We start from the raw sequence: 130,866 nt of genomic DNA on the forward strand, positions 1-130,866 counted from the left end.
GAGTTTGAGAACAGAATGTGTTTTGAAGGATTAAAGTGAAGCAATAATAACATCACACATAAAGTTATTTTCAGGGAGTCTAAATATTTCATCACTGTTAATTCCCACATAATATCTCCCATTTCTTTTAAATAAATGCTCTGTTTTTCATTATGTGAGAAATGGAAAATAGGGAAATAACACGGGATTTTTTTTCAGCTCTCTTCATCTGTAATTCAGATAAAGGTTTTTTTTCTTTCCCTGTCTCTCTCCATATAAATATATACGATAAAAAATGGTTCCTCCTCAATATTGCCTAAAGTAATTTACTTGCCCAGCAGACAATGGAGTGATATCGATGCATATTATTACCGATATATAGATACAAAGAGCTGAGACATGGTATGTACCTTGCTTTACAAGTAAACATCTCATAAAGTGAATCCAGATCCTTCTAACTCCTGTTTCTGCTGTTGTATACTTCCCAACCAGCTACCTGGTTATTAGCGCCATACCAGCTTTAGCACTTGGTTTTCAGAAAGTCTTTCTAAGTCTATTGGCTTAAAACACTTCCCAGCAAAACTCCTGATGCAACTCAGCAAAGGGAGCGGAGTATTTAATAAGTTAGCTGAACCTTTTCCAATAAGCTTAGCCATAGGTATGTTTCTTCCCCAGTTTGATATCTTTGATATACTCCTCCTTGCTTTTTCTTCAGCTCCTCATCAAATCATCACATTAAGTTTAGAGAAAGTGAATTTTAAGGAGGTTTCATACTTGGCAATGATTGAACCAAGGTCTGTGTATTTCACTTGGTGGCGTGGAAGTTATCCACTCCTCTTCTAGATCAGCTTCAATGCAGCTACTAAGCTGGTCCTACTCCCAGCTGGTCATGCTCTGTCTTTAATTCTGAGGAAAAACTCCCCATCATCTTCAATGAAATAAGATTAACATAAATGTAGGTGCATTTCAGCTGTTTACCATTTATCTGCTCTCATCAATTACTATTTACTAAGTGCCATGTCTCGTAGACTCTCGGGGAGAAGATACTTTGCACCTCTAGTTAGTAACTGAAATGCCTACAGAAAGGAAAGGAGTTGAATCTACCCCACCACATTTATCTCTGTAGTGACTCAGCTGAATTTGTAGACTCTCACCAAAGATGTCTGTACCCTCTGTTTATGCCTTCTACTTTAGTGCATTAGTCCTCTGAGGAGTGCAAATCCACTTGGAGAGCAAAGAGTGTTACCAAATACTTTGTTTGTTTTGCTATGGTGTCTGCAGCATAGTGAGAAGGACTGCAGCTCATCATCAGATTAAAAAAATTCCAAAACACAGTTATATTCAGTCATCTTAAATTAAGAAGATACACATTCTCATTTCCTCAGGGAAATGCACTTGAAAGGAGGTCTCTGCAGTGAGAAGAGAGGGTAATTTCTAAGGCACCGTAAATATGGAGAAGAGGGAACAATAACTGCCACCTAAGCTTCAAACTTAATTTTCCTGTTTGCTAAATTTCCAGTTTGCTATTAGATTTGTTGAATCCTAAGTTCTGCTTATGAGCAATAGGATCAACTGTGGGGTAAATACTTCTGTATTTATGAGACAGTTTTTAAAAAGAGACAATGCCAGGATCTCCTTCTGCCTACATTGGTATGTCTATATCAACAGTGGTGCCAACTTGAAGACTGAACAACAAAGATTAAACAGAGGAATCCATACTTGGGCAACAGTTCTGCCAACACTGATGTATTTTAGCCTCAGTAAGGAATTCAGATTTGTAATTTTATCTGTAATTGATGTGAAGTGAAAATCTGAGCTGTGTGAAGTACTGATAGCAAAATACAAAAATAGATGATGCTTATCTAGTTTTACATTTTCTCACTATCTAAAGAGGCAGACTTGCAAAAAAAAAATGTTTAGAAAAGTTGGTGAACTTCACAAATAATCTGAATTGGGTTTTGAATTCTAAAGCTGATTTGTCTTTCAGGCTTGGAAATAAGCGTGGATCTTTGTGACATATGTGGTAGCTCTTCAACACTAGGCAAAACTTGATCTGAATCGGTAGATGTAATACTGTCTTGTGCTAGAGACATTGCCTGAGGTCCCGTTGTGCCAGGTGCTGTATGCAGACACATATCTTTTGGAAGATGTCCCTGCACTACAGAATTAACTACAAGTAGGCAAGATACAGAAAGGAAGCAAAACTACTTTATTTTACAGATGGGGAATGGAAGCGCAGGGAAGGATCTGGTTAAATTCACATAGGAACTCTGTGCTGGACCTGAGAAGAGAACTCAGTCTTACTGAGTCCTGTTCCAAAGCTCCTATTAGTCTCCTAACTCCTTATTTTTTCCATTAATAATAGTTTTATTGAAACATGGTAACAATAATGCTCGAATATGATTAATGTTCTTAATAAGTGCAATCTAAGCAGACCAAGAATAGAAGAAGACAGGCATAGAGACATACCAAAGGTCATATATTACGTGAACAACAGGAACTGGGTCCTCTAAGTACTACCCTGCTCTCCCTTTTCCTGCAGCTTTTGCTGTACTTTTAGGGTTCCTTTGAGAATCAAGACATGGAAACTCCCATGGACTCGCACTTTGAGACAAGGATAAGAATCTTGAGTCGTCTGCCTACAAAAAAGGCCAGATTTCCTACAGTTTCATTCTAAATACTGATTAAATTTTAGAATTACTTCATATAAATTAATTTAATTCAGACCTAATTATACTGTAATGCAACTCCTCCATATGCACTATTTCCTACAAGCTGGGTATTTGCAAAGCACAGCACACCTTATGTTGATAGACCCTGTGAAAGCTGATAAGCAGTATTTTAATGCTCTTGGTTAAAGGCTGTACAATTTGTTGGTCAAACCTATAGCTTGTATTGACTTTAGAAATGCTCCTGGACTCTCAAGAGCAACTCCAACATATCAACTGCTGTAAATAACATACAAAAACATCTTTGGCCAGAGTGATGCAGGAGGTCCTCCCTGGTGCAGTGGAGTTCTCAACAATGAGGGTAAAACTCACCTACAAAGAGAGCAAATCTTCTTTGCATGTCACCCCAGCTCCTGATGACTCCCCAGGGAGTTGGTGACCATCCTAAATGTCACAATCTTCCATACAAAGTGCAGGGAACATGTCTAGGATGTTGATCTTTCTCTAATTTGCATCCATAGCTCCGTGTGCCTTCATGTCCATGTTGGTGAGCATGTGTGTATGTCATAAAACATACTCCACTGTACACTTTTCTCCCACTGGGAAGGAGATGAGAGAACAAGCATATGAGAGATGTGAGTCTTGTTGCTTAATCACTGCTGAAAGACATTCAGTTGTGAATGGGGTGTAAGAGCCTATGGAAAAGCTCTATTTCTATATGCTAGATCAGAGTCTGGTGTGCTGAATCCCTCTATTGCCACTGACTCACACTCCCAGGCAGAAGCTCTCCAGAAGGAAAATGAGAAAGAAGAGACCTCAGAGGGAAATGTCAGGGTAGTAATTTTCTCATAGGACTCTTTTTGGCAGCTGGAGATATGACTTTGTAATAACATGTTGAAGTTTTGAAGGGGGATTCCTCCAGAACGGAAATGTCCTTAGAAGGACCATTTCCCTAACTGTATTCAAGCCTGTGGGAAACTGTTACCCTATGACGAGTTCTTCTAAACTAGATAGGATTTATATTTATTCTTAAATTGTTTTATTTTCAGCAGCTCCCCCACTGTGACTTGACATCCCAGAAACAAGACCCTTCAGATTCTCAGAAGCCAGAAACATTGCTGACAAAACTTATTCAGAATCGTCTTTGTTAGCTCTACTCACTTGATAACATTTTCTTTCCATTCAACTATTCCCTCCTCTACTAATTCTGGAACAGATGTTGTGTATATTAAAAGTTTAAGACCATCTCGCTGGAGATATATAACCCAATCAAGAGAAGCAAAGAAAAGAGCTATCTGGTTAACCTGATTATATTTCTGTTTTACGAGGTTTGGACTTTGCGTAATGAGACTTAGAGACATGCTGAGTAAATACTATCTTGGAAAACAGCCCCAGTTTGCTGATTTAATTCTGAGTGTATGTTGTGAGTTTTGAGGTACCTTAGATTTGTGTCTTGAAGATTTTATTCACTCCACTAAATTTCAGTTGTAATTTTCCTCAGCTACATGGCTGTAACAGCTCGTGTTGCATTGGACTGATTGTTGCAGCTGTTTTTTCCTTCTTCTGCAGACCTTACAATCTCAGTCTGCGATCTAAGAATGAGACTGGATTCATTTCTAATTGCACATCCTCAAGAGAAACAGCAGATTTGCCAGTTTGGCCAATGCCTTCAGTGATATTTCTTAATCTCATTACCCTCTGGAACTCTATTAATGTGAAGCATACTCACATAATAGACCATTCTGCTGATTATGTGCAATCTGCGCACAGATTCCAGCTCAATATTTTAGTTTTACTGGTTGTTCAGATTTGGCAGTAAGAACGAATGGTAAAATCTGCTGCTAATAGATGAAGAGCGATTCCATGCACACACAGCGAGAAGCTGACACTTCTCCAGACACTCAAAGGAGAAGCACAATCTGATATTTTGTTCGGTGCTTGCCCTGTAAGTCTTCCAGTTTTCACACAAGGGTGAGAATTTGGTGACTCCTGAAGACTAAGTAGGAACAAGAGAGAGCTACTTTGCCAGCCCTCTGCCAAGCGAGGGGAAACGCTCCAGTGAGATGCTCCCTGAATGATGTGCTCTGATGCCTGCCCCAGCAAGCTATCCCCCGATTGCAAGGGCCTTGGATACTCAATTCGGATTGTATCTTACCATGAAACGCACACAAATTCTAGAGGAAAATGCTCCTACCTTCAGGTTTTGCACCTGAATTCAAATATCCCGGCTGTCTTTTGTGTTAGAGTTTAGCAAGGATGGGTTTAGCTCCAGTACTACACATCACCACATCAAATAATTACATTTAGGTGACTGTTATTTTCAGAAACAAAACTGAAAAATCTTTCTTAAATGAAACCAAACTGCTCTTTAGTGCTTGCATTTAGCTCAGAGTTTAGAGTTCAAATTTATACTACTAGACAGGTAATCTGGAGGTTTATGTTACAGACATGTTTTCTCACTTTCTTGTAAGTAGGCAAGAACAATTAAAGCAAGTTAAAATCATTGTACTCCCTTTGTCATTGTAACTGAACTTGAAAAACAATGTAGAATTTAAAATTTTCAAAATTGTAAAGAGTATTTCTATTTTACTTCTAAGAGTGTTGCTGTTTTTCATTACAATCTGTAATGACTTGCCTGATAGTACTGTAGGCACATACAGAGCCAGGTAATGTCAAGTATTAGCGATGTCTTAGCAGACTTGATCTCATACCCAAAACAGCAAAATATGTACAGGTTTCAAGGGAAGAGACAGTCTTTTGCTTGGTCAGAGTGTGCCAGAATGGCTATTTTCCATACAGTCTTTGGCGTGATCCCAGTTCATCTGGAAGGGGTAAAAAAAAGGGATTAAAGCTGAAATGCCAGTGCCTTAGTGCCGGGATCTGAAGACGGTGAACTTTTTCCTTTCACAGTGCATTTGTACAGGCAGATCCCCCCATTTTGTGCTGTAAAACTCTGGATTTTTACAGCACCTCAAACACGGTGTTTCATAGAAATCTTGGACTAGGGAAGTCTTATTGGGTAAATTCTCTGCCCTCAATCTTCCATGATCATTTCTTTTATTCCACTTTCAGATTTAGAACATTTATGACCTGTTCATATAAAGATAGTCATACTTTTTTCTAATTTAACAGCTCTAGAAACCAGACTTGCTACCCAACACATGGGCAAGCATTGGCATGCGTCTTGTGAGATCAACTTCTTCCTCTTGAATAAATGCCATGAACATGTTGGGAAGTTATGTGGTGATTCATGTCTGAACGCTGCAGACCAGGACAGAGCTTTTGAATGCTACATCTATGTTTAGGCATAGATCGCATCAGATAACTAACCTGGAAAATGGGATGCAGAACAATGTGAAAATTCTTACAGACTAGACGCCCAGTCACTGAATATTGCGTAATATAGAAAATAGAAATCTTGGTTATGAAGCTTAAAAAACCTCAGGATGGAATGCTTGTTGAACATAATACTGTCTAATTTCTACTTTGTCAGCTGTATAATTCATCTCCTCATTAAAAAAAAAAAAGTGAAATAAACCAAAGTTTATGAAATGTATGTTTGCATTTAAAACTGTTTTGCTGTTCATTTTCAGATGACTTTGGAGACACAGCCTGTGTTATAATACCACTTCCATTAAACATTGGAAGCTCAACTTTTTGCAAAAAAATTCCCACAAACATTCTGCTCTTAATCCAAACAGAGGGGTTATGAACTGAACCTTCAAACAGAAACTTTCAATATTTGGCTTCTCAGCTCAGTAGCACCAATGTGGTATGCCAGCTATCATGCACTGTAATTAATAATTGTTGTAAAAGAAGGTCTTTAAGGCAGAATACCCACTGCATATAGCTTGTCTGCTTTTTTACCCAAATAAGGGAATAGGGCATTTCACTGTTTATAATAGCAACATGAAATACGATGTTTCAAACTGTTAAAGAAAACACATTTAAACTTTTCCTGCCCATTTCCAAGTTTCTCCAACTTCTAAAAAAAAAAAAAGAAGAAGAAGAAACCTGGCTACAATTCTCTGGCAGATTTATAGAAACCTCCATTTTTCACTTTTCCAAACACTTTAAGAAAGCTTCAGAGATGAACAACATATCACCCAAGTTCTGGCAATTATGCAAGGATTGTACACACAGTTCAGAAAGAATAAACATGCAGAAATCAATTCCAGAGAATGACAGAAAGTGGAACTAATTAAAGACGCCCAAGCAAAAGAGATCATTTTCTAAAATAAACATGTCAATATTTATCACATAAATAAAGCTGGTGCAGTAGTGAATCCGGTGATATTTATAAATACACATCTGGCACAATAACATTTTGCTAATTATAAAATGAATGCTAGTAAAATGTGTGTAAATACTTAAACCCCACACTAGACGACTCTCAAAAACTCAAGCCTCTTATCAAAACTTAAACGCTATATTGCCTGACATCATCCTAAAGTATCTTTAATGACCAAACATTTGTTACTATTCCCACTTACCATTGTGACTTTATTGACTTAACCAGAGTTGCTTCTGATTACACCAGTGGAAGAAGACGGATTCACACCACGTTGTCCTCATTAAGCATTTTTCTTTCCTACATTTTTCTCACCCTGCAAGTCCAGTAGCTGCATACAGAGCTACCTTGGGCAATCCTGGTTGTGGTGCCAGTCCTATCCGATGCTGATTACCCCTTCCTCTTGCTGGAGGTTTTCTTGGCATCAGACCCAGGCCAAGGCAGATGAAACACATCCTCAAGATTTTACTCCCTGCCACTGGTTTGCATTATGTTCTGAACAGAAAAATTAAGTCTGTGGGTTTTCACTCCCCAGAAACAAGGGCAATGAAGTGCATTTAGGATGAAAGGCTGTCTTCCTCTATAGAGCACAGAAAGTGGGGAGGGGGGACAAATATACGGATGTGTATGAGTGATGTGAGCTCTGTGCCCTTCTATATTCAGGTTAGTTAGCTTTTTCTGATTCCCTGGTGTATTTTATTATCTAATATATCTGACATTTCTAACTGCTGTTGAGTTTTGCACGTATCAAATGCATTCAGGAAACACTGATTTCTTTTAAATTACAGCTCTAGAGCTCATGAATAAAATTCAGCTTTGCAGATCAAAGTTTCTTCTGTCATCAATACAAATTCAGTAAACAAAACAAAGAGGAAATCTGCAGCAAACCTGCACAGTGCAGATAAAAAAGAGCATTGTGGCTGGAAAGCTTTACTTTGGACTTTGAGGTTTTGGGTTTGGAAAGGTTAAGGTATTTCGCTCCAGCAGTATTGTCATGTCAAGAGCCTCTTTCTATTTTTTCAGTTGTCTTGGGTGGAAATTTAGACGTAACAGGAAGAAAACCAGGTTGCATTCATCATTTGACTTTATTTCTACTTAGTTGCTTAGCAAAAAATTTCCTACCTGCAGGAAATTTCCGTGGTTTGGAAAGAACTCTTTATTTCAGGTTGATTGAAACATTATATGCTATAGTTGACACAGTGAATGAAATAAATTTCCAGAAGTTTGCATTGCTGCCTGAAATGAAATTTTATCAGACTCGACATCCACGAGGTTAGAAGTTTCAGCATTCACAATGGCATTTTGTAACTTTTCTGTGACTAATTTCACTCCAAGCTCCAGTGTCACATTCAGCAGTGTAGTTATTTAGGATGTTAGAAGTAGCCCTTAGCTCTTCCCCTTTTTCAGAGCTGCCTCCTGCTCTGGAATATTACCAGCATGTGTGAAATGGTTTGAGGAACTGGTTCAACTGAAAACAAAACATTTTCTTCTTCTTCTTTTTTTTCCCCCCTCATTCAGCTAAGTTACCTGGGCAGTTTTTCATACGCTTTCAGAGCTGTAGTGCAGGATGGATTAAGCCAGTGTTGCCACCAAAATTTATTCACATGGAGCCATAATCACTGTATAATTTCATTATCATATATGGACTACCTTGCTTCCCTAAACAATGCATCCAAATCCCCAAAGAGTCGATTCATATGTCTGAGGAAGATGTGTTAAGTATCACGCATGGATGAGAAACAGACGGTTTATGCGAATGTTAAAAATTCCAGGACAGTTTTTGCAATGATCAAGATTACTCCGGTGTCCTTGGCTAGCTTCTCTGGTGGTGTCACGTGTATTGTGTGTTGTTTGGACACACTGCAGAGATGGATGCTGCAGTCATGTTTAATGTAGAGCATCTATCATGGCATCCCAGAAGTCTAGGGCACACATGTGACATATCTGTAGATAAAAGAGGGAAAGAGCATAAATTAAAGGAAGGCAAAAAGAATTAAATGTATTTATCTGAGGGGAAAAAGAGGAGGTAAACATGAAAACAACTGTAGAAATAATGACTCATGAAAAGTAAGCAAAACATGAAGATGTCGGTGAATATTGATTATCAAAGCCCTGAACAAAAGCATCAGGTGATGATGTTGAGTTGGCAGTTGTAGTGAATGAGCCGAGTGTCAAATATCCCAGCAGCAAAAGACAGGAACAGCTCTGCTTGAAGTGGTGGTGTGCAGTTCAGCACACGTAAAACTCAAGCTTTGCAAGAGCAGGAATGAACACTGCTCCTAGCACACATACACAAAAATGCCTGTAGCATAAACACAGTTGGAGACATGTGGCATAATACAAGCAAAACCAGTAGTATGTTGGGAATTAAGTAACAAGAAAGAGGCAAAAATTTGGCTTTGGCAACAGTTGGACACTCCTAAACCAACCTGCTCTTCCCCTCAACTCCATCCCACTAACTATTCAAGCCCAACTGATTGAAGAAAAAGCCCCTCTCACACACCTACAAACTTCATTAGGCCAGAGACTTCCCTGATCTCAAGAGCTGGTAAGTGCAGTTGGAAGCCGCTGTTGCTAAGGCTGGAAAAGCCAGGCTTCAGTCTCAAGTTTGCAGGAATTATGATCTTCTCTTTCCTGGTAATTGGGCCTGTTGTCAGTAAGGTACAAGGTAAACCTTTACGCACAGACAAGTTAGCTGACTCATATTCACAAGCAAGGTAGCTAATGGTGTGGAAAGGATTCACATCTTGACTCTCTCTTCTGTGTTTTATCCACAAAACCACTTTAAAGTCTCAGGATGCTTCTGAGTTTACGATGAATTTAAAGAATACATCTGTAACACATATGTATTTACAAGACAAAAAGAGTTTGCTCAATCCGGAAACCATTAATTAGCAGTTCTACCTACGTGAAATAGGTAAGAAATAAGAAAAAATATTTTCATGGCTACAAGCAATTCTATTTTCATGTCTACGAATTGGAGGATATCTGGGCAAAGAAACTTAACAGCTGGGATTACGCGGAAGTCAAGGTTATTCCTGAATGTGGTTAATGCAGAGGGACTCCTAATCCAGCAGTACCCTGCTCCTGGTCTCAACCTTCCCAGAGACCTTCTGCCTTTCATTCTGCACAGCCACCTCTATCTTTGTTCTGGGACAGATAAATTGACAGTAGAGGTTACCCCATCTGCAGGTTTCATGATCTGAAATCCACTCCAAATGTGAAATCCACTCCAAATCCCTCCAAAATGTGGCAGACAAATGAACACAACAGCAAGCAGGCAGTTCATAACCTACATGAACAGAGAGAATGGGAAAAGCAATTCTGTGCAGGTCCAAACATGGTCAATTATCAGGAAAATCTTAACAGTGAGATCTGTGTCATTGTAGAACCATTTTCCCAAGCAGAATAAGAGAGGCTTGAAACTTTCATACTTGGATCATCATCATGTTAATGGTATAATTGTCCTGTGTATGGTATGACTCCATCGCTAAGCCATTTTAACTCTATACAGGGTTGTGCTGGGCTTAGCTGTGATTTAAATGAGTGAAAATAGTTCAGCACTTGCAAAAAAACATATTTCCTCTTTGTGATTGTTATCTGCTGACTTGAGGGTCCCACCTAAATGAGCTCTCAGTTAGGGGAGCCTACCTTGAGACCTCAAGTTCACCTGGAAAGTGTTAATCCCTTTGAAAACTCATTCTACTGATGTTTGTTTAGCCTGGGAAGAGGGAAGGGCTAGACGGATAATTACCTTGGGAATTAGAAGAACATAAAAAATCCAGGAAGAACGAGAGTGCACCTAAGAAAGCAGGAAACAGCTCGGGAGGAAACCCACAGTGCCTGAAGTCAAAGAAGAGAAAAATGGAAAAGTTAGAAAGAAAAGTACTCAGCGAAAACCATTCACTGAAGTCCCCAGAGTGACTTGCTCTCATTCACTGCACAAAAATAGCATGTTCCTTTGAATTTAGCTATATTTTATGAGCAACAGTGGGAAAATGAACAGCAACAGATCCTTCACATACATAACTTTACAACCTGATGCAGGATCTGGCAATGGGATAAAAAAAAGCACAGCAGAAACTCAACAGTTACAAAGGTGAGCAGTCAGAGCTTGGATTGCCCTTCTGTCACAGCACAGCTCTGCTCTCAGGACTTACATGGTGTTGGGTCTCATGCTCACCTAGGGAAAATCCTACGTGTTTGTAGATGCCCGTCTTTCAATACACAGGATCATGCTACATTAAAAAGTTTCAGATCTTAATTTATATTTCAAGACTTCCTTTTTAGTAACTTCATCATGAAAATACAAAGAAATCGAAAAGGGATTGGAAATTTGAGTAACACAAGAATCATTGATATTTCCATGTTAAAAAAAAAAAAGTGCTAATGGTCCTTTGGCTCACTTTGCATTTTGGGGGATATTTGGTATTTTTTTACTTAGAAGCTGGATTCCATCTTTACAAAACCAAGGAAACGGGATTCCACCTTCTGAGAGAACCATCTGCAGTCGGAAATAATCCAAATTCTAGCTAGCAAAAGAAATGAGGCAGTATAATATGCACATGCCAGGGATTACTTTCCCAGTCATTTCAGGCGAAGGAATGATAAAGCATTGCATTGCTTTCCTTTCTTTTCAAAATCGGTCTCACTTGAGAAGACTATAAAGAGTTGAAACACTTTTTTTCCGATTTGCTGCATGTGAACAGTTTCTCTCTTGCTGCACTAGCTTGTTGGTGCCCTCTTGTGTTTAAAAGAACATGATAAAGATCGATTGTGCCTGTGTGTCTTTCAAGACAAAAGATTCATGGAGAAGTCAAAAAAATACACTTGATAAAGGTATGAAGATTAGGGCAGAGGAAAAAAATTGGTTTTAAAAGATTTTTAAAAACTGAAAACAGATTTTTAGCTTGTAATTTTTCAGAATTGTTTTTACATATTTCCAGGTGTTACCAAAACCACTGATAAATTAAAGGTATTTATAAGTTTATAGTAAGTGTATTTCTGAAAGTATTTCAACAAAGATTCAAGAAGAATATTGAGATTTCTTCTCTTTAATCTGTTCATATTTATTGTTCCCACGCATAGAATCAATAATTACATAATACTTTTTATTATCTGATGGTGAAAAGTAGCTGAGGACTTCTTTCAGGTGTGCAGGCTGCTGGGTGTGCAGGTCATATGTGTGAAAATGGAGCTGGAGCAGAATCAGCCACTGGAAGGTCTGTGTCACTGATCCGCTTCCAGACCTTGTGCCGAGTAAGTCACTTCATAGCTGTCGATATCCTCATCTTCAGTATACGCGTTGGCATCTTCCCATGGGAATTCAACCTGCTCTTAAGATGGAAGAACTGAGTATAAGTCTTTTTGTTTTAATTTATCATTGGAATAGCTGATAAAATAGATCAAAGGAAAAAAAAAATTACATGTGTGGTAACTAATGACCAGATCTTCTCCTTATTCTTATGCAGCAACACAGAACGGAGAAAAAAACATCATTTTCCGCCCCAGAATGAACATGTGGATTTGGGTCACCAGGCATGTTGCCAAGCACATATTTTGCTGTGGCCCTGGCCAATGGCAGCAAATTGCATCCGGCATGTCTGTTGTGACTTAGGAGCATAGGACAAAGCATGTCAGCAACCCGGCAGCTGAAAAAGAACTGCAAAACTCAAGTTATGGGAACAGCAGTGACCAGACGTGGGTTGGGTGGGTGGCAACCATCCCAGCACAATACAAGAATCCAGCAGATTTTAAGAGCTGTTGAAGGTCCTATGTTTTGAAAGGGTATGTTCAGCTGATTTTGAGAAGAATACGAATCACCAGAAATTTGTGTGAATATATCTATTTCCCACCTTGAGCTACACAAACAATACACACAGAACTTCCTAAATCCCCTCATGTTCAGTTTTCGTCTGTGGTCAGCAAGAGGCTGCTGTGATTCAAGTTCTCCTGAAAGGCAGCTCGCCTCTGAAAGAAAACTCCTTAATCTGGTACCTCTTGGATCGCAGTCCTGACAGAAGTAATAGTGAAACACTCTTTCTCCTTTTCTTGCAGATAGATGTCTGTTTGACAGTCTCAAGGGTGAGCTACAAAAAAAAATTCTCAAACCATAGACTAACTCCTAAGTGGTGCAATTAAAGAGATTTATTACCATTAGGTGGAGAAGGTGACATTACAGCTGAAGAAATGGTCTGGATATCACACCTACCCTGACATGCGGCAACAGCTAATTGGAGAAGTTCTACGGTGGCTTAGTCACGGTGAATAAGACGCTGTGATTTTACTAAGTTTTTTTATCAAACGTTTTTATCCCTTCTTGTCCAGCTGTCTCGTCTTGTCACTCAGCCTAGCCCACACTTATAGGCTTTGGCATCACCTTGGGTTTGTCATCCCTTCCTGCCCGGCCGGACTTCCCACCCTGATTTACAGAAGTGAGGAACACACTGGCCCCAGTGTCAGACGCTTGCTTTTAAAATATCAGTGTGTGCTATGTGCTGTAAGCAATGCATTTTGCTGGTGTATTTGTGTACAATAACAACTGACAGGGCTTCGTTACTCTTAATTACCCAGCCGGATATAGACAAGCTAGCTGTATCTACAGATATATTGCTGGAAAGTACGCAGTGTTCAATCTGACCAGGAAACGGTCACTGCTGCATTATTTTATTTATATAGATGTAAAAATGTCTATGTTCTTTCTTGGAGCCATTTGATATTCAAAACCGCGTACGTGAGGATACAACCATACCTGATTACCAAGCCCAGCGCTCATCTATTGCAGGTGATGCTCTGTCTTGCTAAGATCTGCAAACCCTGTCCCAGATGGATGATTGCTTATTAAAACATTCTTCAACATTTTCTGTATTTCTTTCTTTCAATACCTGTCCCGCAGAAACACAGAGGTTTGAGGCTGGAAAAGTGAACACAACTGTTTCTTTAACCAGCTCGTCACCCTCAAAGTTTCTTGTGCAGGTCCTTGGTTATTCACGTTTTGGAAAATATTGGTGAATGTCTCTGAACCTGCTGTTGACTCACAGCCCTGGGCTGGATGCTCAGTTCATTGTTCCTTTGTTTCCAGGGAGTCTTCACAGAGGTCCCCACTGAATTAATGATTCACCTGTTTAAACCACAAACACCTTGGAGATAAGCTGTCGATAATAAACTAGATAATGCAACCATTTTTTTTAAAAATAGACACACCAAAAAACTAGCAAACACCTGTTACCCAGCAGCTGTAACTGAATATACGAAAGCATAGAATTTAAATCTACAATTCAGTGACAGTCATCTGTGTAATTTCACTGCTAATGTCTCATGTCCATGGAAAGACCTTGTAATATTTGTGTGTTACCTGGGAAATAATTGCTCTAAGTAGACCTTTGAGACTTGCACTATAATAATTAAATTCTGAAAAAGCAGACATATGATCATGTGTAATATTATCCAAATATTAGTGCAACTGGTTCTCTGCTGCTATGCTACAATCTAATACTGTTACAACTTCAGTTCTTCACTCCTTACAGTGGCCTTCCAGTACCTAAAGGGGGTCTACAAGAAAGCTGGAGAAGACTTTGGACAAGGACATGTTGTGATAGGACAAGGAGTAATGGCTTTAAAATAGAAGAGGGTAGATTTAGATTAGATATAAGAAAGAAATTCTTCACTGTGAGGGTGGTAGAACACTGGCACAGGTTGCCCAGAGAAGCTGTGGATGCCCCATCCCTGGAAGTGTTCAAGGCCAGGTTGGATGGGGCTTTGAGTGACCTGGTCTGTTTGGAGATGTCCCTGCCCAGGGCAGGGGGGTTGGAACTGGATGATCTTTAAGGTCCCTTCCAACCCAAACCATTCTATGATTCTAAGTCCTAACTTGCTACTTTTTTTTTTTGTAAAATAATGGCCTTAAATTGGTAGCTACCACTGCATAAAATGCACTTGTGACAGGACCACATACACCAGAGATGGCAGCAGCCTGGACAGAGCTGACAGAGGCGTCAGCATCTTCCCAGCTGTGGCCAGGCTGCCAACTGGAAACACCTGAGTGGAGAGGGGCAGCCCCACCACCAGCCCTGCAGGGAGATGGGAGCTGTGGGGTGGGAGGGGTCCCTGGGCAATCACCAGGGGATAAAAAGGCTTTGGGATTATCTATTTGTGGTGTTTGGGCTGAGTGCAGGAAGGGGAGGTCAGTCTGGGCTCCTGGTTGCTGAGGAGGTGGTGTGGGTAGGGAGCACATGGTTTGGGATTGTAGGTGTGATCTCTGTTATCCTAGGGGTGGGTGGCCAGCCACATAGAGAGCTTAGAATCACCAGTAGATCCTTCTGGAAGTGCTACCAAAGCTCTGAGCTTTTCAGAGTCTGATCTCCAATGGATATCAAATCGAGCTGTTTTAGTGGCATTTCTTCTGATAACTGATGAGGATATGAAAGTATTTAGGTCCTGGCACATGAAAACCATCGCTGCTCATGGCAAAACTCCCATTACAGTTAATGAAGTGTTAGGAACTTGTCTCTTAGTGGGCTGCTGGCCTGTGCGGGCTGCATTTCTGCTGTCTCTCTGCCATGTAGATGTCTTGTAGGTGACTGTAGCACAGGCTCCAGCCTTCCAGTATCCAAGCCACTTAAAGGGTTTTAGTTTGAGTCATTTTTAGTGCTTCTTTATATCCCATAAAAAAAAAAAAGGCTTTGCTGCTTCCTTTAGAAATGGTGCAACAATGGCAGGTTCAAAAAAGAAGTTACAGTGAACTCCTAGATGAAATGTGTGTCGAGGGAGATGCTGGCTCCTATAAATGCAGAGGGTGGTAAGTCGAGTCACAGGTAAATACTTCACCCTTTTTTTCCTCCGTATGATTCAAGTGGCAGTAAAGCTATAAAAGTCACTTCTGGTAAGCAATTTTAAGCTTCATTGCTTAAGACCAAAGACACAGAGGCAGGTCACAGCGTGCAGCTGCAGTTTGCACGCGGAAGCACTGTGGGCTGATTTTGGCTTTGGACTGTACACTGTAAAAAAAAAAAAAACACCAAAAAAACCCCACAAAGATACATGAAAATTGTTTGCATTTTTCCTGTCCTGGTTACCTGAAGCTTCAGTCAAGAAGGTAATCAATAGCTCCTGGTAGCTCTTGGCCACAGATCGGAGAGAAGGGAACACACGCTGTGATGTCTAATGGAAAAGGCCACAGAGTGATAGACTTGCCCTGTAGCAAGAAGGGGTTGAGATGAGGAAAAGCTTTTCCAAATGCATGGATAATTTTAAGCACAGAACCAGGTTCCTACAGAAGCTTGAAACTGATGATGGCAATCTCATAAAAATCAGTCAGGAAAACTCAGATCAGCAGTAGCTGGGATCCAGTTGAATCTGCTTTGAGATAGAGAGGAGGATTGGGTCCAAAGGCAGAGGGTTAAAAAAAAAAACCAACCTGGAGTGGGCTCAGTTTTACTCCCCCACCCCTCTGGCCCGCGCAGCTGGGCTAGTCATGGCTGTCATAATTTCCTTCCATCAATAGCAAGGGGAGAATCGGAGACCAACGGTGACTCACATGGGCTGAGTCAAATCTTCTCCCTGGTCATTCCTGTGAATGCAGTTTACAGCATCTTCTAATTTAGTTTCAAAGTCCTGGCTGGGCTCTTGGGTGGTGTTACTTCCAGCTGTAAATTGTAGGGAGAAGAAGTGGGAGGTTCCTCTAACTTTTGACGCTTGGAAACTCCAGCAGCATTAATGGGAAAACCCTGCATGTATCCACAGTGGCTGATCGGAACTGTGAAAGCGTTTCACGGGGATGTGAGAACGGGAGTGGTTTCCATATACATAGAAACAGGGAGTTTTGTCTTCTAATGTTTTTCTGCTCTTAGGCAGAACTTCATTTTTCACATCTCTTACGTTGTCTAAACTTGTGAAAATCAGCCATGCTAAATATTTATTCTTCATTTAGGGAACGCGTGGTGACTCCCAATGTTCTTCTGCCATTGGCACAGGCAAAGACCTGCAAAGTAGTGGATGTTTTTCACTACAGACATTGTTTGAATCAGTCCTTAAACTGCCTTCAGCTTTGAGCGTACCTTTGGCATGCTAGACATTACTATTTACAAACAGTAACATTTTTCCCACTCAACTTTGGCAAAATGTTAAATGGCAAAAAAAAAAAAAATAAAAAAGCAGAGATGGTTCACAGAAGTAATATTTAATGTAAGCATGCACAGAAGCACTTGCAAGATTCAGGCGTTGATGAAATAATGTTTTTAGCAGTATTTCCTTAATAATTCCAACACAGAACCACACTTGACCTAAACAAGTTCATAACAAATAAAATATCCTGTGCTTTAGGTACATGAGCTCTATGTGAACGCAAAGTATTACACAGCCAAAAGACTTGCCACGCTCTGAGGTCCACATAGCCCAGGACCCAGTGTCTGTCAGTGGTGAGCGGCAAGGAGAGGAGATAAGAAACAGAGCATCCTTCCCCACAAATGCCTTTCCAACAACCAGAGACTTAAGAGCTTGCTGAGCTGAGAATTATAGCCAGACCACTTTGTGCAGTAGACACCATTGGACCTATTTTTCATAAATGTTTCTCATCCCTTTTTAAAAAAAAAAAAAAAGCTGTGCTTCTGACTTCACTTGTATCGCATGAAAATGTAACGATGCTCTACATCCACACTTTTGTTATATTTACAGTTATATAATAATTTACACAATAATCTCATGGTTTCAGTATATTACGTGGAAAAAAAAAACTCTTCCTTTTACATTAATCTTGCCACCTGCTAATTTCACTGGGTACACCCTAGCTTTTATATTGTGACGTATCACTCCCTGTTCATCTTTCCTGCATTGTCTGTGATTTTAGGGCTCTCTGGAACCCAGTTCTTTACCTTATATTCAACATATCCACTAACTTTTTTTTTTTGCATGTGCATCAACGACAGCCAGGGAGCGTGTCGCGTGTAGCACCGCAGGCGAGGAGGCAGGGCGACGCCGCTGTCATGGCCACGGCCAGGGTTTGTTTCACCATCATGTGATTGCGTTCATGCCATTTCGGGTGGCTGCCAGGGATATGGGCTCTTATCTCTGGATGCCCCAGCCGAAAGGAGAGCTGGAGTGTTTCCCTGCCTTCACTGTGTGCCCCTCAAAAGTGTAAAAGAGTTCATAAAAATAGTTCGGAGGCAACTGCAAGGCAGAGAGGTGGGTGGTGGGCCGGTTGGTTTGTTTTGCCATTTGGGATGGTGAGGCCAGCGTTACGCGCAGGCAGTTCCCCAGAGTGTGAGGACCCAGAGCCTTTGCTCAGCTCCACATCAGAGGAGCTGAGAACTGTGTTGTTATTGTTATAAAGGTACACAATGTGTTCCGCAGGAGCAGACTATAAATGTTTCCAGCAAGCGCACTTACTATAGGTGTGGATGCCAAGCAGCACTGTCTCCTTCCTCACTGTTAAGAAAGCATTTTTTTGTTTTATTGCTTAGACAGTAGATTCTCCATCCCTTCGCCATTCTTCTCACAAGTATGTGTTGAGATGGCACACTGGGTTTATCGCACGCTAAGGAAGAAAACTGTAGCTGGAGTCTCTGCTTCCTATCAGCTCAGCAGCCTATTTTAGCTCATGGGGCTCTTGAAAAGACAAATCATATTTCCTCTGCTCTCGTGCGCGGTTGGAGTCGGAGCGGTCCCACTGCTCAGTTCTGTCACTTCAGGTGCAAGAGTGGTCCAGCCTTTGGTGTCAGTCTGATTACAAAGCCTGCACTGGGCAGAGCCCAGGGAATATTCACAGGTAAAAGAAAGCAGTACAGAGCAATGGGGGTCATGCAGACTCTGTCCAGATCCATGATTTTCCCATTACTTTATCCCGCTAACAATGGGCTTCTCCAAAGCAGCTACGGGATCTGCTAGAGCTCATCTGGGGGAGCAGGAAGGAAATTTGTTGTCCTGCCTCTCCGTACTACTAGGTGGACACACCTTCCACAGCGCACCGAGATTTTTCCATTTCCACTCAAATCTGGGCCGTGTCAGCCTAGGACCTTCTGAAATAATACTAGGCAATTAATTTATTTTAATTTTCAGGATACTGTAAAAATAAATGATTGCTGATTAACACTTAAACACCTGGAATGAAGCAGTAATGTTAGCTTTAATTTTTTTTTTCCCATGTATGGGGCTGGAATATAAGCGTAATTTTTCAAATCCTGCGTGTCAGACTAAAACTTTCTGAAGCTTGTTACAAAATTATGTCATTGATCAGCTGGCCTGCCTCTGGCTAGGCTTTTGGTAGAAAGCTACAGGCAGAAAAGGTCCCTTTGATGCCGTGCCTGCCCTGTGCGTGCGTAAATCCGGGCTGAGGTCCGCAGTTGCTCACGGAGCTTGTGGCCATTACAAGATAGGATACTGGAATCTGGCGTTATTTCCAGTTTTCTTTGTGTTTCACATTCGTGAAACATATATCTCCATCCACAATGAATTTATTTTAGGCGAAGGAAAAAGAGCATGCTCCCAAGCGCCTTTGATACCTGGTGAAGGAAGCCAGCAAGTGAGGCTTCAGTTGAACACAATCTGCTTGCCCGCTCTTCTGCTAATAATAAATGAATGTGCATTTTAAAAATAGTCAAAATCCATACCGTCACAAAAAAGTGCAAAAGTTAAAAAGGAGTAAAAAGACACAAAATGCAGCCTAAAAGCATCCTGACTCAGTTTCAAAGCCTTTAGGGATTGTATTCCATGAAAGAAACGTCCATATGCATAAATTCCCTTGTTTATATCTTTATCTCAAAGTATTTTCTATCCCTTGTGTCAAATCTCCAATTAACCCAGAAAAGATGCTTTTACCATTTCAAAAATACAATCCCACAGAGACACCTGAGCTGGAACCTGCTGTCTTTTTGGTGACAAATGGGAGTTGAGAGTAGAATTAGGACTGTGCTAAGCACTGTGCTATCCCCCAACGCTGCTGGGTGCCCCATTTTCCAAGCAAGGGGACAGGAGGTTGTTTGACCCCACAAGCCAACTGTTTGTGGCTCAGCATGGCTTCACTGGAGCCCTGGGGTTGAGTAGCACCAGCAAGATGCCACTCAGTGATGTCCCTTTTGTGGGTGCCAGGGGACCTGGAAGGCCTGGGGTGCAGCAGGAGCCGCAGTGGGGTACTTGGGGGGCTGCTTGCCAGAAGCTCGGAAGCCTGCTGAGCCTGTTTCCCTCTGGCAGAGCCCTTGCGCGTTTCTGTCTTTGCATTTTTGAGGGTTAAGTGCTTGTCTGAGATTTAAAAAAGTGCAAGCAGCCAGAGAAGGGTGCAGATAAATCTGTGTCAGTTTTGCCAAAGTGAGTTTCAGCAGCACAGTTTGGAGAAGACCAGGGAATCCCTGTGGGGCACTGCAGAGGGGTCTCAGTCCCTGGAGTTGAACAAGCCTGGAATTCTGTTCTCCCACTCCTGTGCAAATACTGTAGCCATCCAGCTGGAGGTGTAAAACGCGAGTGGCGGCTATTCTATACCTCATACTTCTTTTTTTTTTTTTTTAAAAAAAAAGAAAATAATTAAAAAGAGGAAGAAGGTATTCTGTGAGGGCTCAGGTTTTTTGGTGTGTACCACGATATTCAGAGCATCCCTCGCGGAGCTGCCCTGGGGAGGGAAGGCAGCTGGCTCCCGTGGGCAGGCACAGCACCCCCACCCAGGGTGGAAAATGGGGCCCTGGCTGTGCCGGCGTGGGTGGGGGCAAACATTGTCACGGGTGGGGCAGTGGGAAAGTCGGGAGAGCTGAGCTGGGGAGAGGTGTGGAGTTATTCCTGGCAGCCACAAATGACGGCTTCACTTTGGTAGCAGACTAAGATGTGGGTTTTAAAAATTATTCTCCTTCTTTTATTCTTGTTAAACTGAAAGGTGCGGGAACTTTTAACAGCCATACAAAACAGTGGGGAAAACGCTGAAATCCCCCCGTGTCCCGTCCCCCTCCGCCCTCCCCCCTCCCCTCCGCCGCGGGCGCGCAGGACGCGCTGACCTTTCGCGGCCGCGCTGCTGTCCGCCCCCCCCCCCCCGCGCCGCCACCGCCGCCAGCTGCCGCCGTCGCTCCCGGCGCCCAAGGTCAGCGCAAGCCCCGCCGCTACCGGTGGGCGCGGAGCTGCGCGCAGCCTGCGCGGGGGCGGGCGTCACGGGGAGGGCCGGCTCCCCGCGGAGGGGCCGCGCTCCCGGCGCCCGTATTTAAAGTCTTAGAGTGGGGGGGGGCGCTGGGTTCGCTGGATGAACGCGCCCTCCCTGCAAAAAGACAAGGGAAGGGAGGGGGGGGAAAGGGAGGAGGAAGAGGAGGAGGAGGAGGAGGCGGGATCCTGGCAAGTTCAGTTTGGTACCAAGTGGCGGCTGGGCTGCGGGGCTCGGGCAGGAGATGGATAAGGATGAGATCCACCTGCGCAGGCTGCCGCCCGCTGCGCCCTGGGGACCACGTAAGTTTTGCGCGGTGGGTGAAGGTGCGGGGATGATGGGGGTGCGCAACCTCCCGGCCGGGAAACCGGCTCTGCCGCCGGCTGCTCGTCCCGATAAGGCATTTATTCTTAGCGTTTCATCCCCGATTTTTTAAAAATCCGGGAATAATCTGCGCGAAGGATCGGGGAAATCAAATAGCTATCTTCCTCCCCCCCGTCCCCCCCCCCGAAAACATAAAGCAGTGTGGAGTCCTCTTTACCTACATTAATATAGCAATTAAAAGCTTGTCTAACGCCGGGAAGCCAATCTAATTATGAAAAATTGCTGGCGCACAAAGTATACGGGATAAATCCTTAAGTTGATGATTGCTGTTAATTCACGCTGTGCCGCGGACGACGAGCAAAAAAAAAAAAGAGAAAAAAAAAAAGTCTTACAAAATGAAATGGGTCTGTCAGTAAGGCTTTTACAGAACTGGCTAAATCATGTATCTCTGTATCATTAACTAATGTGTGCAGCAAAATAAATTATATATATTGGAAGGGGAAAATACATTCCTTGGCTGAGAAGTTACAGAACGCTTGGAGCCAAAGAGCAGATCGTTTAAATGGTAGGGGGTGGGAATTTCCTTGGCTTCCCTCTAGAAATAAATCACAGCGCAGTGTCTGTGTGCATGCATGTGCACCCACATATGCATTTATATAAAATCTTCGCGCACGCACGCTGTGTATATAAAACCTTCACGCACACACATTGGAGCACAAATTTTACATGGACTATTTACTGAAGGCATTTTTCTACCAGTTTAGGGACAATAAAACTCGAACTGAGATGCTAACCAGGAACATACTGGAACACGCTTGATTATCCAGCAGAATTGTATACAAATGAAGTAAATTTAGCGTGGCACCATTTATAAATTCCAGGCTTTACAATCAAAATTCCAAATCTAACTGTTTGCAGCTAAGAATAGCGCGGGGAGCCCTTTTCTTTACTCCCTCTTTCTGGATTCCCATGAAAACCGTTATCCTAGAGTCTACTCATTAAATGGGCAAATATTTCACTGGAGTTCAGCCCGTTTCTAAAAGAAATGCTGCATGCTCATCAAACCGTAGGCTAGCCGGAGTGCTCAGAACAGAAAGAAAACTTTTTCTTTAACGTCTGACACAAACCAGCTGGGCTTTAGATCTAAATATCACGGGACGGAGTTCCTATATGCCACTGATTGTCCCACGTTAATTTATTTATTAAAATAAGAAAGAGCTTGAACTTTGCAAAACTGAACTGGAAAGCAAGTAAAGCATGGGAAGTAAAGCATGGGAAGCTGAAGTCTTATCGCAGTACATGAACTGAGATACCAGTAAGAGGACTAAATGATAAAATGGGACTAGAAAGCTCTACCATTACTCATGGGGCAGGTGGCAATTTGTCATGGGGTAATCACAGCGATAGGGTGGGAGTCCTGAGGAATTGTTTGCATGGCTCTTTATCGTGGAGAAACTTTACATAATATTTTACAGTGACGTTCTCTATTTAATTTACTGAATCACCCATTAGCAGCGTGAACGCTGTGTACCGGCTTAATTAATGAGTTCAAGGAGCAGTTTTGTTCCCGGAAGAGCGTGTTTGTATTTCGATTGATAATCTATCCAAAAGAGCTTGTTTGTAAAAGATGTTTATAAGATGAAACTCCTGTCTAATTACATAGCAGATCCATGTATTGCAGCACAAATCCGGTTCTGTGGTAACTTTTGCATTATTGCTGGAGAGACACGTGGAGGCTCATCCTTGATGTTTTTCCATGGTCTTTATACTCCAAAAAAAAAATCCTCCTGCAGACAGACAGCTAAGGAAACTTGCTTGTTACAAGGAGTTAGGGAAAAGTTGGGCTCAGTGGGAGGGTGACAGAAGACAGGAAAATGAAGTGGAGTCTGTACTCCTCTTAGCTCTGGGTAAGTGCTGTCAGCTACCTACATCCAAAGTACTGTTTTACTTTTTGCTAGCAAGGAAAAAAGTGACCCCAGTACATTATTTTTGGCTCTTTTGGTGGTGATCAAGGACAGGTGTCCTCAGCTAAGGACCCAGGCATCGCAGCTGATGGCTGTCAGCTTATTTTATGCCAATTCCTTGTGTTCTGGGGTAACAAGTGCATCTAATGAAGACGGGCAAGGGTCAGAATTGGGGTGGGCTCTGGGGAAAGGTACTGGTGAAAGGACAGGGATGATATCCTGTCACTTCAGAGAAAGGCTTAGAGGCACTGGGACAAGTGCTCAGGACTCAGCGCAGGATTAGGAGTCAAATCTTTACCTTTTAGATTTCAGCAATCAAAAATTCCCTGAGTGAACATCTGACCCCTTGGAAAATCATGAGAGTTTTTTGTCATCGACTTAAATATTGTCAGACTATCACCCCAGAAAGTGAAATGTCTTCCCCTTTTTCTCTGGAAGACGTTGTTCAGTCGGAGCTGGGACTTCCAGCACGGCTCCGTAGGTTTCTCATATGTATTACCCTGCTTCCCATGGTAGCGCTGCAGCTATTTCCATTAACAGCCAAAATGATGAAGCATATTAAGCTAATAATTAATCAGCGATGACAAGGGACTACTAACTGCATTGATTTTAATTAGGACTTTTTTCCAGCTCTGTAACTTGCAGTCATGCACATCATTTACTTAATATTTTAATTTGTATTAAGTAATTAATAAGTAATAACTTATTAATTTCTGGGGATGAGCACGTACGCAGTCGAAGCCGCAGCTTTGACGGTGTGCTGGGCTGCAGGCTTGTGCCTCAGCCACCGGATACCTGTGAGAAGCGGGCCCGGTCCTGGATGGGACCACCGGCAAGCAGGGCAGCGCGGTGGCCGCTGAGAGCTCTCCTAGAGCGCTGAGGTGGTGGGAAACGGGGCGTCGCGGAGTCGGACGCGGTGGATGCGCCGGTAAGGTACGTGTAGCGCTGTGGCTGCACGCTGCGGTTGTACGGGCATGACATGAAATATGGGGTGAAAGTAGCATGCCAAAACAGAAGGCAGGAGAGTAACCCTGGGAAGCAGCAGTATTTGTTGGCATCGGGAAGGGAAAAATGTCCCTTTCGGCTTTAATTACACCCTTTGGGTTCTGGTGATTTTGAGAAAAGGAAATGCTTGGGGACGTGCTGCGGTCGGAAAATAAAGCTGGCTTTAAATTAGAATCACTTTGGGGAGAAGGAGGAAAGGAAGGGGCTGTAACAGGCATGACAAACTTCAGGACTTTACTGTGTGAAAGGCTGACGAATGCTAAATTTGCTCATCTACCCCCCATTTTGGTGAGGATGCTTAGCACTCACGGCGTGCTTGGCATCTTATGGAGCCGGGCCCTCGGTGGGGCACCCTCTGACGCCCTCCTCACCAGAGACGTCTCCCGGAGGCGAAGGAGGGAGAAGCTGTTCTCACCCAGAGCATCGCGCTAAAGATACAGCTGTATCGTGCCGTACAGCGAGGTTTGTGACTCTTCTTGGGAAAGAGATCCCCTTAGTCTCTGCGCAGAGCTCCATATCCCGCTCTGTAGTACCAAGGTACTCGTAAATCTTTGCACTGCACCGTCAAATCTTCTGCTGCATCTTCCTTTGCTGCAGCGGGCGCTCAGGCCAGGCAGGAGATCTGTGCGAGCCAAAAACACCCAGCAGGCTCCAGAGGAGGGCCTGTCCGAAGTCCTTGGCACCATCCTTCGGCAAGATGATGGGGAGTTTGAAGCACTTAAACTATCAAACGGTCTTTACATACAGAGTTCTTGGGTCACTGTACAGGTAAACCGTTAGACTGATGAACCCCGAGAACAGAAACCACCGCTTCTTTTGTTTCCTGCAGGCATTTTCAGGGATTCTGAAAAAGTAATTCTGCGCGCATCCTCGTATTTTGTTGTACAAGCCAAGTGAGCGATAGCGGCGTGAAATAGTCCTGCTTACTTTCAGAGACTACAAAAGCAGTTTATCCTGGGACAATGTGCGCTGGTATGGCGCTCACCTTCCCGACCTCACCCGTGTTCGCTGCCGAACTGGAGGTGATGGCAGGATGCGCGGTTCTGTCGCAGGTGCGAACCCCAAGAGGGGGTTTTGCAAATGGCAAGTTTTCAGGAGCTGCGTGCCTTGCCAGGACCCTAGCACCCCGTTATTTTCAGTGGTGCTAAGTCATCCCGTGCCAACCGTTAGATCTGAGTAACGTAACGGAGTAACGTGAGTAACAGTGCACAACAGTTTTTCCGGTACTTTGAAGAGCAAAAGGATAGTGGTGTCTCCGTTGTCGCTGGAAGGTAATTTATGGTGTATATATAGGCTTTTTAGAAACAACCGCAGCAGCCGCCTCGCTCGGGAGGCTCTCAACGCACAGGAAGCAAAGCTCCTCGTGCTGGGCTGCATTAGTCACCACCGTTGCTTCACAGGCTAGCCCGCATGCCCCCAAGGGAAAGAGATTTTTATTTATTTGGTTTAGCCTTTGATTTCTATCCCTCATCCCTCTATTTCTGAAAGTAGTACTGCATCCTGGCGGGAGGGCCGGCCTTTCTCCCTGCCCCCTCACCTCCCCGCATCCCTCAGCCTTCATCTGCAGAGAGCTGACCCATCTCCCTGCGGACGTCCTCGCTTCTCGGTTGTTCCCTTCCTTTGTGCCGCGCCGCGTGTTCTGCCGTTTTGGCTGGCTTTGTTGCTTCCAGTGCCTTGTCCCCAGCGCGGCGTCGCCTCTCCTCTGCGGCTGGCCCACATGCCAGCGTTTTCTCTCTTCTCCAGGCTCTCACAGTTCGCATCTTTGAACCTTCCCCTGGCAGCCTGTCCTTCCAGCCGTTACCGCAACTATTTCCAGACTTGAGCTGATTAAAAAGATAGCAGTGCCGCTAGATCCAATGCCATTCCTCCTCAGTATCTCTGCTTGCTTACCTTATCTGCATATCTGATTTATCCTTGGCAGCGCTGTATCTGTGCTAGGACCTGGATGTACATTCTTACTCTTACAAATGGTGCATTAATAATATACGTCATCACTGAAATGTCCTTTCAGACTGCAGCTCTGAAAAACAGAACCTTATTTTCCTTTTTTCTAAAGTGACACAAACACCTATGACTTTTTTTGCACACGACTGTAAGCGCTCTGAGGGAGTTTTAAAATCTGAAATCTGTTATGAAAAGGCTAAGTGGTTCACAGGCATTAACTGCTCGTTTTACCTCTTAGAAATTATTTAATTTATATCATGACATCAGTGATTACAAGTTCTGTATTCCTGGCTCATGGTCCTGCTGTCTGACCTCTCCCTCCATTTGTATCCCGCGCAGGGAGAAATTTGATGAGTATGTACTAAAATGAGAAAATAACCTTTGTTTTCTAAACACATTGCAAATATTTGTTGCCTTTTGTACATCTTCATTGACGTCAGCTGATGTCCTGCTTGCAGAACAAACTTGGAATAGGCAGTAGGGATCTGTGTGCTGATAAGTAAGGTTCACCAAGAAAAATTTTGTCCAGGGAGAGAGAAACACATTTCACAGCACTCAGTAAAAAAGGGAAAAGGTTGGCAACTAAATTACGTTTCCAGGGCAGATTCAGGACACATTTTTTAAAAGTGAATAGGAAAAGAGAGAAGATACTGACTTCAGTGACATCGTAGAGGTAAAAGTGACGAACACAGAGTCCTCTGAATACATTTTAAAACTCTTCTTTTTAATATGATATCGTGGGAGTTTTAGAATTGTTCTTAAGATGAGGAACAAGAGCCAAGGTGGAAGTTTCAGGGCTAAGCATCCCTCCAAGCTTGACTTTTACTGCTTTGAAGTAAGGAAAGTGGCAGAAACGTGTCCAGCACAGCAGTAACAGTCAAAGGAAAGCCTATTCTGTGTTTCTGTCTGATCATTTGTACTATAGCATCTTGGCTCGCGATGTACCGCAAGATATGTCAATGAACGTGCTTTGCGATTCTGCCCGGATTTTGGCAGGCGAAGATTCAAAATATGGTATGACTTTATGCTTGTGGTATGATTGCCCAGAAGAAATCTACTGCAGACTGCAGAAGATGGAAGCTTTTATGCAAATACCATTAAATTCATCACAGTGTGTTGCAACGCTATTGTCCTGAAAAGGTTTTCTACTGATGGATGCGTGCTATTTTGGCAACCCAGCAAGAGGAGGAAGAGGAAGGATTGTGTGGGCGTACTGCATTTGCTGCTGTGTTTTTTTGGGGAGTTGAGCATCCAGCTCTGTATTAAATCCCCTATTTGCTTTTCGCTAGCGTTGGCATGGTCAACTTGTATGGAGAAGCTGATCTAGACCTTTAGACCTTTTCTTTTGTGTCTCAGACACTGTTGATGGAAGGTGTGCATACAACAATTTGGGATACGCCGGCTGGTGCCACCATGTATCCGAAGGGAGGTACCAGCTGTAGGACCACTGGAAGGATAGGACAAAGCAGATGAAGTCAAAGCCACCGTAGCGTGTGTGGTAAAGCACCCTTTCCCAAGGCTCGCTAGTGGAAACTACTACATTATTGTCTGTGTCCTGTGTTCCTGGCACAGAGTCTGAGACTGGTCTAAAGAAGGAAAATGGTTCTCTGTGTGTAGTCTGAATGTTGGTATGTGGTCAGCAAACCTCATCCAGATGCTTGTATCTTGCCGCATACTTTTGCATGTTCTTTTTTTCTGATGAATGGCAAGAACAGGTTTCTAAAAATAATTTAATAGTTTTCTCTTTTTACTTCCTGTGACTTAATATACTTTATTTATCTATGTAGCTACTAGTCATCGTCATTCTTCAGCTCACAAGAGTATAAACAGAAATGAGCCTGAGTCACAAAGCAAGGATGTGGAGCCAGGCTTTTTCCAGGTTTTCAGCCAGGTGTTGGAGTTGCAGCCCGGGGTTCATGGAGGGAAGGGGCTGGCTCTGGAGTTGTGCCTCAGAGGTCTCGCATGTGAAATAGGCAGCACGGAGCTGAAAGGCTGCCTGCTGTGGCTTTCTGCCTCTTCTTCCAAGGTGGCAAGACCTTGCAGCTCTGTGCAAAGAGTTAAAAAATAAATTAAAAAATAGAGTGGATTTTTAAGGCTAGTTTATCACTAAAATAAAACCCGAGTGAGATACCAGTTAATTATTCCTCTTGCACTACCCCTAAGGTTGATCAGACCAACATCCAAAGCAACAGTTACTTTCATTTAATCAACTCAAGCAACATTAACAAATTTAGTCTCCTAGGGCATATAGTCAGTTCATCATGGTGCTGATAGAGTGCCCCAAACCAATAATCAATTTGAATCAAACAGATCTGAAAAGAAATTAATGTTATTGGGAGTTTTAAGAAATGCTCTTCTTTCTATGGTGATCGCCTGCTAAAATTTAAAGGTAGGAGAACACGCTATAATTTTATTTACTCATTAGGAATATGAAGTAATTTGATCTAAAACATGCTGAGCATTATTTTCATTCCTGAACACATCTTGGGAGTATCTCTCTTTGTTGCGAAGCAGCACATCTGTATGGTATAATGTATGTTAAACAGGAAAGACACCTGGTAAGGTACAGGGGACAGCGCGAATTCGTGCTGTCTGGAGCTCTGTATGCACACACCTGTGTATGGAGGTACGGCTGACAGGACTGACTTTGTGTCCTGTGGGAGAAGCAGACTGGCTAACAAAGAGAATAATGAAGAGTGGGTGTCAACATATTCCAGGTTGTTTTTATCAGCATGACTGATTGTATACAAGGTGTGAATTGAGTAATCGTTAACTTTCATTTCAAGGTTTCTGGGGATGTGGGCGTCAGCACTGTACTAGTAGGGTTGTGTTTGCACAAGGCTCCATCAGCTTGTCTGTGAACAATCTTCTAGGGTTTAGTATTGACATCGACAGGGACACAGATTTGAAATGTTATTTCATCTTTACAATTGCTGTCAATAATCCATTTGGCAGATAGCTGAGACTGGCTAACAGGCACAAGAGAACAGCCGAAGGTACGTTGCGAGGACATACTTCAGCTAACATAAACAACTGTTTCTGCACTACAAATTTGTATTTCAAATTCAGTCACTTTGTAGAAATATTTAACTCCATGTGCCCTGCGATGTACGATGATGTTTGGGCTCTTGGAATAGGAACAGATCCTGTTTCTGAGGTACTCAAAGACGTGCAGGAGATCCTCCTGTAGCTCACGTGGGAGGAAGCCAGGTTGAGAGGCAAAGGCTGAAGACAGAAATCATGTCCTGGCCCTTTTGTACCTGCTTTAGAAGTGCTAAGTATTTCTTTACCCATGGGTCTTAAAGGACTTCATAAACTTCAACGAGCCGTTGGGAGAGCCCGTCAACTCCTGTTGCATTGCATCTCTGCTGTTGCAGAACTTTTGTTATATGGCGAGAACGAATATGTTGAATTGATGGGTTTGACAGGTAACAGGAAACATGAATTGTCATTTTAGTTCACTTGAAATGGATTCAACTGAGAGAAGATAATACTTGTCGAGGATACAAGCTGTGCCGTAATGACTTGTCTTTCTTGTGTTGCGATAAAGTATTTTTAATTACTCTTAACCATTTAAGTCCATCTGACAATTAGAATCATAGAATCATAGAATGGTTAAAGTTGGAAGCGACCTTCAAAGGTCATGTAGTCCAACCCCCCTGCAAGGAGCAGGGACATCCCCGACTAGATCAGGTTGCTCAGAGCCTCATCCAGCCTGGCCTTGAACATTTCCAGGGATGGGGCTTCCACATTTGAGTAGTTGGATAATAAAAAGCAAAGACTGCATGCTAATTACCAACGGAAGAGCAAAAACAGGTTTTGGTTTAGATTTTAAACATTGTTACATGCCAGAGGCACAGAAATAAAATCTAAGCCTTTTAATGCTAAGAGTTTCTAAATGGCAGATGAATTAATTTAATTTTTGAACCTTCTTCTTGTAGCATCTTGCTAACAAGCTTTCAGTTAAAAGAGCCAGATCCTTGTTTCCAAAACAAGATCTTTGTTGTCTTGATAATATAAATTAATGAAAACATTCCCTTTTCTTTTTCTCTTCAGTATATTCTCTCAAAATAGCTCATCGGGCTGTATCCTGCAATTTGCTGTGCCCTCTGGCCCTCGTCCAGTAAAGCAATTAAAAGTACAAATAGCCCTGGCTTTGGTGGGAAGTGGGCAACTCAGCACAAGATCCTCCCGCGTGTCCCGGCGGCTTCCATGCCTCTGTGTTTTCAAGGGAAACCTGCAGCACGCTTCCCACCCTATGCGACGTTTTCTCCACCAGACATGAGCAGTATTTCACAATGCAGTCCTGATCCTTCATCCGTGCATCTGTTTAAGAGGTTTTAAGAAGTATTTAGTTGAAATGGAGGATCTTTGCATTTCAGGTAGCTTCTCATGAACTCTGCTCTGGAATTCAGTGAAGATGTTGCCATCCATCTTAATTCTGGAAGCAAAGCAACGTGTCTAATGGTACTTGAGGAGTTCAGCATCTCACCAGTTACGGCAGTAAATCTTTAAAGTAAAATCCAGTCAAAGCAGTTCCTGAGAGCTCGCAATTGATTTCGGTCCAGCAATTACTCTGTATTGACTGACTTGAGCGCGTTGTCCATCAATAGCAGAGTTGCCTGCAGAGACTCGGTTGCGGGAAGCTTTCAGGTTTTGCAGGTGGCAAATAAAACCGGGGACCCTGGCAAACATATTTCGACCCCAATGTGAACAAATTAATGTTAACAAAAAGCATTTAAATCTCACGCGTTGCATGAAGGGTGGACATGTGCTGTCATTTAATAACGTAAGTAGGAAAATGAAGATTTCTCATAACCAGGTTATTATAGGGGAATGTCCCTCCGCTGGAGTTTGGTATTGCTGGCAGAGCAAAACAAGGAGCTCATTTCAGCTTTTACCCTTTCCCAAGTGTGATACCATTGCTCTTTCTGTTTCTTTGCACCACATCCTTTTCACAGCTGCTTTTTTCACTCTTTTTTAAAATTATTATTATTTTTAAGATTCAAAAGGAGGAGAAAAGATGATATTGCAGAAACAGAGACCGAACTGGGTAGGGAAAGTGTTTCAGCTATCCACAGGCAGGAAATCTGAGCTCCTCTGGAACCTGAATGAGTCCTGGAGCAGCCTCATTATTTTTATAAATTTATTTCCCTGTTTGGCTGTTCTGCCTGGTTTTCCCACGTTATCATCAAAGTGGCCCCAGAAGGGACAGTTGTGAAACAGAAACTATCTGTGAGTAGGGGAACAAAAACAGAGCTTTTGTGAAGCTACAGATGCCTTGGTTTTCGCAAAAACAAACAACTACAATTGCTGTAAGTATTTGCAAATGTTGCTGTGCCCCTCTAAATGTGTTTTAATATCGGAGAGGGGAAATGGGGAAAGGCAAGAAGATGTGTCAGTGGCAGCCCCAGCTCATTTAAAGTTGGGTTGAGCCAGTATGCCGATGGTGGTTTCTCGCTCTTCCTGCTCTCTGCCCTGGCCTGAACGCAGAAAGGTTTGTAGCAGTGAAGCTAAAGGAAAAAAAAATAGTTTCTTCCCCTGGTTCACATGAACTGCTTTGAACTGGAACAGATGTGGATGTACAGAACTGTCTGCTTACAGCAACTGTTCCATTTATAACCACGGGTTTTCTATTCAGGTCTCTTTATCATTTTAACTTATTTTCTGTTTCCACATCCTTTTCCATAATAAAATATTCTTAACTCAATGGATTTTCAGCTCGCATCCAAAACCCTTTGCAAGTACTGTTCCTTGCATGGACTTAGAAGCCAGCATTATTGTCCAGTCACTATTTGCTAGTAATGATGGCCAGTGAAGGCAAGGTCGAGTTTGGATTTGCAGTATTTGTAAGATGGGGTTCAGAATATCGGTTTATTACCAAATTAGGGCAGAATCTGGAGTCTGATGTAATGGTGATAAAATCTCCTGAAAGGTGTTTGCAATATCTAACTTCTAAATGGCATTTCTATTAATTTTCTGCTTTGTTGAATTCTATTCAACTTTGGGGTACAAAATAAGTTTGTGTGCAACCCAGACCAAAATTGTTCCTGTGAGTACAGATAAGAGATTCAAATTCAACCACAAAAATTTGGACGACAGTGTCATTTTTGCTCTGTGTTTCTCATGAATTCCTACTCCGCAGTAAGTTCATTCACTGTTCGATTTAATTAAGAGCTCAATAATTAATTCCCCAAATGCTCTGTTAAGTAAGAAGGTGAGCCCCGCAGTTCCCATTGACTGAGACACAGGGATGTGTCCTGAGAGGAAGAAAAAAATGCACATGGTCACAGATTAGATTAGTAGTGATGGTTGGTTAAAACCAATCAGTTGTGCCTCTGCAGTTCTGCACTCACTTGAGCAAACCATGTGGCCTTTATTACAAAATTAGGAATTAATTTTTTTAGAGTTACTTCAGTTTCTCTGTTCTCTAATTTTCTATGGAAACAGTCAGTTGTTTGTCTACTGGAGACCGTACGTGTCAAGTTCTTTGTTTTAGTTCATTGCTTTCGGCCTTGACGCGGAAAACAAAAATGTCACCAAAGCTGTGGAGACAGATAGGATTTTAATCTAAACCATATTAAAAGTTGAAACCCTCCGTGACCATGGGGTTTCTTAGGGTTCAGCTGTGAGCTACGTCCTGCACTACCCTTGGGAAGGCCGAAGTTTTTTCTACGTAATCTGAAGGCACTTTTCTCCTCTGGTTGACTCAACACCAACTGTTAAAACTGGATGATACAGTCCTGAGAAGCAAGGTTGTGTTGGTGTTGGGATGCTCTGAGGAACAGTCTAGGAAGGCAATGTCCTGGTACGCTAGGCTATGGGTTCGACACAGTGTTGGGTAAGATGCTTTCCTCTTGTCTAATTACCTTCATATTAAGTTAAGTGGAAATAAAAGTAGGTATTCACAGTAAGAGAGTTTCAGATGTTCCCCAACCACAAATAGATGAAGAAACAACAGAAATTTTTTTTATTAATCTGCCCTTATCAAGGTTAAACAGACAAGATCTCTCTCTCCATCTATCAAGCTGATATGGTGTAGGTAGGTTTCTGACACACAACTTAGACTCGCTTAAACTCTTGTGTAATTGCACCCCCGGGGTGCACCTTTCAGTGTTTCTCTTGCTCTTTTCTCCTTCCCATTATCTGTATGCTTTCTATTGCAATAGCTGTAGCCTTCTTTATTTGCTTGGTTTAATTTTAATTTAAAATTTTTATTCAACTGCAAATTTCTTTGAATGTTTTTGGTTGTACTGTGTGTTGCCACCGCACAGAAAACCCTTTCCACATTGCCCCCACGAGGTAACTTTTCTCCTGAGCTCTTCTAGTGTCCTTGCACTACCCTTCTGCAGTTTTAATAAGAATTAAAACTTCATGGGAATGTACCCAGTCCACAACCACATCAAAGCTGTGGTTGAAGTCCAGTTTTCAAACAACCCCCAAAGTTGGCCAAGTCTGGTGTTTCCGTTCTGATTTGATATGTTCTGTAGAGGCCCTACTTGCAACATTCGGCGAAGCCGACACCAAGTTCCCAAAGGCTAATTGCTGTCTGGACTGAGGCAACATCTCATTTATCCATTCTTGTAACTTGTCCACACGAGTTGTTTATCCTCTCTTTCACCAAAGCACCACGTCATTTGTCTGGTTTTAATATTGACCAGTATTAATTTCTTAATGTGAAGAATGTGCAGTGAAGAAAAATCCATTTACAGTTCTTTGGTAGATCAGTCCCATTTGTGTTTGCATTTGCCTGTTTTATTGACTTTATTTTTAAGGAAAAAATAATTACATGGAGTCTGGTCTTAGTCGAGGACTTTTCTGTTTTATGTGAGGAACGGACAAAGACCTGTCGCATCGGAAGAGCATAATCAGGTGGGGAAAAAAGTGTTATTTCCTTTCAACAAATAAATCAAGTGCTTCCTCATAGAAGAATATACAGCACTGAAACATGCGTGGGCACTAAGGATAAGCAGACACATCAAGAGAGGGAAATCTCTGACAAGTTTTAGGTACGTCACTTGGACATGGGATGTATCTTAGTAGACAGCCTGTCACTTTTATTCCCTAATAACTTTTGACAAGAGGCAGATAATACTGCAGAGTTTATTTTAAGGTAGATTGTTTAATTTTGTGTCTGTTCTCTTTCTTCTTTTTTTTTTTTTTTTTTTCTGGATGCTTTCCCTTTTTCATACAAAAAAAAAAATAGTGCCCCAGCAATTTGTTAAGTTTGGGGATTTGGGGCAAGTAGCTGGTTGTATTTGGGAAGGAAGCAGTGGACGCAGAGAGCAGCTGGATGCTGTCCGAGTGTCAGTTCCATGGCTGTGGGAGCTTCCCTGCTCCCCTCCCTCCGCCACGCGATGCATCCCCCGGAGCCAGGCAGGAGCTCGGGGGCTATGGGGTCTCCGTCTGCAGCGGAGACATGATACTCCCAAGCTGTCCCTGAGGTTCATGTGGAAGAATACAACATTTTTTCCTTTTTTTTTTTTCTTGACTTTTTCTTTCTGGATGCATGTTGTTCTTTGGTCAGGTGACCACTTGAGAGTGTTGGTGAGTACTCCTGTGTGGAGGTCAGTCACAGCCCTCGCATCCCTGAGAGCCCCAAGCCTGCCCTGGCACGACTAAGCAGACTCCCAAACCTATGGTTGCTCAGTGGGGGATCAGATGTCTGAAAACATAGATTATCTGAACAGTGCTCGTGATCAAAAGGAGACTTAAACATTGGGGTCTCCAAAAAATAAACTATTTGTTTAACCGGTGCCTGAGCATGCTTGATGCAGGCAGCTGGTGCTTTGCTGTCTCTCTGAGTCCAGATACGCTCTCACAGCATGGAATACACCCCGAGGCCAAGCACCCAAGAGGTGCTGAGTGCCCTCATCTCCCATCACTTCCCACGGTCAGAGGGCACCAGGGCGGAGCAGGGAGCCAGAGGCAGAGCTAGGCAGCTGTGCGGCCACAGTGGCTTGCTGCCTTCTGGGGCTGGCTCGTTTGGGATGGAGGATTCAGGACCAGAAGAAACATAAGAATCCTCTCGGGACCAACATGGGAGCGTAAGGGCCATCCAGAGAGGCTGCACCTGGGAGGAAGGGAATTTATTTTTAAAACTCTTCAAAGAGGGTAAATTTGGGTGATACTCTGTCTTTTCTAGCTTCCCGTAATACACAGACTGATTTGTTATACATCTGTGGTGCAATCGATAGATGATGCATTGGAATAATTACTCACTAAGTTTGAAGGGCACAGAAATTTGCCGTGGGAAATGGCATGTTCCCGTAGGCTGGACCTCCCCCAAGCCACAGCCTCCCTCCAGGCATGTCCCACAGCCTCCTCCAAGAAGGGGGCAAGAAGTCTGAGCCCAAACAGAGAGGATCATTTGACCCTGAAGAATTTTCTTTCAGGTACAAACCATCTAAGTTCCAGGTTGCCTGGTTTAAGTGTTGTTTGAAAGGTTGTTTTTGTAAAACGCATGTTAAAGCCCTTCTTGAATCCAATAAGCTCTTTGCATTGGTTGGTGTCTTGTAGCGAGAGTTTGCCAAAGTTTGTGAGAACGAACATTTCACTTTGCGTTTTCTGTATTTTAGTGATGTTTTACAGCAGCAGGAGCATGCAGCATAGGGTGCTTTACTTGGTAGCATTATTTCTTTCCACCCTAACTTATGCAATAATCCTACAGTTTAAAACAATGATCTTGTCATCCCTTACTCAACACATGTCAAACTCAATCAGAAAGTCCAGATAACGGTAAACGGATGGGTGTGTACATGGATGTCTAAAACCTCCTGCTATATGAACCCTCTCTGAGGACACTGAAGAGAAGCTTATCCTTTAAACTCTCTGTATAAGGCTTCATGAGAGAATAACTCGTAGCGTTTATTTTTCTGCTGGGGCAACCATCAAGTAAAAATCTGTCTGGAGTGAGTGAAACTGATAGTCACCAAAGTATGTGTTACAGTTTGGAAACATCTGTGAGAAGCTGTTACTGAGAACAGGCCAAAAAGGGAGCCTGAAAGAAAAATTAGAAAGGGAGGTGGAATGTTATTAAAGCTATAATTATAAACATAGGAGGCACTCTGATATTATTTCTTTTCCTTAGAACTGCCGTGTGAGCAGGAATTGCTGCCTGGGAGATTGCAGCATGGGATGCAGGAACCCTTTGTTAGGGAAAAGGGGAAGATGCACATTATCTCACCAGATTTATGGGTTCAGATAATGAAATTGGACCATAGAGGTTATGAACTGTAGGATTTCTAAGCCCTAATATTAGTGTTTTCCCCCTTGCTGTAACTCAACTCTAGTAGGCAGGTAATCGATTGAAAGAAATATGGGCTGTCCCTCCACTGGAAAATGTTTGACTCCTGACTGGTTCTGAAATGCGAAAACCCTGGTCTGCTCTGAGCATCTCCTATGTGTGGACATGATCCATCATCCAGCATGTAGATGCAAATGTTTTGGAAAGAGCTTTAGAAAAGTATTTCTACCTCTGTTTTCCTTGGTACCGGCTGCTATTGGACCCTGAAAAGAAAATGAGATTCAATTCCTTTGCCTCTTAAGGAAAGGGCATGTTAAACCGATATTCCTGGTGGTATGCGTTCACATTTCACACGCTGCTTGTTTGGGTGGCTTCAAAAACATTGCGTTGGAAGACAGGCACCAAAGCTTCACTGAGGTTCAAGGGATGGGCTCCAGCAGTAAACAAGTTGTGTAGGTGCTGGGAAGGACCCACCTTGCAGGAGATCGCTGCGGTCTGCATCCTGTCACCTGAGAGGAGAGAGTGCCCATCTTGGTGGCCATGCTGATGGCTCAGCGTGCAGGCAGGAGCAACAGCGGGCTTGCAACGCTTACTCCATGTAATTAAACACTTCGGCAGCACCAGTGAGCAGCAGCTGTTTTGAAAATAACATGATGGAAACATGTAGGGACATTTTGGTGGCAGTAAGCCCATGCATACTTGCAACCGAGAGCGCCCTATCTCCCCTTTGATGCCCCACCCCGTGCCCTCGTTTCAAATGTCCTTAAGGTTGGCTGCGGTAATGAGAGCTGCTGGTTAATTTGCTTAACTTTGCAAAGCTGTTGTTCACAGAGCACGCACGTAACTTAGGGCCCATGAGTAGTTCTACTCAAAAGACTGGATCGGCTCATGTGTTACGCTCATCCCTAGAGCTGTTACGCACTTGCTTAGTTTCAGCAATGCAATTAAAACCAGTCCTGGCGATGGGCGAGCAAGATGGGCTCTTCTCCATGCTCTGAAATGTTTAAATTGACCAGCAAATTTCATCAAGAGTCCAGTAGATGATGACACTGTTCATGAAGGGTAATCCTGACAGTGTGTGCCATTTTGTAGTTTATATATGGGGTTTTTTAAAAACCTGTCTTAATGTTAATTTTTTGTGGAGCTCATGGACGTGTTCCAGTTGTGCTCTCTGTGGCCCCAGCTGGGGCTTTCATAGGAATTTTGAACTTAAGAATATGGGAAATGTAGATGGAAAATGTAGGGGGAAGTTATTGTGGTGTTAATACCACTTTCATAATTTTTGTGGTATATTGAAGATTACTGTATGGGGTTTTTTTGTAACACCTGAGGCCATCAAAGTCACATCATGATCGTGAGAAATTCCCCTTTCCGTGGCTTGGCTGCAGAGAGTGAAAATGAAGAGTATCACATGGACATTATTTGTTGTGTAAATTGAGAGACTGATGGTTCTTCCTGTTGTAATTTTTTTTTTTTTTTCTCCCTGTGGCGGCTTTTGTGTTTACTTATTTCATTCAGTTGCGGTCTTAGAAAAACTTAAGATGTCTTTTCAGTTTTGTCCCGGGTGACTTTCTAGTGAAGCATTTTATAGAAAAATATTTTACTGCTAGATGGGAGCATAAGAAAAATGGTGTGTTTAGAGAAGCTTGAATGATTCAAAATTTCTGTCCTTTTGCTTTGTGTTGTTATTCCTCATCCTTGTCACTACTGGAACACTGATGTTTTTGGAAGTGCCTTTTCAGCTTGGTCCTACAAGTTAGTCAGTAATGAACCAGACCTGTCTAGCCTGAGAGATCTTCACTTAGCATCAGCAAGACAAATGGCCTCCTTAAATATGCACAGGTTTGTCTTTTCCTCTATCAGGACTGACGTGCTTTCCCTTAGTTGTGCTTATTTATTTATTTTCAGTTTCTTTATAAAGAAGGCTTTGTAGTCAAGTGGTCAGAGCAGGAGCTAGCAGCCTGACCCGGGTTGTATCCATGACTCAAATTGCACTGAGTCAATATGCATCTCAGCCAATCCAAGCTGCAAACTGGATTATTAAGAATGACTTCAGGAAAATTTTACATTTGGATTTAGCTTACCTGAAGGAGAAGCAGTTTAAAAGCTTTTTGACTAGAGGAGTTTTAACTGGAGAGGGTTGTTTTGGTTTTGTTTTGTTTTGTTCCGTGTTTGTGTCCTGCTCCACCATGTATTTATTTTAAAATCTGGTTGTGCATCAACACATTCTCAATCTGAAATGTAGATCTCAGACTGAGATGTTTTAAATGTTTGAACTTAATCCAGTTCTAAAGTACCATAGTTATCTAAGAAGTACATCAAAGTTTCCTTCAGTGTTCATTTCTCATTATTATCTGTTCTGGAGGGCTGATTGTTTTTCTGTATAATTAGTGTATGTGTTACCATATGTTCTCTTTCTGATCTTGCATCAGGCGTGCTCTCACGCTTACCGAGAAGAATCTCATCCAGTATCTACAAAGCTGAGTTTTACTATGTCAGAAACAAACTTTTTCCCTGATTCCACAATTTTAGATATCAGATCTATGTACTGATAGGTCGCTCAAAAGTACTGGCTTGATTTTCTTTGAGGATGGGCACGTATGGTTTGCATTTCTATCAAATTCCTCAAAGCACCCAAATGAGTTAACGGTAGCTCTGTTCCTCTGTGCCTGCTTTAGGTTGACTGTGGCAGAACAGTTGGTCATAAATCTAAAATAAAGCCTGCTGATGCCAAATTGCCCCACCAAAAATTTTTTGAAACTTGAACCAATGAGTGTATTTACCCTTCAGCACTTTGTTATGCGACTGTAGAGTTTTGGATCTGGTACTAGCAGAATTAAATCTTACAGTGTTAAACCAGACTTGTTGCTTATCTTGCTGGAAAAGGATGTGTTCCCATGGATTGGGATGAGAACCAGACAAGTGCAAAACACTCGATCTGGGTAGGAATAACTGGCTGGTTAAATAGCAGTTCCTCAGGAAAGGGTCTAGGAGTCATAAACTAAGCATAAATCTACAATATCTTATGTTGTAGGGAACACGTTGGCGTATGCAATCCATCATGTAGTAATTCTGCTTGGGCCTGGAAAAGCCTGACCTGGAGTACATTATCCAGTTGTGAGCATCTTTTTGCAAGAAAAGTGTGTATCATGCAGCCTAAAGCCGAGAGGAAAGCAACAAAAATGAAAGGAAATCCAAGAAAATATTTCTTAGAAGAAAGTGGTGGAAGAGAGGCATTTGGCCAATGGGGTTCATAAACTTCTATTTGGGTTTCTAGGTAGAATTGTTGTTTGTGAGGGAATATTAATTATCCTTGTCCTATTCTGAGATGCCGTGTGTCCGTCTTACGGGAGGGGAAAGGAAATAGTGGGAAACTCCCTGTGCGTGCATGGCCTGCGTGCCAGCTGCTTTCTGGAACTCCTGGGTCATCATGTCCAAATCTTTGCTATTTCGGGCAACCACATCAGAGTCCCATTCATAAATTTCTCAAGTACCATTATAAAAATAGTTTGATTTAATTTATTTATTTACTTCGGTTTTTGCCTCCATTGCTCTGATATGAACCTCATGCCTCTGATCCAGAGCCCTGTCTCTAACGATCATCTTTGAGTGCTTTAAGTATTAATGTAGTCACACATGCACTTTATTTGTTCTTCATTGCCCTTTGGCTTCTTGACCACCCAACTAGTTGAGGGAAAGAGGGCAATTAAGGGGTAGTGTTCTAGCTTAAAACACTGAGGTTCTTTTATTCTAGAAAGACAAACTTCTCCGTCCATTGCTGCCAGCACCCCCCTAGTCGTTTTGCATCTGTGTAAATTTGAGTTTATGTTTCTGGAATAGAGGGTGATGAGCACTGCAGGCGATATCCCAGAGAAACGCCGCTGTTACTCTTTCATCTCTACTGGAAGTACCTTGCTTGATATACTCTAAATTGTCATTTGCCTTGTTTTGAGCTTTGTCTCACAGAGCGATAGTTGTACTGTGATAACTGACATATAAGGAAGGACTCCTGAAGCATCTTGCAACACTAGACAGAGCTACCAGAAGCTTCTCTTGTGGAGAAGATTAGGAACAGCCTGTGTTTGAGCAGAAACCACGTTCCACTGTACTGCGAGCCCTGATGGGCTTGTAAAGGAATTACAGTCATAGGAAAGATATTTTTGTGGGTGTTCCTTGAAATCAAGAAGTCACGTTGCTTTTGGGCACATGGTGGACAGGCAGTGGGCGTGCAGTTTGATCATAAGGTGTTAGCTGCAAGTTGGTTTGACACTGTTTTCTGCTTTTCTGCTCTGAGAGCACCTATGCTACCAGTAGTGACTGGAAGTTCTCAACAGAAAGTGTCTCTCGAGAACAAGACACAGGTGGCTGTGGGAGTGGAGGAATGTTGTGTTAATGGTTTCTTACACCATCATGACAGGGTTTGGGCAATCCAGCAACAAGTTGTTGAAGTTGTTACCTATAGTAAAACCAATTTCTACTTGACTTACAAGGAAGAAGATGTATACAAAGTTGTGCCTTAACTGACGTGAGAGAGGATCTGATGCAGTTTTCTAGAGATCGAGCAAGAAAAACATCAGCTGTGGGTTTGTTTTTTGGTTTTTTTTTTGAGATGAGGTCATTAGGCAGTAACATAAAGACTCAGAAGATTCCCAGCTGATCAGCATCTTCTCTTTCAGTAGAGGGACTCACACATCCTCATTGTAGACAGCAAGTCCAGTTTCTGAGAGGAAGTGGTTTCGTACAGGAGTTTAGGCAAGAGATCAGATTTAGAAAACCGAATAAATATTTGGTCAGGTGTGGCTTACCACATTGTATGTGGCTATATTTCACACACTCTGAAAAGTCTGAGACATTTATTGTCATTGGGACCAGAGCAGAAACAGCCTTGTCTTTGGTACCTACAAAGTAAGGAGAAGGCAGAACTGCCACTAAATGGTAAAACCAGTAAGCATCCTTCTGCAAACCAGAAGAAAGAGACTCCAGCTCAAGGGCAAAACAGACCTCAGGCCAGCGGTGGGGATGATGCATTTTAGGATTGCAGAAGCTTGGCATCTCAGCTTAAACTGCCAGCCATTGCACCCATGAGGACTGCGACCCATGAGAATGCACCCAGTGCACCTCGTTTGGCTCCAGATGATGAGGCAACAAGGCTCCGTTCAGAAGGGCAGAGTTTTAAAAGGTCGTTGCTGGGTGGAATTTTTTTATCTGCTGAACTGAGTCAATATTTTTGCAATTTGTAAATCTTACAACTGTGTGGCATGCCCCAGTGATGTGGGTAGACCAATGAAAGATAAATGGTTGTCTACACAAGAAGATCCGCCCCCCCATCTTTTTTTCCTAAGGCATAGCACCAGCACAACCAGTCATTTTGGTTGTGCGCCTACTAAGCGTTTCCATATTTAAACAGCACTCCAGATTGTTTATCGAAGTGGGTAAGCGATACGCCATCCAAACCTCTGGGAATCGCACCATGAATTTTCCAAATAAATGGGCATAAGGAGAGGAGCCAAACAGGATACAAGTGCTGAAAAGCCTCAAGATGAGCAAGATGTGTCCCTTTCTGTCAAACGGGCCAATAATTGTTTTACTGTGAAAAATAGCATTTCAGATGCAGATTTTTCTACAAGTGGCTGATTTTGGTGCTTGGCTTCTTCAGTCTTGTTTAAAAGGTCACAGGCTGAGTCCTTTCTAAGGGCCTGAGGCCCGATTAGCAAGCGGAAAGATTAGCAGAGAAAGCACTTGATGTTTTCTTGTCCAGGGAGATCCCAATAGGGCACTGTGGGAATTGTCACGCAGGCTGGAGTAGGTGTGATGAGGCTTTTTTTTTTTTCTGCTGCAATATCATGTTCAGGGATGACAGCGTTGGTCTGTAGATATTTTCTCCTGTCAGAATTGGCACTCCAAAAGTTTTGAGCTAGGTCAGGTTCATACCTACATTTATATTTGGTTGAATTTTCAGTACAACTAGAGCATCCAGCCTCCCACAAAATACAATTCTGTGATGCACTATTGTGGGACATTAATCAAGAAGACTTTCTGTGTTCTCTGAAGTTTCCTTGAAGCATCTTGTTGGACTTCTTTGGCTGGATCTGTGCTGTGGTGGCATTCACTGTTCTTCCTGCCTTTGGTATTGAGGCCTTCACAGGCAAGAACCAGCCCAGAGGTAGGGAAGGAATAAGGAATATAAACTGTTGATCTGAGTTATAAATAGTTCCTGAAGGAATACAGTTAGAGATGAAAGTTATCAGGAAAGAAGTCTTAGTTTCATATTAAAAAAAAAAAAAAGAAAAAAACCCCATACTTGTGTTAAAATTAGGTAAAGAAAATAAATAGATTTAGAAACATTACATGTGATGCAATGTTGAAATATTTCTTCATGCAAGTACATGTAGTTATGAACAGAGGTGCAGTCACTGTCCACTGTTTGGGGGCATTAATATCCTTTATGTATGTATTGGTGGTGTACAAAATGCCTGTAGTCCACCCTGCTCTCTTCACTGCTGAGGGACCTGCTTGGATGGAAGCTGTTCCTCAGGGAGGAGATCTGACATAGCTTTCCCTAACCAAGTCCTGCACCAATTCGCACGCACACTCCCCTCCAGTATATGGTCTCTTACAGGCTATAAAGCCAGGGAAATAAATTGCATGGACATTTTATCCCAAGCATATCTGCTGCTGGTTTTCTGTAGCTCCTGTATTGGCAAGAGATAAATTTACATCACTTGGGCTGTCATCTTGTTTTTCTTGAGGTTTTATCACATGAAGGAGGTGAACAGGACCACGTGCATGTGTTTGCTCAGGGGCTGGCTGTGAGGGATGCCCTGGTGCCGGTCAGTCAGGTGAGGTGCTGGCTCCTCTGTACATCTTTACCAAGTAGCTAGTGGAAGGGCGCCTTGATCTTGAGTTGGACTGGAGTGTGATAGTGTGAAAATAAAAGTGTACGCCCCTAGGAATTTTTTTTTCAACCATGGAAACTGATTCAAATATTTTAAATATCGTATGTCTGTCAAATTAATGCATTGTGCAATAGCTGATCCAGCATTATGACACCTGTTCTGCTGTAGCCACTGTTGCTCTATCACATCACTTCACAGAATATCTGCAATACATAGCCAGTCATAATAAAAAATAGCAACAGCGATGGGTTCCAGACATCCAAAAGGTTAGTAAAGCAAATGATTCAAGGACCTTACTAGCAAACTACCTTCTTTAGATTTGAAATCAGTCAGAACTGTGCCACCTTCATTTATATTTACCTAGTTGCCCTCTATTCCTTTAAATACCAGTATTGACATCATTACTGTGGTCAGGGAGAAGAATTTTTCTTTCTCTTCATCAGCAATAAATTTATTGCAGGTTTAAAAGCAATCACTTCAAGGTAATTTCTGAAAAGCTTGAATATTTGGAAAAAAAAGAAAAGGGAGACTATTCGTGAGACTAGAAACCTAGCTGGCAAAAATGCACCATGTGTTTTGTAAACTGGTTGAACTAGCCAACCAACGTAGAGTACATGTTATTAAAAAGCAATAAACTTTGCAAATAGCAGTGTACAATATATTTTGAAAAAGTTTATGGAATAACAGATATACTGAAAGACAGTATCCAATGAAATTACTTTTCTTGTTTGGTAAAACAAGATTATTTTTTTTTCATGAAGAGTATTATTTTTCTAGATGTTTCAATGCTTGAAGATAAGCAATATATTAAAGTTTAATTCCATTTTATTCCATTGTTTAGGGTTTTTTTTCACTGGACTGGTAAATATGTACCAGATAAAAGAGCAAAACATTAAAAAAAAAAATGAAGACAGCAAGTGAAACACGATTCTGCTAACCAAAATAGAAAAACACAATAAAACCTTGTCTTAAGCTTATAAACTGAATCACACTTTAGAGGAAAATAAATTCCTCTTCTAAATTCTAGGATGAAACCTTGGCCCTCTATAAATAACAAGGTTACAACGTCTTCAATGTCTTTCTCAGGAAATATGAAAACAAATAATGTTTTCTCATTTTCTCTTTTTCTATCTATCTGCATTGATGTCAAACACTTGCTCTTGGCAGAACTTGCCATTTCCTTTCTTACCCAGAGTATCTTCAGGCAGACCATTACAGAACGTGTCGGTGTGATGCATTTTGGTCTGCTTCATGGTTGTATTTTACTAGAGTCTCAGAGCTGTAGAATTATTTTTTTTTTTTTTTAAACTCTAAAACATTTTTAGGTGGAACCTTACGTTGTACAGTCCAGGATTGACCAATACCCTTTGCTTTCTGGGCCATAATGGAACAGCTACGATTTGGAAATTTAGCTGCAAAAGAGGCATAATGTTTGAAACTGTATCATTTCTAGTTTTTGTTTTGGTGGGTCATACGTTTATGGTGCTCAGTTGTTTCCTCAAGGGAAGAGGATTTATGCCTGGTACTAGAGTATTGAGGGTGTGTCATGGGAAGACTAAGGTCTACCTAGTGATGCTTAGAGTTGTCAGTCTCTTTCTGGGGACGATTTCCAAAGAATAACGAACAAGACAGAAAGGGCTCTCGTTTTTGCTGTCTATCTCACAGTTTTTGAAATAAAATACTGGACTATAGTTGCCCTTTATTATTTCTGGTTTCATAAGTGCATTAGTGTCATATAGCATCATCTTAATGATTAGAAAAGTTGTCCCTTTTTTTGGAGGACATCTCTTTGATTTTGCCAAGAACAACCTTGTTTATATACACATTGAATGCAAACTATGTCTGTCTTAGGTTCTCATGATATTAACTCTTTGGGGTTTGTTTTGGTGGGGGTAGGGGCTAAGTACCTATATGCTGGCTGTGGACACCACTGCTTCCATGCAGAAATCTGCTTCTTTAAGTGTCATACCGTTGGTATGGATTCTGAGCTCCTTTTGGAAGAGTACTGCTGCAGAACAAACAAGAGCGAGTTAGGAATGAAACCTGGAAATCTGGATAGAGATTTTGGCTCAGTTGCCTTTGACCACCTGCAGCACTCACAGAGACCCGTGCTCTGTTTCCGTTTTACAGTCGACAGCAATTTCATGGCAATTTCCTCTCCTTTGGTCTTCGGTAGTAAAAGTGGATTGACCAGTGTGCTTTTGGATAATCCAGGCTTTTATAATAGGGGACAGACTTACTAAAAACCTACCGGGCGGCAGTTTACCTCTAGACTGGGTCTTGACTGCTCCTTTGATATGAAAATGTACTAGATAGTAAAGATTGTCAGAAGCTCCTTAAGGAAGAGACTTGGTGAGCCTTGGCTTCTCTGCTGAGGGCCAAACTACCAAGAATGTCTGTGTCTGGTCAAACATTTCAAGTGTGCCTTTCATCTGGGGGTCTCGAAATGCCGTACCAAGGCACTAATCCTTCCTCTTGCCGGTACTGACCGGAAGCTGGCTTTGCTAATGGATCAGTTATCTGCTCCAATAATTTTGCCACCCAAGATGGAATCAACAGGAATCCTAAGCAGGAGTATCTTATTTTCCTATAGTGTGTGTTTCTGCATCCTCTGTCACAGGGCAGCTGGCTGGCACATGGCACCTTCCCGGAGCATCAACTTTTTTTGTGGCAGTCAGAGGTCAGGTCTTTCTTAAAAACAAGGAGGAGACTGCCTGGTTGCATAGTCTTCTGCCTCTGGTATACCTCAACTTAGCTCATTAAGACTGGGGAATGCAGGGAATGGCATTCTCATGGATAGACAAGAGAGTTAATAGAGCTTCTCTCCATTGATTTGTGTTCACTTGCTGAGGGAGAGAGAGATATTGTTTCCATTGCCAGTGAAATGTAGCTGTTTATTGTCATGCAGCAATGTCGTTCCCCATCCAAGTTAAAACTGCAGGGGTGTCAAGAAAATTGCTAGAACCAAGCTTTTGCTTAGCGCAGGATTTTGGTTTTATTCCCTCAAATAGCACAGAGCTAGAGGCTGTGCTGGGACCTTCGATGGTTATCGCCTACCGCCATCTCGCTATCAAATCAGCTCCACCTGCTCTGCCATACAAAACCCAACCCCACCCAGGGTGACTGGCTCTTTCAGCGCAAACCTAGAAGAGCTGTGGTTACCAAGCATGGTGACTGTAGTCAAAAACATCTTTACCAGGTTAGCAAAACCTTCTGAGACATCCACGTGTAAGTCTATGCAGTCTGAATGCCCTCATGACTTTCATGTGTGGAAATTTAAACATGAGTGCAAATGTTTCAAGATCAGAACTTTAAATGGGAAACCTCTTGGATCAAGAGCAGCTTTGCCAGTCAGTATATGCGATGGCCTCAGCCCCAGGTGAGTCTATAACTGATATTTTAACAGTAAAACTGATCATCTGTGGATCCTCATTTTTGCCTCGTTGGTATAAGGAGCTATTTGTAATAGCCTAGTAAAGGAAAGTAATATTTTAAATGTATTTAGATGTCTTTAAAAGCTGCTGTGAAAATTTAGGTATACATTCTCCCAGTACATGCCAATTCTCTCCTCATAATTTCTTTTTTAGTACTTTTTTTTCCCTTTCATCTTACTGTTCCCATTGGTAAAAGTTGCCTTCCCTCAGAACATACAAACAGAAATAATGAGCATGATAACCCTTCAAAACATAACTAACAGGATTCGTAGAGCATGGATTCAGTGGATCTTCCACGTCCAGTCCGTCCTCTCGTTCTCACGATACGCGTAACTCAAGATATAACATTGCAGAACGCATTCAAGAAAGTAATCAGTACGCATTTTGGAAGTCAGCAGTAACTCACGTAAGAAAGAGGATTCCAGCCTTTAGTCCCAGTGCATTTCAGCAAATCACACCAGAGCTTCTGTTCTCATTAAAAGTAAAAAAAAAAAAAAGAAAAAAAAAAAAGGAAAAAAAAAAAAAAAAAAAAGGCTGCAAGAATTATGTTGCAATCTGCTAATGGACTTGAGCATGGCTTTAATGCTGCTTTTTGTGGAATAGCAAAAGAAGCAAATTTGAGATATTTTTCCAGTGTCTGGTAGAAGAAGAGTGCTTAATTTAAGTATTTTAGAAATATGTCTGAAAATAGACTTACTTAATAGACCATTAAATAGTTGTTGGTAGTCGGGGGGAAAAAAACCCATGCAATTTGTTGTGGGGGAGGCTTTGTATGTTTTTATGAACTGTGGGATTTTCCAGGGTCTAAATAAACAGGCAGTATGAGTCTTGTTATGGTAGAATTTATATTTGCAGATCCTTTATGTGCTGTTGAAAATGCCATTTCAATCAAAACGTTCATTTCACTGTCATTATGGTTTTTAGATTATTTTGCTCTTTTGTTTTTACATTTCACAAGGCTTGTGTGAGGTCAGGCGTGTTGAAGCCTAGGGCTACATGCTCCAAACAGGGTAAATTAATCTTTAAAAACAAAAATAGAAGGGCAGAAATAGAAATGATGTCATAGTTGTGTGTTCTTCCTAACCTTCTTTTAACATGTTGCTGATAATAATAGATCAATAACGTTAAAGCAGTAGACAGCCTTCCAGGAAAGCTGGAGCCCCACTCTAGAGACCCACGGTCGATAAGTCAGTACTGAGAAATACAGCTAAGCAAGCTGATCCTTCAAATAATCCTACCAGGAGCTGAATTTTCTCCACCCATCTGACAGGAGTTGGTTTTCAGACTCCCAGATACTGGACAAAAGGTCTCTGAATGGGCTCTGCCATTCAGCGTAATACAAAGTGCTAACAAAGTTGTTGGCGTCAGCTGTATTAAGACTGTCCTGCTTGAAAAGTATTTCTGTTTTGTAAGGGAAACTGTCCTTGGAATCCACATTTTATTTCACTGTTCAACCTTTTTTTAATGGATTGGATCCTAGCCTCCTGTTTGCTTCGTTAAGGTAACACCCTGTACGGACCCACGCTACAGCCAAGTTTTAAAATAAACGCAAAAGCGAAGGAGATGGGCGAGTTCCAGGGTGTCCTGCTTAGCGTGGTGCTACAGGAGATCAAGGGGGCAGGGAGTCACCTCTCTGCAGAAGGTGTTGACATCCCTCAAAGTGTTAATTTTGCTCGAGGGTAGGTCGGTTGCCTCTTACAGCAGCCCTTTGCCTGCCAGGCCAGTCGACAGTGTTCGTGCAACCTCCTGCATCTACAGTAGTGCTGCTGGAGGCAACATCTGGCTGTTGGCAGCTGGAGAGGTGAGGAGAATTGAAATCGAATGGTCACAGCTGCGGATCTAATCAGCGCTTAACTTCTGGACTTTGAACAGAACAAAAGTTCAGGAGGTGTATGAGTGCTCCTCAGAGAGCACTGCGGTTCCTGACCGGGCTGTTGGTCTCAGGCCAGTGCCTCGTAAACAGGTGTCAGCGTCCCAAAAAAGAACCTCCCCTCTTTGCCAGCGGTGGGTATCCTCGCTGGCCTTCCCGCGGCAGAGCGTCGCGGGCCAGGAGGAATGACCCATAGGTCAGGAATGAGACGCGCTGCTGGGGTGGCATACTGAGGCTTCCTTGACATTTGCCTTGCCTTATTTTTCCCCGAGGACGAAGCAGAGATTTCAGGCTCCAAATCTGACCATCTTTTAATATATTAGGAGGATAAAAAAAAACAACCCAAAACCAAAACAACAATGAAAAAAAGAGGAGGAAGCGACAGGTGAGTTGCTTATGAGAATTATTTTTTTTTTCTTCTTAGCCCAATGATTAATCTGTAGCTTTGAATTTGGAGGATAGAGGAAGTAAAGAAATGGGTAGGAATGTGCTGGAGGAGGATTCTGCTGCTAGGGGGCAATATACAGTAAGCAGAAACACTGAGGCGTTTTCTCTCAGTATCTATCAAAGTTTATTTAAAAAGAACCTGAATCCAAAAAATATCCAACATGTTGCATACGCTAGCATTTCTTCTGCAGAACAAATATAGTATAAATATACAATCTGTGTTTATATGAAGGGGTATGTGTATTTTTTTTACTTATATATATGTGTGTGTGCATGACTTCCTTAACATGCTTCCTCCCCATCGCAGTAGGATCATTACCAGTTCTGGGACCTGCACGGAGCACTTTTGCTTGTTAATTCATATGAAACAAATATCTTCAGTTTAAGGAATCTAAACCCCATATGCTAGTATTTCAGGAGCTTTTCTGAAGAACTAGTGGTACGGCTCCTTTAAAACTATTCACTCGGGGCACTTGCCCTGCGTGATTCTTAATTTTCCGTGCTGAATTTTATCACAATTTATATAAGGCAAAAAGATAAGAATGTGGACAATTAAAAGTCTGAGATCACGTGGTCTTGTAACTCTCCTGCTTCTTCCTTGCTGAGAACAACTGGGACAGCCAACGTCGATGTCTTTATGACTTTTTTGTTCTAGCCACTTTCTTAAACATACTCCCTGAAAGAGAAAACAAGTGGAGATAAGAGAAGCCAGCTTCAGTGAAGTTATTGGTTTCAGGTTGAGCCGTGAAATTTGTTTATACGTACTCGTGCTGACTGGATGATTCTCGTTTTAGAACAAGTGCAGGATGTTTCTGTAACAACTGCATTGTGCGAATGCATTTTTCCATTTATTTTAATGAAAAAAAGTATTTTTTTGCCTCAGAATATGCCTTGGTTTTATGTGATTATAACAGTACAATTAATAAGGTAGTTGATCAAGTCTGACACTACTAATGGAGAAAATACACCCATTTCTAGGGCAGATTTTCAGTTCTGGTTCACCTGGTCACCAAAGGCCAATGAAGAAGCATTGTCTAAGTGAGTAAAGGTTACAGCAAAATGTGCCAAATTTCTCTGGTGGAAAACTTATCATTAATCAATTAGTATTAGTTTTTCCAAGAAGAGTTTGAGGACTTTTACAGCTGCAAGTGAAGTTTGAACAAAGGAGCAGATTTTTACAAGTCTGAGGGGTTTTTAATTAATTTAATCTTGTTTCCTGTATTGTTCAGAGTGAGACACTCATTGGAGATGCAGGGGGAGGAGTAACTGGCACAAAGACACAAGCCACGCACAGACTGTCCTTACTCTTATAATGCATTTCTCTTTTCTGATTTTTTAATTCACCGGTTTCTGTCCTCATGCTGTCATCTCTGTGATTCACGTAAGTTTATCTACTTCAGACGAATATAATGCTTCTTTTGTACTGGAAATGGCACAGAGCTTGTACCTGATGCATCTTACAAATGAATCATTTCAGAATGGTTTCTCTCCTGCAGTTCACAAGGTCATTGTAGCATCTCTGCTCTGAATTGCAGCTGCTGGTTCAGTGTAATCCACAACATCCCAAGATCGTAGAATCCTAGAATGGTTTGGGTTGAAAGGGACCTTAAAGATCATCCAGTTCCAACCCTGTGCCATGGGCAGGGACACCTTCCACCAGACCAGGTTGCTCAAAGCCCTGTCCAACCTGGCCTGGAACCCTTCCAGGGATGGGGCATCCACAGCTTCTCCAGGCAACCTGCACCAGTGCCTCACCACCCTCACAGTGAAGAATTTCTTCTTCATGTCTAATCTAAACCTACCTTCTTCCAGTTTAAAGCCGTTACCCCTTGTCCTGTCACTACATGCCCTTGTCCGAAGCCCATCTCCAGCTTTCTTGTAGGTCCCCTTTAGGTACTGGAAGGCAACTATAAGGTCTCCCCGGAGCCTTCTCTTCTCCAGGCTGAACAACCCCAACTCTCTCAGCCTGTTCTCACAGGAGAGGTGCTCCAGCCCTCTGATCATCTTTGTGGCCTCCTCTGGACTCTCTCCAACAGGTCCACGTCCTTCTGATGTTGGGGGCTCCAGAGATGGATGCAGAGCTCCAGGTGGGGTCTCACGAGGGTAGAGTAGAGGGGCAAAATCCCCTCCCTCGATCTGCTGACCACGCTCCTCTTGATGCAGCCCAGGATGCGGTTGGCTTTCCGGGCTGCAAATGCACATTGCCGGCTCATGTTGAGCTTCTCATCAACCAGCACCTCCAAGTCCTTCTCCTCGCGGCTGCTCTCCATCCATCCTCTGCCCAGCCTGTATTTTTGCCTGGGATTGCGCTGACCCATGTGCAATGTATGAAACCATTGTGGGAAAACTCCAACAGACAGCAGAAAGGTAGCTTGAGAGCTGCTGCAAATATCTTCTTTTTTTTTTTTTTTTTTTTTTTTTGCTGTCCTAGTTAACCTCGCTCCTAACAAAAAAGGGACAGCTGTCAAGATACGTGTATGGTCACATACCCTATGGAGCGGCTCCTAAACACAAGTGCTGCTGAAAAGCCTGTTCTTTTCTACCAGCTATGAAAAATACAGGGTTATTAACAGCAAACATGGGAATTACCCAGCAATGCCTGTGCCAAGGGAGGCAGAAGTTCCATACGCGTCTGATGTTCATGAAATAGTTTCTCAAACCTGGTTCACAGATGGGATTGGAGTTGGTATCAAACGGTTTTCAGCATTCTGCACTCTTACAGAATGTGGGTGTTTGGGGACAGACAAGGAATACTTTGAAGTGTGTCATTATATATTGTATACGTGGCAGGGTGTTCTGCGATTCGTAGCAAATATTGGGAAATGACAAAGCAATATATCATAAAGTGTGAAAGAAGCACCGAGAGGGGCTGAGTCTGTGTTCCAGGAATATTAGGAACTTCCATGGTCTCAAAATCCATGCGTTTTTGAACAGCATCAGCTCTGGATAGAGAGGAGAAAGGGCTGATTGGTTATATGGCTGTGTTGAAATATGCTGAGCACTTCTTCAAGCCTTTGTTGTAGTGTTTTCTGGTTAGTAAATGGAAGAGAGTAGGTTAGTCAATGTTGGAAGGCAGCAAAGCTAGCAGTTTTCACAATAATCTCCTCTCTCAGCTCCTTATAAAGAGATTAAGATGTAACTCAAGCTGAATTAGGATGTTGCTATGCTTTATGTTCTTCATATTCCATCTGGCCATAAATAATTCTGAACATGAATTAATTTTGAGATTAAATTATTGTCTTTGTTTAATATGATTAACACAAAATAGAGATTTGATGTTTTTAAGTCTTTAAAAGGCTCTATTCCATATAAAAAGATGCTTTGTGTTCTGCAACAGAATGCTTTGACCTCTGCCAAATCAGCGTTAGTGAACTGGTTATAATCCCTATGCGTTCATAATTACCAAAGTGGTTTGGATGGCTTTACTTAGTCTTAAATCCTGACATCATCTTTAAGTACAGAAATCAGAGTTGTTGTAATTAAGATGGTATCAATAAAGTTCTCGCATTTCACATCTTTTCCAGTAGTCATAATAAACCAAAAACGGATGATTCAGTGCCTACCATAAGTATTTGTTCTTTCCGATATTGCCAGGCTACTGGTGTGTAAACAGAAAGGTAAGCGTATGCGTGCGGACGGGTGATTGTTTGGGCTTGCACAATAGGACTGAATCACTGGAGCAGGTCTCCTCGCTCTCTACCGTGGATTTAACAAACACTGCTCACAAGTGCAGCTCCAGAGTACAGGGAGCTCGTTTGGACTCAGTGAAGCTTGCAATTTTCTACTCCTAAATGTATCCCATCCTGACTGTAATGTTTAAACTATCCCTTTTCAGTTCACAGGTCCATTATGAGATCTGCAAAATATTCAGATTCATAGTCGGTAACAGGTGCTTCTCTTTATCCTCTGTCATCTGCCGAAGTATCTAGGTTTTACTTAGTACATGCGTGAAAGGAGGAAAAAGGAGCAAGAAATCTTACAGCTCTTAAGCTATTGTTTCTACAAGGTTGTTTCAGACATTCTTCCAAATAAAAATGCAGGTTGTTATGCTTATGAATTTCCAAAAGTTTGTCATATTATTGTAGGAATATTTTACTGCTGTAGAATAAAAGCTTGAGTACGTAAGATTCTGCAGCTGATGGCATTTCTATCAATTCCCACATGTTCAGGGAGTGTGTACGTTGGGAAAAAGAGAGCACACATGTACAGGGAATTGTTACAAACATTCTCGTTGCTCCCCTGAGATGACTGATTTTTTTTGGCTGCGTCTCTATATTACCCCATAAAAAGCTTCTTTAATTATTACAAATTGTTATTCAAGTGATTGACTGAGTTTGAAGGATGCTGCCGCACGATTGCAAGCGTGCCATCTTTGCTGGGATAACTATTTGGCAATTTTAAGGAAAAGCCAAAACCAGCAGCCCAGATCTGCAGAGATGTGGGCGTTCCATGCTGTGAGCATGAAATACGTAAGGATAATTGCTGGCCAGATTTTATGCAAAGGTGATGGTATTAATGAGTGCTGGAAAGCGGGCAGCTTGTAGAGAGTCACCTGAGGCAGCAAATCTCCCAGATACAGGAACTGAAATGAAGATCCATGAAATTGTGGTGTTTGCAAGTTCCAGAGAAGCATGACTTTCATACTAATAATGTTTATCTTACTCTGATAAGATCAAGAAATATGCCAAGTCTTTGGCCACACCTTCCTCCTCTGCTGCTGCAGGTTGTTGTCCATGCTAACTCCTGCGTGTCCATGAAGAACCTGGATTGCAGGTTCATGCAGTGCCCCCCCCAATATTAAAGCTGGGTCAGGTTGCCTGGGCCCATGTGCAGTTGAGCTCTGACCGCCTCCAGGGATGGATGGAGATTTGCAGCTTTGCTGGGCCCTTTCCCCATCGTGTGATTACCGTCATTGTTAAAGAATGAAGATTTTTTTTTTTTTTTTTAATGTCTGGTCATAATTTCTGTTGTTGCAACTTCTGTCTGTAGCCTCCCATCCTTTTGCTGTGCACCTATGAGAAGAATATCTGGCTCTGCCACGTCTGTACTTACTCAGTAGGTAGTTGAAGGCAGGAACAGGACCCCATCATTTGCCTTCTCTTCTTTAGGCTGCATAAGCGCAGGTCTCTCAGCCCCTCCTCATGCACTCAACCCCCCGACCATCTTGATGGTCCTCCACTAGACTTGCTCAAGTTCATCAAAGTCCTTCTTGTGCCGGGGAGTCGAAACTGGGCACAGCACTCTGGCTGTGGTCTGGCAAGTGCCAAATAAAGGAGCAAATCGCTTCCCTAGACCTGCTGTCTTTGCTTTCTTACTAATGGAATCCAGCATGCAGCCATCCTTCACCACTCAAGACGATCACCCGCTTTGAACCTGTCCACCAGGACCCTCGGGTCCTTTTCCACAGAGCTACTTTCTGTCCAGTCCATGCCCAGTTTGTGCTTGTTCTTGCGACTAGTCTGTCTCTTGGGCTTCAGATTTGACTTAGTTGAGTTTCATGATGCTGCTCTCAGCTCATTTTCCCAGCCTGTCAAGACCCCTTGAAGTGGCAGCCTTACCCTTCAGCTTATCAAGCGTGCTCCTCAGCTTCACATCACCTGCAGGTTTGTGAGGGAATGAGATTTCTCCTGTGTCTTCCTTCCACATCATCCCTGAAGTTCTACTAAATCCAGACGGGTACTTTGGTGAAGAGTAACATGCTCTTAGGCTAAGATATGGCTAATGAAAATACAATATCTACCCTCACCTCATCATAAGCTTAGTGGCAGCTCTGGTAGGAGGGAAGTTATTTTTCCTAATGGGCTAATTCTGTTCCATTTCTGCTGTTATCTGCTCCAGAGACAGAGTGTTTCTATCAATTGCAGCAACATTTGCAACAACAGACTGTCGCAATATAGCTGCTACTAGAGCATCCTCCTCTGCATGTTTTTGTTTGTTTTTCTGGGGAAAGTTAAAGTAGTATCCATTCAAGCTTTATCTTCACTCTTCAGACAAGTAAATCCTGCTCCTGTGTGGCTTAAAAAATGGTGTAATGCTGCAGTACTTGACTTCAATATCAAAATTAATCAAATCTTGGAAAACTTTGGTTTCTACTGCCTGCATAAATGCACATATGCAAGCACTAGTTTGCATTTTATCAGTTATCTGGTTGCTCAGTTTGTAGTGACATTTTTACGTGAAATCCTTTAGCCCCTCCATATACTTAAATAATAAATGGAAACCGCGAGTTGAGAGGGAGGAAACCTCAGATTTTCAGGACTGCTTAGATAAGAATGGTTCCGTATCTCGTGTGCAGTACATAGGTCCTTGAGGGGAAACCTGCTACTTAATTTTTAATTAATCAAGTGCTTGCTGAAGGAGAAAATGCCTACTGAAAAGGGGAAAACAGACCGTTTTTTCTCCCCCCCTGCCTTTTCTCCTTCTCTTAGCAAGAAACACAATAATTCTGTGAGACCATACAGTAAACATATCCTGAGACAGCAGTGCAGAGAATAAGTTAACTGAGCACTCCTCCAGAGGAGGAGGAGACCTAGGTAGGGCTGAAGAAGGCTGTGGGAAAGCTGAGAAGGGAGGCACGGAGGAGGGTGGGAGCCCTGGACAAGGGCTCATTGGCAGAAGGTGGCAGGAACAGGATTTGTTTGAGCTTGGGAGGAGCAAGTGTTGGCATTGAAGAGTCTTGATGAAATTGTTCCTTCTCTTTTCAGACGCAGACAGTGAGTTTCATGGGGTGGATTTTCTGCCAGAAGATCTCAACGAGGCTCCGGAGGAGACAGGAATGAGGGTGAACAAGAAATACTCCTGTTTACCTGCTGAGGAGAAGGGGATCCACATTATCAACATCCGAGCTATTGAGGATATAGGATATGACCAGCACGAGAGTACAGTGAGTAAAGGACTTGCCAGTTGTGTCACAACCGGCATACTGTGCTTTACCCCTTAGCTTATTTCTCATTCTTTCTGTTCCCAGGATGCTCCGAAATCCTCTCCCTCCCTTTGTCAGAGGTGCTGAGGGGGTTTGGCACCAGCCACGGTCCATGCTAATTTAGCGGGGTTTGTTCTTTGATATGAAGAAGGGGGAAGCAAGGGATCCTTGTTTAACCTGTAGCATAAAAAGAGGTTGGCTGTGCTCGCACTAATGAATCTGGCAATAAGGCTTTGGCAACCTTCAAGTCTCTTTGCCTGTATAGAGTAGAACAGATAAAAAAAGTCTAAAATTTATGCGAAAGCTATTGTTAACATAGGTAATGTTAAACTAATATCCCATAGCATGCAACAGAGGTTAGATTTCCACGGTCTTTAATTGCGCCTTCGTTAAATTATTTAACACTGATTTTAAAGAAAGTTAGTAATATGAATACCCTACAGGATTAGGAGTTGGTTGTGTCATAAACACATAGAAAGGGGTTTATTCAGGTGAAGGAACTGAGGTGGAGTGGGCTCTGTAACAGATCTTGCTGGGGAAAGATGTACCAGAAAAAGCAATACATGTGCTTAATTAGGATGGAGCGTGGAGGAATAATTCTGAGTGTAAACATCCCTCCTGCTGCGGTAAAACTGAAATGTCTTTTCTGTGTCTCATTTGCAATTGAAGGGACACGAGCCTTACATGGTCTAAGTCAACACAGCTCTGTCTCTATTTCAGCGTAGCAGCACTGTGAGAAAGGATGTGGCCTATGAGTACCTTTCAGCATTAATACCACATCCTTAAAAGAATCTAACCATTTCTTTCTTTAAAACCTTCTTTGAGTCTTTTGGCTGCATCCCTTTCACAGTGGGATACAGCTATTCTCATATATTAAGAAATTTATTGAGGCTTTAGTATCCGCAGCGCAGCACCTTCTCCTAAATTACCAGTTAGTCAGCTTTTCAACAGGAAAGTTCCAAGAAATGGGAAGAAGCTCTCACTCAGTTTTTGCAGGGTGACTTGTCCCCTTCTTGGTGGCAGTGGCTCAAAGAAACAGAGGAATTGGGGATTTTCAGTGCCACTTTTCTCCACCCAAGGCGTGCTTCAGGAGAAGAGGAGCTGTGGCCAGGATGTACTGATCTCACCTGAGCTCCTCAAGCAGTTAGAAACATCTGGCGCGCTCGCTGCCGTCATCTTCAAGAGACATCTTGCTCGTTTCTTCTATTTATGAGTCTCCAGAACAGACCGACTAATTGCTGTCCCTCATAAAGTTGGTCCAACGAGGGTAGGAAGTGGTTGGGGTCTGAGTCTTTTGCCTGTTTTATCTCCCTGCACTTACGTGAACATCTGGCAGCTCAGCCTAGTTTTTCAGAAACTGGTGTCTAATTAATTAATAAGATCAATACATCTTAAAAAATTAAATACAATTAGTTATCTTAAAAGAAATCCCAGCGTTCCTGTATCTTGTTTACAACAACTATTTATTTTGAAGAGGCATTATGTCCTGTAAATCCAGATAGTTACTATTTCTTAATATTTTGTTTCTATAGAAATTTGTGCGACTGAGTTGCCAGCCACGAGCTTTTAAAAAAATGTTCTGAATTCACAAGTGCATGCCATTGAGCATGAAGCAATCAGAAAGTAATAGTTATTCATGGTCTTTTATATCATAATTATGGTTAAGAACTAAATAGGAATATCTAGATAGGGCACAAACTTGAGCAGCCTGTGCCCTGAAGAATGTATCATTGTCAGGGCAAAATAAGACAGATGTGGGGCAGGGGAAAGAGGGGACAAAGAGTGACCTTCACGGTGGCGGCAAATGCTATATTATTTTATTATATATTTATGTATTTGGAGCAAGACGTTTAGGTTAAACGGAAAAGAGAGATGGGATCCTAAAAAAAAAAGGGGAGAGAAACAGCACAGATAGCAAAGGCAGGCACGGAGCAAAGCTGAGAGATGGGGACCTGGAGCTGTGCTGGACCTGGGCAGCCGCGGTCAGGTCGGGCTTTAGAAAGCAACGAATGTTCAGGCGTCCTAGCTGCGGCAGATGGCTGCTCCACGTACTGCCTGGCTTCCCAGGCTTCTTGCTGTCTGCCACTCCTCCTTGCTGTGTGTTATTGCTATCTGATTACACTTGTCTAATTACTTCTTCAGCGCGCTTCCTCCTCCCTCCAAACCCAGGAAGACACAGCTTCCTGCTTGAATGTGTTGTCTGAGTAAAAATCTCCCCGCGGCAAAAAAGGGAAGAACAGACTGTCCCTTAAAGGCATTGATTTATAGTTATGGTAGCTGGGACCTGCCCTCCCCAAAGCAATGTATGCAAATTTGTGTAACAGTGGGTGGGTTTCAGTGAAGTTTTGGCTATGTTGGCTGTGACACACTGTACAGTAAGCTCAGACGGGGAAAATTCTTCAGAAGCCTGTTGCGATAGGATGAAGGGTAATGGTTTTAAAGGAGAGGGAGGTAGACTCAGATTAGACACCAGGAAAAAATGTTTTACAATGAGAGTTGTAGAACACTGGCCCAGGTTGCCCAGAGAGCTGGTGGATTGCCCCATCCCTGGAAACATTCAAGGCCAGGTTGGCCGGGGCTCTGAGCAACCTGATCTGGTTGGAGATGTCCCTGCTCCTGGTAAGGGGGTTGGACTGGATTACCTTTGAAGGTTCCTTCCAACCCAAACCATTCTGTGATTCTATGATTCTCTTTTCATCTGGGGTTTAACAATTGGACTGTCTTAGAAACAGCTATTTGAAAATAACTTACAGTCACAGTTTTAGGTATGAAACAAGCAAAAGGGGTACACATCCCAAACGGGTTTTGACCGGTATGATTTGCAACTGATGGCCACTTGCTATCATTTGGAGCACAAGTCCTTTTCCCTACGTGGAGGCTTAACATCCTTCCGTAAAATTAAAAGCCAGAAAATATCCCAGGTCCCTGAAAAGCTACTTCTGTGATGAGTATTTTTTTTGTACAAACAAATGCAAGTTAGTAGTAGATTTTCTTTTTTTTTTTTTATTATCTGTGCATCTCCAAGGATAGAATCGTGAGTTATACATGAGAAGTGCTATTGAAAGTAGAAATGAGCAATTGGTTTGTACTTTTGTAGGTTTCTACAGTTGCCTCATGCAGTTTTTCAGATAAATGCTTGGAAAAGGAATTGTGTTTTAAGACTTACATTTCTTGCACCTTACAACACTTACACAGCGTTAATTCAAGAAGGGAATAAAGCCTTTGCCACCACCAGACTGTGAAGTGACACAGGTTTTATAAGCGGTGGGGGAAAAAAAAGTGATGAACTCAGTAAGCAGTGACCCCACTTCCCTGGCCAAGGTCCATCTGCATTTTTGGCCGCACTTCATGACCAGCTGGCTCCCTTCAGTCTGTATCTAAGATGATCTCTTTCTCAGATGACACAAGCTTGCAACGATAGATAAGAGAAGTGAGAAATGTTTGCGCATGATATTAATCTATTTGTCAGAATCGAAACGCAGATGTCTTGGGTGGAAAAGGACAGATGATCTTAGTGGTGATTAACCCCCGAAGGAGAAAACCAAATCCACCAAGCAGCTGACTTACGAGCTGTTGTGCTGGTAATTAGATTAAATCCCAGTCATTTTAGCTATTTATTTCTGGCCAATAAAATCCCAGCGGGCTATCAGTAAAATTGCAGGTGTTAACTTGCAAAATTGTTTTGAGTAAGTAGCATGGGGAGGTTCCTTATTGTGTGCTCCAGGCAAGAAAGAGTCCTTGACACAAGGATACAGTCTGTCTGGTGTCCCCGTTGGCATATGTACTCATTATTCTTCTCCTCTCTCCTTCTCTCCACACCCCCATTCCCTGCTTCCAGTTATTAAATTCCCTATCCAAAAATCCAGATGCTGACTGCAAATATGGACTCTACTTCAGAGATGGCAAGAGAAAAGTAGACTACATCCTAGTTTATCATTACAAGAAGTCCTCAGCAGGGAAGACACTCACCAGGAGAGTTCATCATAATGATTCAAGTGCCCGAAGCACAAAGCAGGACCAGCCGCTTCCCGGGAAGGGAGTGCAGCTGGAAATGGGGGAAAGTGAACCTCACGTGGATTACCACGAAGACGACAAGAGGTTTCGCAGGGAGGAGTATGAAGGGAACCTCGTGGAGGCTGGTCTGGAACTGGAACGCGATGAGGATGTAAGGAGCTATTTCCAGTGTTTAAAGATAAGGAGGATAACAAGTGGTCGAATCCTGGGAGATGCCGAGCTGTTCTCATGAACCTAGCTCTGATCAAGGTTATACAAGCTCAGCTCTTCCAGAATTTTATTTCAGTTCTGGCAGCGCAATCCTCACCCACCAATTTAATTCACTTCATGGGAATGGACCACAGTGTTGTTAACACCCCGATGAGGTGAAGTTTCTTATTTTTCTTGGCCAGGGCTCGTGGCACATCCAGTATTGCAACACAGCTCGTGGATGTGTTGCCGTATCGAGAAGTGAGGCTTAAACTGCTCTGAAGACTAATCCCAGTTTGGTGGGTTTACAGTACGCTGTGGTTTGGATCCACTGGTAATTCCAGTTCTGATGAAAAACAGCTGATACAGACAGTGACATTTTTATACCACAGTACAGACTTTGGTTGAATTAAATTTGTTCAGGAGGTTGTGGTACATGCCCGAGCTCGAGCACATGGGTCTGTATTACAGTTTGCTCTTTCCATTCTTAGACAGGAACAGTACAGCTTGTAATGCCTTTCACCTGCACCCTGAAAACAGTGTATTCTATTAAAAGACCATTAGCCTTTATAAAAAATGATGTGTGTGAAGTACTGCCAGTGTGTGATTAGTGAAAATAGGCACCCATATTAATTTCAAAGAAAGCTATTACAATTAACTGATCCAACCAATACGCCTGCAACTCCTCTGAGAGAGGGTAAACATTGATGCTGGTTTTATTTACAGGATCTAAAAGTTGAAATTAAACATCTAGACCTGTGATCAGAATGTTAAAAAAATAAATCTCCCACCTACTATTCACAAATTGCAGACAGGTACATAATCATACTTTTTTTTTTTTTTTTTTTTTTTTGCATGATGTAGTGCAAAAAAAAATCCTTTCACTTCTCTGTCCCCCAGGTGAAAATAAGATTTGTGTTCTGTCAAACTTGCAAGTTGTTGTAGTGAACTGGAAGCTGGCCCTTGCCAAGTCATAGATATTTAAATCCCCTGCAAGATGGGAGGTCCCTACCTATGGCATGTAATATGATTTCAGGTTATGCAGAAGGGCTCAGGGTGCAAGCCAGGACACTGTAAAAGAGAGAGAACCCTGTCCTTTCCGTAGAAGATACCAAACCAGGTCAGGAATGGATAGAGATGAAAGCAGAACATAGCTGCGTGAAAGCTCGTTTTTATAACTGCCTGAGTTGATACAGCAACAAATTTAGAAAGATTCCTTAAAGTTTTTCTCTTGTGTTTGCTGAATGCCTGCCTGTTTGATATCGCTTGTCCAATGGGAATAAATAAGGGTGTATGAGGAGTGCCAGAAGCAAACCCCCATGTCCAGCCGTCTAGAACAGAGCTCAGAGAACTAGTGGCATGCAAACATACTGCTAATATTAACATTTATCATCTATTGTTTTTCCATTTTGTTGAATTATTCCTACCAGTTTTCCTAATTAAAATGCATACTGTTATAACGTAGCTATCCACATCTGTATCTCGGGCTGCTTCCTTCTCACAGGGGTTCTGGTCCTTTGAAATACCGAGCAGCTGTTAGGAGGCAGCAGGGATTCTCTCAGCCCCATTAATTACCACACAGTCACGAAATCACACCATTTGGCTGGATGCCTCTGCTTCAGACTTACCTGGCTTAGCCTGTATTTGTGTCCATAGTCATTAGCTTTTATTTCCCAAATGATTGTTATCTGTTTAACCTTGTGGTGATTGTTCTGGAAGACAATAGCATTTTTGAGTCATATTTTAGAGCAGCTCAGCACAGAGCGATTGTCCTGTTCAGTGATTGTCCTGTTGTTAGAAATCAGCTGCCTCAAATAAATGAGATTTATCGTGTTTGCAGTAATAGACTGTTTGTTCCTTAAACACATATGAAACACAAAAGGAAAAATACTTAATTTCCTCTCATCAGTAACCTGTTCTCTTGTTTTTCTGGTTTTTTTTTTTTTTTTTTTTTTTTTTTTAAGACTAAAATCCATGGGGTTGGATTTGTCAAAATTCACGCACCATGGAATGTATTGTGTCGAGAGGCAGAATTCCTTAAGCTCAAGATGCCCACAAAAAAGGTGAGTCCTGATTTTCTTTCTTTCTCTTTTTTTTTTTTTTTTTTTTTCCTCTGGAAGGCATAGTTTAAACATATGCTTATCTCTGAGCACATTACGAACGTAGACTTTTCTTCCTACAAGCGATTTGAAAATAGTTCACTGAGCTGTACAGAAAAATGAGAATCACAAGTTTGCTTGCTTGGGAGAGCAGAAGGAAGAAAGGAAGAATGGAAATCAAGAATTCCTGGCCATGACTACTATATGTATGTGATACGAGAGATTTCACCCAATGCCTCATCCTCTCAGCTTTTTTTTTTTTTCATCATTCATTGATGATGAAATTTATGTGTGCATTTTGGAGGTTTTTTTTTTTCTCACCTGCTAAAAATGAACATAAGAGTAACAGTTTGTGTGCAGCAGTCTGGCTGGGTTTAGTGACTCTCCACATACATCGTTAGTCGTATTTGTAGGAGTTGGGACTACTCTACCACAAAATAAATTACCTTTCAGAATATTTGAAATATCATTAAAGAAATGACATCGATTTTCATCAATTCGACATCATCTGTGATAGATAGCTACCTGTTCAGTGAGAAGAGCTTAGAGATGGATTAATATTTAAACACATCCTAAGTGCATGTCCCAGACTGCAGAGGGAAGTCTATAATGGAGCAAGAGACAGTCTCAAAGCCTGGCGTCATTTATTACAACACTAAAACCACACTTCTGGTTTGGATTTCATATTAATCCCCATTATTGCCTCGTTTACCACCGATTTTAATCAGAAGCACAATTAGATAAAAAAAAAAAAGTCTGTTGTGATCCTCTGGTTAAAGCTGCCTTGCCACAGAAGAAAAGTTAGGGTAGGCATTTTGGGGGGGGTTTATGCCTGTAGGCATTGCCCAGGAGAAGCGATGTGCCTGAGAACACGCTCAGACCCCTAAAGCCTTATTTCCAGCTGAGCATCTCCCTGCGGTGGGAGCTCTGCCCTGGATCTTTGTAATTTTTCTGGCTCAGAGAGGGAAGTCTGTCATCTTTTGTGACCTGCTAACACAATTCCTGCATTTAGCGCTACAGAACTGCAGTAGATGATTCAGGATATTTTAGTTCCTTTGTATGGAAGAGGGGAAATTCCTGAAATCCACACAATATTCCCAGGAAAGCCCCCTCGGAGAGGGGGCTTGCCTTGGTTTGACTTTCCCATCCATGTCTTTCTGAATGTTTTCAAGAAGGTAAGCTATACTCCTCTATAATTTATTCTCATATATTTATTTAATTGATGGTTTATTCCTTACAGTTCACTCTCACTTATGGATAAGCAAAAAGCAACACAATTTTACTGTTTTTCTCTTTGCCCCCTCAGATGTATCAGATCAATCAGACCCACGGTCTTCTGAAAAAGATTAACTCTGTAATTCAAAAAATAACAGAGCCCATCCAGCCAAAAGTAGCCGAACACAAACCTCAGACGGTGAAGCGCCTCTCCTACCCCTTCTCCAGAGAGAAGCAGCACCTGTGAGTGAAAGCTTTCTGGAAATGTCCATGTCAACAGGTTCTTCTAAACTTTCTGGTAGCAGCTAAGGCACCAAAAGGTGAAAGGGAAAACGAACGCCAACACTTTGTTAGTGATTGCTGTAAAGAATATTTCCATTTTGCAGTAAATTTACTTTTTTTTTTTTCTTGGCACACTGTTGAGGAATAAGGCTTTGTAGAACCTCTCTGAGAAATCTCTGTGTTGCTGTTGTGGTGTGTAATTCATATCTGTACGACTATACACATCAACTGTCAGACAGCCAAATAAGATTTAGAATAAAATGCTCAGTAAAATTTGTAGCCAGAGATGCAGGCTGATAAATTTCAGAATAATTTCATTCATCTGTTGATAGATTTCAGAATAATTTCATTCATCTGGTTTGGGCAGCTCACACGTGTACTGCCAACGAAGCCTTGACTTTGGAAACGCTATGAAGCCTGTGGTGGCTTGGCCATCGATTTCAGATCAGTAAAGAAGAGCTGTAAATGTGGGTGTAGGAAAAAATCATCAGGTGGGGCCCAGCCAAAGTTTTGACTGCCCTGGATTGCTTTGCTGCTGCTCTTCCTTGGCCAGCGTCCCAGAGGAGAAGCTTTGAAGGCTGTGTTTATGTATGTGCCAGCTGGAACAAATAACAGTCCTAGGGCAGGGTTTCTTCAGTGTACGTACAGGGGGTTGGCTTTTAATAAAGGGATGCAGAAGACACGCAGTTGCGTATTAGGTTTACAAACATGTTCGTTGGACGAGTCGATATATGTGATGTTAGACATGTTCTTGGACTTGCAGGGAATGTGTTTGGATGTTTATGGCATCTAGGATGTTCCTAGAGCAAAGGAGCCTGGTGGCTCGGAGAAGCCTCAAAGATGCTCCATAGCTTAGGCGTGGATGTGCCTTACACCGTTTGCAGCGGTGGCTTTTTTCAGTGAGGCCATCTGTGTCTTTGCTGAATAAGGGAGGAAGGAGTGGCCTTACAGGGTTCAAGATACAGATAAAATGTAAAGATTATTAAGAGAAATTCAAGGCACACAGTGGTAGGGAATGAACTTAAATGAGCATCAAGAGTATCTTTTGTGCAGAAAAACCTATAAATATATAAACTCAGTGAAATGTATAAGTGACATCTTGAAAAATATGAGCGTTGAGATGGACTTTCTTGTTAACGAAGTTTCTGTAAGCTATTCTTTTTATGATAGCTATGAGAGATCCCCAGGAGAAATGAAAATATTGCAGGGGTCAACAAGAGCAGGAAATCACTGGCTTTTTTTTTTTTTTTTTTTTTTTTTTTTTTTTTTACCTAATGGGCTTCCTTCTAATCTTTTAACAGGTTTGATTTGTCTGACAGAGATTCCTTCTTTGACAGCAAAACGAGAAGCACTATAGTAAGTAATGTATATAAATAATTTATGGTGGATGGTGCCATAGCCGTGGTGTTAACAGCCCCCTTCGCCAGCTTCAGTGATGAATAGTCTTTGATACTGAGAGATTGCTGCCTTTTGGAAAATAATTTGGATAATCTTCCTTCTAGTTCACAGTTAATCTGGGACATAGTTTCTTGGTAGACCTATCACCAGAAAGGAATAGATTATTTCTATTTTGGGGGAGCAATTTTCTAGAATGGTGTTAAGGTTTATTATTTTTCTTTAACATTATTTATGATTTTTCTTTAACGTTAACATTTATGTGAAGCAAATGCAACAAGGACAGAAAATTGCATCTTGTTCTGATTGTTTATGCATCTGTTCACCCCTGTTACGCTAAGTGTGATGGACACGTACGCAGCACTGGACTGGGCTGAGCCATTCCTGCCTTCGTGTTGGAGGGTCTCTCTACCCCTTCGGTGCTAGCATGGGACTTTGGCTCTCGTAATTAAACTTCTGCAGCTCCCTTTCAGAAATGAAGCCTAATATAGGAATTCAATATCACAAGCCACGTTTGAGTGCTTCCTTGTGACTTAGAGAACATAAAATAGGGTGGGGGAGAAGGTGTAGCCTCCCTTATGGGCACTGAGAGAGGAACTGACAGGACAGCTCATGTGACATCCCGGGCCCTTGGAAGGGACCATGCCAGGCAGCACTTGCTGCCACACTTTTCAAAGTATAACGCGGACTCTTTGCCCCATTCCACTGCTGCTAGTCGGCGTGTTGGAATGTGACTGTGAGCATGCTTTTATCTTATATTTAACATTAGCCTTTTGGATGCTAAGTGGTTTCAAAAAGAGCTTATATAGCAATTATAGCTGTCTTTTATTGCTACGGTGATAAGGGGTGTAAGATATCTAACTTCCCTTTCCTGCTTTGGAATTCCAGTGCGTGGACCCCATGATGTAGTTCCTCTGTAATGCGAAGTGCACTGGTTTGATGTGAGCACAGGTTATCGGGGCTCGGTGGGTTTGACCAGGGAAGGCAGATGCAAGCAGCACAGAAATGGGAAAGCAAAATTAATTAATTGGTTTATTTGTGATAAAACACTTCATTTGAGATTGAAAAGAAGCATAGCTTTTGTTTGTAGACTTTCTTTTAGATGTCTAGATATAAAGTAAAAAAAACCACCTCGTAAGTACAAGAAACTTAAGAGAGCAAAGGAAGAGTTAAAATTCATGACAACAAGCTGTCTGAAAAAGGCAGCAAGAGAAAATGGCACCATAGGTCAAGAGGGTGAGCAAGACTAACTGAAAAATGGAGTGAAACAAAAGGAGCTTGTAGCAGAGGATGGGAGGAAGAGGAGAGATGGGGGTATGTAAACCACTCAGGGAACACAGGGAGGATAACAGTAATGTTGGTAGTATGTTGCTTTGCTTGAAATTCCTGTAATAAAAGACATATTGAATGTTTCCCAGCACAATGTTATCTGGCGTGCATTTCTCTTTATATTCTTGTTTCTTAAAGTACTCTCCTGCCCCTCTCGTATGTGTTTTTAAACCACAGCGCAAATATTGACCCTTCCGCCTAGCGCAATATGGACAGGAATCTAGTCACTCCCTGTGAGTCTGTGACAAACAGAAACTAAGCCAAAGACATCTTCCTTACTTAAAAGAAACAAAAAAACAAACCCCAACTTTATATAACTAGACATGTCTCCAGAAAGCCCTTCAGCTCACTGGAGTTAGAAGACGACAACCAGCAGATGAGCTGTGGGGCTGGCGGTGAAGTGGGCAAGCGAGGGCGAGTGAGCACACGGATTAGCGAGCATCCCCAGGGAACCGCTACGCGACTCCCCAGACCAGCCAGGCAACGGGCAGCAGCTGGTTTTGCCCGTGGTTCTCTGCTGCCCGCTCCCCTGCCAGCGTTGCGCTTGCCTTGCCCGAGAGCATCGCCGCGCAGGAGTGGCCAAAAGCTTAACCGCTCGGGCGGCGTGCTGAGATGTTCAAAGGTTATTTGACAATAAATGCAATAAATCGTAAAATAAATATATCTGGTTTGCCACTGAGGTCGTGCAAGCTCAGAAATTCTAAGGTCAGCCTGTGTTAGTCCAGTCTCTGACAAACCGCTGCTGAAGTCCTTGGGCTGAAGCCAGCTTGCGCCATGGGAGGTGAGGGAAGAGCTGGCTCAGCACACCGCCCAGTCTGAGTAGAAGAGGGATCTTCTGATCTTTGATCGATGCTTAATACGAGCAAAAATAGCGTTTCTGTTATGTGGGTGGTTAGTTGTGCCACTGTTTCCCCCGATCAATTATCTTGGTAGCTGACTATTTAGTTAAGCCTTTCTCTCTTGCACGGATAACTTGGCATGGAAATCCTTAAGCTCTGCTCTCCTGAATACCATGACTTTTATTAAAGAATGATGACTTCATCGACATCTCGGTGTTGCCAATATTTGAGCTGTACACAAAAAAGTTTGTGCTTTTCACTGGCGGTATCTGATGTAACTCTTTCCTTTCTTTTATTTCACTTCTATAGGTTTATGAAATACTGAAAAGAACGACATGTACCAAAGCAAAATACAGCATGGGTAAGGAACTTTATTTAGCTTTAAGATCGATATCATTTGCAGGTATCGAAAATAATGGCAAGTTGTAGCTGGCTGTGGAGTTTAGGTTTTCCCCCTGCTCTCTAATTTGATGTATGTGGATATAATTGTTTTATTTGGAAATTTCATTTAATTAATGTAGCTGTTTGGAATTTTTCCAAATGTGAACTTATAGATTTGACTCTAAATTAAATGGTAAGTGAGCACATAGCCCCTGCAGATGTTGGATAGGTCCTCTGCAGCAGGACGGGATGGTGATATAAACCCGTGGGTAGTACGTGCGCTGCTTTGGTGCAGTTCCACACTCACTGAAGCGGATGAGGGCATTACCACGAATTTCAATAACTGCAATGCAAGTCTATAGCCTGGCCCATTCTTTTTAAGCAGGAACCTCACATTTTTATCATGGGATGGCTTTTCAATGAGTTCAGTGAAACGGTCTTAACTGATGACTGCCCAAAACGCTGTCCTAAGTGGAACCAAGATGAACCCAGTGGAGCGGCCAGGGACTAAGGCACGCGCTGAAAGCTGGCCCATCTCCTAGCCCTCAAAACAGTTGTTGCAAGCCAGTGGGTGCGAAGTTTGTACTGCCACGGCCAGCAGTTTTAGGATTTCAGCCTAAATCTAAGAACTAAATTCATAACAGGTAAACATGAATTTCAGATCAGGTAACCTTAAAGACTTTTCCTGTTCAGCTGTTCTATAGTTTATTTTACAGATATTGTGATATATAGGTATATACTTGACTGTGGGACCAAAGATAACAAATAGCTAATGGTAAACCAAATTATATAAGGTGGAAGGCTGAATTCCCTCATATCCAAGCGTCTTAACAGACAACCAGCAGAAACAAATCTGTTTGAGAAAAGTGCATGAACATGGGAGAAAATATTTGGTAACTGTTGGAATCTGTTACAGCATTTATTTGCCTACAAGCAGTTAAATAAAACAATGGGAACTTGAATTACAGGTAGTTCTGTTCAATATTGACCCATCAACTGCTTAGAAATACATCAAATAAGAGAAGAATATTTATGCCAGAAATTATTTCCATGCTTTGACTTTTCTGTTGAAGTAACAACATACAATGTACAATTGTTGAGCGCTTACATACACGACACTTTGGTGTTCAGCCAGTATTAACAGAAGTGCTGTTCCCCTGTAGCATGGGAAATCCAAATTAATCTGTGACTTTCAGGACCCTTTTTGAGTCTGGCACTGGATCATTTTCATTGGAAATTACGTATTTGCACTCTTGAAAGGGGAAGGTCATCCAGCTCAGTTTGAATTCTTGCCTTGGAGTTGGTTACTCACTTGATTATTTTTTTTTCTTTTTTTTTTTTTCTTTTTTTGGTCCAGAAATGGGAAAAACATATTAGAGATTAGTTGAATAGGGCAAGTGAAGTGTTAGGGTTCCTGGATTGTTCTTCTACCTGAGACTGGCAAGGTCACACAGTATACCTAATAAAAATGTCATTAGCCCAGCCTGCCCACGGGTCTACTCGGCATAACTCAATCGTGTCCTTTGTGTTCCAGCGCTGGAATGCTGGGTTACAACCCAGCAAAGGTGGCAAACAGATTTGAGCAAACACAGATAACGCTGCAACACTTGTGCCCAGCAGGAAAAAGGCGGCTGGCCAGTGAACACTGCAGTCTTTGTTATTTATTTTGCAGACCTGTGAAAATGTGAATCTGTCTTCATGGTTAAATACTAATGTGTAGAAGGGTGTTATGTAGTTCTTTGGTTGGTTGCATAGCCCTAGAAAAATAATTTATCTGCTCACTAGTTATTTCTGCCTGAAGCGTGTAAACATTTGCAGACAATTCATAGTCCTGCATAATCTTAACTAGGACTTTGGAAAATTAATGATACTGCAGTACTGGGCACTCCTGGATCCATTCCTCCAGCAGGTGATTAGTATCTCAAAAATGTTAATGAACTTGAAAAGTTCTCATTTCAAGAACAAACACGTCTTGGTGAGCCTACAGTGATCTGTTTCCTGGTTCATAGTCGCTGTCCCTTCAAATCCAATCCCACGCTCTTTTTTTAGCAATGGACTGATTGGCAAGATGGAGCACACTGTAGCACATCATTTTTCTTGTCTTTTTAAATTCTCCACGATGCCAGTGGCCAGATTTTTCTTTTTTTTTTTTTTTTTTTTTTTTTTTTTTTTTAATTGGCATTAATCAGCTTAGCCTTGCACAAAGACAAGTACTTGACTTAGCTCTGATTCAGCACCCACGACTGGTTCGTTGAATCCCCAAACGTATCTTCATGGATAATGCGACACCTTCAGACGTGGGTACTACTCCCTAATTGGAAGTAGCTAGATTAATGCCAGCAGCTGCAGCAAGAACATTGGAGAAGCAATGTGCTATGGCCCTCAAAGGTCCAGGTCTGGCCGAGTGACCTTTGGCAACGCTGCGGTGAGCTGCAGTGTCGAAGAGCCCCTCACCGTTGTGCTCCCCCAAACTTAGACGTTACCTCCTCCTCACTCACCCTCGCCTCCCGTACTCTGGCCCTGAGCTAAGGAGCAACACCAGACCTGGGAAGGCAGGACTCCTCCAAGTCCCTTCTGCTGCCTGCATTATATAGATAAAGCCTTAACTGCTTTCAGCCTCATGCCTGTCACTAATAAACGGATGTGTAAACAGGGAAAGGAGAGGGAAGAAAGAAGGAAACTACCCTTTTAAATAAAAGACGAAAGTGTGGTAAATATGGTAAGTATTACGCCAAGGTCTCTGCAAAGGCTTTCCCTACAATTTCTCTAACCAATCTGAAATCTGAATTCAAAACTTTGTGTGGATGATGCGTGCGTATGCGTGTTCCCGTATGCCATCAATTCCAGCCATATTCTTCTTGTGATCGAGCCTTCTGCTGCACGCTTGCCTTAAATCTGCAGGCTTGCCTTAAATCAAACTGACTTTTCAGAAATGTAATTTATTTTAATGACTAATTTCAAGTCATTGGCTTCTAATTCTTCATTCTCAAATATATATGACTTCCTCTTTCTCTCTGCAGTTTTCCATTTCATAAAATGAGTCATGTTTAATAACCTATATGATTAAAAATGAAACTCCATGGAAAGGAATGAGATGGCAGAAAAATCATTATCTGACCAAATGACTCTTATTTTGAGGGAAATCTCCAGGAAGGATGATAAAGCGAGACTGTCTAACCTTGAAATTTTAAATAACTATTATGTCTTTATTTTTCAAGGGATCACCAGTCTGCTTGCCAATGGAGTTTACAGCGCTGCATATCCTTTGCATGATGTAAGTGATCTTGGAATATATTTTACGTGTCTACCATCTGACACCAAGAAATCCCTAATGTGTTACCTATTATCGGCGTCATCCCAAACACGAGTGTTTGGATCCAGACTTCCTGCTCACTTGTATCACGACTGCAGTAACTTCTGCAGGTTGTTCCCATCACTCTGCTCACTTTTCATGAATTCCCCACCTCTGCTCTACCTTTGGTGATCATAAGTGACGTCTGAATGTAACGTTAGAAGAGTTGTTTTGGTGGCTTAGCAAACAAAATGCTTCTGTTACTTTCTGACCTTCTGCTCCCAAGGTCCCGGGCATCAGTGCTAGGAAACATATTTATTCCTGGGGCACCAAGTGCCTAGTTTACTCATCCACATCTCCCAGACATCCCCCTTGCAAGCACGGAGATGTCAGTGGCTGCGTGTCCCTGCGATTGGTTGCCGTTGGAGGAAAAACCATAAGGAAGAATTTGAAGTTACGTATTTCATGGGACTGGATATGCCCGCAGACTTTCTTACTGAAGAAATCTGCTTTTGAGCAGTTCAGTAAGATGTCAAGAGTGTGTTCAACTCTTGAGAGTTCATTGAGAAGAATGAGAAAGAGGTGAGGAATTGTGGTGGCACTCATACCCCAGCTGGGGACCTCCATCCTGCCAGAGGTGCACAGCAGTTGGATGCTGATGACATTTTTACTTAGAGGTTCGAGGTATGACTAGAATTGACAAACACGCTCTTGGCTAGACCCATACAGAAAGGCTTGACCGATGTCAAGGGGATGTGGCAGTCGTGCTGCTCAAGATGTGAACGTACAAGGGCTGTCGAGCCTGGTGCCGGCTTTCCGGCGTGGGATGTGGAGATGAAGCATGTCTTCCTAGTTTTCTGCTCCCCTCAACTCGCGCTGGTTGTACACGGGACCACGTGTGGTTTATCTCAGTGTAACTGAGACCCGAACAGCCTCTTTAGCTGCCTGATGTTTATCAGAAATGTCAAGCACTCTTAAACTACAGCGGTATCACTCAGAAATCCAGAAACATTAAATAAACTTCTCCGCATTTGCTTGTCTCACATCTTTAGACAGCCACTGATAGTCTTGTATATCAGTTATTTATTGTCTTAGTTTACTCCTTTATCGTATTTAAAAATAGCTCCAAATTAAAACCTCAGATCTAATCAGCCCTGGGTGTTTGGGGAGCCTGGATAGGGATCAGCTCTCTTGGATGATCTCCTCTCTTTCAAGCGGCCTGAGCTGAACCCCAAATACCATGGCGGTGCCACATCCTTCCCTTGACATTTTTAGGCCACCTTTATCACTTATTCATTCCTTTTTCCCCAGTGACAGACATTATTACTGTTTCTTAATGTGCCTGACAAGAGAAGACAAAGTGTGCTGTGACAAATGAACTCTTAAAATACAGCATTATTTTACAGATTGCTTTTTCTGGTTTTGATGCATTAAGTGAGCGGGATACGTGGGTATGCAAGATGCATCGCAGCTCTGGGCACAACTCACCGAATGACACAGATTTTCTTTTTTTAAAGGGTGACTATGAAGGTGAAAACGTTGAACCTAATGACAGAAAAGTAAGTTGATATAAAGGGAGTTCGGCATGTTCACGAGAGTCCCGGCCTGAAGAGTTACCTGGTGGGATCTGGATGTTTGCCATGATTTCACAGAAAACTACCCCAAAAAGGCACTAAATGCCAAGAATGCAGCATGGATATGTATAAATTGCCAAACTCTATAATGATACATTTCTTACCACGGTGGTAAGAGCATTGAGAGCATTTCCGTGTAACTCCTCCTAAAGTTCAGATGATGTAAATTCAGGCCAGCTCTGATGAGAAGATGCTCAGTCACTTTCTGGTATCCACATGTGATGTAAACCCCGCTTCACTCCGTGGCGAGCTCTGGTCTCAGCGCTGCAACCTCTGCTGAATTCATGTGCTGCTGATCTGGAGCGTGAGGATCAGAACTGGGGGCGGGGAGGGGGGAGGCAGTTGAAGATACAAGCATAAAAATTATTGGGAAAGATGAGGAGTGCCAGAAATGAGAGATTCTCAGCAAAGTGTTAATGTGCGCGGAAACCGCCCTATGGATGCGTACTGATGCATTGCATCACTTTTTGCATAAGTCCATGGTTCAAATTGCGGTTTTATTGTCTGTACACTGAAAGAGATCTGCTCATTGTAGTAAAATGAGTAGGAATTATTCTAAGGAAATACTTTTCATGCGAAAAAGCAAATTTTTCACCCTTTGCAGAAATGTTGATGCCTTAAATTCAGAGGGCAATTACTATAGACGTCCAATCACACTTCTCTAAAGAAGATAGAGGTTTTTTCTGTCTGTCAGACAAAAACTGAAGTAGAGAGGTTGTGATCAGTTCTCCCAGGAGGAGCTGTTAAATCGGGGTGCCATATATGTTGGGAAACTTTGCTTTTCCAGTTTATTTCATGGTCATGTCTCCAAAGCAATGCTATGGACCAACGTGGGCTCAGGCATAGGAAAAGCAGATCTCAAGCCCTCCAAATTGGTCCTATAAAAATAGGCACCTAAATTTAAAGTTCTGCTGGGCCTTAAGGTGCAAATGGCTCATCAAAAGACAGCGACTGTTATTTCCTCCCCCCGTAGTGATTTGTGTTAAAAATACCCCATACCTGTCATTTCATTATTAAGCAACACATTGCTCAACCAAAAATAGGATGAAAGTCCATGTTTTCCCAAAGCGGCTGGATTATCATCTTTATTACTAACTTTTCAAACCTCACGAATTCACTCGTTTCACAAGTTCCCTGTGTGTTTGGAAATGTTTACCTTGGCTTTTGACTTCCAGTCCCCTCAAATAATCTTTTGGTGTGTTTTGGCATGTCTCTTCTGGTTTCTTGAAGCTTTCTTTAATCTAATCCAGTGCTAGGCCAGGCTTGTGCCTTTCCTAACAACAAAACTAAAGATTTGAGGCATAGAAATGAAGTAAATATTTAGGGCTAGTGCGCTGATTTCCTCTAATCGTGTCTTTGAAGCTGTGCTTTGAATATCAGGCTGATAAATGTCAGGATAAATTAAATAATTCATTTGTACTTTAACCACAAATTTGGTTTGAAGTGCTGTACACAAGTGAAACATGGCACTGATGTAAAATCTGCTTAGCTTAATGTTTTCCTGATATGCCTGACCAGCTTAGGTCACAGAGAAGGAATCTAATTTCCAGCGCAAACATAGCTTGTAAAAGTGAAGTTAAAAAAAAAAATAAAATAATAAAAGGGTCTTAGCTAGTGCACATGGATGTTGAGATGGCCCGAGTCGTTAATTGTTTCCCAGGCATAGGCAGCTGGCCTTCAACTTTTGGAAACGTGATTGAAAGAAACCTAAAGCAAAATAAATATAAAATTTGCAGGAACGTAAAGATTAATTATTTTGGGTTGCAGAGGGGAAAATCCACAGTCCACTTATATTTTTGACGTCATATTTCTGTAGAAGTAAAGGAGTTGTATTTTTTTTTTTTAGTGGCTCGATCCATTTTGCATGAGAAGCACAGCAGTTCAGCTTGGAAAGTTTGTGTTAACGATTTGGCAGGAGAATTGCAAAACTGCTCTAGAAACGCTGCGCGCTGTATGGCTTCTCTGGGATAAAACACGAGAAGCAGGAATGGGTACGGGCAGCGGCGGGACTGCCGGCCTGCCCTTCCTTGCTTTGTGGCCTTTCACGGGAGAAATGTAGGAGGCTGACATCTGTCAAGTTTCTCATGATAAAACAGCCTACAGATTTAAGGAATAACATCCTGTTTGGTCTGCTCTTCTATGAACGAGATTAATAACGTTGTCCTCCCCGTCATGATAACTGGGTTAGGTCTCCGTTCCCGTTGCAGTTTCTTCCACAGCTGAGCTGGTTGTGCAGCCCTCACCCTCCCATGGAGATTTGTGTGACCAAGCTCTGAAATTTTCAAATTTTCTTTTCTTTTTTACCCAATGTTTGATGAAAATAAGTACCTCAGCAATAATCAGTTCATGCTCTCGTATTTGAGGAAAAAGGAAAAAGACTATGTTGCTGCTGGATGAATGAATGAAAACAAAAGTCACCATCAAAGCCTCTCCTTGAAAGATCAGTAGTTGGTCCAGGAACATCCTGCGACCAAGTTCATGTCACGAGGTTGAAGCAGGGAGAGAAGCAGTAAGAGGAGACCTGACCTCACAAGCAGATGTGAAGCTTCTCTTCCCCTTGTCCCACAGAGGAGGAGGTGGCTGGGTGGCCAGTAAGCACAGTGCGTCTTCTCCAGTATTTTTTGTACACACACTGATTTCTTGTTCGCTCTGATAGCTGAACTGAATTAAGGAAAAAATCATCTCCGAGAAGCGCTATTTCTGTATTTTACAAAGTAAAGGACAAGTTGAAGGTCTCAGAGAAACCTATTTTGGTGAGGGATTCAATTCTATAAATCACTACTGAGGATCATTGTTTTCCTTGGCCGGTATCCTAACCAAAAGGATGAGTGGAAGTCATCGTGTTCTTTCAGTTTAAAACTGAAAAACTCTTACATGCAGCCTTTGAGGCACCTCTGCACTGCACCTCTTGGTGGATGCTGAATATTGGAGTCTGTACAGTGAAAACAAAGCAGTTTATTCTATATTTTTTGTCTGTCTTGTAACTCGAAGCATATTAATCTTTCACATCCATTCTGTTAGATTCCTCCTGTGGATCATGACATCAGAACTACTCTCCCTGTCCCTGCTATAGTTATCCATCATTCCAGTTGCTGAAGAGCCTTTTAATCTACCAGAGTTCATCACTGGTTTATAGCATGCCAAATAAGCAAATTTGGTTTTAACACTTAATGCGGACTGCGTGTATTGGCTGATTTTAGGTTGACACCACAAAGTGGTGAGGCCAGGTCCACAGCCTGAGCTCTGCAGTTTGCTGGGAATAAAGGAGAAAACGCTCGTGTACGCGGTGCTTCAGCTTTCACCTCGGCTTTCTGTTTTCCAGCTCCTGTGCGAGGAGTGGGCGAGCTACGGAGTCTTTTACAAATATCAGCCGATTGACCTGGTGAGGTGAGAGTTCAGCCCTTAACGTTGTGTTTCCATGGGGCAGCGCTGAGGCTGCACGCAGCGATGCTCATGCCGGTGTCCCTGAGGGGATACTGGCCTCCGTGCCACCCCATGGGACTCTGGAGAACGGGAAGTTCACTGGGAGAAAGGGGGTTTTCTGTGGGTTTAGAAACATGATTATATATCCCACCTAATGTGAAAGCTTGTGGGGACATTTTTAATGGATTTTGTTTGCTCATGGTGAGAGCCAAGACTCTCTGAAGAAAACGAGGTGCTTTTCTAAGATAATTCACTTACAAAAGATCCAAAAATGCCAGTTTACACGGGGGGGGAATTTTTAGTTGGACTGACTTGCTTTTTTAGTGCCTGTATCTCTGGATTAACTTCAAGCATCATGAGAAAGAGAGTCCTCTGCGAAGAAAAAAATTCCCACAGGTCATCAGATCTTACTTGCTCCATGCTTAATCCAGCTGTGATTCGTAATTTTAGCCATGTTATATTTTAAGAAATAGGAAACATTTCTCTCTCTCATTTCTTTTTTTAAAATGTATTTCAGAAAATACTTCGGAGAGAAGATTGGACTCTATTTTGCCTGGCTGGGAGTTTATACACAAATGCTTATTCCCGCTTCAATCGTAGGGATTATCGTTTTCCTATACGGCTGTGCAACAGTGGATGAGAATATACCAAGGTAAAATAAAGAAATAAATAGATTCTATTATTTGAGGCAACTAGAAATGTTATCTTCCTCTGGAAATGTTTTGTCACTAATATCTACGATGAGCACAGCTAAAACTGTGCCTCCCGGTTTCTAGGGTCTGCCTTGTGCTACCCACAGCCTGACGCCCCAGTCTCTTTGCCAGCCGTGGCTTCCCCAGGTCCGTTTGCCATCTGGCCTTTGCCGGGGTACGGCGTGTTCCCAGCCCTCCACCTCCTCTCGCCCCACATGCTTCATATTTTGGAAGCCACGCTTAAAATGAAGCCACCTCCATCGGGTGAGGGAGCTTTGCAGTCCCACCGATTCCTGCTTCCAGTAAGCGATGGAGCGCATCCAAGGGCTGAGAGTGGGCGGCAGAACTGCAGCACGTTTCAAAATCATTAGCATTATTGTTAATATTACTTGTGGAGGTTTGCATTGATGTACTGAAAATAATTCTTGGCTGGTTGCTCAGGTGTTTTTTTTTTTATTTATTTTTTTCCTAACTCAGAGCATTATGTTGAAACAAACCAACAAAATACTGGTAATGATGGGTTTTAGTGCTTCCCATCATAAAATGCTGAGGGAGGGCATTGTGTGACACAAAGATCAATCAAGAATATACATGCCTAAAATACACAATTGTGGTCAGATTAACGAAATCTTGAGGTCCTATTTTTAATAAGTTTTGTATTATAATGTTTTATAGCCTTATAATTTTGCATTATTTGCCCTACATGCACCATCAGCAGTAGATGAAAATCGCATCATCTGTGCAAGCATGAGCACCAAGTAACAAAGCAGATAATGGGTATCGAAAAATAGATATTGAGATTGTTGTTGTTCATTAAGATTGCTTTGTACTCCTTCCAACAGTTGAAGAAAATCAAAGGGAGGGTTACTGTTGCTGTTTCACAGATGGAGTGCAGAGAAGTTAAATTGGTTGAACTCCAGTTTCTTGATACTCAGCGCTTCCCTTGTACTTTATCTATTGCTGCAGTTAGTATTTCAAAGCAAGAATGATTTTTAATTATTTTTTTTTTCCTGTAAGATCCTATAGTAAAAAGCATAGAGCCTTACGCCTCTCATAATGCTCCCTCTCATTCCCTGGAATAGATGTAGGGCTGAAGACAGAGGAAGACAGCAGCCTTGCGAGAGGATTTCAGCTCCTACGATGGTGTAGGTTATGAACCCCTTGCTCGGGCAAGAGCTGAGAAGCACTAGGAGGACAGCATCTGATGGTCCTACAGACCAGAAACAGATGCTGTGCAGAGGGGAAAAGGTCACTGGACCGTGGAAGATGGAGCCATACTGACCATCCTTTTTCCATACCTTCTTGCTTCGTTGCAGTATGGAAATGTGTGACCAGAGAAACAACATCACCATGTGTCCCTTATGTGACAGAACGTGCAGTTACTGGAAGATGAGCTCCGCTTGTGCGACTGCTCGCGCAAGTCATCTGTTTGATAACCCTGCAACTGTCTTCTTCTCAGTCTTCATGGCTCTCTGGGGTAAGAAGATGTATGCCTTCATGTTAAGTTTTTAATTATTTAAACTACAACAGGAAGAAACAGAAGAGATAAACCAGCGTATTTATACTCAGGCAGTTAATTATATAAAGAACTTCTCTTTTTTTTTCTTTCTTTTTTTTTTTTTTTTTCCTTCCCATGAAACTGTCACTCCCGTATTTATATTCTGGACTGAAGGCTAAAATTCAAAAAGTTGCTCAAGATGAATATCAAATGAAATTATTAAGCATCTGTCATAAAACTGCTGTGTGGTATGTCAAAATTTCATTAACAGGATTGCACAGCTTGCCAAAAAAAAAAAGAAAAAATCTATTTGCAGAGCCAGCTTCCACTTCAGAACATTAGAGAAGAAATGTATTAATGTACCCTGGGGTTGAGGGGAGGGCTCTGCAGGGAAGTGTAATGGCCTTTAGCGTCTCCGGACAAACCAACATCGATTCTTGAGTGTGCTCCGAGATGCAATTAGGTTTATCAGCAGGCAGACGTCATGCATGTGGACCATGAAGTGGGAACGGTGGCATTATAGGTATTTTTTCTGATGCTGACTGCCCTGATTTTGAGCACATCACGTAACCTTTCCTGGCATGTCTGTAGAACCTGGTTAAATTAAACTTCTTATGAAATCTTTGTGGCAGTGTCATCAGGAATGGTTATCGAGGGCTTTTCTCCTCCCTGCTGGAGGAGGGATGGGGACCTCCTTGCACAGGCACCCCTACACCAGGCATGGACGCTGGAGGAGAGGAGCCTCCAGTCGTCCTCACTGCGGGCCAAGAGGGCCTGATAAGACAAATGGGAACTGATAGGGTCCAAAACTCGTGTTTGTAACTGGGAGCCCTGTACAGAGAGGCTACAGAGAATTGGGAAATGTGCGTTATTCTCCCCAGCTTTGAAGTTTGATAGCCACATACTCCCAGCGCCAGTGAGAGCAGCACAAGAAGATGTTTATCCTTCCTGTACACCTCATTGCAAGTTAGCAAATAACCTGGTTTGGATTATATTTAATCCTAAAAACATAGCTCAAGTTTTTGTTTGTTCTAGTAGGTAGGGAACCATTCTTACATTACCATTCGCCTGAACAGATTTCAGTCCAATTCAACATAACTCAATTTAAAACAGTGTCTTTTTGACCAAAGTCTTCATTTGAGATAACGATGCTTTAGATGCAATGCTAGGAGCTCATCATCAAGTATAGCAAGGAAAAGGACACTAATGGTCCTGCAGTGGGATTTTGGGAACAGCAGGGAGTCAGGAGTGCAGCAGGTCTGGAGGGAAAGCTGGGAAGCTGCGGGGGGAACGTTGAACTCAACCAGTTTTGCAGCAGAGAGGAGGGATCACTGTCTTATAGATCATCATCTTGCCATGTAGCATGTAGGGAGAAACGTGATCTACCCCAAAGCAGGGTGCGGTGTCAGAGACTTTAAATAGCCCGATCCTCTTAAGTGGAGAGTCAAGTAGCAGTTTCAGTCTCCCTCATTTACCATTATTGTGAACCTCATGTGCATCTCGGCACATAATACTCTGTTATCCAAAAAGTAATGCTGTTTGCCTTCCTTTCCTTAGCAAATGACTATGGGTCCCCCATTTTTTTTTACATTCTTGGGCAATTAAGGCAGATTGGCAGAAGCCAGTTTCTGTCCTCTGTACAAAATCAGGCTTAATATTTGAGATGGTTTTGGAGTGGAATCTGAAATTCCTCAAGTTCGTTGGGCTACTACAATGAAATTTGATTGTGGTACAATACCATATGAAATAAATAAATATAAAATAAATAAAAAGGGATTTTTGAATTGTGAAAATTAGAACTTTTTCCACATAGTTTTCAATTTGCATTATTTCAAATTTTATTTCTAAAGGATTTGTCAAAATTATTTTTTAAATTAATTGAGCATTTTACTTTTTAAGGAAATAGTCTCAACAAAAATCGGCCACCTCTAAATGTAGGCACATTTATAGTCTCCAGCACCATTTGCGAGTACCTCTGCACAGAAGTTCTATTACGTTCATGTACAGTTGAAGAGTTGAGGCAGAGGAGACCCAAGTAACCTGCTCAGGTGACTCAGCATCCTTAGCATAGCAAGAAAAATTAGCCCAAGTTGGGCCTGTTCAGCCTGGAGAAGAGAAGGCTCCAGGGAGACCTTATAGTGATCTTCCAGTACTTCAAGGGGCCCTACAGAAAAGATGGGGAGAGACTCTTCAGTAGGATGTGTTGTGACACGACAAGGGGTAATGGTTTTAAAATAGAGGAAGCAGATTCAGATTAGATATTAGGAAAAATTTTTTTACAACAAGGGTGGTGAAACACTGGCACAGGTTGCCCAGAGAGGTGGTGGATGCCCCATCCCTGGAAACGTTCAAGGCCAGGTTGGACTGGGCTCTGAGCAATCTGGTCTGGTTGGAGATCTCCCTGCTCCTTGCACGGGGGCTGGATTGGATGGCCTTTAAAGGTCCCTTCCAACCCTAACAATTCTATGATTCTATTATTATTGTGAGCAAATATTTGGCCAGGCTCTCTTTGTGTCATGGTGGCATTGTAACACCCTGGAGAACGCCACTCACACAAGTGTTAGAACAGCTATAACACCGAGCTGGGCCCCGGTCAGAAGTTCAGCATTAAACATGGACCCAGTGCTGTTTGGTATTAAATGGCATTTTAAAAGTCAGAGAATCCAGATAAGATCATCTGGACAGTAACCTTTGGGAATTTTTAAGCTCCAGTTATGGGCCCAGATGAAATATGAAAATGGGGTGGCAATTCCAGGACCGTGACACAGACCCTCTTAAGATACAGCTAGGGCCATCCTGATTTACAGGAAGCCTATGACTTGTAAAGGAGCTCAGTTGTAAGTTTTGCACATGAGAGTTTCGTTTGGAAGGCAAATGAATGTCGTGACCCTAGCCTGGTTCCAGTCATGAGGGTGTCCTTTCCTCTCTATTCAACTTTCTTACCCTCTCCCTGCCTCTGTTTTTTTTTCTGGATATGAATGTTTCTGAGCACATCTGTTAATAATCTTTGCAGGCAACTCCCCTAGGACCACCATTTCTTGGTAGACTTGCCTTTTTCATAATCACTTATTTATTATACAACACTGGTGTATTCCCAGCATCTAAATATGTCCTCTGAGAACTTGCCCGGTCTCAGGCAGATAGACTGATATAGACCGGGATAGTTCGTTGGGACTCAAAAATCGTTTTAATGAGGTTTCTTTTCTGTAAGTCTCCTCTATCAAAAAGAAAATGGCAGTGTTTCTAATGATAAAAGCCCTTAAAGGCTTCCTCTTCAACAGCCTGCCCACCTGCAGCTTTCACACTGGCATGAGTGTTTGGGTTGGGGTGTGATGGTTGGAGCTAACCATGCTGTTGCAACCACTATATGGATCTAATTCCAACAATATAAAAATGCTTTATCTTGATGTCTTTGAGGAAACAACTATCCCATCAGTGCAAGGCTAGTTAAATCATTCATATTTTGTATAGACTTACAGGGGGAATTATTTGCAGATGAAGACCAACAATATCATTAGCCACACATACAAATATTTAAATAAGTTTAGGCGTCTGACTTTCTTACACCCCTTTAAAAATTGCAGGCATCTTTCTATGTGAAGATGTGGCTGCAATAAATGCCCTTTCTTTTAGCTTGCCTAGATAAAAAGGTTGGCTCCTAGCACTGTTAATTGGTGTTTCCCAGAGAGACGTTACTGTTGAATAAAAAAGTGACATGATACGATATTGGATGTGCTGAGACCTTTTGGAGGGGAGAGCCTGCAGATGTACAGCAGGCGATGCAGAGCACGGCCAGTGTGTCTCCTAAGACACATCCCACAGGCTGACACATTTGTTTGGGTTTGGTTTTTTTTTGGTGTAAAATGACAAAATAATTGTTAAACTGTTGTTTCAGCTGCCACCTTTATGGAACACTGGAAGAGAAAACAGATGCGTCTCAACTACAGGTGGGACCTGACTGGGTTTGAAGAGGAGGAGGTTTGTCCCTTCAGTTCTGACTCTTTGGCTTCCACCATGGTGTTACCGATAGCTCCTTGCCCGAAGCCCGTAGACGTTGTCTCAAGGGGAACTGCTTTTGGGGTGGTTCCGTCATTTAGAAGAAAGGAAAATCCTATGCATGAACCATTTGAGGTTTTTATAGCGAGGGTATGACTAGTAGGTCTTGTTGCCATAGAAACGTAATTCTATATCCTCAAAATCAAATTTTTTTTTTTGGAAGTCTGTAGTCGGGTCACACCTAGCAGGGTAGGCGTGGAATATACAGCTCAGACGTTACTCCTGGGCTGATGTCAGGGTGCTAACAACCAAGGACTTAATTCCTCTCCCACTGCTGTAAATCAGAAACAAATGTATTGAAGCTGATAAAGTTACAGCGCTGTAAAAAAAGCACTGAGAAACTCCTGTTAACTTTTAATGATGCAGAGTCAAGCCCTGACTTGGAAAATATCTAAGAAAATATTGCCAGATATGTGGGCTTGGGCCATTGGGAGGGACACAAATGTGGAGGTGTATTTTTTTTTTTTTTCATTTGATTAAAAAAAAAATCCTTAGCCAGGTTTACACTAAAAATGTTAAATAGCGTGAAGGGAAAAAGGGCTGCATCTGTACGGAAAAAAAAGGTCTTAAAAATCAAAGAAGTTTTAGAAGGAAAGGAGAGAATATCCTCAGCCAGCTGAGAAGCTGTATCCCACCTTTTTATTTTTAATTTTGGCACTTTCCAAAAAAGGAATCACCTTCCTAGAGCAGCCTTGCCCCGGACTGCTCTGCAGTTCAGGGGCACTGGAGATGTGTGGGTCCCTTCCATTTTCCCACCGTAGGTGACAAGCCGTGCTGCCAAAACCCCGCGGCGGGATCTGAGCTTGGCCCTGCAGTCTGTACAGCCGTTCACCACTTTGTTTGCTGGCCAGCTGGCTTTTTTTTTTTTTTTCTCCTGTTATTATTATTCAAATCAGTACGAGTGCCCTTGCTGTATCACTAGATGTTCTAAATAGATACACAGCAAATATTGCTCACGTGAAATGAAAAACCTCACCGGCCCTGGGTTTAACACGATGCAGCTTGATGAGCCTGGCACTGTTATTGTTCCCCTCGCCCCCAAGATCCTTCTGCTTGAATTATCTCCTCTTAACGTGTTTATCTCCTCCGTAATATATTTAGGCATGCTATGCCAGCAGCCCCTATGGCGTGTGCTTTGCTAGACCATACATGCTTTACTCGGGGGGAATACAGGGATTTATTCCCTGGATACTGTACTCTTCTTTTATTTTTGGGAACTTGTTGTTAACATACATGAAAGCAGAAAGGATTAACTGTATCTTTCCGATGTCTGTCCCCTTCGTGCCTGAGTTCAGAGCCCTACATCGCTCACCCAGCAGCTGCCAATACAGTATGGTTTATTCTTTGTTTGGTATAGTCAACGCTGGATAATACAGTCATGAGTTTAGCAAAGAATTTAAGTCCCTCCTAAGTCCTAACTTAACCTAGGATCATGTTGAAGAGTCAGGGTTTCAAGGGATATACCAAAAAAAGCGTCTCATCTTCTGGTGATTTTAGGGACATCTAGTTCATGCAGTACTTACAGTAACGTTAATAAATGTTGCAGGACATGAGTAGACTGATTTTTTTTCTGGTAGTATCTAGCCATCCACTGTACCTGTGCTTGTTTTGTGTAATTTTAAAAATATAAATCCAATATGATCTGTGACAGTTCAGTAATCAAATTTTTTTGTTGTTTTGTTTTGTTTTTTCCTTGTTTTTTTTTTTTTTTGTATTTTTTTCTGGTTTCCTGAAGGAGGCAGTCAAGGTTTGGAAAACATTTTTTTTAATTGCGCCTATCTTTTTTATTACTGATGAATGTCATCTTTTGATCTCCACATCTTCTTTTTCGAGCATCAGATTTTCTTTAGATCTCCCACTGATTGCTTTGCCTATACACCCTTCCCCTCTCCACTTATTCAGACTTTTTTCAGCTCCGTTCTGTTTCCCATCCAACACATAATTGTGAATTCTGGATCTTTTGTGAATGCATAATTATCGTGAATATTGAATCCATGAATTTTTCTGATTCTTTTGGCTGTCTTTTACTTCTGAGCATTTCCTAATTCCTCTCCTTCAGTGCACATGGGTGATGGGTGGATGCTGACCAAGACAGGATTAGGGGAAGACCCCAACTGACAATTTTCTGGGATCCCAACGCCAAGTATTTTGATAATGACAGCAAATAACTATTTTTCTCGTGAGCTGAGGATCACTGAAATGACAGTTAATGACATGCAAAATCTAATTTTATTTAAAAAAAATTCCAATCCAAGCATAATGTCACACGGCATGAACCACACTGTCTGCGGGTTGTGCTGTATATTCTTATGTATTAAATTTAATCTACATAAAATGCATGTGGTTGGCTGATCATGAGCACAGATCATTCTGCAGTTGCTGCTGTAGACCTGCGAATGACATGGGATTTAACATTTTTTAAAATTACAGTCAACTATCAATTGGCATAAATGACATACCGAGTGAATTTGAATTCAGTTAGAAAACTTGGAAGTTATCAGGAAATTAACCTGTAAAGAGTTCATGTGTAGCTGATACAGGAAATAAATAATTTTGCTTTTTATTAACTATGACTTATTTCACAGGATCATCCAAGAGCAGAATACGAAGCTAAAGTTTTAGAAAAATCCCTGAGAAAAGAACACAAACACAAAGAGGTATGGTAAAAATATCCATTTGTTCACTTCTGAAACACTGTGAAAAAGAAGGTCATTATAGCAGGCGCTGCCCCAAGGCTAAGAAATAGGTAAAAAGTAGAGTCACTGCACATTGTGTCTAAATTCCAGATGTCTTCGGTCCTAGCATACATGGAATACTTGGTGCATGCCAGTGCACAAGACCTGAGTAAGTCTAGAAATCTCTTTAATAATCAGATACGGGAACTAGGGAAGCTAATTGAGCCCAATTAAAGGGGCGCTCCTGTTAGGCTCATGGACCAAGTTTGAGAAAAACTGTAGCCAAACATCTTATTCTGTGCTAGTATAAGTACCTAACGCCTCTCAGGAGAGGTCTTCTGTCTTGCTAGACTTTATTTGTAAATAAAAATATTCCTAGAGCATTAAGCAAGAGTACTAACACCAATTTCCTTGCTGAAGTCCAGCTTGATAACTTTCTGCCTTTTAAAAATGTAACTTCCATTTTATCCCACCGGATAAGGCAGCGCTCACTTCTGCTTTTTTAACATGCTCTTTCCATCGCCGTGAAAAACAGTGCCGCCCATCATCCCCGGGGCGCGTGTGTCTCGCCGATGGACGGTGCCATCCCTACGAGCAGCTTCTCTGCCCTTTTGCTGAAGGCTGTAATTCCTTCCCTATCACTGTCTGTCGGCAGCAGACCGATTGGAAAAAGCTCCTTTTCTCCTCTGGTTTCCACCCTACCAGAGGTTATTCCCCCTTCACTGCAAGAATTCAACTGTTTGTATGATGGCGTTTTTAAGAAGAGAAGTAAATGTTCCGGCATAAACAAAATCTGTCGGCAGAAATTCCTCTTTAGTATCCATTGCCAGTGGCACAGTAGCATGAAACCATGCCCTAAATTGGGATTTTATGAAAAGCCCATGAAAATACAACTGCAATAACCATGTTAACATTAAATACGCTTTAAGAGACAGCACACACAGAGTGGCATTACACTAAGTGTATCTGATTTTGTCATCTGCTTGTACTTGAGTACCGTTGGGTCTCTCTTAAAAGATGCCACCAAGCTGACGGTGGTATCTTCCCGTTAATCGACAGGATGCGGTGTGTAAGCGGTTCAGCATCATGTGCAATACCTTACTTGCAGCACCGCATTAAAATCCCTTGCAGAAGAGAAAGAATTTGGGCTCCTGCTCTCTTATATCCTGGATAAACAATGTTGGAAGACGGACTTTGCTATATTCTGCTAAAAACCTGCGGCTCGCTGTACTTTGGGGTGTGTTAGGAATTCAGATCTTAAATGGGGAAGACTTGTAGGGTAATTGGGCAATTAATGAATGGTGGTTTCCAAATATCAGACTATGAAAGATGAGCAATTAAGAGAGGATTTTTTTCTTTTTAACCAGACTATTTGTAACTTTTTGGGCTGTGTTCAATCTGGATGTTACTAATTTGGGAAATGTGAGAAAAGGAGATTTTTCTGAAAGACTTGGTAATTATCTTTCATTGGGATCTAGAGTGCTAAAGTTCAAATTCAACAGTTGTAAGACAACTTGGAAAACTTCTTAAAGAAAAAAAAAATCTAAAGATAAACCAGAAATCGCTCGTATTTTTTCAAGAGAAGTCCAATTAAAAAGATATATTTCAAAAAAAACCCCCAACTTTTTGAACATTCTTTATACATCGTAAAGGAAGAAGAAGCGCACAACCCTAAATTAAAAATCCTTTGCAGCATCACTTGGTCTACCCCAGGATTTGGGGCACGAGTTTGTTTTTTATTGTTGTTATGTTTTATTAACCTAAAGCTGAAACACAAAGCCTTAAGCAAACTAATAGAGCATTCACTCATGGCTAAACTGCTATGTCCGCTGGGTCGGTAGAGATTGTATAGATGAATTTAGCAGTGCTTTGTAATGCTGTATTGCCCGATCCTGTTTTTGTTTCCTTTGAATGCCATCAGAAGCATCGCTATTTTCCAGAAGAGACAGCAAACAAATGGAGACAAAGAGTTAAGACAGTCATGGCTGGGGTGAAATTGGTTCTTTTTATTCAAACTTATGAAGAAAGTCAAATTATGAGTAATTATGGAAGACATGAATCAATTTGTTTTTGGCTGTTGAACCTTTGTTTAATATTCACATTCAGTTCTGGGTTTCTTCCCCTTCCTCCCCTTGTTTCTTCAGCACTCTTTGGGACGCTCTTGCTGTGCATTGGGAATGGCTCTGCATGGCTAATCTTAGATTTACCGTCCCGGACTGATGTTACGTTTTGCAGTGGAGCGTGGCCCGTGTATCGAAAGAGTTGCTTGCACTTCCCTGAGACAACGTGCATGTAATAAAAATAGAATCCGAGTAATATTTTTATGTTCGTTATAACGCTTGCGTCATCTTCCGTAATGTTCCCTTCGTTGTTTATTTTCTGGTGTTTAGAAACAATTCCCGGCATCAGAGTTCATGAAGGACTCTAGATGAGCAACGCTGCTCTAAGTAAAATTTTCATACCCAAATTCAGGCAGTGGCTGGTTGATTGGATTTAGCGTATCCCATAACGAGTTATTATACATGCGCATCTTAACTCCTATTGGCGTGGCCCATTGGATACCATGCGGATGGTCAGGTCGTTAAAAAACACTCACATTGAAGGAATTTCAAGGCTTATCACACACCAAAAGAAGATCTTCCCTATCCAACGTGCATTCATCTTGGAGTTAGTAGGATACTTGATCTATATTTCAGTGGAACCAGTTGTGCAACCGCAAAGCTGCAAATATTAACTGGGGAAGGAGAGGGGAAGGAGAATTTGTCTAGGGAAAGCAAAAGAAAATATTTAGCAGTAAGCCAGATCTTATTTCATGGTTTATGACAGCCTATTTGCATGTTTCCTTCAAGAAGTATACAGAAAAATCTGGTTTATTTATACTCGCAGTGCAGGCGCTGGACCAAATTGAACCTAGAGATGGAGTAAACAATTTGCCTGTGTGGAATTGTTAACTGTAAACACTGTGTCTTTGCATCCGCTAACTGGTTGTGTATTGGCTAGCCTTTTTTCCCCCCCCTTCTCTGTTTTTGTCACACGTGTAAAATCACACGTTCCATCTTTATTAAATGTACCCTTTTCTCTTCCCAAATTTTAGACAGATAAAGAAAAGCTGACATGGAAGGATCGTTTTCCAGCCTATTTAACCAATTTTGTTGGCATTATCTTCATGGTAAGCATCACCTGGCAAAGCCTGAAATTTATGTTACCGAGTCCTTTTATAGAATAGAAGGAATGGAAACGTTAGTGAAACCACAACAGACTTGGGTCAGATTGATGTGGTTCACAATGGCTTTACCTCAGTGAAAAAAAACCAAGCATTTTATTGTTTTATAGGTTAAAATATTTTGAAGAGCTTGAATTTCTACTTTGCCATCTCTTTTCAGTAAAGAAATAAGAATATCTATATAGGGGTAGGGGAAAAATGAGGGCACTGAAGTGAAAATTACCACCACCATTGATGGGACAAAACTTTAAAAGTACAGAGAGTCTTCTCAGAAAGTGGTCAGGAAGCAGAGAACGGCCTCATTTTTATACCAAACTTTTTTGAAAGAAATGATGTGGCCAGTTGCAATCTTGACTGCAAAGATTTTTAATAAATCAGTCAACTTTAGGTTTATAGCATAAAACAAGAGAATTGCAAACAGAGCACTTAATTCAAGAAAAAGGTGAAATAATGATGACAGCAGCCTTTTCCCATTTGCTGATAAAGCATCAGCATTTGAAACAAATTTTGAAGAGGGTAATAATAATTCGAGACGTGGAACAGATTGGCAGATGGATAAAAAAGCTTTCAGCCCTTTCCAAAGTGAATACACTAGACTAAGACAGTTTATTTGGGTTTTTTTGGGATAGGGATTCTGGTTTGGGCTTTTTTTTTTTTTTTTTTTTTTTTTTTTTTTTTTAATATATTTGTGTTTTCAGAGAATGGAAGTGCAGTAAATCTAATCCTCTCAGCTGAAGAATCAGTACCTTAGAAGAATTACATTTAAAAATTATTTCTCTAATTCAGCAACGAAAAATTGAGTAAGATTTTGTGCACCTTGGCATTGCCAGGAAGTGTGTTGATTTAATCAGATTTAATTCCAGTTTAGGATAATGACAGCATAACAAGCCTGAGTAGGGTATTTGAAGGCTTGTGCTCAGACTTAAGCTGAAATACTGCTCTCTGCTTCAACTCTGCCTTTCTTTTATAATAAAGCAAACACCACGTATGCTATCGCTGTTCGGGCTGAAAGGAAGCCTACTAATATTTTTAATATAAGCAAGTAGTTTACATTTAAGTGCCTTTAAAAAAAAAAAGCCTTTTGCATATGATTGTGGCATCATTATTTTTTTTTTTTCATGTGATGATTTAATTCCTAGCAAAAGAGGATCTTTTCCCACAGTTCATCAAAGTGATTGGGAGCTTTAATGCAGAATTGGGTGGACTTGGGATGTGGCCCAGAGATCCCATTTTTAAGGTCATTGTAAGTCCCACGCAAAGTATTTATAGTTAAATCTTTCATAAGAGGCTGTGCTGTTCCTTCCTGCAGGTCGGGCTGACGTTTGCCATCGTGTTCGGAGTCATCATTTACAGGATCTCGACAGCAGCGGCGCTGGCAATCAGTTCAACTCCCTCGGGCCGGTCAAGCGTTAGGGTCACCGTCACTGCCACTGCGGTCATCATCAATTTGGTGGTCATCATCATCCTGGATGAAGTATATGGCTGCATCGCAAGGTGGCTAACTCAGATCGGTAGGTTTAAATCCTCAACCGGTTTTTGCTAGAGCAATTGTAAATGAGAGGACCCAAAATGACTGGCTTTTGTGATTGACTTCAAAGTGGTGAGCAAACCCAGGAAATTCATATGTGTGGCTAAATATCAAAATATCAAAGCGCAGATGGAATCAGCTTTATTTTTTAAGTTTTTCTTTCAGCAGTGGTCGTACTAACTAATGCTAATTAACTGACACTAATCCAGTTATGGGCAATGGGGATGTGGGACGCAGCAGAAATTCCTATACCTAATCTTGAACTTCAGTCTTCTATATTATGCAATTACTATTTTCATTTTCTGCGATTTTTTTTTATTTGGCATAAGACATGTCAAGAAATACAAAATTGTGAGTGCCAAAAAACGCTGTAGAAAAAATGTTTTTGAATCATTTCCAAAAAGCGTCAAAGTGACAAAAGGTTCAGAAATCTTTTCAGACAAGTTCTTGTCCGTCTACAAATGATTGTTATAGAGATCAGCTGGATGTGGAATGAAATTGGAATTACTGTTGGAACACATCTGAACGGTGGGATCCTCAGCAGATAGACCGCTGACCTCAGTGAGGCCATATTGCTTTAACAGATATACATATATATATATAAAAATATATATGTGTGTATATATACCTCTTTGTTTAGAAGATGGCTGATGTTTTTCAAAGTCCACATTTGTGAGATCTTGCATTTTGCAGGTAGGATAATTCCTTAACATTTCTTATCCATGTCACATTGGTTCCAGAGGTGCCAAAGACTGACAAGAATTTCGAAGAGCGGCTGATTTTTAAGGCTTTCCTGCTGAAATTTGTCAATGCCTACACACCCATTTTCTATGTCGCTTTCTTCAAAGGCCGGTGAGTAATGCAAAAGGCTGTTTAGGGTTTCAGCTTGTTGCTTGTGAGGCAGCTGTAGCTAAGCTAAGCCCATAGTTGGATAATAGAGTAAATCTAATTTAAAAACTCCTCAGTATTGACCCAAAAACTCTGTAGCCTCATGGGATGAAGCACAGACCTGGTATTCTGTTGTTTTCAATTTGTTAAAGGATTTTTTGGGGGGTAATGCTACAGAAATAAGGATTACCGTAGAGAATTTCTGCCAGACTTGTATTGTAGGACACACGACTTGCAGTTTTACTGAGTTGTTTAATCAGTAAACAGGACTTACTCTTTAAAATAAAACCAAAGATACTTATTCTCATTGACTTTTTCAGGGCTAAACATTAGGTGCTCCCACTCAAAGGCACAGTGTTTGACATAAATGACTTTAGGAATCAAATATAAAAAGTATAAAGTACATATTAAGTTTATAATTCTAACCATTGTGCCCTAGATTTGTTGGACGTCCAGGAGACTACGTCTACATTTTCCATTCTTTCCGAATGGAAGAGGTAATGGCATTTTACCCCATCTGCAGTGACACTGGGTGGGAGAACCATCCGCCCCCGGATGTTCTGACTGACGTTTCCTCTGTCCACCCCAGTGTGCTCCAGGTGGTTGCCTAATGGAGTTGTGTATCCAGCTCAGTATTATCATGTTGGGCAAGCAGCTGATTCAGAACAATTTGTTTGAGATTGGCATCCCGTAAGTAGCAACTCTTGGTTTGTTTGGGTTTTTTTTTAAATATGTTTTTTATGATGCGTACAATACGCTGTGTATCCACTGTCCCTTGACATGAATATCACGTAGGTGATGTTCAGGTGAGCTACCTGCAAGATTTTTGCAGTAAGCCTGCATCTGCTGTAGTGCAAATACCTGCATCCTTGCTGCAACTGCATCCAACAATGCCGAACACAAAAAAAAATGTTCGGCAATCTCTTGCTTTCCTACTGGTTAGCCAGACCTGTAATCCTGAACGTGTGATTCGGTTATAACTGTGTTTCTGTATTTGCATATGCTGATCCCTGATACTTTTAGCAATCTGTGGCTCTTGCACAGTTTTTAGGAAAATAAAGTATAGTGCTTACTGTGTCTGTTAATGTAAAATAACTGAAAAATGGGCACTGTGACCAGAATGGCATGCTAACTGCATCATCTTCCTTTCCTCCAGAAAAATGAAGAAATTTATACGATACATGAAATTAAAGCGTCGACGTTCTTTAGACCATGAAGAGCACCTGAAGAAGAAGCAGCGTTATGAAGTGGACTATAACCTGGAGCCTTTCGCTGGACTAACCCCGGAATATATGGAAATGAGTGAGTGAGGTGGAAAGAAGGCATTTTAAACCGTAATTATTCTGACTAATTGGGATGGAGAGCTGAGGGTTTCGAACTGTAGATTTGGTGGACAGTGGGTATGAGGCATAACTTAATAATTAAAGTGTATAGTCTCCGACTGTGGCATGGTTCAGTCAACCACTGGCTGCTTCCAGGGATGAACTGTGCTCTCTGCTGTTCATGCACTATATCTTAGATATTTTCTTTCAACCTGTGCGACATGTCACTGTCAAGATTCAAATGCAAGTGATTAAACGGCATGAACTTGAGATTGTGAGGCATGATATTTTATCATCAGTTGTACCCCACGTTGGAAAGAAGCTACTTAATTCAGGTTTGACAATTTCCACTGCGTATTCTCACACCAGATAGTTTCTGTTCTCTGAAATCTGGACTGAGACACATATGTGCATGTTGACCAGGTTGTACTTGACAGGTCACATAATTTTTCTTTCAAATAATATATTATGTGGAGTGAATGATACAGAGTTTAAGCACTGGCTATTGGCTGTACAGCTACATTTCTTTTCCCACTTTCAGTTTTGGAAAGGCTGAGAACTGTTTGACATAATGCTGTTTGCTACAGTATCAGACATTCTTGAAGGACCTGACTTCAAAGAGCAACTTTATTTAGCATTTTAAAGAATGATGAGGCAAAAATAGTGGCAAAGGATAATGAAGTATACCAACACCCAAAATTGGCATGCCCAGTAAATGCAAAGGCAGATTAGAATATCTCATGACCTTGATGTTCAGTGTCATTGAAACAGATTGAAATCTAATTGTACAAACTACAAGGTCATGCTGTTGGCTCCTAAAAATAAGAAAATATGCAGTTAGTGAGATCAGCATCTGGAAGTAACAGAGGAAAAGAAAGACAGGGCACTAACAGTACCAGGATAAGTATTAGAATCATAGAATGGTTAGTGTTGGAAGGGACCTTCAAAGGCCATCTAGTCCAAGCCCCCTGCAAGGAGCAGGGACATCTCCAACCAGATCAGGTTGCTCAGAGCCTCATCAGTATTACATCGACATGATGTCCTCATCAAACAAAAGCAAATTGCTTCCTACAACCTGGGATTGTAGTTATTCCCAGTACAGGTGGAGAATCAGTTGTGTCCTTTTTGAAGATGGCAAGTGTCTATACTCCAGAGGAGAAAGCTTCCAGTGGGGTTAGCGAGGGCTAAAACCTGCTCGGTGGAGATGGCAAGTTTATGTAGAGCTAACATGGTCACTGCCGTCATCCCAGTCCTTCAGACCACTCCTGTGCCAGCCTTGCCCACAGCAAGTGTTTTAGGAGCTTCCCCATCCTTCTCGTTACTTTACCTTGCCTTTTGCAAGAGGGGCAAATGGCTCATCAGTACCCGCACAGAGTGGCGGTCAGATAAACCGTACCTGACACAGAAAATTTGATTTTGAATTTTTAGAATTTGGGGGGATGGCACTGACTTGATGATGCATGCATTTGATAAATACCAACCACAGCCACTGAAACGGTTTCTTTTTCTTTTCAGTTATTCAGTTTGGGTTTGTAACTCTGTTCGTCGCATCCTTCCCGCTGGCGCCTTTGTTTGCTTTGTTGAACAATATCATTGAAATCCGTCTAGATGCCAAAAAATTTGTTACTGAGCTGAGGAGACCGGTAGCAGTCAGAGCAAAGGATATAGGTAAGTGCATATAAGCTGTTTGTTTGTTCCTGGATTGATGGCAGGATATTATTATGCTGAGTTAGTTTCATTAACAGGAAGATATTTATAGGAAAATTCAAAACATTAGACTGTGGCTTAACTGTGAACTGTCATAACTTATCAAGGTTTTACTTTTAAAATAGCAAGACCAGAGCTTTAAATTCAGATTAATATTTTATTAAGTAAACAATAGCACTTTTCAAATCAAAATGATCGATACAACAGTGAAATATCTCGCATGGTTCTGCACATCAACAGTCCCTCCTGCCAATGCAGTTTTCTTGCAGAAGCAAAAATTTCTGCATTTAATAACTCTGGACCGGCCTGGAGAAACGCACTTGGGAATGAGAGAAGACTCAAAAGTCTGTGGGTAAATGTACCCACATTCAACCCTACTCAGCATGAATGTTGGAAGGGTGAAGCTTGAAAGACGTTGTGAATCTAGCTGGAACTGGGCTTTGCGGTTGTACAGTGAAAACAAATCAGTCCTCCGCTTACTGCAAGGGGCTAATGGCTGTGGGTGTATATAATGAGGAAGCTACTTCTCCCAAATGTTCGTTACTTAGGACTGAAAAGGTCATTAAAATAATTATTCATATTACAGAACCAGTCAGCAAAAGCGGAGAAGTTTACGATCTGTAACCAAAGTCAGTGTTCGTTCTGGTATTTTGCAAGCAGAGTTTTTCCTTGAGCTCATCCTTGTGGCCTAAGATCATCCTAGAGTTGAAGAACACGTTGTGTTTTGTCATGCTATTGCCTTTACGACACTGCTTTTGCGGTGTTTTGTGGCTGGCTCGTTTGATGCTGCAGGCTAAGGCTGCTGGTGGAGATGTTGGTTTCTTGGTTGTGTTTTTAGTTTTGGGCGTTATTTTGGCTCTGGTTTTGAGAGGATGTTAACTGCAATTCAGTCCCACTCTTGTGGGTGAAAGAACCCCACTTCTTTCAGAGACATCCCAAAGTCAAAGACTGTGAGATGGCCACAGACAAACCAGACAAATTTTTAAGGCAGGCATCAGCAGAACTGGGAAAGGGAGAATGTCCCACCTGCTAAAGGCAGAGGGTAACAACTGCCATCAAACAGACTGAACCAGCACTTCATGTAGACGCCAGAGAAGGCTTTCCATGAGGAATGGCCTCTGGAGATGCAGAAGGGGCAGGGCCCCTTGTGGGAATTCGTGCATCATCCTCAGAGTAAATCTAGAGGGACTGAACCTGAGTCAGTACGAAGTTGGTAGGTGTACATTTTGAATGCACAAAGCCCACGCTGAGGAAACCCATATCTTTATGGTTTCCAGATGAAAATGGAAAAATCCCATCGAGTGGCTCCTCTGGAGCTTTGCTTTCTCAACACTGAGGTAGGATAAATAGTGATGAGAAGGTGTAGAAACAGATTCAGATCCTTAAAATTGGTAGACCAGCATGTTCTGCACCACGTATGAGGAGGTTCCAGCTCTGTATCTGTAGGTTTCTTTTTTCTCCTCAAACATTTGAGAAGTTTGAATGAAATTTCATTATGTTTTTCTTTTCTACCTATGCCGACATTCTTCTGTCTCACATTTGTTCTCCTTTTCCTTAAAGAAGCTTTTAGCTGAAATCCTCAAAAAAAAAAAAAAGGTGCTTAAATATAGCTTTGGAAGACAGAGCTGGGCTCCCTTTGCCTAACGGTCATTAAAATAATCTCTTACGATTTTTTCTTTTTTATTTGAAATATAACTCTAGTTCGGCACGGTCATAAGTACTCCTAACAGTGTGAACTAAAAATGTAATTTATCTAATTTTAACGACTGGAACAGCATTTACATGTTTGTCTCCTTCCTTAGGAATCTGGTATAATATCCTCAGAGGTATTGGAAAGCTTGCTGTCATAATAAATGTAAGTAATTTGGCATGAATAAAATTTTAATTCAATAAGCTGGCTTTTCCATTCTGCTCCATTAGTTTTATTTCAGCATAAATCCCTTCAAATCGAGTGAAAGTATAGAATTTAGAAATTTTCTGAAATATTAGAGAATTGGATGCAGTGTTTATTTTAAAGTTGAGAGAGTAGCAGCAATAATATAAAATAGTAAGTCACCATTGTAGCTTTTTCCCCAGAATTTTTTTTTTATAAAACAGTTTTGCCCTTCAAAAAAATTAAGATCACTGCTTACTTTTGCTCTTTTGAGCAAATACATCACTAAGATGATGTATTTTTTTTTTTAACTTCACTGCTAAAACCTACATAGGGTCAGGTCATCAACTGGCTGCGAATTAGTTCAGCTCATCAGACCGCAGTGTCCCCCTCTTGAAAATCTGGCCTCACACTGCATTGCTCTCACTCAGATAACTCTGAAAATCCACGAAAATATTTTTATTTACTTCCACAGTGGACATCCCAGCCCTTAGAAAATATTAACACACGTTAATATATGCATTTATGTACTTATCTAATATTCTATATGGCTAGATATCCTCACTGCACCCCACCTGGGAAAAGATTAAAAAAAAAAAAAGCTGAAGGACAAGCTGAAAACATGTTTGCAGTGCATCAAAATAGCAGCTGTGTAGGGCTTACATGTCCATTATCCAGACTGGAAATTCCTTCGCTTTGCCCACAGGTGTCTGTTGTGCTATGGCCAAACCATTCTTTTGGTTATCTGGTACGCTGCCTTAATTTGTCTTTACCATTTCTCCTCTTTTCCTTTGGAAATATATTTTTTTTTCTTCTCTTTCTTCAATGTAGTCTCTCTTCATCATAATCCAGTGTTGGTTTTCCTTCTTTGATCTGTGTACTACCCCGCTTTATCACAAAATAAGTAAAACATTTTGTACTGTGTTTGTTCCACATGTACATGAGATTTACGCCAGCGAGAATGTTTCATAATAATGACAAACGAGCAAGGCTAAAGTTATGGAGAACTCAGCTGAATTGGCTGTCTTGCATTTTGTGCACGACGTTTTTAGAAAACCTTTTAAAATAACCAAATAAAACACATTTTTTATGACCATAAAAATAAAACTTGGCTCGATCTACTCATCCTTTTATCTTGGTGGAGTTAAAAACCACATACAATTAAGGGCCTTTTGCAATGCAATGAGAATTTGAAGAGTCAATTCACTCTCAGTTGTTTGCAGAACAGAAAAGTACTTGGAAACCCATCAATTGGACCTCGTGCGATGCATCAGGGATGAGCTGTGACTGGGACACGGGGAAAGAGCGCCGTGGCTTGCTTTCCTCTGGCGCTGGGGGTACGGCAGCTTCGTTCTCAGGGGAGCTGCAGTTGTTATCCACGTAGAGATCTCAGTCCGCGTGGAACTACTCCATCAATATCCTGCAACTCGGAAGAGTTAGCAGTAAACACTACCTTGTTGCAGCAGGGAATACTCCATTTTTAGGGCCCTGTGCAGCCTCCCCCTTGTTTTCTGAAGCAGTCGCTGAGTTGCGTTGAGTTGTTTGGGCGAGACAGACTTGAGGGTATTATGAACTTCACCACTGCCTGAATATTGCGCTCACTCTTTACTCTTATGGCTTAGGCATTTGTGATCTCATTCACATCCGACTTCATTCCACGCCTCGTGTACCTGTATATGTACAGTGAGAATGGCACCATGCATGGCTTCGTGAACCATACACTATCCTCTTTTAATGTCAGCGATTTTCAAGCAGGAACAGCTCCAAACGACCCCATGGATCTTGGCTACGAGGTTCAGATATGCAGGTACACTCTTGAATGATAACTAATTTTAAATATTTTCACAGCTGACTAAGAATGGGACAAGTTTTTACTTTCCTGGTGCAGGTCTCTTGTATTTTCAATACCTTTCCAAACACCTTGGCAGCCTTTTGTATCAGATGGATCCATTGCCCTGAAAGTCTTGGCTTATATATTAAACAGCCACAAAATCTGAATATGAAGCACTACTTATTTTGGGAAATAAGGAGATCAGCATTGTTAAATTCAGTGTTTGCACATGCAAAGATTTTTATTATTTCATTTTCAGGAAAGGAGATAAATAATGATGAACAGCACAATGGTGCTTTAAGGGAACAAAATGATGTTACTCTGATGTCATGTTGTTGTATCATGTGCTATTGATATGACCATGACTTCACAGTACACCTCTCTTTTTTATAGAATCATAGAATGGTTTGGGTTGGAAGGGACCTTCAAAGGTAATCCAGTCCAACCCCCTTACCAGGAGCAGGGACATCTCCAACCAGATCAGGTTGCTCAGAGCCCCGTCCAACCTGGCCTTGAATGTTTCCAGGGATGGGGCATCCACCACCTCTCTGGGCAACCTGTGCCAGTGAGTTTTTGACCAGCTTCTATAGCAATTTCTGATGGGAGTAATAGCATCTTCATCTGCACTGGAACTTAAGACCTACTTAGTGTCATCATACAGGAAAACTGCATGCCTCTAACAATTTCTACATATTCTTTCCATTTTTAAAGGAAAATTATTATTGCATATTTCAGCTTATGAAGCAGTTTAGGTCAATGCCAAAATGCATGCTTTGCCTAGGCTTCCTTAGATATGCATCATCTTCAAAACAAATGTTTTCATGCTTAGAATTGGGGACCAAAGCCAAATATAACAGTGAAAGCACTGAGAGCAGCAAAACTGAGAGGAGGACAATGGGGGTAAGAGGAAGAAAAGGAGAACAAGGAGGGAAGAGACATTCCAGGGGAGAAAAAGAATAAATATTACTTTGGTACACATATACTAAAAATTTACACAAACTGACCAGGAAAAAAAAAAGAACACCTTTATAATAATATTAATTTTTAATTTATATTCTTTATAAATTTGGATAGTGCAAGTTAGCTGGAAACTGGAAACGTCCAAGACCAGGTTGGATGAGGCTCTGAGCAACCTGATCTGGTTGGGGATGTCCCTGCTCCTTGCAGGGGGGTTGGACTGGATGGCCTTTAAAGGTCCCTTCCAACCCAAACCATTCTGTGATTCTATTATTAACCTGCTGAAATGACTGCTAAACAGAAAAATCACTCCAAGATGAAAGAAAAAAAACAACCAAAATTGCATATGTATTAGCTTTCCTTGCTTTTACTTTCTTCTGGTTTCCTTCTGGTGATCTCTGGGCACAGGAGGTTGCCAACCACGTTTTTACCACAGAACTTACAGAACAGAAGTGTTAAGTGTCGTGGTCCAACATAAAACTGCCATTTTTATTTGCTTTCTAGTCCCAGCCTCTTTCTTCTTCCCATCCCATCATTTCTTCCATATTCTGGGGATTTTAAAATAATTTTAAAATATCGAACTCTAATTCTTTCGGAATGCTGACAGGATGCTGTGGTTTTAAATTTAATGTATTTTTCTTGGTCTCATTTCTGACAAGTTATTGTTGATGAGCTCATAGATTTTCCGTAAGCCATAGCTAAGGCAAAATTCTCACCTTCTCTCTGTATGGCAAAATTTTGCTGCAATCCTTCGCTAATCATGAACAAGAACACCACGTAGCATACAACACTCTAAGGATCTGACTTCAGTATTTTTGTCTTTAAAATTAGTCTGAAAAATAGATGGTGGGTTTTTTTTTTTTTGCCAATCTTAAAAGACAAGAAATTATTGGAGCTGTGTATTTTGCTCCGTCTTTATGCAGAATTGATATTATTTGTTCTAATCAGAGGGTGTTAAGATTGGAGACCTTTAATTTTGATTAAAACTTGAAGGATGTGGGAGACTTTCAGCTGTGTCTTGTTTCTGAGAGGGTAACACAGCATCACGCTGCAATAGTGAACTTGCTTTTAGATGGTTCGATTTACGGTTCGACTGTTTGGTATAAATTCCTCATGCTGCTAAATTTCTGAATGACACCACTGATTTACCGAGTCTTGTTTCGCAGGTACAAAGATTACCGAGAACCTCCCTGGTCCGAAAACAAGTATGACATTTCAAAGGATTTCTGGGCTGTCCTAGCAGCAAGATTAGCGTTTGTGATTGTTTTCCAGGTAGGTTATACGCAGGCACTTTTTATATCAGAAATAAAAAGTTATTGTATTTTTTCAGCTACATAAGGCAAGCAACCTTTGGAAATAAGTTATTAGGCCAAAGAAAATATCTTCTTTCTCAGTTGTTTCATGGAAAAGCAAAGAAATTTGCCCATCCTCATCCACTCCCTTCCTCCCACTCACTCAGGCCCAGATAGATCCCCAGTAGAAAAATCCATCCCCAGGGATTCCCTGAACTGGTTTGATGCAGAAGCAACTTAGTGACCTTAGTGAGCAGCAAAGCACAAGGCTGACACTAATTACATCCCACCAATTTCTCCAGTAGGACATCAACAAATCCACTGAATTTGTTGACAACAAATTCACCTGCATTAATTTTATCCAAAATAATTTCTAGACCTAGCCAAGAAATGAAATTTCAAAAATTTTCCCAGTTAGAGTTTCTCTCACACCTGAACAAGAAGACAAAATCTTGTAATTTTTCACTAAATGACATTATTTGATCACAACAGTGATGCTGGTTATTGTGACACAAGTGTATTAAGTCTACCTTATCTAAACAACTTGTTTCAAAACTTTTATTCCTTTTTTTTTTTTTTTTGGCAAAAATATGTATAAGTATGTATCTTTCTATGAAAAACCTATCTTTCATTGAATCAAGGTTTTTAAATTGAAACCATTTCATTGAAATGTAAATTGCAAACTTTCATCATTTTACCTCTTGCTATTTGCTTCTGCCTTTCTGATCTAAAACTCATAACGACAGTATTTCCTTTGGATTTCTAAGTGGCTGTGACAGTATTTGTATATAAATCATAGAGATCAATGCCTGCCATTTTTCTCTGCTTCTAGCATGAACGAGAAGTTGAGATGAATTTGGCTCAGTATCAGGCTTGCGACATGCCGTTGAGCCCAACTCAAATATTGTCTTTTCTTCATCCTTCCTTCCTCAGTACACCAAAAATGGCCCCTTCCCCTAGACTCATTCTTCCATTTGACCTTGCTGACATTTTCTCACGATTTCGTTTTCAGAACTTGGTCATGTTTATGAGTGACTTTGTTGACTGGATTATCCCAGACATTCCCAAGGACATTAGTCAGCAGATTCATAAAGAGAAAGTTCTCATGGTGGAGGTCTTCATGAGAGAAGAGCAAGGGAAGCTGCAAATGCTAGACACCTGGAAAGACAAGGACAAGAAAAAAGGTGAAAACTGTAACAATCACAGCCCCAGACTCTCCAGGAGCCACAGTGGGAGCTTGTCCTCCTGCCATTCGTACCCTCTTGATGTATAGAAGAGGAGGGAGTTGAGTATGTTGGGGCATTCCACTGATACACAAGCCATCGCGTAAAGGGCAGGACTCGATTAATGGACAGCCTGGTGCATGTTGAAGGATGTGCTGCCATTTTGCTCCCATCTTTGTGAGAAATGCTCTTCTTACAAATATGGAGGACCACATTTTATTTCTGATAATGTTGTTGTTTTTTCTTTTGCACAAGCAGTAATGCAGGGAATTTTTATATTTCATCGATAGATAACACTATTGACGTTGGTGTGCATTAATAAATGCAGGTACTCAGTACATCTTGATAGAGATATTCTCTGAGAATTTGACCTTAGCCTATTAATTAACTAACTAAATACAGGTAAATTTTAAGTAATAATAATACTACTAATTTAAAATATTTTTTGAATCCCCAGCTTGAAGGTCCATGGGGTGACTCCATAAAGTATATGCAAAATCAGCTTTACATGTGCCCTGGTTTTCCTTTTGGCAGGAGAGAGATCACCTAAAGCCTACCAGACTGACTTGCTCTCCAAGGTAGGGTTTCACTCTGCTGGCAGACGTCTCTGTTTGAACCTGCAGGTCTAAACCAAGCAGAGCTCCCGCTTGAGCTTTAGAGTCACGCCAGCGTGTGGGGCACTTGTGGCAACCTGCTGTGTACCCGAGACCTTCACCGGGGCACTGCTCTCTTCAGAAACATCAGAAAAGTGAATCTAGAAAAGTTCTTTTTTTTTACCAATGAGGGACTGATGTGGATGAAGCTACCTCAGTGCCCCCGGCTCTGTTTGAGCAGTCCTCCAGCAGCTCCTCACTCATGGCCAGGCAGCGGCAGCACAATTTTGGAGATCCTCCCAGCAGGTAGACGATCACAGAGCATTTCATTAAATGCCCTGAATTAACGAGCACACGTAGAGCTACAGTGACTCACACTGCCCTGCCTACTACTCGGACACTATTTTTGCTGAGGAAATCCCCTTTTTCCCCGTTGTTTTAGCCCATCCCTTTCTCAGCCAGGTTTTTCTCTGTAGCCCTCTACGCTCTGCAGGAGAAAGGAGTCTGCACCCATTTTTCACAGCCAGTTGCCCCCGCAGACTTTCTGCCGTTGAATGGCATTTCCCAGAGGAGCAAATCCAAACCGTGTCCCACTTACTGTCTTCAATGGAAGTTTTGCCTGCACTGGGGCTACAGGACCAGACCTTCAGTTAGTTACAGGACTTTTCTTTTGTCTTAAAATACTCTATCTTTTGTACAAGGAGCTTCCTTAAAGTATAAGCCTAAAATCCTTACTTATGATGCCTAGCTAAATCCCACCAGTACGACTCTTTTTAAGCGTAGTACATTTTAGTTTTGCTTTGTCAAACGATAAACTGCACTTCCAAATAATATCGGTGCAATTAACCTCGTTTCTTTTATTGCTTTGTCTTGTCCATGGCACTTGCATTACAAATATAAAACTGAAAAAGAAAATAAAAATGAAAGATTTCTTTAAAGTCTAACTACTGTATGGTTTGTTACAAAACCAAACGTCAAAAGATTGTTTTCGAGAGAAGTTAGTTATTTCTTTTTTCCTTATCTTTTTTTCTTTGCCAAACTAATTTAAAGATTAATGCTAGAACTTTAAAAGATGCCATATTTAGCTTTTGATATATTTATTTGTTTAAAAGTATGTGACAAACTTGATATTTTTCTGTAGTCTGTCCAAAGAAGGTACCAGAAAAGAAATTATGTGGAAGAGAGAAAATGGTATTAACCAAATATTCTTGAAGCTTATTTAAAATACTGATCCAACCAAAGATTTTTATTAATAAAGGGCTTATATTTTGTTAACTCTTGTTTCTGTTGTATTTTGACTTGCAGGAATGTCATTATTTTTAAAATTTGTAACTTCTGATAGCTTACTACTGTAGGGCCAAATCCTGCCTGATTTATTCACACAGTAAACTTTACACCTGGTAGTAAGTCTTTACCGGATCAGGCCCGCTGACTGCAATAGGACTGTGCGTGTGAATAAATCAAGCAGAATTCTGTCTGAATTGCTGAAAAAGTGTTCTTCCTCTCATTCCTTGCTAGCCCAAAAGATCCAGAAGAAAGCCAAACGCGAACTACCTATTCTGAAGAGAAATCTTAGGGAACTTCCTCGAAGGGAATTTCATCTGTAAATACTGATCCGAAAGTATTCCCAACTTAATACTGACATTCCTGTAAATGGTAGAACTATATCCTGAACACATACTTACCAGAATTTTTCATTATTTGCTGAAATCATGGAATAGTAACAGTTGCTTATACTTTCTTTTGTACAGTAAATTGTTTGAAAATGGAATTTTGTATATAAAAAAACTGTATTACTACTTAGATAACTATAAAACTCTTTCATGGAATCATTTTTTTTAAGAAAAGCAAATATATACTAAATCTGTTTTAGTTCAGTTTTTTTTTTTTTCCTTTGAACACTTATTTGAAATAAACTTCAATATGCAAGAGTTTCTCCTGTGGGACAGGTTCTGTTCCCAGTCCTCCTCGTGCAACTGTGAGTACTGATAGATTTGAGAAACACAGTAATTCCTGTGACAGCTGGCCTAAAACTGGATCTGCGACGCCCGGTCCAGTGCTCCTCGTGTACTCGGACAGCAGAGGCCAGAACTGAGATTTGCTTGCTGGTGTTGACTACATCATTTGTAGACATCTTCCTAAGAATGCAGAAGGTAAATGTAGTGTTCAAGCTGCTTTAGATACCCACTCTGAGATTAAATGAATCCCACAAAAGATGCATCTCTCTCCGTGAGCCCAACGGGAGGGTTGGCTTCCAGCACAGACGTAGATGGCTGCACCGTAGACACTGAATATGAAGTGATGGACCTCAGCCCGGGAGTTTTAATCTTCTTCTGACTTTCGTCTTAGGCATTTAGGAGAATATAAGGGGCAAGAGCTTCCTCTAAGACATCTGAAATGGGCTCGTAATGAGGAAGAATGCTATTTGGCTTGTTCGTTTAAACTGAAAAATGTATCCACTATTAAGAAAATAATGGAATGGTAAAACTAAAGGAATGAAACTCAGGGACTCCTTCAGCTGTGTCTTGCAGAATGCAGCTCTGAAGGGAAGCAGCTGAGGATGCAGAATGGCTACACTGCATGTATCACATTTTTATTGCCTTGGGGGACCTGTACAAGCAAAGCTGGGCTCAGAACCTGACTTGCTGATTCCAATTTTTTCTCCTTCTCTCATTTACCTGTTCTGTGAGAAGGCAGAGCACGAAGCCTCATACCAATTCTCCCTTTCTAATCAGAAAATATGAATGCTCTAACTAATGAAATGTAGTTAGAAGGTGGGAATTCTGTTCCAGGATAATTTATATAAAAAACAGAAGCAGGTGAATCACTGCCTAGTTGGTAACCGGTTTGATTTTGTCAGTTCATAGAGACAAAATAGTAGATACGAGCTCATTAGATAGAAGATAATGCCTTCCAGAATGAGATTTGCACTGTGCTTGTGGTACTTCCCATGAAAGAGGGGTTTTTTTTTTGTATTTGTGATGCAAGTAGAAAGAAGTTTTATTTTTACCAATAGCAAATCTGAGGCAGGATTACACTAATAGGGATTCACTGAAAGAGGAAAAAACAAACAAACAAAAAACCCAACCAACCAAAACCTAAAGTTAATACAGAGAAACAACGACGTAGAAATGACCAAGAAATAACTGAAAAAACCTTGATGTGACTCACTGCTAACATCTGGGCCAGGTTTGATGAAAGATAGCAATATCTGTATTCGTACAAATACAGCTGAATTCTGTCTTGATTTGACAGTATCTCCATGACGTGTATTCAACCTGTTCTTGGCATGCTTCTGCCACGAAAGTGTAAGTACAAAACCCCATTTCCCAGCCCTGCTTTGATCAAGGGAAAAAAAAAAGCTAAACCCCAATGTATCAATGTATTAAACAAGAAAATCATCCCACTGGTTTACTTAGTCCAAGAGCAAATGCAAAGACACAACTTCAGCTGGTGCATCTCAGGAGGAAACCATGCCCACCCTATTGTGTTGACAATACGAGTCTGAAACTTCTGGATTTCCATGTCTTTGTGTTTCTTAGAGACTGTCTTACAAATATTTTGCAGTCTTAAATAGCTTAAGGGTGAATAAGTCTCAAGTCAAGGAACAGACACATTTCTATTTTTAAACCCTTCGTGCTCTCTGGTCCTGAGCTGTTAATGATGGTTTTGGCTGTTGTGATTTCCAATAAGCAATAATGAAACAATTTGCTTTTTATCTTGTTACCTCAGGAGTCTGAACTCTCCTGAAGTTTCATAGATCACTTGAATGCATTTTTATTTACCTGTGAAGTTTTCAGAGTAAACAACTCTTTTTCCTTTTGCTACTGAAGAAAACATGTCTTAAAATTTATATGGATTCCATTCAAACTCTGGTTCAATTCTTTGCAAGTTTGAGTACTATTTATTCCATGAGCAAAAACAATATGCCATTTTTAGCACAGCAGAGAAAAACCAAAGTTCTTTTTTTAACCTCCTCCTTTTTTTAGCCCAACAGGCCTTTCTGAAGAAGAAACTAACTGTTAATGTGGCTTCTTTTTAATTTTAAGCTCTTTCTTAATTTTTAATACCATGCATGCTGCCTGATTCAAGGCCATCTGAAGCCAAAGAAAATATTTCCTTTCATGCCCTTTAACTGCAGCACACTTTGGTGAGACCAAGCATTGCTTATTGAATTATTGGTTCACTTACAATAAAATTCATGACACTTACTGTATGGTACTTTTATAACCCAGAATGTCGGCTAAAGCCAAAATACATTGATGCAGATGAGTTGTGCACACTGTTGTGGTAGTTTTTACGAGGTAAAGGGCTCAGAAAATCAAAAGCATGACACAGTCGTGTGAATTTAGTTACACAAGTTTTAAGGTTTTGAGATCACAGAGGTCATAGCTTTCATCTTGCTTAGTGCCACCTGCCTGAGAAAATTCATGCCAAAATGGGAAATGTATCTGTCCCGATGCTCATGAGAAAAAGAATCAAAACACAGAAGAGTGCTTGTACAAACTTAAGTGTAACAAGGTCCATTTTTCAGAGAAAGAGTTAAATGCAGATAGTTAAGCCACCATGGAGCAGAAGGAAAGATTCTTCCCTATTTTTACTTATAAATGAAAAAAGAGTGGCCATCTTCTCTAGTTGAAATATAAAAGATGCAGTCTAGGGAAAAGGTGCAAATCGGGAAGGGAGGAAGAAATGGCTTTCAACTGATGTCCTCAGATCCAAGTTAGCTGGCAGATGAGCTACAGAAGTTGTTTTTCTGGAAAGATAATTGCTTCCTAAGGCGAGGCCATCCTGTAGGTAGATTATCAGGTAGCCTTTGCCAATGTTTTCGTAGCAATGTGCAATCTCAGCCTGCCAAGTGGTGCAGTACTGATGATCTTGTGGAAAAGCTGGAAAGCTTTGGTGCTTTGGAAGGAAATGGGTGAAAACAGAGTAAGGAAGGGAAGACTTCTCTCGCATCAATAAGTCCTTGGGGACTGTGCCTTCTCCACTGATGTACAGAATTGCAAATAATACCATGATCATCAGCAATCAAAAATAAACATTTCCTCTAGGAACACACTTATTTTTAACGTTGATCAGAACAATTTATAAACTCTCATGCAGCTTCCAGCATTGAAGTCGGGCCCCAGTTGGTACAAGCCCTCTGGTTCTGTAGCAGGTAAGTCTCTCTCACACCCCAAAGGCGATGTTGAGGTAAGAGGCTGTGCTGCCTGCTTTGAACCCAGACGGCAGCGTTGCATCATCGCGGCACGGTGCTCACAAGCACGGAATTCCCATCTGTCCTGGCAGCAGCATGTAATTAGATGAGCAGCTCACATTTCTTAACGTATTAATCTTCAAAATACATCTGGAGGTAAAGAAGGTAGGTAATTAAAAGTAATTAACCATCAAGTGGCACAGTAATAAATCTTAGCAGGCTCCGGGTTTACTGCAAGACCTCTCAGGTCCACAAGAGACGGTGCGCTTCTGGAGTTATTTAGGTATTCTACTCTGCTCAGGCACAGTTGGGAGTGAGAGGGAGTTGGAGCAGGGAAGGAAGAGTGAAAGTCTTGAGAGTAAATTAATGTGAATTTCAGCTACAGCTTCTTCCTGGCTTCAAAGAGCGGAGGAAGTAAAACTGAGAGTCAGTTCTGAAGTTCTACTAAACCTCTTCACTTGTGTCTCTTTGAACTTTACTTCTGAAACCAAATTTCTCCCCATCTTTACGATGCTTGTCTTTTAGCTCTGACCAAAGCAGAGCTAAGCTGGTATTCATCTCTGGGTCTTCCTGTGGATAAGAAATGACAGTTAATCACTTCCAGGTACAGGTACTTGACAAAGATGTAATACAGGCTACTTTGCTTTAAAAAGCCTCACTCCAAAATTGGTGAATAACAGCAAAGCCATATGTTTATATGTGTGAGAGAGAGCGTGAGCTTGGGTCTGGTCTTATGTTGCAAGTCATTTAATTTCAGTTGTATCTCTGAACAAGAGCTTCTCAAGGAAAAACAAAATGTGGTACGTGAAGTCTTTTAGGGTAGGCAGACAAAGCTGTGGTGTGCGTAACTTCCTCACTTTTTCTAAAGTATACGGACTGTAAGGAAAATACATAAATGCTATATATTGTACTGCGTTAATCCATTCTTCCCTCTGTAAGTCACACGCCTTCATAGACTTTTCATCTCTGGGAACAAAAGCAACAAGTTTCCATTATGTTTCTGTATGAAAATGAATTCCAAATTGTGGCTTTAAACGAATTTGTATCTGGTTCTGACTACAACGCTGTGGACTAGCTCGTATGAAAGTATTTTTTTGAGAGAGCAGAAAATAATACTTTCCTCCGCTAAGAATCAAGGGAGGGGCATGACAAAACCAGATTTGCTTTCCTATTTATCATATCTAAATCCCTATGAGTAACTCACCTAGTCATATCCTGTGTCACTTAATGGCTGCACAAAACTATTCACGTTTAAAAGGAAACGAGCACTCCCGCCAACAACCGCGCTGTGTTTGAGCAGACAAGGCACTCCCTCTCTAATCGAATTTGAAAAAGCCTCACACCTTCCAACTTCAGTGACTCAGATGGAAAATACTGTACTGGCAGATTCTTGAGGGGAAGGACAAAATTCCACTGCTCTTTCCTCTAGTGGGTAATTCTCCTGCAAATCACAGATATCTACAGTAATACTTGTTTTTAGGAAACTTATATTTTCTGGTCTGTGAAGAGGCCATTCCGCAGGCTAGATATAGAGACACAGCTGGGAAAAAGGTGGCATTTTTCACACCACTTTCATGACAATGACCAGGTGCAAAGCAGAAGAGATTAGATGCTAGAAGATGCAGAAGAGATTAGAGCTAGAATATTTGCAGACCAAAAAAAAATCCCTGCTGCCACTTTTTCAGCTCCAAAGTTGTGTAGCAGGCAATCGAGTACCGCTGTACTCAGTAAGGAAAGGGAAGGAAAACTCTTTCCTTAGGTGGGAGGCTGAAGTCCTGTGATTATAAGACCATTTGCATGGTTGTAAGAAGAATTTCCAAGTCGTGGAAAGTAGTGCAAAATTTGACCCATTTTCAGCAAAATAATTAATTTTAAGTTATAGCTGCTCAGAATATTCTATTTTCCAACGCAGAGAAAGAGATCAAAGAAAACCACTTCTATTTATTTTTCTATCGAAGAAAATAAATCTTAATGTGCTAAGTATTTACCTTTTCATGGTTTTTTATTGAGCTTGGTAACTGGCAATACAGCAGCTCAGGAAAATAAAGAACAAATTTATATACTCTTGAGAAATTAATTACTATTAGCTTTCAAGCCTGGCAATCAGAAGTGCTGGATTATTTCCCCGGATGAATAGCAATTCCCAGTTCGTATCTTAACTTCATTTTCAACTGGTGACAGAGCCCACCACTGCATGCCCAGTATAGGTTTGAGAGTCAATGGGTAGAAGCGAGTGTTGGACTCACAAGTAACTTCAATCCAGTGGCTCTTCACCACCCTAAGGGAGATATTTTGCCTTCAGACCCATGGAAGGGGTCAGGCACTGTGGAACACAGACGTGGACATGCCTCGGCATAAGTTAACGTGAGATTTGGCATCCCTGTATCATATTCTGCCGTAGGTTTACCTTCAGGAGGAAACTGCTCAGAATAGCTGCCTCACGTGGCAATCCTAAGGTAACCCTCAGAACGGACACGTCCAGTGCTCTACAAGTCAGCTCAGCCCAGTTCCTGCGGGGACTAAACAGAATAGAAACAGAAAGCATCCCAAAAGAGATCTAATTATCATTCCCTGCGCTTTCAGGAGGTTTTTTATTTCCTCCCTGGCTTATTTCACAATGACATTCCTGTGCAGGCAACCCTCGTTTTCTGTTTTCTCTGTTCTTCTGTTTTTCCAAGTGCAAAATTGATGTTGCAGAGCTTAAGTAATAAATACGGTTTAGAGGAATGCAATGTGCTGGTCTAATATACACACAGAACTTTATTGACATGTGAAATGTTTGTCTGAATGATTTCATACTTACATGGTATGATGAAAATTCACTACAAAAATAGGTAAAAAGTCAAGTCAGAGGTTTTTAGCCGGAGAAAATAAACAAAAGTCTACAATTTACCCTTCCCCTAAAGTTAAACTAACTTCTTCTGCCAACAATAACACAACAGAACTGTATCAACAGAATTATATCAACACTTTTTCTGTTTCAGTATTAAGTTCAAGCATCTGTTAACAACTTACTGCTTGTTGTTGTTGTTACTTGGCCAGCTCTTTTATCTGTATACAACCTCTTCATGCCGGAGTTCACTTTCTTTTCAATACTTGTTTACTTTTCCCACACTCTGCTTTTAATTTCCTCTCTTTCAAGCCACAATAATTTGACATTTCTTACAGGCCCTTTTGTCACCGACAGTTTTCTCCTAGGATCTTAAGTTTCTTCACAAGCAGTTTCTTTACCAGAGTTGTTCTTTCTACACGAGATGTTATAGCAACAGAGAGGTAATCTCTGGCAAAAGACACATGGATGGATCAATTCATTTACAACAGAAAATGCAGAAACTGTCTTTTCTGTCTCTTCCAGTACCTCAAGGGGGCCTACAAGAAAGATGGGGAGAGGCTGTTTAGTAGGGCCTGTTGCAATAGGACAAGGAGTAATGGTTTTAAAATAGCGGGGAGTAGATTTAGATTGGAAATTAGGGAAAAATTTTTTACGATGCGAGTTATAGAACACTGGAACAGGTTGCCCAGAAAAGTGGTGGAAGCCCCATCCCTGGAAACGTTCAAGGCCAGGCTGGATGAGGCTCTGAGCAACCTGATCTAGTCAGGGATGTCCCTGCTCCTTGCAGGGGGGTTGGACTGGATGACCTTTGAAGGTCCCTTCCAACCCTAACCATTCTATGATTCTATGAAGTATCTTCTTAAGAAATTTTATGGGTATCAATTTATTTACTGTGGGACTAAAAAAGCAAGCAAGCAAGGAGACAAAAAAACCCACCTGTTCCTGCCCAAATCAGAGAGTAGGGAGGGGTTTGCATTTTTTTAATACTGCTCTTATCTTGAAGACAACAAAGAAAAAACTGAGATGCTCTTAATTCCCTTGAGAGAGAACAGCAGTTATAGCAAAAGAAGTGTACAATCGACTGGACCTCAAAAGGTAAACAATTTCTGAGCACTGAGACAGGATTAAATATAGCTAGTCTACACCAAGAAGTTTGTCCAACCTTTATCTCAGAATTGCCAGGGATAAGAATTTTAAATTCACTCTGGATTATTTGCTATTGAATTGCCTGATAAGTTAAAAAGGTTATAAAAGCTGGTTCACTTAAAAACACTGTAGCTCCTAAATACTCCAGTTTCTATGGGCTCAGGCAACTAGAAACTCCAAATACCTCTTTGACAATTGGCCCAGCCAATCTAGTAAGTACCATTAAGCAGCCTACAAAGAAACAGCAGTAGACCAGCAAGCTCTTCTTGACTTCATTCCATTTTCCACCTCTGAAGATACCTGTTGACTTCATTTGGCATATTATTTAAAGGAACTACACCATCAAGTCAGTCAAGGTGTAGTCCTGATCCATCGAGTCTTTCACCTCTCTCTGCTCTGTAGAACCAGACAGGAGGTCCTACAGAAAGTATGTATGAAGCAGAGGATACATAGCTCAGAATAAAAAACAAAGAAAAAAAAATACATGTATTAACACTGGAAACTCCACCAGCATATGCAGCCCTCACTGTAGGCCTTGGAAAGGAGAACGATTTCTTCGAACATCTGCGTTACCATCTCTGATGTGAGCACGCCATGTGCTGTGCTGATGTAGCTATGTTGCAACCAGCATCTGAAATCGCTAGATTAAAATTAGTTCTGGTGTGTCAAGAGCAGGCTGCAAACACATCCCTTGTTAGAGAAGAGGGGCTGGCTGCAAAGAGAAGGCAAGTCATTACTATTTAGAGAAAGCTATTTGTCATATCAAGAGTAAGTTGCTTGACAGTACTAGAGAAAAGAGTCATCAGAGGTGGACTCAGCAACTCATTTGCTTCTTAATGAGCACTAATAGCAAATGAGATTATATCAGAGGAATTGCAGCTCCTGCAGAAACTGTCAGACATTTCCACAGCTCCACAGCAGATCAGAGTATGATGCTAGAGCAAAGATGACGGGGCAGCCAGGCATGTAGGTTGCCTTGGCTGAAAAACACAAAGCATCTTCCAAAGTTTCCATGCAAACTCATTCAGTCACCTGCGGTTCAGTTTACCAAAATATTAACTATTCAGGGTACGTGGATTAATATACAGCTCCTCAGAGCAGCTTTTTAACGACCTAGAACCCTCCCAAGCCAACTTTCAGCCACCCACCCCAGGTTTATTCACGCAACGTGACGGTGCACGGGCCCCACAAAGAGCAGCCACGAGCTTCGCCGTTTCGTGTCCACAGTCTCTAAACGGGAGAGAGTTCGGTGCCTGAATGCCCTGGTGACCAGCACCTCACTGAAGGCTGGGCAGAAATGAATCTATTTTTTCGCTCTCTTTGCCCTGCTCCTCCAGCCAAGACCATGAAGTCAAAAGGCTCGGGTCGAAACACTCCCAGGCTTCGAGCTCCCTCTGCAGTATTTTGCAAGAAATCGTTTTGCCTCAAGAAATTATTTTGTTAGGAACTGGATCATTCATAGCACTTAAATTTCTGAGAAACTTCCACTGAAATCTGAGCCGACCTAATAAATCATTTCTATTAAGTTTTATTCTGATGTGGAGCGGTTATGATCTGTTGACCTTGGCAAAGACTTTCTCTGCTGAAGCCCCGTGAACTGCTTTCAAAGGAAACGACTGGAGGAAAGCAAGTTGCTCGGGTATTTTAATCTGTGAGTGTGTCAACGTAGAGTTAACAGGTCAGATTCAGACATAATAAAAGGGACTCCTAAATCACTATGCCAGGCATTAGGAGTGAGTTTAAAAGCATTTAAGCGAGGATTTATGTCTTAATTAAATGATGACTTATATCTTTTAGTTCCCTGTTTGTTACTAATTTAGACTTCCATCGATTACACTGATACACGGCATCGCTTTCATGCCTCCTCGTACATCAGTGCTGAATCTGGCTGGTACGTTCGTATGAACCTATTAAAATCTTGGTTGATGTGGCTTTCAATTGCACGTCAAGTGGCAGAGAATAAAGGTGTAAATTCTGCTGATTTAGACTTCCTTCACATAGACTTGTCTCTGAATTCGGCCAGCTGCCATCACCAGGCACAAGCTATGCACCACATGATTTGGTTCCTCCTGTTTTGTAGAGTCATCTTCCTTGGCAAAATTAAATCCAGATTTTATTTAACTGGATTTTATACTTCTTATGCTGTTACTAGGGTTTATATCTGCTTTCTAAATTAATCCACATGCTGCAAATACATTTCTCTCTTTTAATTAACTATCTTTCCTTCAGTTTAAAGTACATGCAGGGCTGCAGATGGAATGAGACCCTGCAACAGGTTAATTCCCTTAATTTTGCAGCATTTACTTTCCCTTTTAAACAGGTTTAATATTCCAGCTGAGACACCAGGAGTAATATGCATTTTAACTGCTTTTAAGGGTGGCACGATTAGATGACTTGTCTTTCCTGGATGAGGAACATAAGGAGGAGGCGAAGAAGCCTGATGGAAGTCCCAAATTTAGTGTGAATTTGGGGATTATCTCATTAAAAATCAAAGAAGATATTGCTAATGCTTAGCAAAGAAAAATATTTAAGGAAATTGCCCGATGTTCATATAACCCAAGAGGATTATATGGGAAATAAATCTTGTATTCAGCACGAAATACACATTTTCTTGTATCGTTGTGCTCGATGCTATGGATGCACAGATGGGCTTCATGCGTGAAGCCAGTTCCATACATCGGCTTCCTCGCTCACATGTAAAACTAGCTCTGCGTAACAGACTGAAACGGGATGCTGAAAATCTACAGGTTTTACCTCAGGAGAGATAAAAACCTTGCGCCTGTGGGAGTTTTAGAAATGTTTTAGGAGTAGGAGTTGTTCCTCACGTTGGAATGTGAGACGGGAGAAGGAAACGTGGAAGGTGATAACGCTTAAGCTCTTCTATCTGAGACGGCAATCTTTTTATGACAAGGACCATAGGTCTATTTGTGTGTTGCAACAATCATAAATTAAAAGCTGTACAGGAAACAATTTAGCAATGGGGGAATCAACATGCCAGCGTTCACAGAAGGAACAAGGAAACCTCTGAGCTACCTACACGTGCAGTGAAGAAAAATCACTTTGTTTTTTCTGAACTTTGGAGACCTGCAAAACAATGGGATGAACTTGAACTTTCCCATTTCAGAAAAGTTCACAACCTTTCACCTTGTATGAAAATCACCTTTAAAATCCAGGGACTTAGCATTTGCCCTATTTCTTCCCTTTTGAAGGTCAGGAGTTATTTCATGTCACAATTAATCTCTGTGAGGAACAAAGCCCTGCCTGCAAGCCCCGTTGTTTCCAGGGAAAGGACGGGGGTGTCTCTGGGGACGGCTGAAGCCACCCAGGAAGGGCAGAGGCTGCTTTCCTGGACAGCTGCAAGGGAGGGACACCAAGTGAATAACATCTGTTTAGGAGGGGGACGCTGACAGGGCCTTTCTTGCTCTTTATCAAGCAAGTACTTTAATCCTTCCATTTCCCTTTTCGAAAAAAAAAAAACCCCAAAAAAAAACCACCCCACAAACCTAAAAAGTAAGCCTTGTAGGTACAGGTGCTCACAAGAACGCCAATAATTCTTTATTGAACGGGGAACCCACAGCTCCCCCAACTCAGGCCTCAGCCACGGCGGAGTCACCGGGACCCGGCGCTGCTCCCCCTGCAGAAGGAGCAGCCGTGCGCAGCTCGCCTCCAACACGCATTTCGCATCCGGTATCGCAAAACAAGCCCGTCTGCTTCCGAAAGCTGCCCGGTTCCTGAAAAAAAACAGGCTAACCGGCGGCGATAGCGGAGGCTGAACCTCGACACAGCCCTCCCTGCCTCCGCCTCCTCCGCCGCCGCCGCCGCCATCTTAGGGCGGGGGGGCGGGGAGAAGAGGCCGGCGCTGTCACGGGACTTCCGGGCAAGGCCGCGGGCGGGTGGTCAGGGTCAGCGCTGCGCCGTCCGGGCGGGGTGGGAGTCGGTCCGGTTTCCGCGGCGTTTCCCCGTCCTCTCCGACCTCCCGGGAAGTCGTTCTGTGAAAACAGGCAGGCAGTGCGTTCCCGGAGGGCGGGGACGGGACTCCGCCAGCCTTTCCGCGCCGCCCGTGTCTCGCCCCGGGCCTGGCGGTGGTCGGGGTGTAGGCCTCGCTCGGCACCATGGATCCGTTTTTGACTCTGCTGTATTCTTTGTCCTCGAGCTTGTCGGAGAGTGAACTTTCTTGCTTGAAGTTTCTCTGCCAGGATAAAATTCGGAAAAGGAAGCTTGAGTCTGTCCAAAGAGGCGTGGAGCTCTTCAGCATCCTTCTCGAGCAGCAGGAGATTGAAAGAGACAACGTCTCGTTTCTTGAAGAATTGCTTAAGAACATTTCAAGACAAGATTTGGTCTCACAGCTAAGGCGGTTTGTAGAGGAAGAAGCTGTTAAGGCTCCTGATGATCAACCAGATGAGCATGAAAAACGTAGGTGGATTATTTTTTTTAATGCCCCCCCCCCCCCAAAAAAAAAACCAACAAAACCAACCCAAACAAACAAACAAAATTAACCAACCGCTGTATACCTGTACGCTTTCTCTAGCTGTGGGTATGCTTAAAGCAAACCCAGAGCATGTCTGCCCTCGGTCACCTTCTGTAGCTGAGCCCACTACTAAAGGTGCTTTGGCTACTGACTGCTTGCTGCACAGGACTGTGTGGTACCCTGGAAATGTACCCTGAGGGCAGCGTACAGCTTTCCAGAGTGGACGTTTTTTCCTTTTTTTTATATGGTCGCTTGGAAATTGTGCTGTGTACTTGGGATTCTGAGTATATCCAGCGGCTTTTCAGAACACGGCGTGACTTTCGGTATGTGCAATGCAGCAAGAGTAGTAGCATTTTGCCAAAAGAAAAAAAAAGTAAATCCCAACCAACTTCAAAAATTGTTCTTGTATTTCTTATCTTTCAGGTCTTCTGGTGGTAGCTGTTGAAGTCATATGTGAAAATGTCGGGAGAGACTGGAAAATGCTGATACGAAAACTTGACTTTCCTGAAGTGAAAATTGAAAGAATAGTGGCAGCTAATCCATGTAACTTGCGTGAACAGTTGTTCCAGTCACTTCGAGAGTGGCAGAAGTGGAAGGGAAAAGATGCAAAGGTGACCGACTTAATAAAAGCTCTTCGGCTCTGTAGTATGAATTTGGTGGCAGACAAAGTTGAACAGGAGCTCTTGCCACTGAACACTGGAACCAGGTGAAATCAGCATGAAAACACTTCCACGTGCTGCAGATGCAGATGGAAAAAGTGAAAGTGCCTTGTACTCTTCTGAACCAAAATCCGTATCGTTAGTTCTGTTATTTATTCTGCCATTAATTTATGTGCCTTAAAAGGTTGATTTGTAGTCAGATGAAGGTTAACGTGAAAACAAATTCCTTTCAGGTAAATTTGAAGTTTGATTTTTAACTTTTAGAAGACCTAAACTCCATTTAGTAGAAGTTCTCACACTTTTGTTCTACTACCCACCTGAAGAGAAGATTTGCTTTACTGCAGGTACTTTTCAGATCTGTCTTCTCTGGAAATACATTCATGGGACACTTCTGACGCGACTGTAATTTAAAATTTCATGAGGAGGTTGAATTTTTTTTTTTTTTTTTGGTGGCCTATTATAGTGTGAAAGGGGGAAAGAGTAGTCCTCTTAGCTGTGTGCTGGGTTTTTGTTTTGAGTGGCATAAGATAATATCTTCCATAATTTCTCAAATAGATTTGCTCTCCGTAAAAGGATGCTAAGATGATTGTAACTTCAGGGCCCAAGACTGCAGTGCAAGAGGGCAAGTGACTATGGTGATGGGTTTTTCTTGGCAGAACCTTTTGCCCAAGTTGGAAATGAACTAGTTGAAATCAAGTGTCTGTATCAAGTGCCTTCATCGTCGTGAAGGAAGTGTTCTTCTCAGGCTATCAAAGAAATTGTGTGTGCGTCACAGATGTTTACAGCAGCCTCTTTTTACTGCCCTGAATGTTTTAAGATTCTTTACTAGGAATCCTTTCGTAACCTATATCGGAGAGTCTGGTCGTGTCTGCTGAAGCTGCAACTCGCCTCCTATGTAAGCCGCAGTTACCTGTGCTCCTAATAACAACAGTGTGTACTGTAACAAAAACCTAGAAAACCAGTTGGTTTCTATTTAGTGGAGGGGTGTGAAAGCCTACTGAGAGCAAATGTCTAGTACTGCCTTTCCTCTAGTGATAGCTGGTGAAGATCAGCTGTCTTTCGCCACAGTTTGTCTCTTCAAAGGTCGCTCCAGATCCAATAGCTCTCCCAAGTCCTCTGCAATATTTTAGTTCATTCCTGTTCCTTTACGTTTTTTCAAAGTGATTGTAAGCATCTCGCAGAGGAAAGAGGATTTATGAATGAGACCAGATTCAGTTTTCAGCTTTAATTTGGAACAGAGTTCAAAAATGGCCTTCATGCCAACCTAAGACTGGAAGAATTGCACAAGGCCTCTGGGGACTGCCCCCTGTGCAAGGGGGGAAAAGTTCTCTGAAATCTTTGTTGCTTGAAAGAGTAGGATTGTTTGTTACTGCAAACATCCTGCTAACTACATAAACAGATACTTGAAGAGGAGAGGCTTCTTTTTCTGCTACTGTACCTGTGTGACTTTTAGCTCCTTTCAGGTTCTTATTACGTGGTGCCATTACCTGGAAGGCTGGGTGTCAGCATATAATATACCACTACTCTGCATAAATGTTGGGACATTGATAACTTTCAAGTTTTTGTTGCAGTTGGTGCTCCTAGTTTAGATGATGACACTTGAATGAATACTTTGTCGTAGTTAAAGGAAACTGCTGTAATGTGAACTTACCTTTTTATTAAGGTTTTTCCTTAAGTAATTCTCACAAGTATTTTTCTAATCATAGCCTACTAAAGATCAATGATTGTATCCAAGCAAAGGAGCCATGGGTAACACGGCACTTTCCACTTGTCAGCATTTTGGGCAGGTGCAGTTCTCCAGGTACTTGCTCCAGTCCTTGTCAGCATCGATTGTCAATTCCAGACTTGCAGTAGGAGATACAGTGCTGCACCTACGCTAAATGACTAGCTCAGAAGTTTTGGAGATTTTTGTTTAACAGATACAGTCTTTATTCTACAGTATGACTTTTTTTTTCCTTCGTGCCTCTAAGCAATCTTTGTGAGCAGAGTGGAGCAGAAGTGAAGTTAGCAAGATGAGTTATGTGGTGAAACAGCTCTGCAACAGTTCCAAGTTCAATCTGTCCAGTAACGTGTTTTTCTTATCCACTTGTAATAACTCTTCTGGTTCACAGAAGATGGATTTATCTGGAATATGAAAAGTATACTGCCTACTGCGTACAACCAGGATATTTTAAGAATCGGTAGGAAGAACTTGTTAGTTGTAGCCAAGCGCTCATCAGCTACAAGAAATATTCTGCCTCAGAAGATAAAAAAAATCTTGTTTCTTTAAGGATTTGTACAGAGTGGATGTTTTACTGCGTATGAGAGCAATGACCTAGACTGCAGCAATCTGTGGAGCACCTCAGGGCCAATTAAAACCTGTTTTTCTTAGAGATTTACAAGTTGATTATGTAAGAACAAAATCAAATGGGACAAAGGGAACAGAAATATTTTATTGGGAGGAGGGTTAAGGGAAAAGAGTGCAATTTGTAAGGAAATCCTTGTGATCTAGTTAGCGATCTCTTATTTTCCAATGTATTTTGGACTCAAATGTGTATTTTTTTGTAACTGGAATTAATGTTTTATATAGTATAACTTTGTACACATTTCATTAAAAATACTTCCTTAAAAACCAAAGAAATTGAACTTTTTATTCTATATTACGGGATTGCTGTGTATGGTGAGATCTCTGCTTGGGAGGAGTTAAATGTTAAGGACGTTTTTAAAGCAAGCAGTGGTGCTAAACGGGGGTTGTGTTACCAATGTTGTCCTTGGAACATTTTAAAACAAAAAGCAAGAAGCTTTGTCACTGAATGTCTCAGAAGCACTAAAAAATCTGTAGTTTTCCTAGCAGGAGTAGCATTTGCATGCTGTCACTCGGGGAAGCATAAAAAAATAATTCTCTGCCAGCCCTCAGGAGCCTAAAATTGAGCCGCAGTGCAGTGCATGCATGGGAGAAAGGCCGCCTGTGAGTAAGTCCCTTACAATTGTCTTCCTTATTTTTCCTCTGCTAGGCATACTGTGGTCAGGATGTTGTGTTTGTTTGGTAATTAATTAAAAACATAGCTTACTCTAAACCTGGTCAGGCTTTTAGAGGATGTGTTCTGAAGTTAAACTGATAGAGGCTTCGGCGTTCTGTGAAATATCTCCTGGCAGTGAAGTGTTGGTGCACACTTAAGCTTTGAATGCGTAAGACAACTAACTTAATTACCCATTTTATCAAATTCTCTGTGATGCCCTGCAAGAGGATCTGCCCGTGAGGAATTATTAAAACCTTTTCCGTTTGGTCTCTTGAGAGTCTCGTTTCCTTACAGCCTTGAGAAAACAACTCATGAAAACACGTTGAGAGTAAAGAGTGCCATCTTGGGAGAATTCTCATTTTGGAGGATTGTGTCTCCGTGTTGCTTCACAGTCCCTTTCAGTACTTGCTTGCCATTTCCTATGATTTTTTAAGATATCATTTGTATATCGCATATTAAGAGGAGTTTTTTTTTAATTGCATCTTTTTCATTACTGAGTTAACTTTTCTTGACTTCGAATTAAAATTCCTCTTACACAATTTGATTGTCGTGAATTTTTCAAATGCAACGCTTTGTTTTCCTTTTTCTCCATTCCCCACACACAGGCAGCTGTATTTCCTCCAGCCTTTGTTTCAGTCCTAAAATAATTGGCTACTTTCTGAAATCTAATTGCTTTATTTAATTGTCTAACGCAAAAAAAAAAAGCTTAGTAACACATGCTGTATCTCCAAGCTCTCTCTGGCACTCAGCGTGTTCTTAATTCAGGCTCTTTGGTTGGGTATTTTTCAAGTGAAATTTCTTTCTGATCCCTGTCTTTGTTTCTTTCACAATTATCATAAGGTGGTTTGTGCTCTTCTTCCCGTTCCCTGCCTGGATCACCTATGTCCTTAAAATGTGTTCCAGCATGGAAAATATTTTTCTAAGTTGTTTTTCCTCTTTGATTTATTACTTCTTTCCTCTCAGTGTTTTTATTGCAAGGATGCACCGGTAGAATTATAGAAACTAGTTCACTCTTTCAACCGTATACCATAAAAATAAGAATTGGGGTGAGATGAGGGGTAGGGGAAAGAGTTTTGAGTAGAAGTTCAAGAACTTTTGAAGAATCTGTCTTTGTCTTTGTAAAAAAATTTTTGTAGCTGAGGATTGCTTAACTTTAAGAGGATGTGTTGCAATGGGTTCTGGGAATGGTAGGTTTAGAGAAAAGGAAGCACAGCTTTACTCAGCTGCTGGGAAAGCACAGATTAATGCAGGCTGCTTCACCGGAATCTGCATGGAATAAACTTGTAGGCACTCTTAATGATTAACTAAGTTTCACCCGCTGCTACTGTTTCATTCTTGAGAGCGTTACACATTCATTTCTTGAAACAGACTAAAAATAAAATAACACAGATTTGCTCTTGCAAAATTTGATGTAATATCCGATATTAAAATATCTTAAGTTGGTAATACTGATTGAGTTTAAATTCAGTAATCCCTGTGATTTGAGGAGCGTTGGAAGTTGAAAGCTTTTTCATCATTTTCCAAATATGCTGTGTGTAGTTGTTCTGGTGTGGGTGGTAACCTAACTTTCCTTTCTTTCGGCTTGGGGTTTAGTTTGTCAAAGAAAAGGGTAACGCTGTGTTTCTGGCAGGCCATAGTACTTAAGACAGCTTTCGAACCAACCAGCTATTGTAGCAAAGTTAAGGTTTTGTCTGTGTTCTCTAAGATTCTGAAGAGATTGGTATATAAAAAAAAAAAAAATCCCTTCTCTAATTACATCTTCAGTACAATGCAGCAAGTACCTTTGCCGAGGAAAACAGTTGAATGTCAACTTCTTCTGTCTAATGCTTCAAAAAATTATCGAACTGGCATTTTTATTTACTTCATAGTTTTCAACCCTTCAGACCAGGCTCTTGTGCAGTGTGAGGTTAGACAGAGATAAAACTGGACCATTGTCATCAGAGATGTAAAAAACATCCAACCGGGATTTTCTGTGATAGGCATTTTATTTACAGGTGAGCCTGGCTTTATAGAACTTTTACATAAAGCAATGATCTTGCAATTAAAAATGTTCACAATTTTTATAATGTTGATTTCTTTTCCACTTCTTAATTCCCTTATCCTACTGATCCCAGCAGGACTATTCACTTCAGAAAATAATTTGCAGAATTTAATAAGTGAGCACTTCTTATTGTGGTCTAACTTCTAAAAGGATTTTAACAGCTATTCTGCACGCGGACACGCTACCTGTGGCAAAGGTTTGCCCAAAGGGATGTATGAAAACCGTTTCTGTACAAAAGCTGTTAAGTGATTTTTGTACGCAAACCTGGTACCAGTTTTTATATACAGTGAGCACATAAACCAGGAGAAAGGCCTGGTACAAAATTAAGCTACAAAACTTTTCTTGTCATTAATATCTTGAGGTTTTGAGTATTTACAAGGTTTCCACTTTAGAATTCTACTCAAAATTAGTTCAGCATTTTCCCATTCTTTTTCAGAATTTATAATATTTGGTTTTAAAAAAAAAATATTTTTTTTTTTTAAGGAATAGGTTCCCACACCTGTGAAATGAAAAAGAACTAAATATTTGAAAAATAGAGCTAAATGCTTCTATTTTTTTTTTTTTCTCCTCACCAATGGTCTGCCTGCGAGGTGCTTCCTGTTGCTTCTAGGCATATTGCCAAATTTTGAAAAAAAAAAAAGTTGCAGAGAAAATAGGAATTAAAAGGGTGCAGCACCTGGCAGGTCTGAGCCCAGGTTTTTCGGGATCCAAATTCTTTATATTTTTTTCTTGATGTTATGCTCAATGTGAGCAGAATGTAGTCACAGTATTTTGGCTGGGAAGTCCATAACGTGGGAAACCCTGGTTAGCCTGAATTACCCCCAAAGCCATTATTCCCATGGCAACCGCCGTGCACAGCGGTACACGGGGCGCACGGCCGCAACACGCTGCCTCCTGCCTGTCCCAGCCAGCGGAATAATGTTTGGAAGCTGTAACTCACTGGGAGATTTGCTGCAGACTCTGGTTGGTGACCGTGTCGAAAAAATCCAAGCTCCGACTGCAGGAATGTAAAATGAAATCTCCTGACTGAATTTTCTCCTTTTGGTTCCGTTGGGACAGGGCACGCGAGAGAGCGCAGGGCTGGAAATGAAGACGTTTACTTTCCACATCTTTCTAACCACCAGTTTAGCACACGGCGCTTCCATTTCTGTCTCCAGCTGAATGGTAAAATTCAAACTTGTGTGTCTAACTGCACGTTTGTGCATGAAGTAGCTAATATATATGCAGATGAATTAAAATTAATTAGAGCTAAAACCAACAAAGCGTACATTTCTAGCTAACGGCTACTTGCACCTCTGTTAGATACCACCGAAATAAGTTATTCACTGGGGACTGCTCATACAATTTTCTGTAAAATATATTCCACTTTTTACAAAAAAAACCAGCACTTTGATGCTAAAGAACTTCATATCTCTGTACCGTATGTGTGATTATTTACCTCAAAATGTCAAATTCCACATCTGGACTGTGAATTTTAAGGGATATTAAATGTTATGGCGTATTTTAGGTGACTGTATTTATAAGGCTGTGCAGTGTTTTTCTTCCTTTCATTTCCTGGAACTTCACAGTTCCCAGCACTCCAGCCCTGACTCACTTTGAACCTTTATTCGCAGGACCGAATGACTGAGTAAGAATTTAAACCCCTTAGTTTCACGTTAGACTAAGGTAATAAATAATTACTGTGGTAATAAAACAGTAACATGAGTAAGAACCTTAACGTGAGCAAGAGGCACCCACAAACCGTGGGCTTTGAGTGCAAGAGTAACTCTGGGGGTGGGACCTTCATTTTCCATCCTGGATTCAGGACACGAATAAAATGCCAGGGAACGAAGGCGTCCAAGCCGCTTCAGTGCTTAGCCGAGGGTTGGGGACACTTGCATTTGGGTTGAACTGATTATTTTTTTTTTTAAGGGTGACAATTTTAATAATCAGTGACTCAAAGAGGGTTGTGCTGTGTATTCTGCCAGAAGAAGCCTCCCCAGCAAAGTCTGATGTCTGTTCCTCAGGTCTGAGATGTGGGAGGCTCAATTTGTTTTGTAATGTCTGAGAAGTTCCCACAGGCTATTTCAGAGGAATTAGAGAAAGAATTATGGAGAAATTAGATCACAGTTTCTTTTATTTAACAAGTACCTGAAGTGCCCCGTGGGCTCATCCCATTTTCTCCTTTAAAAGGTTATTTTCATCCCTTATCTCCCTCCCACAAACTCATCCTCCCCCAAATCGTTGAATAATTATAACGCATGAGCCTGAGGGAGGACAAACACTAATTTTCTTGGTGGTTTGAAGAGGACACTGACATTTCTTGAATCATCCCCAGTTATTCAGCTAGCCTGTTCCAGTGGTTTTTAATGTGTTCAAATAGGATACGACCGCCTCAGCTAGGGAAAAATGGGCACGGCCGGAATCGCCACGGCACCTGTAAGCAGGTCAGGGAATATCCTGTTTTTGAAATGTTATCATGTCGAATGTTGCAGCAGCAGTGGTACCTTCCTGTTTTTTTTCCATGCAAAGAAGAGTAATGGGGAGCTGCCGGCTGAAGAACGCTGCCAGCTTCTTTTGGTCACGTATTTTGGTGGCGTTACTAAAGGCAGACAAAAAAAGCCTCTAATCATGCAACCAAACTGAACCCTAGGAGGTGAAAAACCCTTCCTTTGTGCACTCAAACCTTGCTAAGAACTAACTGGTGTCCACGCACGCAGGCTTTTCTGCAGCATTTTGGCTGCACGCTGGGACGGGTAAGAGGTGCTCTCTCTTTGAGCACTAAAAATTGGGAGGCAAGAACCTTCCCCATTGCTGCTACTGGACATGCTGACCTTCCTGCAGAATATCTGATAAAGCAACCCCATCCAGCAAAATATCGCTGGATTTGGTACCTAAAACTTTCAATTGCCACTGTAGGTTTTGGCTGGCATAAAATTTGATTATTCTGTTGACAGCAAAAATCTGGTACTGAAGAACTTATTTTTGTTGTATCACTTATACTGAATATTCCCCTTACTAGCTGAATATCCATGGATGTGTGGCAGGTAAATGCTGAATATGTATGCAAGGAATGTTACTGTGTGTACATTGCTTACAGATATCCTGGAATCAGATTTTTGCCATGTTATTTTGGTGAAAGGAAACTGTACAGTTTATTACGGGGGAGAAAGTGTTAGACATGAAAATCATCTGCCTCCCAAATCCTGATATGCTTGTGTACGTGTATACACACATCTCTCTCTCTATGTGTGTGTATATAGCATGGGTATAGATATGCACACATACACACACCCTTAAATAAAGTTATTTGATATAATCTGGAAAACAAGACATTCCTGCCAGAGCTATTTCTCAATACTGCTTCTCAAACTTATGTCTATCCCTCAGAAGCTGTGTATTATCTCTGTAAATAATTATATCCCTATGACAGACCCCAGTTTTGCTAGAAATTGTGTTGTATTTCTGGGCCAACACTAAACATTAGGTACAAATGCAGGGCCAGCTGCTGCCTCTTCAAGATCAGGCAGAGCTAAAGTGATTTTAAGCCATTCTTTTAATCTTGCAGATTTAAGCGCAAGAGTTGGCTTAATTCCTAGTATACGTTAGGGCAGTCATTGTTTACTATAATTTTCAGCATTTTCCTTCAATCTAATATTTTGGTCAATTCAAGACCTGTGATGCTAACATTAACCCTCTGTTCTCTCCCCTGTTGCTTCTGCTTTTGCAGGCAGCAGCTGTAGACACCAAAGAAATTATTTAACAGGCACAGTGCAGTTTGGAAACATCTACCTGACCAAAGTGAACGAAAGCATCCTTCCCTCTCGTTCTGCAGGCGCTCTCATGGTGCCCCTTCATGACTGCGGCAAAAAATAGGTAAGTCCCTGCCATTTCAGTCTTTGGCTCCGCTGGTAAAATCTACAGAGAACGAGTTGGCGCCAAATTCCTCGATGACTTTTGTGGCAAGGGCAACAGTTCACTAGGCCAAAACTGCCAAATCAATCTCACTTTGGCTAGACTTAATATTTCACATTTGTATATGAAGAGGTGTTAATGATTCCTGGAAGTTTTAGGCGTCAGCACTTAAAATTGTTTAAGGGACAAAGGGAAGTTGTATGTTTATTTGGAGTTGCGAGAGGATCTGGCCTGTCTTTGGAGTACTGATTGATCGGTCGTAACACACAAAAGGAAAAAGTGACCGATATTCCTCCAGCTCTTTGCGCAAAAGCTTAAGTGTATTGAGGCAGCTTAACTCACAGGCCTAAGCCAGAACCTGTTCACGAGTCAATATTTATGTTGACTCTTTTAAATGTGAATTACAATGCAAACAGGTAATATGGTCAAAGGGACTTTAATGTGAGCTGTGTTCAGGAGAACAAGGAATTTTGCTTTGAAATAAATCGTTTGCCCTGCTTGTTACAGCACAGATGAACAATGTCAGCTCTGCTGTTTTTTTCTGTTATGAGTTATTCCCCTTTATATCTTACACGTGGCTTTTTTTTTTTCTTGTTCTCAGTTCATTTATGGATTAACTGAAGACAACAACAAGGCCTTTTCAGCTTTTGTCCGCCTTCCTAGAAATAATAATGTCTTAACCAAGAGCAGGGAGAGGCCTGCCTTTCATCTTTTTCTCTTGTTTTTTTTCTTTTGCAAGCTATACGCCATGTAATCTTACTTTCAGCAGCTAGATTGTAAACGGCTTTTTATTTAATAACTGCCACCATTAATTAATTGTAATTTGATAGAAGCTATGTAAATACCTCCATACAAAGGAACAAGGCATTCAGGCAAACAGAAAAAGGCAAAAAGAAAACTCGAGTGACTATTATCTAGCACAACATAGGGACACATCTTTTGTTGGGGGCTAAGATGAGTCAAAAGACTGCACATGAAGACTGTCCTGGTTTCATCTGGGATGGAGTTAATTTTCCTCTTGCTAGCTGATGTGTTTTGGATTTTGTATGCGAAGAATGTTGATAATACACTGATGATATGAATTGTTGCTCAAGAGACCAAGGCCACGGTTTGGCTTCCCAGGTTTCGCTAACGTGCGGGTGCAGGAACCTGGAGCGATACAGCCGGAACAGTTGACCCAAACTGGCCAAAGAGAGTATTCCATGCCATAAATGTCACGCTCGGTACTTAAGTGGGAGTGGGCTGGTGAGCTGGCTCTCTTTTTTCTTGCTGTTTGGAATCATTCCAGGATCGTTTACAGGTTTGTTTGGTTGGTTTTTTTTTGTTTCATGATTGCTTCTTGGGACAGGCTGTATTGGTCATTGGGTCACTGGGTGCTGAGATATTGTGCACTATTCAGGGTTTTAAAAATTATTATTATTATCTCTATTGTTTTTCCTATTATTATTATTATTGTTGTTTATATATATATATATATATATGTTACCTTTTCCTTTGCTATCCTAGTAAACTGTCTTTATCTCAACCCACAAGTTTTGTTTTCTTCCCAATCCTCTCCCCCATCCCCTGGGGAGGAGGAGGGTGATTGAGCAGCTGTGTGGTACTCGGTTGCTGAGCGGGGTTAAACCACGACAAAGACCTTGATGGCAGCTGAGGACAGGCTGGATCAAACCCCAGGTGAAGATAAACACACTCCTGTAAGATGCCTGAGCTCAGAGGATCAGTCTAGAAGCACAACCTGCTTCATATAAAGTCAGAATCCACTTAGAGCAGGCACTATGTGTGTGTTCGTGCTCATGAATGTCCATGTGAGGGGAGCATGGCCAGAGTCCATTTTCACTGTTATCCCTGCTATCACCGCTGCCGTCTCCGCAGGATGCCACTCTGCCGTGAGCTTCCATACACACCACTATGGTGTGGGTCCCGCTGTACGCACAAAGCCAAGCCTCATCTGAGACTCAACACTTGTGTCTGGGACAGGCAGAAAGCCATTACGCCAATATCAAACAGGAGCTTAATGGCAGCATTACTTTCGGTTTCCTGTGTAAGTACTGCTGAGTAGTAGCTATCTGAAGCTGCATATGTCTTGCTCTGTTCTTAACAACAGATTTTATTTTTTTTTTCATAGAAGGGGATGTAGAAAGTGGCCACTTCAGTTACATAATTGAGAAATTGCTATCAAAGTCAGGAGATTTGGGTATTTTCTCTAGAAGACACAAGCATTGTACATGATGATCAATAACGTTGATGAAGGAGACTTTACTGAAGTACACTGCCTTTATGTTTCAGAGAATTACTGGTAGTTAGACTCTCTGACTATGCGTACTCATTGCACTGGATCCCCTAAAATTCTAATTGCAAGGGCTGCAGAAGGCATTCCTCAGTTTTTAAATCCTTTGTGTGCTCCCTGACCATAAGTTTTACAGAGGAGATACCTGTGTAGGGGAAAGGTAAACCTGACCAGGCCTGTGACAGTCACACTGCCGATAGCAAGCCAAGAAGCGACGCAAGGCCCTGTTGTGTTATTAGTCATTGTTAAAAAAGATGCTTCAACAAGGACTTAAGCGACTGTAACGCACACATCTCCACACCTGGGTATCCTAGAAGCACTCGAATGATGATTTCAGACAGGAACCCTGAAATGGCCTTTTGTTAAGGGAAATGTGAATCCAGCAGTAGGGATAACCTGTGCTCTGGGTTTAGGGATTTGCAGGGAATTTTCCTGAAAGCCATGGCATTTTTTCAAAAGCTGAGGATGAGACCACTGGCAGCTCTCTTGGCTGATATGTTGACAGACGTGTGCTACCTTTCATGTATTTGTTAGTTAAATATTAGTGTACGCTATATTGGCATTATTTTTCTTAATATTTGTTTCAAGTTGACTTGAGCACTGTTCCCGAAGGCCTTGTTTTCTTCCTCTGGCAAAAGCAGAGCTGCTTTTTCTAAAGTATTGTCTGTTTTCCCTGGAGGGTCTCTTCCGACTCTGATTGCTTTTGAATGTCACTCTGCTGCTCAAGGCTACTGGTAGGTGGTCTGAGCTGCATGTTTACTATGATATGGCTTATACCTACACTTATTTTCCGTGTCAGATCCTGACCTAGTAACCTTTTCCTTCGCAAAATGCCAAAGGTGAAATTTCGTTTTAAATGACTTGGTTGCCCAGGCAGAATTGCTATTAGTCAGAAGAGGAAAATAGTATTGGGAAATGAACTTTCTTTGATAGCAGCGTGATACACCATATCTGTTGCCAGACAATTTCATGTGAGCCTTAGGATCACCTTGAAACTGGGGATGTTTTTTGGCAAAACACATCGCTGCCATTGTGAGTTTCCACATTTTTTTAGAATTTTTATCTGTTGCAGTTTCCTTTATGACTTCATTTTGAGGCCGTGTTGTTTCTTAGTCACCATCTCAGCCAGTTCATCTTAGCAAATGAATATATTTAGTAAATACTCTGAAGAGCGTGGGGAGTTCTAAAATGGTGAAAATAAATATTTAATTCGTGTACATAAACTAGTGTTTCACTGAAAGTGTTATTCACATTTTCATTTGCTATAAGCTGAAGCTGGTTGCACAGACAAATCATTTTGTCTTGTTTACACATATACAATTTGGGACTAATACTTTACCAACATTATTATCTTCACACACAGATTAATATTTCAATTCAGCATGCATCTGAAGAATGAGGATAGCAATTGCTGCATACAATTCCATGCAGGCAGCATGTTCGTAATGGAAGGTATGTTATCACTTGAAAAGTCGTCAGTTAAGGATTAAAAATAGGCTTAAGTGCTATTTGAGATCTCTTTATTTCTTAAATGCTTTTATCTACTTTACTACAGTATGAAAGACTAATAAGAGAGGATCCTGAGTACATAGAAATCATGGTACAGTTTGCTTAGTGCCCACTCCAAAGCCACTTGAAACAGTAGGAGCCTTTGCATAGCAGACAAAGTGAAAATAATCTATTTTTTTCCTTCAAAAGCTTATATACAGAAATGTTACTTCACATGCAAATCTTTTTTACTCTAGTCAGACTATTTATAATGCTCATTGCATGCATTATTAAAATAATACATTTTTTTTCTCTCTCAGCAGGTCTCAAAACGTTCCAAAAGCTGAAGCTTCAATTTTGAAATGATCCACATAGAAACCAACTCACGTTCCCCTTGTGAAAAAACCAGGTGAAAGGCTAAATGCCTATAGAGCTCACTTTGGGATCGGGGCATGCATATACAAGGTGTTTTGGAATAAAAATAACATCTTTTTTTTTCCCTGGTAATTGATTTTTTACATATCCTGAGAGATTGATGTGGCTCTGAAGCTCTAGGCTCCAATCTTGCAAATACAGTAATTTAATTCCAGACCAGTTAGAATTAACAAGACAGACAGACCTCAGGCTGCTAAATCCAAGCAATGAAGCCGATAACAGCACTGCTTATTTCTGTGGACCTTCACGTTCGTTTTACTTGCTTTCCTACAAACAAACCGTGCCGTTTCTCGCACGTATCCAGCATCCCAGCCCAGATTCATCTCACGCCGGTTTAGACATCTAACTGCGGCTCCCACGGCAGGTATTCGGCTGCCCAAGGCTCCTTCTGTAGTCAATGAGAAGAGACAAGCATCTTGAGCAGGTGATTCATGGACCACGCCAAAGATCTGAATCACTCCTATGGAGTGGCTCTCTCGCTCCGCAGATTACAGAGGCAACGGAGGGTAAATGGGTTCATAATGTAGGTGGTCAGCCAGGTGGAATGTATCCAAACCCGTTCTAGTTAGTACGGAGCTGCGTTACCACAGCTGGTTCTCAATTCTTGACTCCAGACAGTTTCCTCTCCCAATATTATTCACAATTATGTCACATCAATCCATCCTTCCCTACAAGTATTCTTTTTTATTAAAAAAATGCGTAGCTAAATAATGCGCAACCCTGTTGCCCTGAACATATAACTGAAAGGTAGAAAAAGGTAGAAATTTCTCATTATAGTTCCAAAAAGCTATTTGAAGACGTGCTGAAATCAGTACATTCGCTTAGTGAAGACTACATTTGCATTAGATATTAGGGGAATACATCACTCCAGAGTGAAATAAATGATACTCTGCTTTAGAAATTCTTTCTAGCTCAAGGGGATTTCTGCCACTGTAAATCCATACAAAAAAGACAACAGCTGCAATAATTCCGAACCGCAAATTGCACAACTGAAGCTGAAACTAAGCTGAAAACCTATTCAAGTTCAGTGAGTTTGTACTTGAGTGGGCATATGTGGTTTTGGTTGCAGGAATGGTAGCTAAATTTAGAAAATATTCATGGTCTTGACATAGGTGCGATTCTCATTCCCTTAAGAATTTTCCGCATGTCTCCACTTTCTTGTGCTTTTTGTGGAGACTTTTTTTCCTATCAGATGCAGCAAATCCAACTCAAAACCCTCTGAGACTTCAGAGCAGCCAATTCTGATTCGATTTACACCTGCCTAAATCCCACATAGATCCATGTAGGCCCATATGAGAGAAATAAAATGTGGATGTAAAGAAGAACTGTGTCAAGGCATGGTTCCTACAAGTCATGGCTTCTGTTGCCGAAGGGCTGACACATTTACTGGTGCACTTATCTTTATCCATGGGCAGAACCATTAATTACCTCCGTCTTCTTCTCTATAGGCCATCTTCCAGCCTCTTCCCTTCTCATTCCTTCTCCCTCAGGCAAAGACTCTCTTCTGTCTCGCAACCTCTGGAGACATTTGTTACGGTAACAGAATAGTTCAGGTCACGTCTATCTACTGACAAAAGAATAATCAGCGCTGCTGGCAAAAATACCGTTCTTTCATCTACTCGTTTTGGTATGAAATGCCCGAAATGTTTTCAAAATGCATTTTGTCAATAAGTCACCAAGTCATCTATAAAGGACAAGGAGTAAATAAGGTACTGTCGGCTCGACGCAGAAGGAAAAAGAACCCATGTAGGCGATCTTGGTCTATTTTCAGCAGAGGTTTTGTGCTAGCGTAGGGTGGCTTTGAGGCTCACAAAGGAAATTTCAGTACAAATGAAGCATAAAGCACTCTGTGGGCAGAGAGAACA

At 41.5% G+C, this 130,866-nt stretch overlaps 2 protein-coding genes across 2 annotated transcripts; both read left to right on the top strand.

The window, feature by feature from the left end:
- Nucleotides 1–21,239: 21,239 nt before the first annotated feature.
- ANO1 (anoctamin 1) lies at nt 21,240–103,420 on the top strand. Its single transcript, XM_086749352.1, has 27 exons — nt 21,240–21,348; nt 55,881–56,059; nt 59,937–60,263; nt 62,266–62,364; nt 63,707–63,858; nt 65,199–65,253; nt 67,770–67,821; nt 70,495–70,560; nt 71,060–71,115; nt 72,651–72,692; nt 76,090–76,154; nt 76,708–76,842; nt 78,199–78,359; nt 82,276–82,358; nt 84,172–84,183; nt 85,022–85,093; nt 88,206–88,280; nt 89,644–89,845; nt 90,603–90,714; nt 91,190–91,247; nt 91,340–91,440; nt 91,907–92,052; nt 93,588–93,740; nt 95,582–95,634; nt 97,275–97,459; nt 99,607–99,712; nt 100,745–103,420. The coding sequence occupies exons 1-27, from the start codon at nt 21,291–21,293 to the stop codon at nt 101,003–101,005; spliced, it is 3,066 nt and encodes a 1,021-aa protein (XP_086605478.1). The 5' UTR covers nt 21,240–21,290; the 3' UTR covers nt 101,006–103,420.
- An 11,209-nt stretch (nt 103,421–114,629) lies between these two features.
- Nucleotides 114,630–117,137, top strand: FADD (Fas associated via death domain). The gene is made up of 2 exons (XM_010115890.2): nt 114,630–115,140; nt 115,619–117,137. Exons 1-2 carry the CDS (start codon nt 114,840–114,842, stop codon nt 115,903–115,905), a joined length of 588 nt encoding a protein of 195 aa, XP_010114192.2. The 5' UTR covers nt 114,630–114,839; the 3' UTR covers nt 115,906–117,137.
- Nucleotides 117,138–130,866: the final 13,729 nt, after the last annotated feature.

This window comes from Chlamydotis macqueenii, chromosome 5 (assembly GCF_036417535.1).
Source record: "Chlamydotis macqueenii isolate bChlMac1 chromosome 5, bChlMac1.mat, whole genome shotgun sequence".
NCBI classification, from domain to species: domain Eukaryota; kingdom Metazoa; phylum Chordata; class Aves; order Otidiformes; family Otididae; genus Chlamydotis; species Chlamydotis macqueenii.

Excerpts from the sequence above, each read along its gene's own strand:
- FADD (XM_010115890.2), top strand. The coding sequence starts at position 114,840 with ATGGATCCGTTTTTGACTCTGCTGTATTCTTTGTCCTCGAGCTTGTCG. Across the intron at positions 115,141-115,618 it reads ACCAGATGAGCATGAAAAAC|GTCTTCTGGTGGTAGCTGTT; the intron begins GTAGGTGGATTA and ends CTTATCTTTCAG.
- ANO1 (XM_086749352.1), top strand. The coding sequence starts at position 21,291 with ATGGATAAGGATGAGATCCACCTGCGCAGGCTGCCGCCCGCTGCGCCC. Across the intron at positions 93,741-95,581 it reads AGTCAGAGCAAAGGATATAG|GAATCTGGTATAATATCCTC; the intron begins GTAAGTGCATAT and ends CTCCTTCCTTAG. Across the intron at positions 95,635-97,274 it reads AGCTTGCTGTCATAATAAAT|GCATTTGTGATCTCATTCAC; the intron begins GTAAGTAATTTG and ends CTTATGGCTTAG.